The following is a 144,179-nucleotide window of genomic DNA, read 5'->3' on the forward strand; positions in this document are numbered from 1 at the left end:
GACTAGGAGTGACAACTGTATTTATCTGCAGTGTGAACATGGCTAACCTCTACGTTTGATTGGTTTTATTCTTGATGCACAAAGTGCCGAGAGCTCTTGAAGTGTCCTGCAGGATATTCGCACAGAAAGGGCTGTTCATTCCTCTTCACAGCGAGTGTAACTGGCCGTGATCTTATTAGGGAGTAAGTCTGTCTGGGCGGCCCTTGGGCCAAAACGAACCGACAGAAACAAGATAATTACTTCCACTTAAAATGTTTAGCGTCGCATCCAGGCAGTCTGAGCAATCTTCAAGAAGCTGATCTCCAGTGTGTCTGAGGATTTACAGACAGCAGTCGACGCCGCTGTTTACTGTTTCAGGTGTTGTTTTGTCTGGGTCTGTTACTTCTCGTTGATGTTCTGCTTTGAGACGCAGATGAGATGCGAATGAATCATGCTTGTGATCTCGCTGCAGTGTGGCATTTATATTTTCCTCTTCTCTGTCTCTTTGCAACCACCGTGTTTGAGGCTACATCTGCCACAGCGATCCTGTAAGAAGAGGTTAAAGAATTAGGAAGCATGGCAGCTCAATAACTTCATGCAACTTCTTCCTTGATAAGCCAATGTGAAGCATCTGAGACCCTCTGTTGTTGGCTGGAGTAACTAAAAATAGCAACATTACTAATTTAACTACACTTCAGACTTGCATTATATACATAGCTATATAATCTGATAGTCAAATGAAACAATTATATAGCAAATGAATTAAGTATATAATAATTAAATTTTAAACACTAAATCATAATTAATTTTAACATAATTCATTAAAAATATATATATTTTTTTACATATTACATACATTTTGATGCCAGTTGAGAATGAATTAGTGAATTACTAAGACTTTAAAAAAAAAAAAAAATATATATATATATATATATATATATATATATATATATATATATATATATATATCATTAGAATATATTAATTTAATATTAGAATATAATTAATATAATATTAGACTATAGCTATATTAGCTATATTTTTATATATTATGATATCTAAGAGTCAAAAACAATAATATAATAAATAAATTAAATAAATAAACAAAAAATAAAATTTAAACAGCAAATCATAATAAAATGTAATTTAAAAATAAAACAATACATTTATATATATAAAGTTTAATGCAAATTTAGAATGAATTAGTAAATTTGTCAAAGAATTGCATTATATTTGTTTTATATTAGAATATAATAAAATGTAATAGACTATAATTGTACAATCTGATCAGTTAAATTAAAGAATAATATATTAAATAGTAATATATAATATATATATATAAAGTAATATATTATATTAATATAATATAATATAATATAATTAATTTAAATACATTTAATCATAAATGAAAATAATAATAATAATAATAATAAAAAAAAACCAATATGTTTTTGATAAAGTATAAAGTTTTACATTAATAAAGTTTGAAACCAATTGAGTTAAGATTTTTCAAACAATTACATAATAATGAAATAGATTTTTTTTTAATATAACAAAATATAAGAATATAATTATATAATATGACAGTTAAATTCCATAATATATTAAATTATAATGCAATATATATACATCTTATTATACTCAAGTAAAAAGTATTTAATAATATTAATAATAATAACAATTAAATAATATTTTTTAATAATATAAAAATATTTATCAAAATAATAATTAATGTCATAAAAAAATAAAACAACACTTAGCCTTTAAATGGCTTCAATGTATTTGAGTTTTTGTTAGTATCTTGCAGAGCAGTACACTATATTTAGAAGGGTAGCTGCAGTTTCAATAATTTAAATTATGTGTTTGTATTATGTGTCCCGTGGAAACTTCCCAGGCTTCCCCAGCAACACCTTGTACCTATCCTGAAATCCTCCTCCTCCTCAGGTGATCCAGCGGTCACTAGGACAAGAGTGACAGATAACTTGCATCTGAACCCTGTAAGAAAAAAAGAAAACTCCTATCTGCAGGTTCAGCGGTGCGTGTTTGAATTTCACCAGATTAGAGTAAATGCTAATGAAACCAGCCTGATGAACAATCTCTTCACCAAATGCCAGGCTATATTCATTACATTCCATGATTCGAGCCCACACACACACACACACACACACACACGCAGATGCATGAAGGTGTGAGACGGACACCTGCGGTCCAGCGTAAACAATCGAGGACCACAGCCTCATCTTCCCTGCTTTCCTTAGGCTTTCTCTACTGAGATTAAAGTCAACGTGAAGTGCTGTTTGTGAGTCATTTTACATAATAACTGGATATTAAGAAATAGTATGACAGGCCTTCATTTTATCCACTGAAACTGACTGGACTGTGAAAAGTGGGTGTTTGATAGCAAAATGAAGCCAGAGCATTGATTAACATTACATTTTGATTAAGGGTTCTCTGGAATAATGTGCATTTTTCTCTTCAAAAAGTGAGTTTTACAAGCATTAGAAACTTTAATATGGTTTGGTTCACACTACATAGATTTTATGCAAATGAGCGGTTATGCAATGCTTAAATCAACTTTCAAACATTACAGTGCTGATAATATAATTTGCCAAAAAAAAAAAATATGACTATATAACAACAATAGTAATAATCCTTATAATCAGCAAAATATGTTTTATTTTATTAAATTATAATAAATTAAACAAATCAAATATGTTGCCATTTATTATAATAATATTATAATACTGTAATTATAAACAAGTAAAAAGTATTTAATAATATTAATTATATTAATAATAATAAAACCCTCATCATCATAATCATCAAAATATTAATTTTATTTTATTTAATTAAAAAAACATTATATTACTATCTGTTATTTTACTGTGAAATAAAAACAAGTATTTATTAATAATAATAATAATATCACTAATAATAATTACCCTCATCAAAAATTATCCAAAAATATATTATATTGTTGAAATTATAATATATTTGCTGTTTAATACTATAATAATAAACAAGTAACAATTATTTAACAATATAAATACTAATAATATTAATAATAAAATCCCTATTTAAAATATTTTATTTTATTATTTAAATAAAAAATTAAACATGAATTACTATCTATTAATGTACTGTAAAATAAAAGTTAATAATATTGCTGTTATTAATAATAACAATAATATTAATAATAAATATTTAATCAAAAAACATTTAAATAATAAACATTAAACAAATCAATAAATATTACTTAAATGCATTATAGTACTGTAAAATAAAAAAGTTTTTAATAATAATAATAATAATTTTTAATTATGATGATTATTATATAAATAATAATAACATGTATTATATAAATAATAATTAATAAATTAATAAAAAATAAATACAAATTAAATCAATTGTATCAATTGTATCAATTGTACAAAACTCTACTGTAAAGCAATAAAATAAGTATTTATTATTATTATTATTATTATTAAAAATGGTTTGTGAAGCCCACTAATAAAGTGCATCCAGCATACAGTAAATGGCCACGACTGCCTCTGTATGAGTGAACAGTGCTTCACGTCTCTCTCTCTCTCTCTGACCCGTTGTCCAGATGTTTGTGAGTGTCCGTCCGGAGCGCTCCATCTCTCTCCATCTGACACACAGAGCGACACGACACACTCGACCTCTGCTCTCGCACCAGATGCCAACACGTGTCGAGTTTTACCATTTGGCCTTCGCTCGCATCCACTGCTACCTCCACCTGTTTGTGACCCCACTGCCGATTCGTCTGGAATAGCGATACATCTCTACAAAGAGAGCAGATCGTGGCGTAGCACAACAGAGACACTCGAGCGCTGGGAGGAATAATGATAAAAACTGATTATAAGTCTATTACGGCCACTCTGCAGGGCTGCAAGCCGAGCAGGGGAAGAGGAATCCCATTATCTAAGATGTCTGGATAATGGATTTTGCGTGAGGGGCTTTTTCTGGCACTGGGTATTGAGTGTTAGGAATATTATCTTCATGAAGCCTGTAATGATACCTGTGGGCTGGGCGATATGGGAGGAAGAAACTCATCGCCGAGACGCCATCTACTCTCTCCTCGTCTTCTGCACCGCTCAGCGTCTTCTCAGATCTCTGTCTCTCCTCACCTGCTGTTATAAAAAGAGCCAGCGCTATTGTCAACATTACTTCGGTGTTGCTTAGCCAACAGTTTTAGTTCTTGCAAATGAATGTGATTGCAAATTACCAACAGACACGGGTACAAAACAGGTGAGAGCGTGACACGAGGGGCTCGGGTGTCTTCTGAGACGGTTTAGTCTCAAACACACAAGCTTTAAAAGTTCATTCGGCAGCATCTGAATCAAACTTGTACCTCATAAAAAACCGATTTGAATTGAGCACATGCCACACAGAAAGAGCTATATTATATTAAGCATAAAAGCACACTGAAATGAAGTATACTTATACTTGACGTTTCTCTTGTTGGACATCTTGGATGCATTTGCAACAATGCACTGTTGGACTCTGCATGAAAAATTCATGCAATGCTGCATGAGAATTCGGACAAAAGTAGGTCATCCTTAAAGTTGTTAACTTTAACAGTATACATTTATGCATTGCTGCACGCTTTTAACTGAAGTGACTTACAGTGCATTAAAAATACACTCAAACTGATGATAATGACGTTGCTTTCATAACTAACTTTAAATTATTTAACAATCAAGCAGTTGAGATTTGCTATATAGTATATATTTTACTCTTTGCAAGTATGCAAATAAAGTTGCATATACTTATAGTAGCTTTATAGTGTACGTATATTAGGGCATGTGCACTTTTTACAATCAACAAAACAAGGTATTACATAGCATGCAGTATAGTCATGCTGCAAATTTCACACCACAAGTGATGATTTAAAGGGGACCTATTATGCAAAATTCACTTTTACATGGTGATTGAACATAAATGTGTTGGCAGTATGTGTACACAACCACCCTACGATGGTAAAAATCCACCTACTCCTTTTTTAAATCCCCATAAATCATAAGCAGTGTCTCAGAACAAGCTGATTTGCAGATTGTAGCATTTGTGATGTCACATTGCTTAGGCTCCACCCACAACTGCTGACAGACTCTGCCCTATTGGCTTAGCTCCTCCCCTTAGTGATCTGTACACAGTTTACCATGCTGATCTCCTCTCCAGAGCATTTAACAGCAGCATCCAAGTAAGAAATGTATTCTTATTAAAGCTACTAAAGTTATTCAGTCAAGAGCAGTGAGAGATTTTCTGTTTCTTTTTTTGTTTGGTTGATATTAACAGCTGTAGGTACTGTATATTACTTTGCTTTCACTTGTGGCCGCGATAGAGATGATAATCAAAACCAAACAGATGTTTTAGTTTTTGGCAGAGTATCCGATGCACGAGCTGTAAAGGCTCCGCCCACTTCTGGAAAGGGGGCGGGGAGCAGCAGCTCATTTGCATTTATCATGCATGAAAACAGCAAGTTTTTCATTCCACTCAAAAATGGCCATTTACAACATGGAATAATAAATGATCTGTGGGGTATTTTAAGCTGAAACTTCACAGACACATTCTGGTGGCACCTGAGACTTATATTACATCTTGTGAAAAGGGGCATAATAGTGTCTCACATCTCCTTGTGTCACTCTCAGAGTAACTAACACAGCAACTCGACTGCGTAAGTCATTACCTGCAGTCTTTGGTCTCTGGCCAATACATTAAATCTAAATTACACGTCTGCAGACCGAAGGATTCCCGCGGCGAACTGCCAGTAAACAAACAAAGAGCCCTCGTGCGTCTCGCTGTTTACTCTGTTGCTGGCGTTTACACACACGACTAAAAACACACAGTTTGACCCGTAATTGACAAGTGCTGAGGTTGCTCCAACTGTAGTATGCAGTCATGTGTGCTTTGTTTTAATGTCTCCCTCCGTCACAGAGGCCATAGACATTGTCTTCTCGCTCTCTCTGAACACGTAATGCATTGTAAAGCGCGCCACATGCATGCCGTTCCGTGTCACCGGATCCGTACAGTGGTTTATGGCTTGCGCTCATACATAAATGCATGCTGTAAGAAATGGGACACGTTTAAAACATTTGCCTGTGGTCTCGCGCTCCTTACAGGGGACCCGAACGCCCTGACGGGACACAAGCTGCGTGAGCATCATTGCTTTCATTACAGGCAGTTTGCATCATGCTCGAAGGCCACGTGGCATCCTGTAATGCCCTGCGTTGGCGTCTCAATTCAGTCAAATGATTTTTAAGGTGTGGAACGCTGGCCGGGATGCTTGTAGAGAGCGAACGTGATATTCGAAAGCAGACTGTAGGAGTTTTTATTGAAATCTAAGTGTCAGATCCACAACACTTCCTGATGTGACTCATTCAATGAGACCTCGTCCGTTCAGCTGAGAGGAAAAAACAGTTTGAATCATTAGATCTTGCTCCAAAACCTAGTGAATGTGCTACATAGACGGTACTTTATTTTACATTGTATGCATTTGGCAGACGCTTTTACTTAAAGCGACTTACATTCAAGGCATGCATTTTTTATCAGTTCATGCATTCCCTAGGAATCGAGCCCATGACTTTGGAGTTGCTAACATCATGCATCTTTTTGCTTTAAGATATTACCCAACACTAAGCTTTATGCCGCCTTCCAAGAAGCACAATTTGAAGGCATCATCACATGATTCTTTTGCATATAAGGCAATCCCAGAATGCAATGCAACAAACATTTCATTCACACTGCAAAAATCCTAAACCCAAGTATTTTTGTCTAACTCTCCAGTTAAAATCTGAAAATCCTTTAAACTAGTGCCATTTACTGAAGCAGTTTATTGCATAAGATATATTGACATTCAGAAATGAATATTACTTTTAAAGGTGCCATCGAATGTTTTTTTAAAAGATGTAATATAAGTCTAAGGTGTCCGCTGAATGTGTCTGTGAAGTTTCAGCTCAAAATACCCCATAGATTTTTTTTTAATTAATTTTTTTAACTGCCTATTTTGGGGCATCATTAAATATGAGCCGATTCAGGCTGCAGCCCCTTTAAATGCTCGTGCTCCCCACCCACGGAGCTTGCGCTTGCCTTGAACAGCATAAACAAAGTTCACACAGCTAATATAACCCTCAAAATGGATCTTTACAAAGTGTTTCGTCATGCAGCATGTCTAATCGCGTAAGTACAGTATTTATTTGAATGTTTACATTGATTCTGAATGAATTTGATGGCTATATGCTCCGTGGCTAAAGCTAACATTACACACTGTTGGAGAGATTTATAAAGAATGAAGTTGTGTTTATGAATTATACAGACTGCAAGTGTTTAAAAATTAAAATAGCGACGGCTCTTGTCTCCGTGAATACAGTAAGAAACGATGGTAACTTTAACCACATTTAACAGTACATTAGCAACATGCTAACGAAACATTTAGAAAGACAATTTACAAATATCACTAAAAATATCATGATATCATGGATCATGTCAGTTATTATTGCTCCATCTGCCATTTTTTGCTGTTGTTCTTGCTGCTTACCTAGTCTGATGATTCAGCAGTGCACAGATCCAGACGTTAATACTGGCTGCCCTTGTCTAACGTCTTGATTCTTGATCATGGGCTGGCATATGCAAATATTGTGGGCGTACATATTAATGATCCAGACTGTTACGTAACAGTCGGTGTTATGTTGAGATTCGCCTGTTCTTCGGAGGTCTTTTAAACAAATGAGATTTATATAAGAAGGAGGAACCAATGGTGTTTGAGACTCACTGTATGTCATTTCCATGTACTGAACTCTTGTTATTTAACTATGCTGAGGTAAATTCAATTTTCAATTCTATGGCACCTTTAAATTTAAATTCCAAAATTTTAATTAAGGTAGCAAACTTGGATTTGAATGGAAGGAAGCAAAATTAAAACTGAAAGAAATTCATGTAACTATAATTATGCCGCAGACAAGCACTTTTGCTTCTTCCGGTCATGAGTATGTGGGGAAACGCAGCGCTGTTTATCATATTAGATACATTTGTGTGTACACTTGTTGCATTTGTGTGTACTACAGTACACTAGATTTTGATTTCATTAATGATTATCAAATAAAAGTTCAACTGATTGATTTTATCCTCTTTGTGTGTGCATATCTTGGTGTAGAATTTACTTTAAAAACTCTTTATTGGAATATCAAATATTACAATTTAAGTGCAGCTGACACGATGTCTATGCAGATCGTTACTAATCATTTTGGAATATTTAGAATTTAAAAAGCAAGGCAGCTCACAAAATGTATAAAAAATAAAACTCCTTTAAACCAGAAACAATATGACATTCAGAACTGAACTGAGAAAATCTTTTAAATTTAACTTCAGTTCCTGAGGTAGAAACTTGAATTTGAATGCAAGGAAGCAGAATTGAAAATTACTTAATAATGTGACTATAAATTTGAACTAGAAAAACTAAATTCAGCTCACTAGGTTTTGAAACAGAGCTGCTGAGTGAATAAGAGGCAGAAAGGCATGCTGGGAAGAGAGCTGGCCGTTGGACGGCGTGCTCAGAAAGCTCATTACAGATCTGGAGGAGCTCAGGGGCCTAATTAACAGCAGCTCATTTCCTACCTGTGCAGAAAAACACTCGGCTGTCGTTTTTCATTATTAATTCTCTATCAGCAGTTGACCGTCAGTCAGGAAAGAATCACAGATCTCCAAGCTTCATCAGTTATCCGGGTCACGGGCATGAATATTAATCCTCACCTTTGTCATTTGGGTACTCGATGTGACCCCCTTCAGACAGGGCAAGTTTCTCCAGAGGCTCCTCAAAGCTCTCGTCGCAAATGACCTTTAACCCCCGTACGCTTTCGTGGGTCCCCGAGCGAACTGCCGCAAAACCTTGCGAGATGGCTGGCTCACGTGACGCATCCATCAGGGCCGGTTTCACTCAGATCGCTTTTGAATCACTTTATGCATCTCTAGGAATCAAACACATGCTTTTTTAAGACATTATCTGCTTTAGAGAAGAGGAAGAGTTGTTGTAGTAGAGTGTTGTTGACATGCCGTCATTTTACACCGGACTGCTTCACAAACGAGGGTCAACTCAACAACAAAAAAGATTGAACATGACGGCACATGCTAGTGGATGAGTTGAATCAACTCCACAGCAACTACATAACATTTATCCACTAACCATTCAGAAACGTCTAAAAGTTGTAACTTCTTCCTGAGTCTCTCCATCAGTGTCGACTCCGGTTTGAACAATGTAAGGCTGAACGCCGTTACTGACAATCCTCATTTTGGCTGCGTGAGATTCTCCAGCTTTGTTGTTGTTGAGCTGTTAAAGCTCCGCCCTCTTCTGGAAAGGGGCGGGGAGCAGCAGCTCATTTGCATTTAAAGGGACACACACAAAAACAGTGTGGGGAAAATTTGACAAGCTGTAATAAATGATCTGTGGGATATTTTGAGCTGAAACTTCACAGACACATTCTGGAGACACCAGAGACTTATATTACATCTTGTGAAAGGGACACAATAGGTCCCCTTTAATGAAAATACATTGCAGTATCATATCAGTTTAATGCATAAGACAGTGGTTCTCAACTCCAGTCCTCGGGACCCACTGCTCTGCACATTTTGTACGTCTCTCTTATATGACACACTCAATTCAGTTCATGCAGACTCTCCTAATGAGCTGATGATCTAAATCAGGTGTGTTAAATAAGGGATACATACAAAATGTGCAGAGCAGTGGGTCCCGAGGACTGGAGTTGAGAAACACTGGCATAAGATATTAATAAAAAAACATTCTGCTTTACAAAGCCTTCTTTGAAAGTTAAAAAAAAGCTAAAACTAATCGAAATGTACAGAAATGAAATGCATCTATACATTTTTAGCTAGAAAAGCAAAATTTGTTGGCTTTACAAGTCCTTGTTTGAATGTTAAAAAATGAAGTTTGAAGATTTATAGGCTTAAAAATTTCACAATGATGTTTTATAAATTGTAGCTTAATAATATGCAAAGCGATGCTTTCATGAACACAGCCTGGTTTTGAATAAAAAAACCATGTAGCCAGATTCACAGGCTCATTAGTTCTTCACCATCTCACGTCTTTTAAAAGTTCCCCTGCAAACACAAAAATGCAAACCAAAGTTTTGTTTCCAACTCAAAACAGTAGCAGGATTTCCACTCACATCAGGGGTTTCACCTCCGAGAGTTTTCCTGGTGAAAGACGGGAGAAGCCTCGCTGTCGGCCTGCTTAAACCTGCCGGTATGCATTAAACATGGAATTGGCAGAGGGAACGGTGAGATACTTCGTTGCATGGGTCTTTCATTACCTGAGCTGTGAGAAATCTAATGGCCAGGCCCTCCATCTCGACGGGCGCCTATCCATTCACCGCCCCGCTGCTCCGGATGAATGCAACCGTTCTCTCTTCCATTCTCGGCTGCATTCGCTTGGTTTCCTTCTCTCCTGGCCTTTGGCGGGTCCATTGAGCTCCCAGTTGCCCTTTAGTGAAGTTCTTACTGTCTTTGTCTCCTCGTGCATCTATCGCTGCTCTTGCTGTGACCCTGTTATACAGTGAAGACACACACATGCTACCCGACGCTGACTCTGGACTGCAGCTGCCGCCCTAATGAACATGACTAAAAGCCTAGAGCACACTATCACTGTCGTGTTTTAAGTCTATTTAAAAAAAAATAATAGCCAACTCACAGTAAATGCCAACTGATGAGTGGCACACACTAAAGGTGATGATACACGGGGCAACTTTTTGAGCAACGTTGCTTGGGCACTTTCCCACTGAGAATGAGCAACAAATATATATATTTATATATATATAGATATATATATATATATATCTGGCGTTACGTTAGATTGGTCGTGGGCAATTTTTGAGATCCTCCAATCAGAATGTTAGCAGCCGATCACGTGACCGGTTCGGAGATTTCAGAAAAAATTCAAACAAGATGGCGGCCTCTCAGCGGCAGTGGAGCGGAGAAAAGGAGTGTGAACTTTTATCTTTTTACGCTAGTAAGTTGTCATGCGTCAACCCAAAACAGGGAATTTACCTCATATATTGCTTAAAATACCAATAACTGTCCGAAAGTAAGGTGTGTATGCTGTAATAAAGCTATTGAATGATTTCAGTTAAATACTAAAATGACGGGATTTTTTTAACGTCTGTAGTAGCGTAGGCTGTAGGGCCTTTGACATATGAATAGCTTTTGGTGCGATCGACGCGGGTTCGAATCCGCCTTTTGCCGAACTCGCTCTTCTCCCTTTTCCTGTCACAAATCAGATCGGAAAGGCATTTATTTTTAATAAAAATGAAGAAAATATTTGAAAAGTTGAAATAAAGTGCCTAACAAGTGTTTATAATAAAATATTTATTGAGTTGGCAATAGATTTGCTCCTCTCTGATTAGTTGCTGCCAAGTGTCTGTTGCCCTAATTAGTTGCCCTGTGTCTCATCAGGTTGCCCGTTGATGGCAACATTGCCCAGCAACATTGCTCAAAAAGTTGCCCCGTGTTTGATAACTATGAAAATAAAGGTTCCAAAAGTGATGTCATAGTAGAAGCATTTTTGGTTCCCCAAAGAACTTTTTAGTGAATGTTCTAAAAAAGAACCACTTTTTTTTTTCCTCAGTATGAACAAAGTCCCTTTAAGACAAGTCATTTCACTCGGCGGCCATCTTTGAAACGCCTCTCGGGCATCCTGGGCATCATGCAGCTCCTATCTCTTTGAATGGGGAAACATCAGATTCTCCAAAACTGTTCGCCAACCTTACGATTAAATTTCATATTTGAAATCACCAATGAAATCTAACAACAACCGACTCATAAATTTAGTTTCTAAACGGTCGAATCATGACAAAAAAAAATGTATTTTTTCAGGCTGGATCAAGCTAATGCGCATGCGCAGACCCAAATGCACCTCTCTTCGGAGGCGCGCGTCTGACTGTTTCTATAGAAACCGGTGATTCTAACGGCCGCTGAGGTGACACGATGACTTTACCAGTCGGCGATTGGCTCTTGGCTTTAGAAGGCGGGACTTATTCCGCCATATTGCGCGTTACACTTTCTCCCATTCAAAACAATACGAGTGACACGTCTTGTGTTATTCTATAGTCTTTGGTATGAAGGATGTTTTAAGAATCTAAAGAAACCTTTTCAACTATAAAGAAACTTGAAAGGTTCCATGGATGTTGAACGTTCTTCATGGAACCATCAATGCCAGTAAAGAACCGTTATTTTTAAGAGAGTATCAAATGCAACTAAAATCAGCATGCGCTTGGCCTAACATACAAGTGTTTGGGGTGAATTTTGATGATGTATAAATGATATCTGACTGATCTTTCGCAAAGGTTTTATTTCTGATTGTGCACTTTTGATGAGCAGAAACAGGAAATAATCCATAGTGTTAATAAAATATTCATGTGACTTGCTTGCACACCTGCAAATAACACATTATTTATATCCACACAAATTAAATCACACCTTGTGTTTTTGTGATAATTATGCACTTTACAGTACCGCTCAAAAGTTTAGGGCAGATAAGATTTTTTTTTTTTTTATTTAAAGAAGATTCTTAAGGCTCGTTCACACCAAGGATGATAACTATAACAATAACGATAAAGATATCGTTGGAATCACTTTCAGAAAGATATTTTTTTTCCTGGTGGTGATTGATAAAAACATCTAGAGCCAATCAGAATCCATCCTGCTTTAACCTCCTGGGACCCAGGAATAGACTTCTGTCCTCTGTAGTGGACATTATATTTTAGTGGTTTTCTCTGACATCATACATGTCACAGTTTTAAGTCTGGATGTCCTGTAAAGAGCACATTCAGGGCTTTGCAGAGATATTTTAGAGGTTTCCCCATTACAACAACAACTTCTTGGTCTTTAAATATGACATAAAAAATGAAAATTAGCACTCTTATGGAAATATGATAATATTTTGTGATTATTTAAATCGGATTAATTTTCAAATTGTTTATTATAAATCAACATTATTATGAAAATGTTGCCAATTATTGCTCCCATTATTACACTTCTTTTTTCATTGCATGTTGCTCCAAGAACACATTAATATGCAAATTAGATACAGTGTATAGATACATTGTATTGAATGGGAAAACCCATGTATGGCCATTTTACCCTCATACTGCATAAAGTAAAATGGTATATCAATTAATTCCATTATATGTTTCATAACATAGTTGAGAATCATCTTTATACAAAGTTTGGTTAAAAACAATCCTGAAGCCTAAAAATTGATTGGTGATTAAAAAAAAAAATCCCATTGTTTTTGCCTATACATGTCATTTCATGTCATTTTATTTTTTAAACAACTTAGTCCTGGTGTCCACTACAGAGGACATAGCATAACATATGAATAAAATATAATTTTTAAAAAAATGTTATTTTTTCATTTGTTTCTTATGCTCTAAACAATATAATGACGTGAAAAAATACTAAATTTAAAAAAAAAACATTTGGGGGTCTCAGGAGGTTAAAGAGCTCGAGCATTTAAAGCGGCAGATGACAAAACAGCAGCGTGCTTTTAATAAACAGAACAATATCTTCCACTGTAGACGCTAATATAGTTCTCGTTATAGCTATAGTTTTCTTGGTGTGAACGGGATTTTCTGCTCAATAAAGCTGCATTTATTTGATCAAAAATACATGTAAAAAATCTGAAATATTATTACAGTTTAAAATAGCTGTTTTCTATGTGAATGTACAGTCAAATGTAATTTATTCCTGTGATCAAAGCTGAATTTTCAGCATCATTACTCCAGTCTTCAGTGTCACATGATCCTTCAGAAATCATTCTAATATGATGATTTGCTGCTCAAAAAACATTATGATTATTATCAATGTTGAAAACAGTTGAGCTGCTTCATATTTTTCTGGAAACTGTGATACATTTAGTTTTTTCAGGATTCTTTGATGAATAGAAAGTTCAAAAGAACAGTGTTTATTTGACATAGAATCTTTTGTAACATTACAAATGTATTTACTGTCACTTTGATCAATTTAATGTCCTTGCTAAATAAAAGTAATAATAATAAAAATATAGTAGTGTGTTTTAAAGATCCTTTTACCTCCTGACATATAAAGTTACATTTGAATTGATCCCTCACATTGTCGCTGAACTGTCTAACAAGTTTTAAACAGTTGAAGCTTTTCTTCAGAAGTAGACGTCCACACCGATCACGATCTGCTCCAATCGAACCGCATGCGCTCAGGTGCCAACTAGACCTTGTTTAAACTTGGCCGGAGAGATAAATCACTTTCCTGTCAAGTCTGTTTCTCACACTAAAAGCTGCTGGATCATCTGCCAACAATGTTCAAAGAAGCCAGAAGCCTTCTGGACCTCAAACATACAACACTGTACGTCTTTAAAAATGAAGAAAAAGACCTGATCCAAAACCTTGTGAGCTGGCTCGCTCTCAACCATCTACAAAACACAAATTATTAAAAACAACTGTTGCAAATCATTCAGAAGTTTGAGGTCAGAAAGATTTTTTTTATTCAGCAAGGACGCATTAAATGAATCAAAAGTGACTGTGAAATTTATAATGTTACAAAAGATTAAATAAATGCTGTTTTTTAACTTTATATTCATCAAAGAATCCTAAAAAATAAAATGTTTAATGGTTTCCACAGAAATACGAAACTGTTCTCAACATTGATAATAATCATAAATGTTTCTTGAGCAGCAAATCATCATATTAGAATGATTTCTGAAGGATCATGTGACACTGAAGACTGGAGTAATGATGCTGAAAATTCAGCTTTGATCACAGGAATAAATTACAGTTTACAATATATTCACATAGAAAACAGCTATTTTAAATCATAATATTTTTTCACAATTTTACTGTATTTTTGCTCAAATAAACGCAGCTTTGCTGAGCAGGAGAGACTTCTTTCCAAAATATTAAATAATCTGTTTAAAAGCATCATTGAACATTAAAATGCCTGAGATCAAACTGTAATTAACAAGACGCTGCATTAAAATGTTTTTAAGTCGGTTTTGAATTTAATGTGATGAATTGCACTCCATTATAGTTTAATAACTATTAGCAATGGAACATTTATGCTTTATAAAAATTAAATAATTTATATAAATCAAGTCCAAATGCATAAGTTGAGCATTTCTAGTCAAATCAAGTCAAATTCAAGACGTAATTAGTATTTATGATACTTCAGATTTAGTTTTCGATAAGCAGTCAATTTCCTTCAAAACATCTTAATACGTTCTTTGTCTAAAAAAACCCCACAAACCTGACAAATTGCACTTTGGTTTAAATGAAATTCCCATTAACGAAGCTGGTTTGGCAAATTTTGCCTCCGATACACCTAACTTTGAAAATACAAGAGTTCATGAGCCACTCAAAACCACTCAGAGAACGTCTGAATCGCATTAAAAACACATTAAAGTTTCTGGGATGAAGATTTGCTGCTTCTCACAAACACATTATTTCTTCTTTTTTTGGCAGTGGTGATTTTGGGCTGAGGGCACCGTCTGGTAGCAGCCGCTCATCAACACCCAAGGCACAAATAGAGGCAGCCAGCTGTGGAAGCGCTCACATCACTTCCTGGAGTCGGGCTCAGATCGACTCTGTCTGTAAACGCAAGACTGTCATCTGAATGCACTGCTCTTTTTACAAGACGTCACAGTCTGTGAGGGTACGAACTGGCTTTTTATCAAAGTACGGAGCTGAAGTGAAGCTCAAGAGGTTGGAAGTGTGAATATAATGCTATAATAAACCTTAGTCACAGTAGACACCATATGTATTTTGGTGTGAACAAAACAAGGCACGTTTTATGGAATTTTTATTGTTTTATTGTGTCACATTAAAAATGGCCTTGTTAGAAATCAATCCTCAGCCGTGCAACATTCAGGGAGGATCTGTCCCGCCATTAAGACTCGAAAAGAAGCAAAATCAAAAGACTGTAGGGTTTTTTTAAAGCACGTTCGTTTTACATGCACTATAAAAATGATTTTTTGAAGTTGCAAATACCATTTCAAAATTGTTGGTGAAATTTACTTGCAATTTCTGAGTAAAAATTATTCAAAGTAAATCCTGCACCAACCGCAAATGAATAAAGGTGTGTTTTTGACCTGGGGGAAAACAAACACTCATACTGAACTTATTGCGTTTTGCTTGGGAACTTTCAGTTAAAATCAGTATGGGATGGTACCTTCACAACACTTGATTATAAATATATAGTCTTTAAGATCACTGATGTTTGGTTAACCATGCTAAGTCTGCCACAAGGCCTTTAACTTTTCCTGGGTGTGTCTCAATCCACTCCCTACTTCAGTAAGCACACTTTGTAAACATTTTAGTGCACTGAAATATTTGCTGCCTAGAAATGCACCAGTGAGTGCCCGCTGTGCACTATAATAACTTCTAATACCAGAAGGATAAAGCTCATGGAGCTACATATCCATGTTTTACTCATTTTTGATCCATGTACACATGAATTAAATGGACGCCTCCTGCTGTTTTGTTGGGTCTCACTGCTTCTCAGAGAGCTTCACCACAAACGACATGATGTTACAGGCACGGCGGTGCTTCAACTCGAAAGTAGAAAAATCAGGAACATTTCTATCAAATTTGATTTCAGTTTTAGTCTCAGGAATTTAGTACTTCAACTTAAACTTAGCGAAATTAGAAATTTTAATTTGTAAGTTTTCGTAATTTTATTGTGTTTTAGTCATTTTAATACGTTTTTTTGCTTTTTAATATGTCTAATTAATAAATTAAAGATTATAGGAATATTATTGGAGTTTTATTTTTTATTAAAGATTATTTGAGCATTAATTGGAGTATTATTGGAGTTTCAACTTTTATTAAAGATTTCTGGATTATTATTGAAGTTTTAATTTTTATTAAATATTATTTGAGCATTAGTTTGAGTATTATTGGAGTTATCAATTTTATTAAAGATTATTTAAGTATTAATCGGAGCATTATTAGAGTAATATTGGAGTTTTCAATTTTATTAAAGATTATTTAAGTATTAATCGGAGCATTATTAGAGTAATATTGGAGTTTTCAATTTTATATTAGAGATATTAGAGAAATATTAGAGTAATATTGGAGTTTTAAATTTTATTAAAGATTATTTGAGTATTAATTGGAGCATTATTAGAGTAATATTGGAGTTTTCAATTTTATTAAAGATTATTTGAGTATTAATTGGAGCATTATTAGAGTAATATTGGAGTTTTCATTTTTTATTAAAGATTATTTGAGTATTAATTGGAGCATTATTAGAGTAATATTGGAGTTTTCAATTTTATTAAAGATTATTTAAGTATTAATTGGAGCATTATTAGAGTAATATTGGAGTTTTCATTTTTTATTAAAGATTATTTAAGTATTAATTGGAGCATTATTAGAGTAATATTGGAGTTTTCAATTTTATTAAAGATTATTTGAGTATTAATTGAAGCATTATTAGAGTAATATTGGAGTTTTCAATTTTATTAAAGATTATTTAAGTATTAATTGGAGCATTATTAGAGTAATATTGGAGTTTTCAATTTTATTAAAGATTATTTAAGTATTAATTGGAGCATTATTAGAGTAATATTGGAGTTTTCAATTTTATTAAAGATTATTTGAGTATTAATTGGAGCATTATTAGAGTAATATTGGAGTTTTCATTTTTTATTAAAGATTATTTGAGTATTAATTGGAGCATTATTAGAGTAATATTGGAGTTTTCATTTTTATTAAAGATTATTGGGGTATGTAAAAGCATAGTGAGATATTGTAAGTGTACTGCAATGTGTGTGTTTTTTGTTGTACGTTGTATGTATTATGAGAGGACCTTGAACCTTTTATGGACAAATATTCTCCTGGTGGATTTTTTTTTTTTTCCCCTTCCTTTTCTCTTTCTCTCTCTTCTGAGACTATTGTGAGAACAACCCCTGATATAAAGTGAACTGTATATGAACAACATAATCGTATATGATGCCCCTAGTGACCTGTCTGTTCCGTTCTTTTGCATGCGTTGCATATAAAAAAATAAAAAGTTGAAATTTTTTTTGGATTGTATTATTGGATTATAATTTTTATTAAAGATTATTGGCGTATTAATTGGAGCATTATTGGAGTATTATTGTAGATTTCATTTTTATTACAGATAATTGGAGTTTTAATTTTTATTTATAAAAGATTATTAGAATATTACTGGAATTTTAATTTGTTATTAGAGTATTAATTGGAGCATTATTGAAGCATTATTGTAGTTTTTATTTTTAATGAAGATTATTGGAGTATTACTGGATTTTAATTTGTATTACCAAAGATTACTGGAGCAAGTTTTACAAGAAATATTCAGATTTTGTACTTCAAACTTTCATGTTTAATTCAATATTACTTGCCATTTCTTTGTAATTATGTGTGAAATTTACCAGTAATTTCTGAGTGAAAATGGGTTCTAAAGTAAATCCTTTACCATTTTTTTTCAGTGTAGTGAGTGGAATGAGACACAGATGACATCTACCATCTGAACCTGAAAGCATGTGTGTGAGGTTAGTAAGCGCTCTCGCTCCAGAATAAACTAGTTGTAAAGTGCTGCGTTCACCAGCGAGTCTCTGTGGTCTTTCAGCCTTCACCCGTTTTCTCTAATGAGCTTCACTCACTACTGACGGCGTTCAGCAGCAAAAAAAACCCTTTTAATAATTTGTGCTCTTGCTGCTGTTCTGAATGCCCTAGCAGAGCACTTTCTCTGACATTCTGCTGATGGAACGACATCCAGAAATGCTTATGATTACAAAAACCTTGTTTGACTCCTCCCACTTCCCCAATATTAGCTCGGCTAAAATCTATAAATAAGGAAAAAGGAAGGGGGTTCGGAAATAAATAAGCCACACATTCATTTTCTCTGGGTGTTTTGCACCACTTAACACATATTTGCAAATGCAGTACACCCAGTTTGGCACATGAGAATGAGGCGCTTTGTGTCAGAAGAGCTGGGAGAGAAAGTCAGGTGCCCAGTCCATGGCCGTCTGGGCCACAGCCAGCGCCACCGCCCCTAACGTGGCGGACAGACCCCACACTGCCATTTTGATGAGTTGGTTAGTGTTCGCTGGCTGGGTGCTCATGGGAAGGGCTGGCTGGGTTACATGGTGCTTTTGAAGCTGTTGGCGAAGGACGGAGTCTGGACGCTGCCTCAGCGTGGACGACTGGAAGTCCGTAAAGGTGCTGATGGCGATTCTGAGGAGAGAAACACACAGAGGGTTGTTTTAGTATCGTTACTATACTATCTTAGTATTATTCACATTCTGAATTAGTTTTTCATATTTTGCACTAGCACTTTAGTTAAAGGTTTAGACATTTTGTTGTGTGTTTAAGTCAGTGTTATTTTAGTATCATTGATATGCACATTTGAATTTTATTAATAGTTAATTGTTTTAATTTTTATATTTCCTGTTTTCATTTTCATTTTGTTAAAGTTTTACTCATTTTTATTAGTTTTTTAAATATTTATTTCAGTTTTAATTTGTCATTTTGATTTCATGAAAATTATACATTTTAATTTTAAAAAGCTTTAATAATTTTGTGTTTTGTTGCATTTTTTTTAAATACTTCAATTTCACTTTAGTTTCAGCTTGTAATTTTAGTACTTCAACTAACTTAATGGACATGGAAAATTTTCATTTTAAAGTTGTTTAAGTCATTTTTATTAGTTTTTTCTTTAAAAAAAAAAAAAAAAAATGTTCATTTAATTTGTAGTGCTTCAAATTAAACTAAACAAATTTGAAATTTTTGGCTTCAAAACCAAGTTTTTTATATTTTATTTTTGTTCATGTTTAATTTATTTATATGTCTAATTTAAAATTTCTGTTTTCATTAGTTAGTTTTAGTCTTTTTTTTTTAATATATATATATTTATTAATTTAATTTCAGTTTTAGTTTGTCATTTTGATTTCAATTCATAAAAATTACAAATTTTAATTTTAGAAAGCTTTAGTAATTTTGTGTTTTATGTTTTTATTATTTATTATATATTATTTTTTTTAATATTTATATTCAATTTAATTTTAGTTTTAGCTTGTCATTTTAGTACCTCAAAAAAAAAAAAAAAAAAAAAAAAAAAAAATATATATATATATATATATATATATATATATTTTTTTTATTTTTTTCATATTTCATTTGTTTAAATATGTCTAAATAAAATTTTTTGGTTTTGTTGGTTATAGTCTTTTTTTCAAATATTTATTAATTTTATTTTAGTTTTCGTTTGTCATTTTGATTTCAAATCATGAAAATTAAAAATTTTAAAAAGTAATTTAGTAATTTTGTTGTGTTTTTGTTTATTAGTTGTTTTTTAAATATCTATTTCTATTAATTTACACTTCAGTTTCAGCTTGTCATTTTAATACTTTAATAATTTTCATTTTAAAGTTGTTTTAGTCAATTCAATTTCTAGTACTTCAAATTAAACTAAATTTGTGCATGTTTACTTTATATCAATTAACAAATATTTATTTTAATATTTTTCCTTTATGTTTTAGTTTACAATAACATTGGTTTAAAGTAATCTGTAATTCGTAACAACTGGCTAGCCATTAGAAATACAGCAAACACAACAATAATGCTATAAACTATAAACGCTGTATGTTTTTGTCAAGTATAATATCCACTGTTAATGAGCCATATGTTTAAACACTGCATCCTAACCAGGAGCGACACAAGTTGAGCGTCATGTAACTTTTGTCTTCACTGAAAGAGAAACGCTGCATAAAGCCACAAAATTCACATCTAATTAAACTGATGATCTGATGTTTAAAATCAAGATGAAAAGGCATTCGCAACTTCAAATGAACAGATAAGAAAACAAACACTGTTTTCCTTCAGAATAACATGCACCAAAAAAAAAAAAAGAAAGAAAGAAAAGAAAATCATGCATAATAAAACCTGGAAAATTATGTGGAGCCAGACTGTGGACCAATGAGATTTAAAGACAGAAATAGAAACCAAGTGACCGACAAAAAGGAAATATTAATCGCCTGGTTAGAGAACAACAGCAAGAAAAGAATAACTGGGTGAATCATGAGAACAGAAGAAAGAGGGAATTCGAATGAGGTCTCTAGTCCTGATCGGAGACACGGATAGATCCTCATTTCTGGAGTTTTCCCAAGTCCTGCGGAGCCCATGCTGAGGGCTACACGACTTTCTCTCGACAGTTTAGAGGAAAAACATCATTAAAAAATCATAAAATATTCAATTCCATTTCATTAGGGTCTCTATGGAAGAATAGTAAACATGGAATGCAAATGCCTTTCACTCAAGATAATAAAACCGGCAGAAATACATTCAACATTTAATGAAAAAGTGCAAGAAATACCATCGGCAGGCGCTGATGGGCTCAACGTCTTTAAGTCTTTATTCGTTTTTATGCTTTTTTCCCCTCTCCTGCCTCTGATTCTCGGTTTTCCCCAGTTCTCATTAGTATCTACAGCTAATGCGCCAGCGCTGAAAATAGCTGACAGGTAACAGCAGAGCAATTAACTTTTAAACTTTCCCTTTACCAGCGGAAGGCCCGGGAGAGGCAGCGGTTTGCGCTGACGAAACCCCAGTATAATGTGGTGACACAGACCCGGCAGAGCGCTGTCACTCAAACCGCCCTTAACCTCTTGTGAAAGGATTTTTGGAAGGATCTTTACGCAGCTCTTTTCCCTTCAGCAACAGTTCATCAAAACCACATCGGTCAGGTTACTAAAAGCACCGAAGAACTTCGTGCACCGTATCCCAGGTCTTCTGAAATCAATATATTAGTGCCGCATTAAGTGCAAAGCAGGGTTATTATTGTTAAATAAAACTAAAACCAGAAAAAAACATTGTCATTACTTTAACCCTTATAGATCTTTGGGGTCTTTTGGACACTAAACGATGTTTGCTAAAAAAAAAATAAATAAAAAAAAATACAAAAAATAATGCTCTCTTTGTCCAAATGACATGAAACTTTGCACAGTGGTTAACACTTTCTAGATCTACAAATAAAATAAATAAATAAATAAAAAACATTGGAATGATATCTCATTGTTTTTATGTTAGTGTAAAAAAAAAAAAAAAGTCACACTCAGGATCTTGAGGGTCTCCAGAGACCCTAAGGCAACAAAATGTAATTTTGTAACAAAATAATTGTGTTTTTAAAAAACAAAGGTAATTTTACTCTGTTTATTAATGTTTTTACTTCATATTTGTGCAGTTTTTGGAGGATTTATCATATCTTTTAAATTTATATAAACAAATAAATATTTTGTTAAATATATTTTAAATATTTTGTTCACTTTATAAAAGACCCACATTTCTAACTTTCATTCATGGGGATAACATGGATAATTTGACATGGTTTAGTGTAAGATTTTGCCCATCTTTTGGAAAATGCAGTTTTAAAAGTAAAAAAAAAAAAAAAAAAAAAAAAAAAAAAAAAACTTTTACCAGTAGATGGCTGCAGAGCTCCACTATTTGCTGTTTGACTGACTGAAAGACATCTTTTCACAAGCATTTTTAGTTGGATTCATATCTACATATTATGAAATCACAATTATGACAATAAAAAATACTTTTTGTCAAAGTTTAGCATTTTTTTGAACTGAAAAAAAATAAGTTTTCAATAATTTTTGTATAAAAAAAATATTTAAAAATATTTTTTAATTTATTTAAATACATAAAAAAAAAATATGATAAATCCTCCAAAAACTGCACAAATGTGGAGTAAAAACATTAATAAACAAAGTAAAATTACATTTGTTTAAAAAAAAAAAAACAAAAAAAACAATTATTTTGTTACAAAATTACATTTTGTTGCCTGGGGTCTCTGGAGACCCCAAAGACCCTGAGCGAACACCCCAAACGAAGACCACACAAGGGTTAAATAAAATAAAACACTTCAGCTCAAACTAAAACTTATAGGGGTCATGAACTGAGAACTCAAAGTCCTTGATCTTTTGAAATAAGAAGTCATAGTACTATAAAAATGTTCCAAAAAACAAGACCATTTATTCAAATCAAGCTGCCAAGATCAGAAGATTGACGCCTATTTCTACATTATTGTCTCTTTAGCTCCGCCCACCATTACGGACTTGCCATGTACTAATAAATACGGTAACACTTTACACTCTAAAAAACACTGGGTTGTTTTTTCTACCCAAATGTTGGGTTGAGCCTCTTAGGTCATTTTTTTCCATGATTGGGTAGTTTTTGTGTAACCCAGCTGTTGGGTTACACAGAGCACAGGCTTTTTGCATCATTGTCAGGAGAGAGCAAATCTCAACGGCGCCAAATTAGTGCTTTACTTCTGTAAAATAAAGGTTTGTATAGATTTTATTTAGTCTATAAAGTCTTGTAGTCTTAGGGGCCGTTCACACAGAACGAGTCTTTGCGTCTAAAAACGAGTGGCGCTCAGGAGAGGTTTTAAAAAAAAAGCGCAGCGTAGAACGCGAGTGTCTCGAGACGCGCTTTTGAGACGTGAGGCAATAACGACAACAACGGAAATAATTAAAATAGGTAAACAGCAGAATTGACAGATACAAGTTTTGACATGGAAAAAAAGAAAAGATAATAATGAGCGCCTCCTCCGCCATGTTGCCGTCATATAAAGCAGTTGTCATGCCAACTTGCTACTGTAAACAGAAGCTTGCAACGTTCGCCCCGCCTCCGAGTTCTTCTGATTGGTCCACTGTTTTGGAACTGACATTGATGAGTGGCGCTGCATGTAAAAGTTGAAATTCTTTTAACTTGACACGGCGTCTTAAAAACGTGGCGCTCATGTGTGAGGCGCTGCAAAAGACGTGAGACGCGAGCGTAACGGTCATGCACGTCCGTCAAGCGCGTGTTTACATAGAAAAACAATGGGAAAGTAGCGCAATGGAATAGAAAAACGCGCTCTGTGTGAACGGCCCCTTACAGTGCTGTAAATCATTTTATTTAATGCAATGCAATATACAGGGATGAAATGTCAGTCAGCATTGGTCATCTCGCATGATGGAAACATCTTTTTCCTTGAATAAACTGATTTTATAAGACTTATAAAGCATAAATGTTTCACAGTTGACAAATGTTTCAACTATGTAACAAGATAAAAACAGTTCTTTAGCATCTTCATTTGAACACCTAATATAATGTAATAAAATACAATTCTACCATACAAATACATAAAGGAATTAACATAAATGAAGAGTATTAATAACAATTGCTGGCGTAGACTGAAGTATCCTTGGTATTTGAGGTGTAAGTTCGTCTTCTGATTTGGGATCAGACTCTGGCTCAAACATATATGGCTGAATTTCACCTGCTGCCATTTTTCAACATCAGACGTTTTCAAAACAATTCCTCACGTGTAAGGACGGGGACGTTGAGAAGTATTTTAATATGCAATTGTTACTCAATAGCAGTGGGTGTTTACTTCCAAGCCTATTTTTTTTTAACTATTGTTTAAAAATGACTATATGTCTGGCTTAAAATGAACCCAAAATAGGTTGGAAGTTAAATCAGACACATAATTACTAGAGGCAACAACAATAATAATCAAAAGGTGAACATTTATTAATAAGCAAACTAATAAATGTTTATTGTTTAATTAATATTAATTAAACTTATTAATAAATGTTCATTTGTGACCTGATCCTAGCAAAATGAGTCACAGTGACCCAAATTTCAAAATTGAGATTTTGGTATCAATGGAAAGATGAGACAATAAGCTTTAAAATGATATCCTAGTCAAAGTCATACCTTGAATGGTTTTAAAGATATACCCATTTGAATTATGGGTCGTCTGCCCTCTTTTTCCAATTGAAAACCTGAGAAAATCGCTTTTAAAGTTTTTTGCCTGTTTTTTGTTGATATCTTTCAAAATCCATTGCATTTAAAGGGATAAACTATTTATTTTACAGCTTAATTTGACCAAAGACATTTATATAGTATATATATATATAAATGCTATTAAACCAGGCTGAAGCTCAAATTATTTTAAAGTATTTATTTGAATTAATATTTTATAAGGCACTTTTATAGCCTGACTTCGTCATACTCATATTCTAGGCAGAATGTGAGTCTGATACTGCTCCATTGCACTTGAATTATGGGGCGTCTTAACCGAAACAGTAAAAAAAAAAACTCTGCACTCAATTGGATAGACCTACAACCAATCAGAGCAACGCAGTAAGTGACGTATGTTGAACTTGTACTTAAACTTTTGCCGAATCCCGTTGGAAGGACGGCAAACACATCTTTCCCATCGACAAATGCCTTGATTGCGGTTCTTTGTTCGTCTTTTAAAATTAATTATTTCTTTTATTACAGACGTGATAGCGGAATCTAAACATCTTACTTCTCCAGCTGCAGTCATCGTTGGTGAAAACCAATTCAACCCAAGCGCTCTTTGATGACGTGGGTGGTTACGTAACCGCAGATAGCCTGTCCATCATCGATTAAAGCCCGCCCTGGCAATTTGATTGGCTCGGCCTTCTGGGAGCCGAGCATAATTACTCCACAATGGATCGAGTCCAGACCGAACTTCCCATCCAAAAAATGTTGTGGGCGGGGTTCGGGCTGGCACCCAGGCTAGCACTTTTACAAAGATTTACTAAAATCAGAAAGATTGAACAGAGGTGCTACATTTTTGCTTGAGAGAGGGTGTGTGTGTGTGTGAGTGTGAGAGAGAGAGAGTGAGAGAGAGAAAGAGAAAGTGAGAGAGGCCATAGACAGACGTATCTCGTAAACGAAATCTTCATCAAATGACAGAAAACACGGCTCTCCATCGTTGAGTTTACACCCTTTACAGCAAAAGGCACGTATTTTGGCTAACTCGACATCTCGATCACCGCTAACTGATTCACAACTAGACATTGATGAGATCTGCTAGCTTGTTTACACAGAGCGCGCGCTAGTCTGACAGGAGGATGGCTGGACCGATCGCGTGCCATGTCAAGTCGAAACGGGGCTTCCCATTGACAAAAATCAGCGTTTATGTCAGTGTGTTTACATTTCTAAGCTTTTTGATTGGTTCTATACAACGTGTAACACCATATTTGGAGAGGAGAGACGTTTCAAGGGATATCGGGAAATGCTCATAAGTGACGAAAGAGGAGTTCCATGTCAAATTTAATAGCCTTTTAAATACCTTTACTCAATTATCTGGACTACGAAACCTTGGGAGATTATTTTTGAAAGTCTGTTCTTTGAAATTAGCTTAAAAAAAAAAAAAAAAAATCTATTTTTTCATTGTTTTTCCACATTATCGGCCCATATCTTAAAATAGAACGTTGCGACTTCCAAATCATTTCACCAGAGCAGGTCACATTTATTAAACATATTAATAAATGTTAATTTCCAACATACTTTGGGTTCATTTTAAACAAGCAATTACAGTAATTTTTAAACAATAGTTGGGTTAAATAAACTACCCAGCAGGTTAGGCAAACATTTAAAACCCAACCGCTGGGTTTGTCCATTTTCAACCCAACTTTTTAGAGTGGAAAATAACACTAGTGCAAAGACCTAAAGTGACTGCCATGTACAATATTTAATGAAATCTTATTTGCACTGCACCAGGTTTTGACGTCATTGGTGCCAAAAACAACCGATTCTTGTGAATATGGGGAATGAAGAACAACTTTCTTTGATCGTTTTCTCACACAAAGCTTCAGAAGTCTTGTGTATGGTGCTTTTTTGACGTTTTTGTCCTTTTTGGAGCTTATCAGACGTGAAACGATGAACTGCTGTTGTATGGCAAGAACCGGGTGAAAATTCTACAAAGATTCTATTCAAAGTACATACAGGTTTCGAAGGACTCAAGGGTCAGCAAATAATGACACAATTCTCATTTTTTGGGTGAACTGTCCCTTTAACTCTTAACGCAATCAGCTCTGCAGGGAATCTCTCTTCCCGCATCTTCAGAGACGAGTTCTCGTCTTTGGTTTCCTTCTAACCGCTCTCTTCAAGGTGGCACGTCTGATGGTCTTTGATCGCTTTTTCTTCCCTCCCTCTTGTCTCTAAAACAGTTTCTAATTTTACCGTTTCCTCTCTCAGAAGCAGCAGATTGTGTGACCTCTGTCACATCATTCTTCTGTTTTTCCCTTCACTCTCTTCCTCTTGCTCAATCTGTTCTTGCTGTGGTGAAGGAGATACAACAGATGATGGATGTGTTTACACTGGAAGAACATTTCCACGGCTGCACTCAGTCAAACCATCACAACTCCACAGTCTTCACGGAAATCCTATCCTCATCTTCCTCCCCTTTGAGGGCCTCGTTCACTAATCACATGCACACAAATTAGTGCATAAATGTTTTCATGTTTACAGTATATTAGAGACTTCTTCAGTCAAAAACACTAAAAACAATCCTACCGACCCCAAACCTTTGAACATTAATGTCATTTATTATTGTAAATAATAAAGTTACGGCCTCTGCAGCACTAAATATGCATGCTGACCCTAAAACTGCTTCTCCTGCAAGTGTAACATGCCTGTAAACCTGATCACCATTAAAGCCTTGGGAGCCTGTTATTGGCTTTTAGAGCATATACTTAAACCCTTCTCTCTCTCGCTGTCACAACGTTATGGGTTAACACAGTTCAGTGGGATGCTCTAATTCAATGCGTCCTTCCATCTAACACACATGATGGCCCTATTATTAGACACTTGCTGCTGAGATGGTATGCCCAATTACCCATCAGTCTGCACTCGGCTTGTGTGAGAGAGTGTGTATGTGCGTCCTGCAGGCCTTTGTGAATCAGCCCTGTTTGTCCTGATGACCCATAAGTGCTGGCTCTTTGTCTCTTCACCGTGAGCTGCTCGTTCAAGTGTGTTGTGATGCACCACATGCCTTTGCTTACTGGACGCTCTTAAAAAAACACATGAAAGTTACAGATGGAGGTTAAATCTTCCTGTATGATGAAGATATGAACACCAACAATTTCTAATAGTCTCTATGCATTCACTCACAGCGATTCTTTCTTCCTCAGAACAGCTTATTGTAGTCTGGGAATGATTGATATTGCCACTTTTGGACACAATATGCATCAAACAATGATCACGTTTTTCTAACCCATCGCTGCACATCTTGCTTATTTAACATACCTGATTTGACTGATTAGCTCATTAGCTCATCAAGCACTCCGTGACCTGAATAAGAAGTGTCAAATAAGCCAAAATATGCAGTGTTATGGGGTTCTGCAGAAAAATAATTTATATTTTTAAAAATAAAATAGCAAAAAGCCCCCAAATATCTTATGCTATAAAACAAGCAACAGACTACTTTGCTTCAGCCTTTCCAAAGTATGTGAAAGCTTTACACACATGCTCATTGCTCTGGGTGGATGTGTAAATTGATGCTGCGTCCAAAATAGAATACTTCCCAACTATATCAGTGCTTCCCACACATAGACTTTACTTGGGTGGGCCGCCCATATATAATAACGGCTGCCCAAGTATATTTGAAGACACATTTTATCCACTTTTATTATTTTTATCCACTTATACTTTTATATCCGCACAAGATAATGAAACCATCCGCGATCGAAAACTAGTCGTTTCGTACCTGTTCGTTATGTGTGCGTCAGAACTGTTTACTCCCGCTGACATTCCCACGGTTGCTGCATTTTGCAAAGTCACAAGGGGGCGCTGTTGCGCTTTCTACAAGCTCACGCAACAGCGCTTCAGTCTGCTTCAAAGTGATTCTCAATCAATGAAAAGCACAGATTTATGCCAAGCGATTGCTAATGAACTCAAGTTGATGAAATATTACAATGTCTACTTTATGGCCTTTATATAAAATGTTTTGGACGATTGTAAGAATCTGAAGGATCAGCCTGCAATAGTACAGACATTTCAAAATAAGAGTACCTTTTTAATTATAAACAAGCTCGAAATACAAGTCACACGCTAAGTTTTTTTCTTTTTCTTTTGGGCATTATTGGTATTTGATTTCCATTTAAAGGTGCCATAGATTCAAAAATTGAATTTACCTTGGCATAGTTAAATAACAAGAGTTCAGTACATGGAAAAGACATACAGTGAGTCTCAAACACCATTGTTTCCTCCTTCTTATATAAATCTCATTTGTTTAAACGACCTCCGAAGAACAGGCGAATCTCAACATAACACTGACTGTTACGTAACAGTCGGGGTGTACGCCCCAATATTTGCATATGCCAGCCCATGTTCCCAACATTATGAAAGGGATTACACAAGGGTAGCCAGTTAACGTCTGGAGCTGCACACAGCCGAATCATCAGACTAGGTAAGCAAGAACAACAGCGAAAAATGGCAGATGGAGCAATAATAACCGACATAATCCATGATAACATGATATTTTTACTGATATTTGTAAATTGTCTTTCTAAATGTTTCGTTAACATGTTGCTAATGTACTGTTAAATGAGGTTAAAGTTACCATCGTTTCTTACTGTATTCACGGAGACAAGAGCCGTCGCTATTTTCATTTTTTAAACACTTGCAGTCTGTATAATGCATAAACACAACTTCATTCTTTATAAATCTCTCCAACAGTGTAGCATTAGCCGTTAGCCACAGAGGACAGCCTCAAATTCACTCAGAATAAAACTTTAACATCCAAATAAATACTTTACTCACATAATTCGAAGCATGCATACAGCATGCATGACGAACATCTTGTAAAGATCCATTTGAGGGTTATATTAGCTGTGTGAACTTTGTAAATGCGCTGTAATATAGTCGACAGCTCGGGTGGCAGGGAGCCACAGATTTAAGGGGGCGGCGCCGAGTGTAAATCAGTGCATTGTTAATGATGCCCCAAAATAGGCAGTTAAAAAAATTAATTAAAAAAAATCTATGGGGTATTTTGAGCTGAAACTTCACAGACACATTCAGGAGACACCTTAGACTTATATTACATCTTGTAAAAAAGCATTCTTGGGCACCTTTAATTCATAGTAAATTATTGTAGTCTCCCCCACACGAAGAAAAGACTAAGAACATTATTTGACACATATATTATTAATTTTATAAATTTTACTAGTAAAATCTGTGTCCCATTCACTGAGACAGACACTATATGACAGCAAGGAGAACATAGGAAAAGGTGAACCGTTTAAATGCTGTAATTTTGCATAATTTACAATGCATAATATTAGTATGTAATTAAATGTAATATGCTATGTAATTAAAGTTAATTTCAATAAATAAAAATATTGTTAAAAATCACACATTATTTGTCTGTCACATGTAGTAGACCATTTTTGTGCCGTGGGTAACAGGAGGATTTTTCGCCCGGCTACCAACCGCAAGTATATTTCAAACCTGTGGGAAGCACTGTATATAGTATGCAAAAAAAAGTACACCAAAAGAGTAGTATGTCCAAATACATAGTATTAAAAAAAAAACAGTAGGCGAAAAGTACCTGGATGATTTACTTTTTTGGGCAAGATTCTGAAGTGTGCATTCGATGGACACTTTACTACCCATGAGGCTATGGGAGAGGATTTATGAATGACAGTGAAGTGATGCAACTGATGCTGGTAGGTCACATAATAATGACAACATGGCGTATGTTAGTAGGTTTGAATTTTATTCACACGACCCATATTCATACTATATTGAACATACTATTAACTGTCGCAAAGTAAATTCAAATAAGTGTTATTTAACATGTTAGTTATTTTGCTGAAATCTTTCAATTTAGTGTGGCAGATTTTACACAAACTATGGTTCTTTATATGGGTAGAAATACTTCATTATTTGACTGCAAACTCACGTTCATGACAAAACCTTAATTTTAAAAAAGTTAATCTGAATAGTTGACATGTTATGCATCAACTACCCACCAATCAAAAAACTCTGTGGGATATAAAAACAAAGTCACATTATGAGATTTAGTCAAAATTGTGAGATTGCAGTTACAAAAGATAGACGCAATTGAGATGTAAAGTCAGAATTTTGAGATGTAAAGTGGCAATTCTGAAAAACAGACTCAGTTGGAAGATATAAATTTGCAATTATGAAAAAGACAATTGGGAGAAAAAATTTGGATGATACAATCCAGAATTGTGAGATATAAAGTCACAACTCTGAAAGACAGACACAAATGGAGATATAAAGTTGCAATTATGAAAAATAGACAAATTGTGAGATACAAGGTCACAATTACAGGAACCAACCCGCACACAAACACCCTCAAACCAAAAACTTTCAGAATCCATCACCCTATAACACACAAACACATTACGGATGCTTGTAAATTCTCCTCTAGTTTTTTTTTCTCTCCTGAACATGCACAATCTAATAAAACCAGCAACAGGCAGCGCTAACTAACGCCAGAGAGATGAGATCAGAGCATCAGTCTCGGTGATAATATAATTTTACTGCGTTTATGAAGTGGGATGCGAGCAGAGGGCAGGGTGTTAGCCTGAGGGTGTGTGCAGGGGGTATTAATGAAGAACATTTGGGGGTCAAAGCCATTAGGGAGGACGTGCCACTCCTCATTACAGCACTCCACAGGGTCAAACAGAACAATAGAGATCAAGGTCACAGGTCACGGCCTCCAGAGGGGCTGCTCATTTCACTGACACACACACGTATGTTCTTCGCTTTTCAGTGAGGCCACAGATGCTGGTGGGGGAGGGGTTATGCAAATCAGGGTAGAGCCTTAATAACCCAGAGAGGTGGAGCTTACTTATTGCAGGACTGATTTGCATAAGACAGGCAGACAGAGGAAAAAATACATCTTTCTTGCCATTCTTCTTGCATTTTCAGTCTTTCTCATGTTAGTGTTAATATCCTATCTCTCTCTCGCTCACTGCCCCTCTGTATCTCTCTTTCTCATTTCTGTCACTTCCTTTTTCTCATTTCTGTCTCTCTCTCTGTTAATCTTCATAGGCGACAGCAGACGCAGGGAGATCTTAAACAAGACAGATCTCTCCTCTGATGGCTTTTTCAGCGCTGAGGGACTTGAATTCAGTTCCCGCTGAATGCCGGAGGAATCGTTTCCTGCTGCCGTAAGAGATAAATCATTAAAGTGGCTTCACCTGCATCTGCAAATGCAATCTGCAGACTGACAAGCGAGTGTTTAGACACACAGGGCCGAGACGCAGACAGCTCCGGCGGAGCGTCCTTCACGTCACAACAGGGGCGCAACAGTCTCGCCGTGTGCATAGGGGAAATTATATCATTCTCAATAGCTCCACCTGATGGATACAGGTGGAAACCAACACCCTTCAGGGCCAAAGATGACAGTTTAAACGTGTGTGTGTGTGTGTGTGTGTGTGTGTGTGTGTGTGTGTGTGTGTGTGTGTGTGTGTACACACTGAATTGTACAGTATAACAGCACTAGAACTGGTAAGTTATTTGTATACTAGGTAGGACTGAAGTATTTGGGGATAAACAAATCTGATAAAAATTGGACTGTGATTTAAAATTTAATATAAAAAAAACCCCGCTTGTTTGTAAGGCTGTAGAATTTGGCAAAAACAAAATCATAGTGTGATTATATATGACTACATAATAATAATAATAATAATAATAATAAAATAATATTATTGTTAAATAAAATATTAAAACAATAAATGTATTACTTTATAATACTATTATACTGTATTTTAGTTTAAAAAGTTATATATATATATATATATATATATATATTTTAAATATATATACTAATTTTAAATACAAATAGAAAATACAAAAAGAAAAAAGAAAAAAAACATATTTTTTTTTCTAGAAAAAACAATAAAAAAATTTGTATTTAAAATTAGTATATATATATATATATATATATATATATATACACATATATATATATATATATATATAATATATATATATATTGTATTTAAAATTAGTATTTAATAGTATTTCAATTTTATTTTACTGTTTAACTGTAAAAAAGACAATACTAATAGTCCAGAAATGAATACTAAAACTTGTTATTTAATGAAAAATATATTTTAAAAAAATTAACATTTAATAAAATAATTATTTTACTGTATAACTGTAAAAAAGACAATACTAATACTCAAAAAGTTGATACTAAGAGAATTTAATAAAAATATACATTTTATTTTATTGTACAACTGTTAGTACAATACTAATAGTCCAGAAATTAATAATTAATTAATTTAATTACTAAGAAATTAATACTAAAAAGTATTTAATGAAAAAAATATATTTTTATTGTACTGTTTATTTTTAAAAAAATAGGCTACTAATAGTCCAGAAATAAACATTATATATATATATATATATATATATATATATATATATACAGGGCTTGACATTAACTTTTTTGCTCACCAGCCACTGTGGCTAGTGGTTTTCCAAAGTTACTAGCCACTCAGCATTTTCACTGGCCGCAGTTTTAATGTTGGTAAATTACATTTTATATGATTAAAGTTGACTTTGTTATGCTTCAATTACTTTATTTTGAGTCATTTTACTTGATTTAGAAGATTTAAAACCCTTTCAAACTTTTAAATGCAGATTGACCACCCAAATCAAAATACATTGTATATCAGCTGGTATGTAGCCTACAGGTGGGCAAGAGGTAGACAATATGAACATGGGCTAATATGAGAAATTTTATAAGTTATTTGTGTTAGGCTATATAAAAGAACAAAGAAGCAAATTACAAAAACAATAGTAAATTTAAAATAATCTTTTTTCAGATACAGTAGGTTTATTTAACATATAGCCTAGCCTACATTTATTTGACATCTTCTGTTGTTTGATTAACATTAATGACAGACAGGTAGGCCTATTTAATTGGGCTGCTGAATGCATGGACGTTATTACCCACCTGTTTACGTCCACTTAAGCCATAACCCACTGTATTCACGCAAGATACTCCACACGATGGACATTTAGACATCTGTGTGCACATGTATTTGACTATTCAGGCGCGAGGAGAACTGATCGCGTGCGCAACAGAGAGAGCGCGCACGCGAGAGAGCACTTTTGTTGTGTGTCATTCAGCGCAATTCCGCCTATCCCTCCTTCACTAACTGCACATAAATAACGAATTGTGTGATTGGATTGTAATTTTGTGCTACGGCGATCTTCGACGATCATTTGGCTGTAAACTTAAATTATATTCAACCCGCCAAAGTGGCTAGTGGGAGTGGCTGTCTTACCCGCCACAGCTGAAATCTACCCGCATTTGGCGGGTGTTAATGTCAAGCCCTGTATATATATATATATATATATATATATATATATATAAAAAATGTTTTTGTTTTTTTGTTTTTTGAGTATTGAGTATTTCTTAAAAATAACACTTTTATTTTACTGTATAACTTTAAAAAAAAAAAAACATTAAAATACTAATACTCCAGAAATGAATACTAAAATAATTCAGTATTTAATTTAAAAAAAATATTTTTATTTTACTGTAACTGTAAAAAGACAATACTAATAGTCCATAATTAATAAAAAAATACAATTTAGTAATTAATTTTTTAATTCCTAAAAAATTGATTATTTAATCAAAATACTTTTATCTTACTGTACTTTTACTTTGTAAAAGTGTGTGTGTAAATGTAAGTGTGTGTTTGAGCGTCTCACATGTTGCGTGACTGCAGCGCTGCAGACTGGGTCAGCAGAGAGGGCGGGCAGCTGATGAAGAGGCTCTGAGCTCGACCAATCAGCTCCTCGTACGGCAGATCCTGAGGCATCCGAGACAGCAGGTGATGAACACTGGCCATATCACACTCACTGCTCTTCACTTCCTTCTGTCTGTACAACACAATCTGACAAGAGAGAGAGACAGACAGTGGTGAGCGGAGCGTTACAGTCTCAGCGTCAGACGTACCTACTGCCCACAGCTCCTTCACTGATGCGTGCTACACACAAAAATTTGACAATTCAATCTGATCGACCGGATTTACGCAACTATAAGCCATGTTTACGATGTTAAAATTTTCTTTTCTTTTCTAAGGAAAAGAAAGTCGCTAAAGTATATCTAGATTTCTGGTAAAATGTGCTTTATTTCAGTTTTAACATGGCATTTTTTTGGTTTTCAAGCATAAAACCTACATTTTGTTATACTTAAATTAAAAAAGAAAAAAGAAAAAGAAACTTACCGTAACCTTAATTCAAGATATATTTTCTAATAAAAGTCAATAAAAAGTCTTCTTTGCTTTCAAGTAAATGTGTCATTTATGGTTTATTTAAATTGTGAATAATCGTAAGTGATTAATAATATATCAAAAAATATATACTAGGCCTAATTGTACATGATTTTTGCAGTGTAAACATCACATAGATAATAACTGTTGCTGGTCATGTTACATGTTGCTCAGGCGGTCTTTTCCAGTCTAAATGGGTGATTATTGGTCAGAATAAAATGCAATGTGGACCAGAACTTATGTCGGAAATCTGGGTGTGCAAGGCTATCCAAAAATCAAACTGTTTCCTTCACTTATAAGCAAACAGCAATGAGGTTGTCTGCAATAATAAACCTCAGCTCAGAGATGTTCACTACAGCCTCCTCAGGCCAATCAGATGCACTCCAGCATCCATCCCAGCAGAGGTCAAGTATGAGCGCTGCCGTTTCTGCCGTTCAGAGCCGAGCCGGGTCACGTCCAGCGGTGTGTGAGTGCGTCGAACCCCAGCACATCCACTACCTAAGATGCAGGATGAACTACATTTCCTGCCGGCTTTCTTATCCTGACTTCAAACGGCCCCCGGCCCCCTTTGCTTTCCCCGTTGTCTCTAGCAGGGGAGCGGCTCGTGGAGACAGAAGAAAGAAGCGCGTTTAAAGGATTCTAGCACAAACATGCAGCCTTCCACACAAACCTCTGGTGAATTCATTAGAGTTGTTTAATTAACTGATCCAGCTACAACAAAGTGCCCTCGATTCTCGCATTAGATGAGGAAGGAGTGGGAAAATAAAGAAAATTCTTTGGAAAGACGTTTGTTGTTGTTGTGCTGATGAATTAGCTATCGCCTAAATATGTGAATTAACAAATACACAGGCAAAACATGGTGAACAACATCCTCTTTTTGGATTACAAAAGCTTGTGTAGTCTGAGGGGTAACAGCACATCACTGCCTGTGTTTTCAAACTATATAATCATGGGAAGAGCAGAAACTATTGTTCTTAGCAAAAGAGCGCTATTCTTGGGGACAGAGACTGCTTTTTAATGTTGGACATGTCAGATGGACACGCACTGCCTTTTCTAGACAATTACCCAAAATAACTCATTTAAATTAATCATTTTATAAATTATCAGTTTAGAGATCATGTGTAAAAAGAACCTTTTAAGAAAATATCTTTATCATTTTTGGTAATTGAAAAAGATTTTTATTTAAAATTAGATTAAAAAAAACTTAAATGACAATTAGAAATGTTGCTTTAGTAACTAAATGAAATAAATGTTTAAGTACTACACTTACTAAAACTGAAATAAAATAAATGCATACACACACATGAAGCTGAAGTACTACAATTACTAAAGCTGAAACAAAATAAATGAAAGCTATATAAAAATTATAAATTAATTAATTAATAATACATATATTAATATTCATTATTATCATTATTAATATTATTATTTAATACTAAAAACTTAAGAAATTTAACTGAAATAAATTGAAGTTTAAGTAGTAAAATTACTAAAACAAATAAAAATGAATGAAAGCTATGAAAGCTATATAAAAATGATTAATTAATAATAAAAAATATATTATTCATTATTAATATTATTATTTAATACTAAAATCTTAAATGAAAATGAACTGAAAATGAACTGAAATAAACTGAAGTTTAAGTAGTAAAATTACTAAAACTAAAAAAAAATAAAAGCTAAAAATAAATAGTAAACAAATAAATAAATAAATAAATAGTATATTAATATTTATTATTATCATTTAATATTTAAAAAAAGTAAATGAATTTAACAAATATGTCTGTTGAAGTAGTAAAATTACTAAAACTAAAATAAATGAAAGCTAAATATAAATATTAAAAATGAATAATTTCATATTCATATTTTAATTCATTTTAAATAATACACAATAAATAATAATAGTAAATGTTAGATGAAAAACTTAAATGAAAATTAGAAATGTTGTCTTAGAAATGTTATTATCATTTAATATTTAAAAACATAAATGAAATTAACAAATATGTCTGTTGAAGTAGTAAAATTACTAAAACTAAAATAAATGAAAGCTAAATAGAAATATTAAAAATTAATAATTTCATATTAATATTTTAATATTTATTTCATATTTCATATTAAATAATACACAATAAATAATAATAGTAAATGTTAGATGAAAAACTTAAATGAAAATTAGAAATGTTGTCTTGTCAACTAACTGAAATAAATAAGTTGAAGTGAAGAGAAGAGAAGTACTAAAATAAAAGAGAAGAGAAGTACTAAAACTAAGAATAACCAGTATGAGCACATACAAGGTCTGGATGCCCTGACGCAAGATGTCTGCTTTGGGCCGATCATAAAGTCGACACTGAGACGGCACAATTACTCTGTGACGTTTACAGTGGGCCGGTTCACACAGAATGCATTTTTGTGTCCCACTGCACTGCTTTTTAACCGTTTTTCTATGTAAACATGAACTAGACGGGCGTCCTTAACTGTTGAGTCAAGTCTCGTCACTTTTTCAGCGCCATGGTCTAATGTTTTTAAAAATGTCACGCTCTCCTCACATTTTTAAAACCATTTTGAACTGCCCTTTGAGCCTGTCACTTGGAAGTCAAAAACATTGCCAAATTGTATAGACGAAACTAAAGAGCTTCTGGTGCTGATGTGTGAATGATATCTTACCAGTAAAAATTGTGTATTTACCCTAAAAGTCAAATTGACAATTTTACGGTCATTTGTAAGTGTGAAAACAGCTTTTTCAGCATCTTGTGGCATGAGCATTGCATTTTCAGGACGCTTGGTCAAGTTAAAAATAGTTTTATAAGACACTTCAGTCCTTCTCTCTCTCACGAACACTGAAAAGGTCAGAACACAGCACTGCCTCAATGTCCTTGAAAGGCAGGAGATGGACTGACTAAAGTACAGACTGTGGAGAGAGACGCTCCTCCTTACCACAGCGGCGAAGTAGATGGCCATGAGTGGGTGAGAAGCCAGGAAGAAATCATAGAGCCGCAGAACATGCCGGAAATCTGACAGGACATAGCCGTACCATGTGATCAGCCAGCTCAGGGCGAAGATAGTGCCCACCTCTGACCTGCAACACGAAGACAATCAATTATCAGCATAATCAACATCATATGCATTACATTATCAGGTCAAACTGAACAATTTCACATATTATTAAGTGCAAATGACCCAATTATCTTTCGCATAATATTTTCCATGCTGAAACATACTCTGAGCAAGTGAGCAATGAAATGATGTGGTGTTAGAATGTTAAGACTAGATGCTTAGCAACAGACAACCAATCATGTGCCTCATATTCGCGTGCTTTTGACAATCACGGAAACACAGCGGGTTTTATAAACAGTTGTTTCAGCGTTTGGGGGAAAAGTGTCAAATGGTGTCCGAAACGTGACATTTTATAAGAATAAAGAGTCTTTATGCAAACAGGTCACGTGCTGTGTTCATCCAATCAATCAATGACACCGACACCACAAATATGCAAATAAGGAAGTTATCTAGAGCCTTATAATCTGCATGGAAAATGTGGATGGAACCGCGTCAACGCACAGAAACTCAAAGGTCTTCACTGCAACCTGTCAAAATAAATGTTCGGTTAAGGAATTGTTACGTCCCCCTGGCGTCTAGAGGATATGGAGACGTAACATGAGAAAAGATTAACTATTAAAAAGCTGTTAAAAGAATGGACTCATTTATTAAGGAGATGTGATGTGTGTAGTAAAGAAACAGGCAGAGAAGAACTAAATTTGTAGTTGCTTTTAGTAAGGGAAAAATAATTCAATGTAACAAAACACCAATGATACAATAAGCAGTGAACCAAACATACATCCAAAACAAACAAATACCTATTTACAAATTATGTACAAAAGTAAAATAAACGATAACAAAGCGAGGGACGAGAGCGGTGCTAAAACAAAAAAAATCAATAAAACAAAACAAGTTAACTAAACCCCAACAAATTCTAAACTAATCAAAAGAAAGCAAGGAAAATAACATCTTCAGTGTAGAACACCGCTATCTACACTAACTAACAAACATAAATACATAAATTGGCACCCGCTCCTAAACTAGTGTGTTTAAACAACTTTACTCTACGTGTTGCGAGGTGTAAGTCACGTGACATACTAACCTGGTCCCATCACTATGTATCGGAGAAGGACTTGAACAAACTCTGACAAATCAAGAGTCGAGTCACGCCATAATCACAGTATCAGTAGTAGGGCATGATGAACACAGTTTCAAGTGAAGAAAACACACAATAAACAAATCAAACTAAACAAGAGCAAAAACACGACAGCAAACGCAGGAGAGCAAACAAAACAAAGCAAACGCTTCTCCCGCGCTCGTGTCGCATCCGGGTCTTTATACGCGCCCACTAGCGTCTCATTGGTTCTCGGGATGTCGCGAGACTCCGATGACTGGCCGCGACGTCATCCAATTACGGGACCTGTAACAAGTGACAGTGAAGGAGAGAGAGAGAGAGAGAGAGAGAGAGAGAGAACGCTACGGGACGTAACACCCCCACCCTTAAAAAACAAACATACACATGTTTGATAGAACCAACCTATACCAGTAGGTACTCTTCCTTAGACCCGAGACAGAGCGTCTGCCACGACATTATCTGTACCCTTCTTGTACCGGATCTCAAGATTGTAGTTCTGAAAAATAAGGGACCACCTCATCAACCTTTGGTTCTGGTTACGCATACGTGAAATAAAAGTTAAAGGGTTGTGGTCTGTATAAACAGTCACAGGAAATACAGAAGAACCAACGTAAACCTCGAAGTGTTGGATTGCCAACAGCAAAGCCAAAGCCTCCTTCTCTATCGTTGAATAGTTCCGTTGACTTCTATTAAACTTCTTAGAGAAATAACAGACCGGGTGATCGATTCCATCCTTATCCTCTTGTATGAGTACGGCACCAGCTCCTAAATCACTCGCATCCACCTCCAGTTTGAACGCCAAGGAGAAATTTGGAGCAGACAGAACAGGCTTACTACACAGCAACACTTTAATATTTTCAAATGCTGTTTGACAATCAGTTGACCAGACAAAATGTTCTGAAGGACTGAGTAAAGTAGTTAATGGTGCAGCAACGGAGGAGAAATTGCGACAAAAACACCGATAGAAACCGGCCATGCCCAGGAATCTACGTAGCTCACGTCGGGTCTTAGGTACTGGAAAGTCATTTATCGCTGAAATTTTGGCCATCACCGGACGTACTTGACCATACCCCACCTGCTTACCAAGGTAAGTCACTGTAGCCTTACCGATTTCACACTTGGAGAAATTCAAAGTCAATGAAGCCTCCTGCAAATGCTTGAACACAGTCTCTAAAAGAGATACATGCTCACTCCAACTCTGTGAATAAACCACAATATCATCAAGATAAGCGTTACAATTCGGGACATCAGCAAGAACCAAATTAACCAGTCTCTGAAAAGTGGCTGCGGCATTTCGCAGGCCGAACGCCATAACCCTGTACTGAAGAAAACAATCTGGTGTTACAAAAGCTGAAATTTCAGATGCTCTGGGCGTTAATGGAACTTGCCAATATCCCTTGAGCAAATCCAGCTTACTCACAAATTTGGCGGAACCAACGCTGTCAACACAGTCCTCTATCCGTGGCATCGGGAAACAATCAGGGACAGTTACAGCATTGACACGTCGGTAGTCTGTACAAAAGCGTGCGGTACCATCTGACTTTTGTACCAAAAGACATGGCGAACTCCATGCACTAAGACTAGGACTGGCTAAACCTTTCTCTAATAGATACTGAGTTTCCTTCTTCATTGCAGCTCTTTTAATAAAGTTAACTCTATAAGGATGCTGCTTAATCGGCTGGGCCTCCCCTACATTGATATCATGCTGTAAAACATTGGTTAGTGTAGGAGTGTCCCCCAGTATAGAAGAAAAATTGCTAAGGAGTTTAATGATATCATCCCTCTGATCGGTATTAAGATGTGCCAAGAAACTTGACAGATTGGCTAGGGTTTCAGAATTAGACAATCTAGCAGATAACAATGGGGTATCTAACTCCAATAAGCCTTCCGCATTGTCTTGATCGTCAGCAAATGAGCTCTTGTCACATGCCACACCTACTGGACGGACACAATCGTCTTCCTTCTCCTTAGGTGACTCCCTGTCATCTCTGGTATGGTAAGCTTTTAACATATTGATATGACATACCCGTTTCTGACGTCTCCTATCTGGTGTACGCAATACATAATCTGTCTCTCCTCTCTTCTCCAAGATCTCATAAGGCCCTGAAAACCGTGCAGTTAATGCAGACCCTGGAACGGGAAGTAGAACCAGCACCTGATCGCCAACTGCAAAAGATCTGTTGACAGCAGATTTATCATACCACATTTTCATCTTGCCTTGAGCTTTAGCCAATGTCTCACGAGCCAGCATACATGATTTCTGAAGTTGATCACGGAATTTGCTAACATAGTCTAACACGTTTGTTTTCTTAGAGTCCTCAATGCCTAACATCCTCTCTTTTAGGACTTTCAATGGTCCTCTAACAGTATGGCCAAAGACCAGCTCTGATGGGCTGAACTTGAGGGACTCCTGCACTGTTTCACGAATTGAAAATAAAAGCAAGGGAACACCTTCATCCCACTCGGACCCTGTCTCGAGGCAGTATTTCCTAAGCATTGCTTTTAAAGTCTGATGGAACCTCTCCAAGGACCCCTGACTTTCTGGGTGATAGGCACTGGCTATGCGATGTGTAATATTGAGTGACTTAAAAACTTGAGCACACAACTTAGACAGAAAATTAGTCCCCTGATCAGTCTGGACAATTCTTGGTAAACCAAATGTGGTAAAAAACTTTGTTAAAACTTTAACGACTGCTCGGGATGTGATTTTGCGTAGTGGAATTGCTTCCGGGTATCTGGTAGCTGAACACATAATAGTCAATAAAAACTGATTACCAGATTTGGTCTTTGGCAAAGGACCAACACAATCCACAATCACATGTTCAAAAGGTTCGCCTATGACGGGAATTGGAATTAAAGGGGCTGGTGGAATCACCTGGTTTGGCTTTCCAGCATACTGGCAAACATGACAAGTCTTGCAGTACTTTACAACGTCACGCTTCAAACCGTACCAAAAGAAATGCTGTAAAACACGATTGTATGTTTTCGTCACCCCTAAGTGTCCGGAGAGCAGATGATCGTGCGCCAACGACAATACCTGTTGACGAAAAATGGAAGGAACCACCACCTGATAAACAACGTTCCACTCATCCTCGACAGCATTATTTTTATGCCACTTCCGCACCAGCAGTCCATCTCTCACTAAAAATGAGACATTGTTAAGTGCAGGTTTCTCAGCCAGTTTAAAACATTTCACAAGTGAAATATCATTCTTCTGAGCTTCAATTAGCTTTTCACGAGTTACCGTCAATATTAATGGGTCGCTTACGACAACCTCATTCCCCTGATCACTGACATGAGACTCATCTGCAAGACTTCCCTCAGCCTCTTGATCTGCACATAAGAAAGAGTCAAATAAAGACACACCACCATCTTTCTTTGATTGAGCACGTGTGATGACGCAAGCAGTAAATGCACTTGGATATTTCTGTGCCAAATCATCAGAGCTATGCTCTGTCAGAGTATCAACTACCTCAAGTGAAGGTACCACCTTCCCTCCGGCCAAATCGTTACCCAAAATGAAGGATACCCCTTTCACTGGTAAAGCAGGGCGTACTCCTACCTCCACAAAACCGGACACCAAGTCTGTCTGCAGATGGATACGATGAACCGGGACTCTCATGACCTCCATGCTGAAACTCTGTACGAGTCTATTAGATCCAACTGATGTCTGATCTGAAAAAGGCAAAACATCTGCACACACAAATGACTGGGCAGCGCCCGTGTCTCTTAACACCCGCACTTCTACCTGATCTTCCTCCTTACCTGATAATGATACGTAACCTTTAGAAAGAAATGGTACATAAACACTGTCAACCTCACCTTGAATCTGTTCAAGATGTGCACCCGGATCAATGGCATTCACAAATGCAACCTCTTTTGTTTGGGTCTGCTGCTTACGCTTCAGAGTCAAACAATCCGCTATAACATGTCCCTTCTTATGACAGTAAAAACACTCCCGCATTTCTTTGGGCTTCTCGCCATTTAACTTGGGTTGCTGAACTTTCGTCGGCACCCTAAAAAAGGACTTTTCAATGCTTGCTGGCTGAAAAACATTTCGGTGTGTGAGCACAAACTCATCCGCTAACACTGCTGCCTGAGATAAAGTTGTTACTTTCTGTTCATTCAAATACAGCACCATTCTCTCTGGAAGACACTGTTTAAAATCTTCTAGTAGCATAAGCTCTCTAAGCGATGTGAAATCATCCACCTTACTAGAAGCGCACCACCTATCAAAAAGGATTCCCTTGTCTCGGGCAAATTCGACGTACGTTTGACTGGCGTTTTTTCTACGAGTACGAAATTGCTGCCTATAGGCCTCTGGGACTAATTCATAAGCTTTAAGTACAGCTAGCTTAACCACCTCATACTTAAGACTGTCTTCTAAAGACAAGGTTGAATAAACTTCTAAAGCTTTCCCAGCTAATTTACATTGCAACAACAATGACCATACCTCTTTTGGCCAACCCAAAGAAGTTGCAATTCTTTCGAAAGCGTTAAAATAGCTATCCACTTCCGTTTCACGAAAACTTGGCACTAAGGCAATATGTTTGCCAACATCAAAAGTGGCTGAAGTCGAATTAGCTGAATTGTCACTTACCGATGAAGAGTTCTGTGGAACAGAGGAAACCGCAGCAGCCTTCGCCGCCTCGATGTCCAACTGTCGAAGCTTAACCTCCTTATCGGCTTCAATTTCGAGCTTGCGCACCTGTAGACGCAGATCTAGTTCTGCTTGGCGGGATTGTGCTCTTTCTCGAGCTTCCATACGGAGCCGTTCAATCCGCACTCTCAACTGCGCCTCCCCTGTTGACCTGGGAGAGACTGGTGAAAAAGGTTCAAAAGGTGGAAGAGTTGCCCCAACGGTAGCCTCCGCCTCCGCTGTGACTAACTCGCCCTCACCTTCACCTACCTTCCCAGCATTCTGCTCCATGCCCGCAAGATCTGCCCCTCGGTCTACCACCGGCAAGCTTAACACTCCAGAGTCAATTAAGCAGTCAATCAATTCAGCTTTAATTTTCTTTTTTAAAGTTTGCTTTGGAATCGCAATTTGGAAGTGGTTAGCTATAATTAACAACTCATCTTTTCTGCACTTCTCAATCACCTCTAATGAGGGATTATTAACAAAGCTCTGCAAGTTAAACGCCATCAAAACTCATCAACATATGCCACGAGACCAAATTTGCTCAACCTGCATTCACACAAAATTCTGCCTGTAACCACACACACCTTATTCCTTAACAAAGGAGACAGCATCGCTTTGGGACGAGCCCCCAATTATGTTACGTCCCCCTGGCGTCTAGAGGATATGGAGACGTAACATGAGAAAAGATTAACTATTAAAAAGCTGTTAAAAGAATGGACTCATTTATTAAGGAGATGTGATGTGTGTAGTAAAGAAACAGGCAGAGAAGAACTAAATTTGTAGTTGCTTTTAGTAAGGGAAAAATAATTCAATGTAACAAAACACCAATGATACAATAAGCAGTGAACCAAACATACATCCAAAACAAACAAATACCTATTTACAAATTATGTACAAAAGTAAAATAAACGATAACAAAGCGAGGGACGAGAGCGGTGCTAAAACAAAAAAAATCAATAAAACAAAACAAGTTAACTAAACCCCAACAAATTCTAAACTAATCAAAAGAAAGCAAGGAAAATAACATCTTCAGTGTAGAACACCGCTATCTACACTAACTAACAAACATAAATACATAAATTGGCACCCGCTCCTAAACTAGTGTGTTTAAACAACTTTACTCTACGTGTTGCGAGGTGTAAGTCACGTGACATACTAACCTGGTCCCATCACTATGTATCGGAGAAGGACTTGAACAAACTCTGACAAATCAAGAGTCGAGTCACGCCATAATCACAGTATCAGTAGTAGGGCATGATGAACACAGTTTCAAGTGAAGAAAACACACAATAAACAAATCAAACTAAACAAGAGCAAAAACACGACAGCAAACGCAGGAGAGCAAACAAAACAAAGCAAACGCTTCTCCCGCGCTCGTGTCGCATCCGGGTCTTTATACGCGCCCACTAGCGTCTCATTGGTTCTCGGGATGTCGCGAGACTCCGATGACTGGCCGCGACGTCATCCAATTACGGGACCTGTAACAAGTGACAGTGAAGGAGAGAGAGAGAGAGAGAGAGAGAGAGAGAGAACGCTACGGGACGTAACAGAATAATTACAATTTTTCTTCCATGTAAATTAAATTAATGTTCTAAAAAATGATTATATTTTGTTGTTTTTATGAATTCAATTAATTACACATGCTTTTTGATTATTAAAAATTTATTAAACCATTAAATTAGAATTCAGAAAACTTAAAATAGAAATTTGGTAAAAATAAAATGGAAAAGTAAAACCCTCTAACTGTAATTTTCGTTAAACTTTTTATAAATTGTTGTTAAATTGTGCAAGTTTCATGATTTCAATTAATTAGATATGCTTTTTTAATTACTAAAATTTAATTTAACCATTAAAATGGAGTCCAAAAAAATTTAAATGGAAAAAAAACAAATAAAACATATTTCATAGGGCATTAAAATTTTTTATTTTTGTTAAACTTTTATAAATTGTTGTTAGATTGTACAAGTTTCGAGATTTCAATTAATTAGACATGCTTTTTAATTACTAAAATTTAATTTAACCATTAAAACAGAATCCAAAAAAAGGGGAAAAAATGGAATTAGGAAAAAATAAAATGGATTTCATAGGTCCCGAAAAATGTCATTTTTGTTCAACTTTTTATAAATTGTTAAATTGTACAAGTTTCATGATTTCAAATAATTACACATGCTTTTTAATTACTAAAAATTAATTTAACCATTAAAAATGAGTTAAAAAATTCAAACGGGGAAAAAAAAACAACACCAAAAAATCCCCCCCAAAAAATTAAAATGGAAAAAAACGGAATTTGGAAAAAAATAAAACGGATTTCATAGGGCACTAGTTAACCCAGGGTTGTAGGAATACACAGTGTGGTTCTAACAAACAACCTGAATAATCTGTACAGATATTTGAAAGAAATTCATCAATAGGGCTGTGTTTTGAGAGATTTCACAATTCAAATTGATTCTGATTGACAAGCTTTTGATTGGATTGGATTCCAATCTATTATTGATTCTATTCATTTGGATATATATTTGGTATATGACCACTAGAAAAACTTGCATTCAGCATGTACAGCAGGACCGTACCCTTGTGTGCGTCATGTACAGTACGTACCTGGCATAAGTAAACACACTCAATGGCAACATGACCTTTTGAAAGAGCCTCTAATCTGTGAAATCAACATTCAAACATGACAGGACACAGCAGAGCTCCCACCAATCCTCCCGAAACTCCTCGAAAAATCCACCGAAGCATTTAGCATGTGCAAAACACAAGAACGCATGTTTGACACATTCATTAATCACAGTCACTGATACTCCATGTGAGCAATTTAACAGCGCTGTAGGCCTTTTCTCCGTCTTGTAAACGTGCGGCAAGGTCACGAGTACATGCTAGATGAGAATAAAACCAATAACAAAGAAACTGTAACGATTTGCAATGGATTAAGCTCTTTTTGTGAACAGTAAGACAGCAGCAAGAGCTCAGTAAATGCTTCTCTGTACGGACAAAACTGATGCACGAACAGGAACAGAAAAGCATCATTTCTTTTTTTAGGGCTTTTTAAAAGTTCTGAAGTTTTATTAACTTGTTTGGAAAGATTCATAAAAGCAAAAGCAACAGCACCTGAGTGAGCAACACCATTAAACCTGTGGACCAGCGCTGCGGTGAGACGCGCCCATGCGATATTTATGAAGAACCTCTTATTCTCTACATTTTAGATGAGTCGCCATTAAAAATAACCTGCTTTTTCAAACGAGAGCCGGAAAAGCCTCACGCAACGCCGAGCTACAGGTTTATGTGAACACTCGCACACACGTCATAAATGAACCGCATATCAACGATTCTGTTGGCTTGTCAAACCAAATGGTTCTCACATAAACAAGATGGGCACGCAGCAAGAAAGCACGCAACCTTAGGCATCAGGTTGCAAAGGACAAATACACAACACATGGCTGTAAGAAGCAAAAACGTTAGATGACATTGAGAGCGTGTGGGGAATATGCAACACTTTTATCTGTCTGACACAGAGCTCAGTGATGGAGATGTCAGTGTGTGAGAGTCTCAGCGAAGTGTTTAGATTCCTTCGATCTTATAGTTGCTGAACGTGTACATGCATTTCTATGCACACTTAAATATTTTTAATTTCTGTGAGGTTTAACTACTTCTGCTGATGCAAATATGCATGTTATCTAGCTAGCAGACATTAGATGAGGATTAATCAGTATTGCAAAAATGATTTAACAGTCTTGAAACCAGCAGCTACTGTAAAACAGGCTGAATTTAGTAAATAAGCTATGTTTTGCACTGTACAACTTCATCTCCAGATATTTTAATGCATATTATGAACAATTATTTTTTAATGCAATAAGAAAACAAATATCAACAAAACAACTCCATCATAACAGTAACATACCAATAAGCAAATATAATATATAACATATTATAATCATTATAATTATAACACACACATACATATATAATAAAAGTCTTATAATTAAAAAAATATTTATTTATTATAAATTATTTAATAAAGTGAAAAAAAAAAATCTTCACAAAAGACTCACTAAAAACCCATTTATTTAAAATAAATTCTCTGCTGGTTGAATATATATATATATATATATATATATATATATATATATATTTTTTTTTTTTTTTTTTTTTTTCTAAAAATCTTTACTATTGAGCCCTGTGACAGTGACTTTGATGAAGGGTCAAACAGAAAACAGTCTCCCGTGAGAATATTTCATAACATGTGTGTGTGTGTCCTTGTGGGGAAATCAGTTTTGTAACTGACAGAAATTAAGCAAACCGTACATCACTGTGCATCTTCTGTACACACTGCTACGCCCGACCTCTCACCTGATTCAACGAACACAGCTACTGGCAACAAACGTACAGACATTTCAGATCCATGTCACAGACTTCAGCAGCTTTTATAGCCTCAGACAGTGTATAATAGTCGAAGACAAACCTGTTAGCAGGCGTCACTCTCCCATGACTCTGTCTAGACATTTAAAGACACCCTCTGCTGCCCTCTTCAGGACAGAAAAAAAGGAACATTCCCTTTGACAGGATCCAAACAAGCTGTTGGTTGTGATGTTGATTTATTACCACAAAAAATTACTTTGACTTGTCCCTCATTTTAAACACACTTTCATTTAATCATTCATTCATTCACAATCTTTTCAGAAGATAAGCAAAAAACGTAAAGCTCCTATTTTGCTTACATCAGTTCTTCCATATAAAATGTATGTTATTAAAACTGTAAAGTTGTGCAAATTGACCTATTTAGATGTGGGACTTTTTTGATTGGAGTGTGATCTTCTGGTTATGAGAGATATGATATATAGGGCCCTATAAAATCCATTTTATTTTTTCCCAAATTCTGTTTTATTTTTTCCCAAATTCCGTTTTATTTTTTCCCAAATTCCGTTTAATTTTTTCCCAAAGTCCGTTTTTTCCGTTTTAATTTTTCTGGATTCCGTTTTTTTTCCGTTTTGTTTATTTTTTGTTTTTTAAATTTCAGTAATCAAAAAGCATGTCTAATTTATTGAAATAATGAATCTTGTCCAATTTACCAACAATTTAATAAAAGTTTAACAAAAAATATATATTTTTTTTTACGGCCCTACGTTTTATTCTTTCCCCTCAAATTTTATTTTTTACCAAATTCTGTTTTCTGGATTCTATTTTAATGGTTTAATTCCATTTTAATAATCAAAAAGTATGTCTAATTAATTGAATTCTTAAAAACAACAATATTAATTAATTAAAAAATATATTTTTATGAAATTTTTTTTTCTTCAGAATTTCTGTTGTGTATTTAATTTTTTCTGGCAATCAAATGAACGCATACCATTTTAATCTTTTAATCATGAAATTAAACTTTTGTCAAACAATGTGCTGCACAACAGAGCTTTACTGATAAAATTAAAACATGGAAGAAACTGAGATTATTGTTTAAAAAATATTTTAATAATTTATTGTTAAATTAATTTATCTAAATTCTACTGTACAACAATAATATGTTTCTGTCAAGTTAAATCAAACTTTTATTTTGACGGTTTGCCTAGAGCTTTGAGTTTCTCTGTGTTTATGACGGTAGTTTTCTCAAACGAAGCAGTTAAATGCTGATGAAGTGACTTTCAGTGCAGCTCTGGAGATGAATTTGTGCGTTCATATAGTGAGGCGACAGAGGACGAAAAAACGGTGAGCGTCGCACATGCTTCAGCGTGTGTGAGGCGGTGTGAGGTAAATGAAACTGCGCTTCCACATCATTCATTTCAGAGGCACACAGGCATGCAGGATTCATGTTTAAATAGTCTTTTTGCGGTTTAATATTCAGTCACTAGTCTATATCGCGATTTAATTTATGTGTACTGACCTGCTTTTAATTCATTCATCAAAAATTTGACAAATTCCGTGACATTCCGCGTTATATAGTAAATTCCGTTTTTATGAATGGATTCCGTGATTCCGTCCGTGATTCCGTGATCGCGGAAATTATAGGGCCCTAGATATCATTTCTGAGGGATAAGACATTTTTTGTGGTAATCAACAGAATGAGTTTTACTTGTATTTACCCGGCACATTCCTTTAAGATAACTTAGGGTTTGCTAAAGCTTTACATCACATCTACTTCAAACCTACTGATAGATCGGTTCATCTAGTAGGATGGCCTTGAGTGGCTTACCGCTTTTATAAATTTTAATACAAGACATTAATGTTCAATAATAATTAGTCAAACTGGAGACAGAAGAAGTGGTTACTAGCAATTGCTTCAAACGTGCCTCAACTACTCTGAATTTAGAGCCAGAATTATCTTAGTGTTTTCACTTGTTGTAGTGTAAAATGTGCACAATCAATCACAGACAATCACTAGTCAGCATAACACAATCAAGCCTACCTTATCATGAAGTCGTGTAACTCTTGGTCCACTCGCTCCAGAATGGGCATCAAGTAGTTCAGGATGTGTTTTGTGTTGTCCATGGTGGGGTCCATGAAATCCCTGCAGTTCCCAACAGGAGAAAACAACAACAAAAAAATGTCTGAGGATACTTATCACTATCAGAGTAACATGAAAATAAGCATTCCTGGAGCTCAAACTGTAGAGAATAATGCTACATTGTTAAAAATGTAATTTCGATTCAATTTCAGTTCAATAACAGTGTCGATCAATTATTAAACAAATTCAACTCAGCTATAAAGCAGCTCTACAGAAGACAACAGTGTCATCTGAAATGTGGGTCGCTTTAGATAAAAGTTCCTGCCAAATGCACAAAAGTAAATGTCAAATTTTATGTTGCAGAAACGGTCGTACACTATCAGTCAAAGTTTTTGATTTACAATCCAAAAATATCCATTTGTGGAAAATGGTCATGCAAAAAAATGGTTAGAGTTGCATGATTCTGGATAAACTGACAATCATTATTTTTTTGTTTAAAATATTCTCCAACGATTCTGAATAGACAACTAAACAAAATAACATGCAATTCACTAGAGGTTCTGACAAAATTTTAATTGCTGTAATCTGATTATTTAATTTTTTTTTAATTGGTTTGATTGAATGATTCAATGACTCACTTAATAAGACTTGTTTCATTACTGGATGAATCTCTTGAATAAATGATTTAATGACAAATGCATTTTTATAACAGTTGCTTGTCTAACGATGTGACGATGTAATTGATATGTCAAGTTACTTTCAAAAGATGATTCGCTACCGTAGACATCAGTGTTTATATCTGAACTATAAACTCTTATCCCAGTACTTCTGTGATGATCTGAATTATTGTAAGACAGAAATAATGATTCTGTGTGGCAGAAGTTTGTGAAGCCGTTTCATACCTATACATGACAACATCTCTCTCTGGCTCAGAACGCAGACCTGAATGTTCGCTGTGATCGTAATTGTCAAAGGTTTAATAGACAGAGCTGAATCGCTGTCATTTAGGAATAAGATCGCGTGGATGTTCGATTACGATCTTGTAACAATTAATGGTGCAGCTCTAGGTCAGGTTAATTCACCTGAGATGATGATTAGACAGTTTCTCCATTATCGCGATGGTCATCCTCTCCCCCACAACCAGCAGGAAGGTCACCACCATGTCATGATAACCCTGGTAATAGTGCAGTTGAGGATTTCTCCTCAGAACATCCAGAATGATGTCTATCAGCTGCTCCTGGAGAACCTCTCGCTGGTCCACACGCATGCCTGAGAACCATTATATCAAAGATAAAACTATCATTTGTGAAAGCAGGAGAGGTGTGAAAATGAATTATTCCAAAATCACAGGATCAAACCAAGCAGCAACCTCCCCCAGTTTCTCTTGAAGCCAATACGGAAGTGACTTAAACTGCAATTCATCAACTGGCTGCTAGAGACAGGCTCCAAAAGAGAGCAGAATCTCATTGAGTCCCATGTTAAAGTTTATAGCAGAAAAAAAACATGTTTACAGCCTGGATCAAATTGTGGTTTTGGTCTACACTGCTAATTTTGTCCTTCATGACAACTCTGAGGGGGCTGAATTTTTTTATAACTTGTCCATTTAAAAAATATTAAGCCTTAAAGTTCTGCATAATTAAGGGCGTGGTCACTTGAGTGACAGGTGGATCGCGCTGATGTCTGTGAGACGTCACTTTACCTCAGCTAATTCCAGACGCTGAATTTGGCATCTCTGCCGTGTTTGTGCTTTTTTCAGGATTGTTTTATACAATTATAAAATAATAATATATACAATTATAAAATAATATGGTGTGCTGCGTTAATGGTCAAGACTCGAGACAGATGTGCGTCAGCATGCGGAAGATATACAGAACACACGTTGTTGGATCGTCTTGGCATTGGCTAATAGTTTTGTTCCTGAGATTTACTACAATGATAATGGCAGGAGGATATAAAACTCCGACAGCACTGCTTGGATATTATAACTAAAACTGCCGCACTATTTTGAAAAATTATACTTTCGACGTGGGCTCATTTGTTTGTGAGATATATATGATCATATACAGTTTTACAACATAAACACTGCTCAGATTGCATAAATTCTTGAAGAATGATGATGGAGAGCAGATCATTCAGAAGAAATGTGACGCAAACAATGGATAATATATCAATATTTCATGGATTTAACACTTTTGTGGACAAAAAGTACTGTTTTTTGTTTTTCAATGGACACTCATGGACATTTTACCCAAGTGCCATGGATTGGATTCATCTCGCGATCACTATTTCATTATAAAGGTATGAAGTCCCGTTTGATTTTTTTATGTTGGTATTTGCACACCTCACACAAATTACAATTACTGGTGCTAGAGCATCTATATCGTAAAAAGGACACCATAGATTGACAGTAAACCTTTAGAATTTTCAAATTATATAACTGGTTATCTTTATTAATCTTTTAGATATTATCTTAGATAGATAGATAGCTTCTTTAGCCTGCACATGATCACATCCCGCCTCTTTGCCCATTTTCAGTTATCCAAAACTGCTCTTCAGAAATCTACGGGTGACGTCACGGACACTACGTCCATATTTTTTTTTTTACAGTCTATGGATTAAACACACCCTAAAGACATGATGATGATGATGTGTAAAAGTCTCCCTTATTCTTGTGACTTAAAACCTTGTCCAAATATCACATGTATTTGTGATCAGATAGATAACACACAATCAATGCACTGTTCCAAACGCACAGTGAGGGAATAACACTGACTGGAAGTAGGGGCGATAATATAAGCAATCATTTATATCAAGAAAAATATTGAGATATTCTCAAAAAAATCTGAGACCACACTGAAAATCTGGGATTATCTAAATCTAATTTAAACCTGGAAATACAGAATATTTTAGGGTTTAAAAAACAATGCAAATAATAAAAAAAAGACATAAATTGAAAAAAAATATATAAATATGTGACCAGTCACGGAAACCAGGGACACAAGTCGGCAGCACAACTCTCGAGCAAAATGATAAAGAAGCATTTTTTTTCAAAATTGGTGATTTTCGTTTTTTTGCAGAATCTGTTAGTTGAGATCATGAAGAAGCCTTTCCGTGTTTGAGATAGCAGTATTGGTATATTTAAAAACGTACATTTTGAGGTTGAAATCAGCTTGTTTTTCTGAGATTCTAGCACGCAGTAGGGGCGTGTCATGTCTGTGTGTATTTCCATACTGGGAAGCGTGGCTACTTATTATGCAGCGCTCTGGCCGGCTCTAGCTGATATCAAAATTCAATGAAGAACCGTGGCCGTTACACCGAAAATGTTTTGAAGTACTTCTTCGACAAGCCGGATGCTTATGAACAAGCGCTCACTGATTCTGAAGACGATGAAAGCGGCATAATAAGACATTATCTCTCTGGAGTCGGGTAACGCGCCGGCGCATTTTGCAGGATTTTTTTTCACATTGCAGCAAAACAGACTTAAAATACTCCGTCATTTTTTGTCATAGAGACATAAGTAATATATCAATTGAAACTATAGAATATCTTCTTTTATTTGTGTACACTAATACACTAATAAAAACAAAATGTTGTGCTTTTTGAAAAATAAAGAAAACTAACATGATGCGTGATCTCTCGTCTCCCTCTGAACGAAGTTCAATCTGATAGTTCTCAGAAAATGAACTGTAACTTAGTGAATACTAATCACAAAAAAATTATACTTATGTCTGAAAAAACGTTGAAATGTCAAGTTTTAAATCGTGTAAGTCAAATCGAAAACAAACCTTCTGTGTTTATGTAATCTGCATGAAAAGAGAGCCATGTCAGAAGTCCGTGATTCAGCTCATTATCCGCTAATGCGGCCACGCCCACGGAGCCAGCGCTATTCACAGGCAAATTCAGTCAATACATGCATACATCGTCTCAATCGTGTATTTATTGTCTTGAAAAGTGTTTTGAATAGCCATAGTTAGCGATCTCTGTTAGTTCGGTTAGTTCCTGGATTGCCTATTCTTCTTTAGCAGGCATTTGTGGACAAAAGCTGTATGTTTGATATACACCATCACAGAGGGTTTTTTCACAGCCTACCTGACTGAAAGGCCTCATTATTATGCAAGTCATTTCATGTCATTATTATGTGATTCTTTTGTCTTTTCAGGTGAGAAAATTTCATTTCATGATTATAGTGACCAAAATGATCACGGTTATCACAGAATCCTATTCAAAAAGTCCTAATGCTACACAATGAAATCAATTCACCAAGTTTTATGTGGAAAACCAGCAAATAACAAATAAAATTAACATCAATATGTACTTTTTCTTTACATAAACATTAAAATAATAACATTAAAAATGATGGGCAGATTTTAAAGGAGTGTCTTGCAACGTTATCTACAATGCACAAATTCAAATAGAGTTTTGACAAAAAAAGTTTTATAAAAAGATAAAACTCACATATTTCAGCCTCTAAATCATTTTTATAAAAGTCAAAAAAGATAATTTACTGACATTTACAATGCACATTATAGGCAAGGCAAGGCAAGGCAAGGCAATTTTATTTGTATAGCACATTTCATACACAATAGTAATTAAAAGTGCTTTACATAAAAAAGAATAATAAAAATAGAACATAAGGAATAGAAATAACAGTAAAAACAGAGAATTTTGCTATCTGGATGGAAGAGCTAGGAAGTCTCAGGGAGTTTGTTGTTGTTGTTATTGTTGTTGTCCATCAGAGTGGATCTAAATGGATCTATCCATCAGAGCAGATCAGAATGGATCTTCCTCACACTACAGGACTGCTACCTGTTAAGGCACTTCAAACTGATAAACACAGTTTCAATCTCCCCTTTTGCCAAGACACCTCAAACTGCACCACACAGCCCTAATCCCCCTTCCGGAGATATCTCATCTATGCAACGCAGTTCAAATTTCCCCCTTTGGAAATTGTCCTGACTGTAATCCAGAGATATCTTAACCATGCACTACATCTTAAATTTCCCCATGGTTTGTCCCCTTATCCAAATTTACCAAATTTGAACCTAATCACTTTCTTCCTAATTCTCCCAGCTCTTTCAACCAGACAGCAATATTTAAAATGCATTAAAAGTCAGAATAACAAGATGATACATAAAAGATATAAAATACATTAAAAATGAAATAAAAACAGGAAAAGGAATTAAAAGAATAAAAAGATAATACGTATAAAATAAAGTGCAAACAGTTCGGACATAGCACAGTGCTCAATCAGCAAATGCATAGATTAAAAAGATGTGTTTTGAGTCTGGATTTGAATGTGGCTACTGTTGGAGCACACCTGATCTCTTCTGGAAGCTGGTTCCAGCTGCGGCTGGCGTAACAGCTAAAAGCAGACTCTCCTTGCTTTGAGTGAACCCTTGGTATTTCTAAATGACTTGATCCTGATGATCTGAGTGATCTGTTGGGTTTATATTCTATGAGCATATCTGCAATGTATTGAGGTCCTAGACCATTGAGTGATTTATAAACAAGTAACAGTACTTTAAAATCAATTCTAAATGCAACTGGAAGCCAGTGCAAGGACCTGAGGACTGGTGTGATGTGTTCATATTTTCGGGTTCTGCTCAGAATCCTGGCAGCAGCGTTCTGTACGAGCTGCAGCTGTCTTATGGTCATTTTGGGAAGACCAGTGAGGAGCCCATTACAATAATCCACCCGGCTGGTGATGAAAGCATGAACAAGTTTCTCTAAGTCTTGACTGGAGACAAAGCATCTAATTCTTGCAATATTTTTGAGATGATAATATGCTGATTTAGTTATTGTCTTTACATGGCTACTGAAACTCAGGTCTGACTCCAAAATCACACCAAGATTCCTGACTTGATTTTTAGTTGTTTGACCCCTAGAGTGAAGGTACATGTTCACTTTGAGAACTTCATCTTTGTTTCCAAACGCAATGATTTCAGTTTTGTCTTTGTTTAACTGAAGGAAGTTTAGACACATCCAATTTTTAATTTCATCAATGCATTGGCACAGGGAGTCAATGGGGCTGTAGTCGTTAGGTGATAGGGCTAGGTAAATCTGGGTGTCATCTGCATAGCTGTGATATGCAATTTGGTTCTTTCTCATTATTTGGCTCAGTGGCAGCATATATAGGTTGAACAGGAGGGGTGCAAGAATTGAACCTTGAGGGACTCCGCATGTCATGGATGTCCACTCAGACTTATGGTCACCGATACTCACATAATAACCTCTCCCTTCTAAGTATGACCTGAACCATTTAAGGACCATCCCAGAAAGCCCAACCCAGTTTTCCAGCCTGTCAAGAAGAATGTTGTGATCGACAGTGTCAAACGCAGCACTGAGATCGAGTAGAACCAGCACTGATAATTTACCTTAATCTGTGTTAAGGCGAATATCATTTATTATCTTTATGAGTGCTGTCTCTGTGCTGTGCTGTGATGCGGTCGGAAACCAGATTGAAAGTTGTCAAAGTATCCATTCAAGCTTAAGAACTTGTTCAGCTGATTGAAAACAACTTTTTCAATGATCTTGCCTATGAAAGGAAGATTTGAGATTGGCCTGTAGTTGCTCAATATGGTGTTATCCAGATTGCTCTTTTTCAGGAGGGGCTTGACAACTGCAGTTTTCAGGGATTTTGGAAAAGTTCCAGAGAGAAGTGAGGCATTTACCACTTCTAGGAGATCTGCTTCTAAACAGTTAAACACACTTTTGAAAAAACATGTGGGAAGTGTGTCAAGGGCGCAGGTTGATATTTTAAGATATTTTAAAGTTTAATTGCTTCGAAAATAGACATAATAGCTGCTTTCTGATGTTGTGATCTGATCTGTTTTACCCCAGTGCAGCTCAAGGATGTGCTGATCGCCTTTCTGATATTATTAATTTTCTCAGAGAAGAAGGAAGCAAACTCACAGCATTTGCTGTCTGAGAGCATTTCACTGGGAATCTGACTTGGGGGGTTTGTTAGTCTCTCTGCAGTAGCAAAAAGAGTGCGGGTGTTGTTTAAGTTTTTGTTTATAATATTTGAGAAGAAGGTCTGTCTAGCTTTGCCTAATTCCACATTGAAAGCATGAAGAATATCTTTATAGATGTTATAATGGATTTCAAGTTTTGTCTTTCGCCACATGCGCTCAGCTTTTCTGCATTGTCTTTTCATATTTTGCACTGCTGTTGAGTTTCTCCATGGTGCTTTTTGTCTGCCACTTTTCTTCCTGACTTTCACAGGAGCAATGTTATCAATAACATTCTGTACTTTTGAGTTAAAAGAATCAAGGAGAAAATAAACAGAGTCTGCAGATATGCTTGGTGTTAAAGATATAGCCTTCATAAACAGTGCACTAGTATTCTTATTTAAGCATCGCTTTTTGACCGAGATAGATCTAGCTTCAACAGTCGGAGAGATCAATAAATCAAAGAAAATACAGAAATGATCAGATAGCGCTACATCCTTAATGACAATGGATGAAATGTTTAGACCCTTACTAATAATTAAATCTAGAGTGTGTCCACGATTGTGTGTAGGTCCATGTACATGTTGAGTCAGATCAAAAGTATTCAAAACAGTTATGATTTCTTTTGCCATATTGGATTCTGCATTTTCTATGTGGATGTTAAAGTCCCCAGTAATAGCAAAACAGTCAAACTCAGAGGAAATTGCTGATAACAGTTCTGTAAAGTCCTCCACAAAGGCTGGAGAGTATTTTGGAGGCCTGTAGATAACTATAAGTAGAATGCGAGGAGCACCTTTTAACACAATGCCCAAGTATTCGAAAGACAAGTAATCACCAAATGACACTTGCTTGCATTGATAGACATCTTTAAATAGAGCAGCTACACCTCCACCTCTCCTAACAGCTCTGCAGACACTCATAAAAGTAAAGTTAGGAGGGGCTGTTTCATTCAGGATTGTTGCACTGCAGCTGTCTTCAAGCCATGTTTCATTTAGAAGAATAAAATCTAGGTTGTTTGTGGTTATTAAGTCATTGACTAGAAGTGATTTATTTTTAAGTGAGTGGATGTTTAAAAGTGCTAACTTAACAGTCTTACTTTCTGTCTCTACAGTAATCTTAGTTTGACGTGTAATAGGTAGCAGATTAAATGGGTTTGCCAAACGGTTTGAGAGGGCCTTAGGCTTTCTATAACGTAATAAAACAGAAATAGAGAAAGCTACAGGCACACTGGGTTCCCACTTGTTCTGTAAACATTTGATAAAGTCACTGTTATCATAGCGGGGACCCGACACACATCACTGAGAGCTGTTATCGGTTGTTTTTGGTTCACCTAGAACAGATGGAGGAGGGTGGGGGCCCTGGCGTTGTGGCAGGGGCCGAAGGGCTCTCGCAGGAGGAGGAGGAGGGCGAGCTGGGCCCACAGGCTTTGGTGGTTTCGGGGCTTGACGCTTTTTTGTTGATATCTGGGGGCTCGCAACAAAAGAGTGGGAGAATTTGGTTCCAGCATACACCAGTTCCTCCATTTTCTCTGAGAAGCACAGAAGAGGGGATACTGGAGAAAGGGATAACGTGTCCGGTGAGAGGGGCTGTTGCTCTGGTGTTACCGGAGGCTGTAATATGTTGTCCTGGCTTCCCTGGCTGTTTTCCCGAAAGTCGTCCTTGGGTGCTGAATCTTGGAGCAGTTCTAAAACGTCACTGTCTCTCGGTGAGCTCTGTGGGCAGGGCTCAGTCAGGATTGTGTGCGTGAGCAGTGGTTGTTGTGGCTGCGTGGTGTTATCATTGACCTTGTGGGATGTGTCAACCGCATGTCCATTCAGGTGCTGAAATGAAGTCCTGTGGTCAGCTGTACTCTGTCCAGGCGTGTTTGTGCCATTCAGGTTGAGTGGATTTGCACACACTGCTGAAGGATGATGGAGGCAGAAGTAGATATTGTCCTTTAGCACTCTTGAGCCCAGTTTGTTTGGGTGCAGGCCATCATGAGTGAACAGTTGTCTCTGACTCCAGAACAGATTGAAGTTGTCGATGAAATTCAGTCCTTTAAAGTTGGAGGTTTTTTGCAGCCATGTGTTAAGACCAAGCAACCGTGTAAATCTATTTGTTCCTCTTGCTGGGAGTGGTCCACTGATGAACGACTGAACTTTTAGTCTTTTAAGCATTTCAAAAAGTTAATTGAAATCCGTCTTAAGGAGTTCTGACTGCTCCTTCCGAATATCATTCTTCCCCACGTGAATGATTAGTCGATTCGCAGTCTTATATTTCATCAGAATGCTCTTAAGTTCCCTGTTTACATCAGAAACTGTTGCTTGTGGAAGGCAGCATGTAGTTGTATCCCTGCTGCTAATGTTTCTGATAATAGAGTCACCCACTATCAGAGTCCTGGGCTCGGCTGCTCTCTGAGTTGAGTGCCGCTGACTGTTCAACCTTGAGCGGCAGTTAGCATCGGTGTTAGCTGCTGGCTGATTTGATCTGTGTCCGATCATGTTTGGGGATTCCTCACCCACATTCATCATGTCTGGAGATTCCTCACCCACATTCATTAACACTTCAAATCTGTTCTCCAGATGTATTGGCGGTGGTAGGGAGCTATTGTTGGGGGTAGAGGATGCTACTGGATTAATATGTGATACTCGTGACAATCTGATGTCTCGAGTGCCTTTGGGTCTCGCTCCCTGTGTGTGCCATCGATTAATATGTTGATCAATTTCGGCACTCAGTAGAGGGCATTAGATTTAGGGGCACTGTTTAGGGGCATTAGATTCATGGGACTCACCGACTGTGTGCTGAGGACGTCCATGATGAAGCTCTGTTGTGTGTTCCTTCTGGTTTGGTAGTCCCGCAAGTAACTTTGTTTCAAGAACTGCAATCCTTTGTAGAAGTCTGTGGCAGTTTGTGCAGCAGGTAGATTCTTCAACCAGAGGAGGCATATTATTTCTAATCCTTTTGGATGTAGGCAGCTGTGTTTTCCTTTCTCCGGAATGTAAGCTGATGGCTGCCGTCAGTGGGAGGCTGGTTGGATAAAAATTCCCATATTTTGTAGCAATTCTTCCAGTTAAAATGATTGTTGGTGCCAAGATTTGTCGGTTGAGAACTGTGCCTATTTGCTGTAGTTAAAATTAGGAGATAAAATATAAAAGCAATAGAGCAAAGCGCGGAGCTGTAAGCAAGAGCGTCCAAACAGTAGCGAAGCAGCTTATCCTTTATTTATAATTGTATGAGGTCCATGCAGCTTTACAGGGGGTATGGCTTATCTAAATGAGATGTAAATGAGCCCTATTGTCACTCCTAGCAGGTGAGAACAGGTGAGAACTGCAACTTTAGAGGCGTTTTCTCCCTATAGAGCTTTCTTGAGTGCCTACCTTCAAATGGCCACAACTTCTCCAAATATTATCAGATTTCCAACGATGTTACACATCGTTGGAAAGCTTGGAGACTACACTTTCAGAATCTGCGAATAACTCAAAATGCCCCAGAGCCGACTTGTGTCCCTACTTTCCGTGACTGGTCACATATCTTATTTCTTATCCTATTCTAGTCTGTAATTTTCTATAAAAACATTTGAAACTTTGTATAAGTTAATATTTTCATTTGTCGCCTTAATCTCTGATGCATCTCTTATTTTTAAGTAATTTTTGATAAAAGCACCTGCTAACTGAATGTAAATGTATGCAGTAAATATTAAATGTAGTCTCTAATCTCTAATCAATCAATTAAACAAATTTTTAAACTTGATAATATAATCTGCAATGGGAAATCTTTGTGTTACTCTTTTTTTTTTTTTAAAAATAATGGAAGCATCTATTGACTTACAATTGTTTGGCTTAATTTTTATTTTAAAAAGTCATGTGATTTACAATGAAAAATATAATTTTTTTGTCAAATCCAATTTTTCTTCTGTGGCTTACAGGATAGCAAAATTGACAAAATATATATTAATCACTGATTTGCACTCAAATAGTTATATTATACTGATACTACAATATGCAACGAAAATGTTTGTGTTATTCAAGTTAAAATAATGAAAGAATTTTTTTTTTTTTAAATGGAAGAAACTACTGAATTAAAATAGTTTGGCTTATTTTTTATTTTAAAACGTCATGCAATTTACAACTAAAAATATATTTTTTTGTCAAATCTAATTTCTCACGCTTTTCTATGGCATACAAGACACACAAATTTACACAGGCAGACAAACTTCTATCATCTCAACCAGTTTATCACTCACCCCTGATTGGATGAATGTCTCAAGACTCTCCAGAGTGAGAATCATGTGATGGTTGTCACTGATATATCAGACACTGACCTTTTGGGAAACGCCGCATTGATCTCCTGACATCGAGCACCACCTGTCTGTAGTCTTTGTGGTCTTCTCGGACATCTTTGGCTTTAAAAGAGGGAAATAAGAAAAAGTAAACATCGCTGGAGTTTGTGGCACGTTCCAGACACTCAAAACACACACTTACAGGGTTTGGCAGGCAGACTGTACACGTTGATACTGAGGAGTTTGGGCCAAACTTTTCTCCTAATGTCATCCGTCAGCAAACCGCCTTCACTCACAGCCGCGCGCCGCAGGGTCTCGATGTCCACGGGGTCACTGTTTAGGGCCTGATGGATATCCAGAAGCTTCTGTTTCTTCCAGGGCAATTGTTCTGCAGATGAAGTACAAAACATCTGAGAGGCTGGATGCAAAATTAAAGGGATAGTTCACCCAAAAATGAATATTCTGTCATCATTTACTCACCCTCAAGTTGTTCAAAATCTGTATAATTTTCTTTGTTCTGTTGAACACAAAGGGAGATATTTTTAAGAATGTGGGAAACTGAACAGTTTTGGGACACCATTGACTTCCATAGTAGTTTTTTTTCCTACTATGGAAGTCAATGATCCCCCAAAAGTGGCCTGGTTACAAACTTTCTTCAAAATATCTTCTTTTGTGTTCAACAGAACAAAGAAAATTATACAGATTTGTAACAACTTGAACAACAATTTGGGTGAACTATAACTTTAACACGCAACATGCGCAAAATAGGAGTAAACAGTTAAACGGCCAACTCGCCACAAACTTCCTTGGAAAATGAAATTTGCATGGCTTAAATCAGTGCAAGAATGAACATTTTATCTTGTCTGACGCAGTCTATATAGGCAAATCAAATCAGAAAAGAGTTTAAACATCTTCAAATAACTTTTAGCTCAGTGGAAACTAAAATGTTTAATTACAATTATGTGGTTAAACCACCAAAACTAAACAGGAGGAACAAAATTATGATTGAAGTCTTGATGGTTTTGTGACAGGTTTTACAGACAGAGTGAACACAATGAAATTAACAGTTAAATTATACCAATTATAAACCACATATAGGCCTACAATTTGCAGTGACATCATAATGGATCTCTTACTCATTCAGTGATGTCATTTAAAGGACCCTCATTCAATGACATCATAACAGAAACAGATTTCTCACATCTTGGACCTGTCGATCATTCAGTGACATCATCATGGACCTGTCAATCATTCAGTGACAACATAACGTATCTTCTTACACATTCAGTGACATAACAAATCTCTTACACACAAGTTCACTGATTTCTAATGTATCGCGCACATCATAACGGACATCTAACACGGTCTGTGACATACATTCAGTAAGTTTATAACGAACCGAAACCAGTACCTTCGTGTCTCCTGACAGACGCTTGCGATCCGCTCGCCGGCAGTCGCTTTCTCGCTTTTCTCATCTCTTTTTGCGACTCACAGTCATGAGGATATCGAATACATGCTGTTGTGATGACAATAATATAAGTTTAATTCAAAACTGGCAGTAAAAACGAAAGGAAAGTGGCATTTACGATTCCCCTCAGAACCGCGTCGTTACGTGGAGGAGCACACGTCACCCGAGCTTTACTTTTACTGGCTGAAAACGCCGGTGAGTCACTCAACCCTGACTGCTGTCGACGTCGCACCTGATTGGTTTACAGACTTCAAGAGGCTCAACGCCATTGGCTCATTTCAAACATGACTCTCTACCTGCTCATAATGACAGGCACGCGGCGTGTTTGTATTTACATGAGTTATGTAGGGTAAAGTTTAGATAATGCACTCCAGACAAGTTTCTTTTCAGGTAAAGTGGGCCATAATTATCATAATTAGACATTTTTGTTTATTAACACATATTACATTTACATTAAAAACAATTCAGTTAGGCTATATTCAAAAAATTTATATTTAAAAACCGCAAAAACTTATAAGAGCAATGTTTAAAATTCATAAGTTCACTCAAATCATGTGTGAAATTCAAAACAATTTATAGAACGTGACATTAAATTTGATTAAATTTTAATATCAGAATATTCATAAATCAAAATATTAAGCTGCTGAACCACAATTTCAAGTTTCTGTTAATATATTTTATTATATTAAAGTTATTTTATTTTGGTGATCTTAAATAGATAATTATTATTATAAATAATTATCATAATAATAATCAGAATCTAAATTAGATATATTGTCATACAACAGGAATTCATCTTTGTGAAACATCCATACAGTTAATAAAATTATAGTATAATTATATATTATGTATATTATAATATATAGGCTTACATAAGAATCATTTAAAGGTGCAATATGTAATATTTTTTGCAGTAAAATATCCAAAAACCACTAGGCCAGTGTTATATATTTTGTTCACTTGTTTTACAATATCCCAAATGTTTCCAACTATTTGTAAATCGTAAGAAAATTGAAATTTTAATCAAGGCTCCGGGACATGTGAGGAGTCGCCTGTTAATTGCATATTAACAATTGTTAATTGTCATACCCGCGTTACCCTCGGTTTCCGGTTTTATTTTGTAGAAACCATGATAACACCAAAGATGCTTTAATATATTACATGTTTTAATAGACAAGGGAACATCTGTTTTGATATATTTATAGACAGAAAACTAATTGTTGTTATATAGCTCAACACGTTTAGTCTTATTGTTTAAATCTAATTTTCTTGATGTTTTGCGAGTACCATGCACTATTTTGTGAAGTAGCTAACATAGCATAATCAGATGCAGCTTTATTTTTTAGTAACAGTAATACAGCATTTTCTCCATCATACAATACGTTTTAAAATTAATTGCATGCCATTTATTAACACAAGCCATCCAGCATTTAATATGATATTGTAAAATCGATCTATCTTACTGCAGTGTGTAACAGTGTCTCACAGCAGCCGCCGAGCGAACGCACAGAGTAACGTTATAACATCATTTTCAACACTCTCAAATGTAACTAATATGATAAACAGAGCTGCGTTACCTCATACTCATGACCAGAAAAGCGGAAGCTGCATCGGCGACTGTGTCATAATAAAAGTCCCGCTGCTCGTGAGGCGTGTGTTGATCAATCGCTCCAGCTCCTCGTTCAGCTCCACAACACTCGGTCCTGCTCTGCTTCATACTACAGTAACGTTAATAATCACATCCATGAACATGATTTCTTCCCGAGTCCTATCTCTAATCTTTTGAACCGTCCGTTGAGGTGAAGACCACATGTCCCAAGATTTCTCGCTCAAACTTGGCATCATCAAGCTACGCCTTTGTTTTGAATAGGCCTCTAGCGACCTCTAGGTGACAGAAATCTTACATAGTGCACCTTTAATAATCAGTATAATTTAAAAATATTGTAATAATTATAATAAAATGAAGTAATAAAATATAAAAATGTTATATTTTTAATATAATAATAATATACTGCTGCCATTTCAAAATCTAGTATCATCATCATTGCCATGATTTGGATAATAAGATGTAACCTTGGGCCAAAAAAAGATTAAGTACAACTGTAATCTCGACCTGCTGCCTTGATCTACAGCATTTGAGAGGTAAAACAGAATAACAGCACAACGTCATGTGCAATAAATCAAAATATCTCATAAAATGTAATGTCTGTGTCCACATCAGAGATAAACAAACATCAAGTTAACCTTAAATGGACAGATGTATAGAAACTTTCCAAATTCATCCAAATATTTGCTTTGTATAGCAGTAAATAAAAAATGAATGCAAAGAATGTACTTTTTTCTCATTTGTGGGTTCTTTGAATGCATCTATCATTATAATTGCAATCTTGTTTATGTTTAAGATTTTTATTGGCATTATTATTTCATATGAATATATAGGCTATGAGTCAAATACAAAGTCACTCATTCACTGCATGAAAGCAAATGTGTTTTATGACATTTGGCAAATCCTTTAGATAACAGTAAAAACAGTGTAATCAGTTGCTGCTTTATGGCTGAGTAAATTATGCCATGGTGCATCTGGGTGTCGACGCGCTCATTGCGCAACGCTTGCGCAGCGCGGATGGCTTGATGCGCCGCGTCCCATTCTCTTCATCGCGCTGATATCAAACGGGAAGAACATGAGAGAAACAATGCTTCTGCTTGTCTCATTATAATCGCGAACATGGGCGACAGAAGCGACAGGGGTTCGGTGAAGCACAAACGGAGAACCACGATCTCCGGAGAGGCGGCGGGGGCTCAAGCGAAGCGCAGCGGCGCAGCAGAGACGCTCAGCGGGCAGGTGAAGGAGAAAGAGCCGAGACACGAAACATCCGCGAGTAAACAGAAGAACCACAGCGATGCTGGAGATGACACGTTCAGGTATTTAAGTATGTTTTGACTTGATGTGTGCAGCATCTGTCTATCTAGATGGCGAGAGAGATGCTTGTACACTCTATCATATATAGGCCTATTCATATAGCATTAAATTTCCATTTTCATTTGATATAAAGATCTACAGAGGCCCCAAAAGAATTTAGACACTCCAGTCACACACATTTCTGGATGTCATTGCGTTTTTGAATGATAAAATAATGGATTTCACTTTTGTTAAACATTTCCTGTATTTATTTATATTTATATATTCAATTAATTACTAATATTTGTCATTTAGGAGTCAGTATATTAATTGGATTAAGGCTTTGTGTCTTCATATGCACAGTGAAGAATGGCAGTAGAGTTTAGGGAGGTCAAGATTGAGAAATTGTGCAAACAGTCACATTATTTATGGACGTTTCCCTTCAGTGTCTGGGATCTACTTAACCATCAAGGAAATACAAATCTCCTAAACACAGAATTGAAGTGAAAGATCTCATTTTGCACTGGTTCTTCTTTCCATGCAACAGAATACTAGCATACAGTACAACTTTCTGCACATTGTGCAATACTATACTATTTTTAATATAGTGATGTACATAATATAATGCTTTTTGGTAATCTGTTGTCCTGGTGTTTCTATGAATCTTTAAATTTGCATAGTATACACAGCATGCATACAGTGCATCTGGAAAGTTTTCAATTTTTCCACATTTTGTTATGTTACAGCATTATTCCAAAGGGGATAAAATTCATTATATTCCTCAAAATTATACAAACAATATCTCATAATGACAACATGAAAGAAGTTTGTTTGTAATCTTTGCAAAATAAAAAAAAAAAAATGTACGTAAGTATTCACAGCCTTTGCTCAATGCTTTGTTGAAGCACCTTTGGCACCAATTCCAGCCTCAAGTGTTTCTGAGTATGATGCTACAAGCTTGGCACACCTATTTTTGGGCAGTTTCTCCCATTCTTCTTTGCAGGACCTCTCAAGCTCTATCAGGTTGGATGAGGAGTGTCGACGCACAGCCATTTTCAGATCTCTCCAGAGATGTTCAAGTCTGGGCTCTGGCTGGGCCACTCAAGGACATTCACAGAGTCCTGTAGCCACTCCTTTGTTATCTTGGCTGTGTGCTTAAGGATTAGTTCACTTTCATATAAAATTTTCCTGATAATTTACTCACCCCCATGTCATCCAAGATGTTCATGTCCTTCTTTCTTCAGTCGAAAAGAAATGAAGGTTTTTGATGAAAACATTCCAGGGTTATTCTCCTTATAGTGGACTTCAAAGAAGCCCAAACGGTTGAAGGTCAAAATTACAGTTTCAGTGCAGCTTCAAAGAGCTTTAAACGATACCAGACGAGGAATAAGAGTCTTATATAGAGAAACCATCGGTCATTTAAAAAAAAAAAAAAAAAGTAAATGTACAGTACAGTCCAAAAGTTTGGAACCACTAAGATTTTTAATGTTTTTAAAATAAGTTTCGTCTGCTCACCAAGGCTACATTTATTTAATTAAAAATACAGTAAAAAACAGTAATATTGTGAAATATCATTACAATTTAAAATAACTGTTTTCTATTTGAATATATTTCACAAAGTAATTTATTCCTGTGATCAAAGCTGAATTTTCAGCATCATTACTCCAGTCTTCAGTGTCACATGATCCTTCAGAAATCATTCTAATATGATGATCTGCTGCTCAAGAAACATTTAATGTGTACAATTGTACAAAATATTTGTGTACAATATTTTTTTTCAGGATTATTTGATAAGTTCAAAAGAACAGTGTTTATCTGAAATCTAATCTTTTGTAACATTATAAATGTCTTTACTGCCACTTTTGATTGATTTAATGCATCCTTGCTGAATAAAAGTATTCATTTCTTTAATTTCTTTTCAACAAAATAAAAATAAAAATTCTTACTGACCCCAAACTTTTGAACGGTAGTGTATAATGCTACAGAAGCTTTGTATTTCAGATAAATGCTGTTCTTTTGAACTTTCTATTCATCAAGGAATCCTGAAAAAAAAGTACACAACTGTTTTCAACATTGAAAATAATCAGAAATGTTTATTGAGCAGCAGATCAGCATATTAGAATGATTTCTGAAGGATCATGTGACACTGAAGACTGGAGTAACGATGCTGAAAATTCAGCTTTGCATCACAGGAATAAATTACTTTGTCAAATATATTTAAATAGTACACAGTTATTTTAAATTGTAATAATATTTCACAATATTACTGTTTTTTACTGTATTTTTAATTAAATAAATGTAGCCTTGGTGAGCAGACGAAACTTCTTTTAAAAACATTAAAAATCTTAGTGGTTCCAAACTTTTGGACTGTACTGTATATGCTTTATATAAACAAGCCTTCCAAGTGGTTCCGCCAAAACCACACTTTCGTATTCTTCAAAAAGCTTACGCTGTATGTCCTACACCTTCCTTATTCTACTTACGAAAAAAATGGAACTGGCACTGCATTCGTTCTGTAAGTTGAATGACCAATCGTTTCTCTAGATAAAACCCTTATTCCTTGTCTGGTATAGTTTAAAGCCCTTTGAAGCTGCACTGAAACTGTAATTTTGACCTTCAACCATTTGGCATCCAGTGAAGTCCACTATATGGAGAATAATCCTGGAATGTTTTCATCAAAAACTTAATTTCTTTTCGACTGAAGAAAGAAAGACATGAACATCTTGGATGACATGGGGGTGAGTAAATTATCAGGAAAATTTTCTTTGAAAGTGAACTAATCCTCTATGGTCATTGACCTGTTGCAAGATGAACCTTCGCCCAAGCCTGAGGTCCAGAGCGCTCTGGAGCAGGTTTTCATAAAGGATGAAAGGAGATGGTATTGTCCAGGTGATGAGCGGTGCCTGGTTTGTGGAGTGCTTCAGAGATGGCTGTTCTTCTGGAAGGTTCTTCTCTCTCCACAGAGAAACACTGGAGCTCTGTCAGAGGGACCATCGGGTTCTTGGTCACCTCCCTGACTAAGGCCCTTCTCCCCCAATCACTCAGTTTGGCCGGACGGCCCACTCTAGGAAGAGTCCTGGTGGTTCCAAAGTTCTTCCTTTTACGGATGATGGAGGCCACTGTACTCATTGGGACCTTCAATGCAGCAGAGATTTTTCTGTACCCTTCCCCAGATCTGTGCCTCAATACAATCCTGTCTCGGAGGTCTATAGACAATTGACCCTTTGCAAAGACCCGCCCCCCTTAGTTAACTGTTGCTTTGTCCGACAAGCCGTGGCACTGTCACGCCACACGCAGTGAAAAATACATCGCTGAGCAAAGAGGACACTGACAACACATCGACAGACAAGACAGAGCAGGTTACTTATGATATTAAACAAAGTACCAGCTCAAATTGTGTAATTTTTTTTTAAGAAATTCGAACAATAAAAACCGTTTTGTGGCTCTTTAATGTGTCATGACAGATTGCTGTAGCGCCTCAGCTCAAGCGGCTCATGAACCGATCATCTCTTCCTACTAGTTAATTTATAGCATCAAATAAACATGAATGAACATCAGAAGGAATGTTGTTTCAAACACGGAAAGACATCAGTACACACTATTTTTCAAGTTCAAGTCCACCGAGGTTAATCTTCTAACTCCTGACTGTTTTGTTGGACAAAATGCCGAATTTGGCGTTATGATTGGTTAGATCGCTTGTCAATCAAACTCCCGGCGAAGGGTCAGTTCCTTGGATTTGTGCTCTGACATGCACTGTTAACTGTGGGAGCTTATATAGACAGGTGTGTGCCTTTCCAAATCATGTCTAATCAACTGAATTTACCACAGGTGGACTCCAAGCAAGTTGTAGAAACATCTCAAGAAGGATGATCGGTGGAAACAGGATGCACTTGAGTTACATTTTGAGTGTCATGGCAAAGGCTGTGTGAATACTTATGTACATATGATTTTTTTTAGTTTTTTATGTTTTTATGCAAAGATTTCAACCAAACTTCTTTCACATTGTCATTATGGGGTATTGTTTGTAGAATTTTGAGGAAAATAATGAATTGAATCCCTTTTGGAATAAGGCTACAAAATGTGGAAAAAGTGAAGCGCTGTGAATACTTTCTGGATGCACTGTACAGTATACTGCAAAAGTAGCATGAGTAGTGTGATAGTTCTGAAAAAAAAAGCTATGTAATTAACTATATCTAGAATACAAGTTTAACCCTAACTCTTCAGGTGAAGGTGTGAAGGTCGAGACACTGAAATCATTATTAAAACTGATAAGACGAACATGATCTCAGTCTTTAATAACTTTAGCAACCAACCCTTTCTAAGAGCTCTCTTTCTGTACAAGTGCGATTACTCAAACTCTGGTGTTTCGTCACTGATTTCAACATTGGGTCAGTGTCAGATAAACTCAGGATGTTATTAAGTCACACTTGTTAGATAGCATTTCAAATCAAGTGTAAAAGCACTCAAATGCTGCAGGATCTTTTCTCAGAGCTGCTTTCTTTAAAGGGTCCTATTGTGCTTTTGTACATCTTTCTTAAGTGGGTAATGTTGCTGTTTGAGTCCCTCCAGCGGAAGTTATTCTCTATATCAGTGTCACTGTTTCTGAACTCCCTGAAACACCTCCATTGTAGTCTTGAGTTTTCTTCTGGGAACGAACACGTGACAGTATTCCTCATTTAAATAATTCCCACGCAACGCATATGCAGAATAAAGGGGCGGGGCCTGGTTTAGTTAGTGTGTTGAAACCATAGACTGTAAAAAAGCAGCCAGTGTGCCAATATGGCGCTGACATCTTGAGTCTCTAGTGAGCGCAAAGTGGAGCCGCGATATCAAGATCCCGCCCACACTCCTGCAGAATCAGTTAATACATTTTACTGCAGAACAACACATTATGTCGGCTTAAAGCTCTAATCTCCTCCCAAAAATCCAGAAAAATGTGCTTCAGTGACTACTTCGCTCAGCTGTCAATCATAACGTCAAAACCCGTGTTTTTATAGCATCAAATAACTAACTAAAACCAAACTTATTTAAAGAACGAACACATGAACTTACATCAGTGTGCTAAAAACTGCCTAAAATGACAGAAACCATCTTTGGGAAAAAATATTTGACGTGTACTTTGATTGTTTAGTTTGTCTCACGTCCTATTATATTACATGGAGAGGGCAGGTTTATGACCTATACTGCATCCAGCCACCTGGGGGCGATCGAGACGCTTTGGCTTCACTTTTTAGGACTCGAGTGGCGCACTTGGTTGAAACTAGCGGTTATGGTAAGGGGCGTGGCATTTTCCAAACACGCTCGAAGCGCTTGACCAATCACAACACACTGGTCCAGCTGACCAATCAGAGCACATTGTGCTTTTCAGAAGGAGGGGCTTCATAGAGACGGGAACTAAACAGAGCGTTACTGACAGACTGGGAAGAGAGGAGCTGCAACAATGGAGAATATGAGGAAAATAACGAACATTCAAGCAGGAAAACATGTAGTAGAGCCAAAAAACACAATCCAGACTTTGTAGAAGGGCATAAAATGACCTCTTTAAAATAAATGACACTTGATTGATATGTTATCCATATGACATTAAAGGATTAGTTCACTTTCAAATGAAAATTAGCCCAAGCTTTACTCACCCTCAAGCCATCCTGGGTGTATATGACTTTCTTCTTTCTGTTGAAAACAATCGGAGAAATATTAATAGATATCCTGAGCTTTATAATGGCAGTGAATGGGATCAACGAGTGTGATCTGAAGAAAGTGTCTCCATCCACATCCATACATCATAAATGTACTCCACACGGCTCTGAGGGGTTAATAAAATCCTTCTGAAACGATGCATTTGTGTAAAAAAATATCCATATTTAATAAGTTATGAAGTAAAATATCTAGCTTCCACCAGACCGCCTTCCGTATTCAACTTACGAAGAAAGTGTAAAAAGTTTACGGTACGTCCTACAACTTCCCTCTTCAACTTATGGAAAAAGCTTAACTGACACGACACCAGTTTACACTTTCTTCATAACTTGAATACTGAAGGCGGTCTGGCAGAAGCTGGATATTTTAATGCATAACTTGAAAAATATGGATTTTTTTTTTTTTTTACACAAATGCATCGCTTCAGAAGGCCTTTATTAACCCTCCAGGGCCGTGTGGAGTACGTTTATGATGGATGGATGTGGATGGAGACACTTTCTTCAGCTCATACTTGTTAGTATCGTTCACTGCCATTATAAATCTTGGACACGTCATGATATTTATTAATTTTTCTCCAATTATGTTCATCAGAACAAGTCATATACACCTAAGATGGCTTGAGGGTGAGTAAATCTTGGGCTAATTTTCATTTGAAAGTGAACGAATCCTTTAATATGCACATTTTCATGTCATGACTCGTTTTGTCTGTCTCTTCAGCTGCCACAAGCTGCAGGAGTCGCTGCTCAGCTCTGATAGCGGCTACAGCAACTACAGAGGGATCCTCAACTGGTGTGTGGTCATGCTGGTGAGTTTGAGAGCCCTCGCTGTTACCTCAACATAAATAATGACACACTGTTGGCCTTCAACCTGTGATCGCACCGGTTATTTCCGTCCTCTTCTGCTGGAGTCCTTCCACCTCTTTGCCCTCAGATGATCTAGATAGAACCACTAAATAAAATCGAGAAGGAAACGCAGTAATTCTCCATGCATTTGCCAGAATGGTCAGAAAAGACCGTGTTCGCCCTTCATCGCGGTCACACGCGTCAACTTCATTCTGGGCTACTGTGAACTCAATAGGACTGAATTGAGTAAGAATTTGACCTTTATCCTCGGCTCTGGTCTCGTATAATCATATGACATGCAACACAATGCCAGGCGTATTAGTTTGCTCAAGCAGATACAGAATACAATTTCTGCAGTGAAAACAGAGAGAAGTGACTGAAGTTTAACTCAAGATGTTGTGACAGCCTCGATTCACATGGGTTACCACATTAAACCGTACACTTCAACCCAGAGGGTGTTTATTCCTCCGCTCAATCTCTGTTTGTTTTACCCTCGAGAGAAGCAGCATGCTGTCATTTTCCAGTCTCTGTTTGAGGTTTAATGTATTCGTCTCATGTTGACAAAGTGTCAGAGAGTTCAGATTCGTTTGCTGAGCAAGACTAACAAAAATTACCATGCATGTTTTACTGCCAGTGTTATTTTAGCATTATTTATATAATATTATAGCATTTTTTTAATATTTTGATTTAGCTTTTATTGTTGTATTTTCATTTTAATTGTATTTTTAATTTGAGTAGTTTTGTTATATGTGCTTTTGTAATTTTTAAAAATGTCTATTTAGCTTTAGTTTTAGTCATTTCACTTCTTTAACTTAAACCTATTTATTTCAATCTGTTGCCAGTACAACAAAGTTTTGTAAATGAATTTTTTCACCTACTATTTATGTTTTATTTCAGTATATTGTATAATATTTGTATATTATTATTATTATTATTATATTAATTTATTTTTATTTCAGTTTTAGTAATTTCAGTACTTTAACTTAAACTTATTTATTTCAGTTGGTTGCCAAATGCAAATTTTTTTTTAAATATTTTAAGTGAATTTTTTCACCACCTATTTATGTTTTATTTCAATATATTGTATAATATTTGTATATTATTGTATAATATTATATTTAAAAAAAATTTCAGTTTTAGTAATTTCAGTACTTCAACTTATATATTTCAGTTTGTTGCCAGTGCAACATTTTTTAATTTTTAAGTGATTTTTTTTCATCTATTGTTTGTTTTATTTCAGTATATTGTATAATATTTGTATATTATTATTATTATTATTATTATTATTATTATTGTTATTATTATTATATTAATTTATTTTTATTTCAGTTTTAGTAATTTCAGTACTTTAACTTAAACTTATTTATTTCAGTTGGTTGCCAAATGCTACATTTTTTAATTTTTAAGTGATTTTTTTCATCTATTGTTTGTTTTATTTCAGTATATTGTATAATATTTGTATATTATTATTATTATTATTATTATTATTGTTATTATTATTATTATATTAATTTATTTTTATTTCAGTTTTAGTAATTTCAGTACTTTAACTTAAACTTATTTATTTCAGTTGGTTGCCAAATGCAACATTTTTTAATTTTTAAGTGATTTTGTTCATCTATTGTTTGTTTTATTTCAGTATATTGTATAATATTTGTATATTATTATTATTATATTAATTTATTTTTATTTCAGTTTTAGTAATTTCAGTACTTTAACTTAAACTTATTTATTTCAGTTGGTTGCCAAATGCAACATTTTTTAATTTTTAAGTGATTTTTTCATCTACTGTTTATGTTTTATTTCAGTATATTGTATAATATTTGTATATTATTATTAGTATTTTTTTATGTTTTAAGTTTTTTAATATTTATATTTTATTTTAATTACCAAAAACTATTTTTAATAGTTTTAATTTTAGTAGTAAAATTTACTAAAACTTACTTACTAAAATTAAAAAAATTTCGGTAATTTAAATAAAGCTGAAAAAAAATATTACATGAAAAATCTTTTTTTTTTAAAAAGGTTACATGTTCCATATATCGTATTTTATTTCAGCTTTATTCAAATTACTGAAAATGACTTTTTAATAGTTCTAGTTAACAATAACAACACTGTTCATCGAACATGTACCCTGGTAATATCATCATAATACCATAATTGCAGCTGCATATAATAAACCTCAGTGGAGTTTGGGAACTGTTCTGCTGAACTCTTATCAGAGATCTTTGTCTGTCCTCGAGTGACCTTTGACCCACTAACAGAGCCTGCCAGCCTATAAATACAGTGTCAATGACTCTGACATTTAATATTCTGAGGATGTATACGCTAATGCAACAGAGACGTGCATCAGTCAGACTTATGATAAGCTGTCAATCAAAAGACAAGCTGTCCTTCAAGTCAATTTCAGTCTGTCAGAGCGATCGGCAAAGACTTAAAGTTTGTCTTTTTTGCAGTAATGAAAAGTCAAACACTTGTGGGGATTACTTTAATGAACGCTCAGAAATGTCACACGTCCTCTAAAAATAAACATCTATTTCACCCTGAACCGCGGAGAAAATGGAGCAGCGTCTTCAAAGCCACGGAAGCAAATCACAGTTCTGAAACCAATATTAATCCTCGCTTTGAAACACGATCGCATTGACGTTCTCTATGGGATTTAGATTTTACCTCGTTTTTTACCATATTCCCATGGAATATCCTAAAATGCTTTGAATCCATGAATGGATAATTATGAAAGTCAAGTAGAAAGACGGCAGCTTTTAAGAGATTTCAACTGGAGGATGTAGATGGAGCGCAACAGTGGAGTCCTGACTCTGTGTGTGTGTGTGTGTGTGTGTGTGTGTGTGTGTGTGTGTGTGTGTGTGTGTGTGTCATGAAATAAACATGAAATAAGTCCCACAGCCTTTAAGCAATTAGCATAGCATGGATCTATGTGCAAAATCAATTAGCACTACGCTTTTAATGAGGTCAGGGTTGAGTCTGGCAGCTTTCCCAACGTAAATCTAATCAAATGGCCTTTGGAATGAGAAAGTCTTCCAGCAAATCCTCTTCTTCTGTCGTAAATCATCACTCACAAGTGGTTCAAAGTCTTCAGGCCTTTAGTTTTGATTAAAAATTACAGCCTTCGGGTGGTTTGATTTGCTTTTAATAAATGAAATGACCAAACACAGCAAATTTAGTATAAATAAAGCTGATTTTACTTTCGAAACAAGTTCATTTTCAATAGCTGAGTCTGTAGGTCCATCTACGGTACAAGAAGGCCTGCTAATTATGCAGAAGGGTCAGAGGTCAGATGTGTTTACAGCTGCGTTTATCAGACTGGACTGGTTTATCTGAGGTTCTTTGTGTTGTTGTGCAGTAGACTTTGATCTCTGCTAGTGACAGTATGCAAAAACAGTTTTATGGTGGACACAACACATAATCATCAGAGAGAACTGTGATCTTTCTATTTTAGAGCCATATTGTGTACAAACATATGATAAACATCTTAAACAGGGCAGATTCACATGCAGAATCATTTTGTTGTAATATCCAACCAGAAATGTTTTAGTGATGTATTCCAGATGAGAAAAATAATTGGGAATTGGGTTCATTTTATCTCACAAATCTATCTTTTTTCTCACAATTCAGACTTTAGAACTCGCAATTGCATGTTAATAACTCACAATTCTGAGAAATAAACTCAGAAATGCAAAAAGAAAGTCAGAATTGAGAGACATAAACTTTAGATATAAACAATTCTGTTTTTTTTCTCACAATTACAAGTTTATATCTCTCAATTCTGACTTTCTTTTTGCATTTTTTGAGTTTATTTCTCACAATTCTGAGTTTATTTCTTGTATGTCTGAGTTTACAACTCGCAATTCTGACATTTTCTCAGAATTGTTTATAACTTACAATTCTGATTTTCTCTTGCAATTCCTAGTTTGTCTTGCAATTCCGAGTTTACATCTTGCAAATCTGAGTTTACAACTCACATTTCCCAGTTTACAACTCGCAATTCTGACATTTTTCTCGCAATTCTGAGTTTATTTTTTGGGAATTCCAAGTTTATAATTCACAATTCTGACATTTTTCTCGCCATTCCGAGTTTATTCACGCAATTCCGAGTTTACAACTTGCAATTCCGAGTTTACAGCTCGCAAATCTGAGTTTACAACTCACATTTCTCAGTTTACAACTCGCAATTCTGACATTTTTCTCGCCATTCCGAGTTTATTCACGCAATTCCGAGTTTACAATTCTCATTTCCCAATTTACAACTCATAATTCCGAGTTCACAAATTTTTTCATCTACTGTTTATGTTTTAAACTTTAGATATAAACAATTCTGGCTTTTTTCTCACAATTACAAGTTTATATCTCTCAATTCTGACTTTCTTTTTGCATTTCTGAGTTTATTTCTCACAATTCTGAGTTTATTTCTCGTATGTCTGAGTTTACAACTTGCAATTCTGACATTTTCTCACAATTGTTTATAACTCGCAATTTAGATTTTCTCTTGCAATTCCGAGTTTGTCTCGCAATTTTGAGTTTATAACTCGCAATTCTGACATTTTTCTTGCAGTTCTGAGTTTATTATTCACAATTCTGATGTTTTTCTCACAATTCTGAGTTTATTTTTTGGGAATTCCAAGTTTATAATTCACAATTCTGACATTTTTCTCGCAATTCCGAGTTTATTCACGCAATTCCGAGTTTACAATTCCCAGTTTACTCATTTTTTCATCTACTGTTTATGTTTTAAGACATTTTCTCACAATTGTTTATAACTCGCAATTCTGATTTTCTCTTGCAATTCCGAGTTTGTCTCGCAATTTTGAGTTTATAACTCGCAATTCTGACCTTTTTCTCACAATTTCGAGTTTACAACTTGCAATTCCGAGTTTACAGCTCGCAAATCTGAGTTTACAACTCACATTTCCCAGTTTACAACTAGCAGTTCTGACATTTTTACAATTTGGACATTTTCCTCGCTATCCTGTTTTTCTCGCAATTCTTCGTTATAAAGTATGAATTGCAAGGTAACTTGCAATTGTGAGAAAAAAGTTGCAATTGCCTTTTTGTATTTTTTTTAATTCTGTGGTAGAAACAAGGTATAATAGCAAACACTTAAAATTACATCTATATAAAAATGAATACATAAAATAGACATGGATGTGGCAAAAACCATCTGAATGATCTATTTTTCAGTGTTAAACATCGGTTCTCATCTAGTTCATTTAAAAGATGGAGTGTGACTCTTGTCTTGCCTGCAGGGGTGGATACAAATGAACCACAAATGCATTAAATTGGTTTATTTGTTTGTGTTTGCAGGTTCTGTCCAATGCACGGCTGGTCCTGGAGAACCTTATAAAGTAAGTATATCATTAACATCATTTGTTGTTTAATTCACAAATAAGCTGGCTATGGTAATTTGATTTCTCATGCTCAGTGACTCGCTAATTTCTGGCTAATGATCCAGCTGAAACATCTGAATAAGACAGATGATGACTATGCCCGGCGGGAACTAAATGCATGTCTTTTGTTACTTGTCATTAAGCAAACACTTTCATCTAAAGCAGCATATAGTAGATTAATCGCAGCGCCCGTCCTCTGGAGAAACGGAAGAAGCTCTGCGACTCTCCAGTTTGTTGGTCGCTTCCACCAGGTGCTGAATACATGAGCTTTGGCTCCTGGGATTTTTCAGCCCAGTCTCACTATAGAAAGATTTGCTCAAACCACTAACCTGCAAAAGTAATAGTCAGCAAACATCAGCAGTAATACATTCAAATTTGTTTTTCTATCAATAAATTAAGAGCCCTTACATTTTTAGAACTTTTAAGATTTTATGATTATGAATAATTATTTATTTATATTATGTATGATACTATATTTTATATATTTATATTAGTGGTCGACCAATAGTGATTTTTTTGATTGCCGATAACAGGGTGGCCTTATGGCTGATATAAAGCCGATATGTATGATATCACACTATTTAATTTAAATATAGTAAAACACATGCATAACAATTGCTGAAATTAAATTTATATTTATTTTACATAATAAATGGTTACTATTACTTGGGTTGTTGTTGGTATATATGTACGTTTTTGTATATTGATTGTTTTTTTTATAGATAACATTTTTAAATTATTGTAAACTATGTAAAAGTGATGTTGTAATCATAATTATTTTTTAAAATTGAAATACTGTTAATTAACATGAATATAGCCATTGTTGCTAATATGGCGTTAAATCATAATTAAATACATTTTACATAATATTTACTAGATTAGAAATAAATAAATTGAAATTGAACATGAAAAAAATTATTTGAATCTGTAAAATAAATCTATAATATATAATTTAAACTATAATTATAATCTATACTAGGTTCCAATTTCTTGACTTGAAAGTATTTTTCACAAATGGAAAAAATTGGTAAAAATATGAATAAATGCCGATAATTAAAAAAATTATATTAATTGTATTGGTCGACCACTATATATATATATATATATATATATATATATATATATATATATATATATATATATATATATATATATATATATATACAATTTATATAAAAATATATTTAATAAAATGTATATAATAAAAAAATATATATTAATATAATATATATATATATATATATATATATATATATATATATAATGTGAATATAATTTATGCCGATTTGATTCAATTCATAACTTCATTGTGTCTGGACAGGACACAATTTAATACATACATAATACAGCATACACATCTAACATACGTGATACAATATGATGAAAATTTGACAGTGTAACTTTCATTTAACACATTAAAAAGTGAGCCATCTAAATGACATTTTCCCTCTTGTCTTCAGATATGGCATTCTGGTGGATCCCATCCAGTTTATCTCTCTCTTCTTGAAGGACCCCTACAGCTGGCCGGCTCTGTGCCTGATCATTGGTATGATGACTGTGTGTTTTGTGTTCTGTTGCTTAGGGACCGTCAGCAGAGACAGGCTGAGCTGAAGACATCATTTCACACCACATTTATGCTTTCTGTCATGCATAATGTTATATCATAAAAATTCACATCAATATTTTATGCATGCTCACTTCAGTATGCCGTGTCTAATCTGTTTGCTTTTTCAGTTTCCAACGTGTTTATAATGGCAGCTTTGTACACAGAGAGAAAGCTATCCGTGGTGAGTTGCATGCTGGGAATGAACTGTGTGATTACAGACGTTACAAATATAACCAATTACACTGAAAGGGAGAATCTCACAAACCTGACAACATGTCCAGGTCACATTTCATCTCAAAATTAACAATAAAACAGTTGTATGAATAAAATGTTCAGACCTTTAAGATTTTTTTGCATTGTGGCTTTATTTTCATGACAATCTAGCTAATTTTCCTCCAATTCTTATTACTACACTGTGAAAAAAAATCCATTCTCATTTTATATATATATATATATATATATATATATATATATATATATATATATATATATATATATATATATATATATATATATATATAATTATGCAGATTTAAATTTATAATTCATAAATTCATAATTTCATTGTACCTACTGGTACTTGTTAAATTTATATTTTGTAACATAAATTATCTATATATAATGAAAGCTTGTTTCCACCACTGAATAAAAAATAAAAAAAGTTAATTGCGACTTTTTAAACCACAATTCTGAATTTTTTTTTAAGAATTATGTGATATAAACTCGCAATTCTGACTTTATTTTTGCAATTCTGACTTTATTTCTCACTGTTCTGACTTTATTTCTCGCAATTATATTTCTCACAATTGCAAATTTATTTCTCGCAATTCTGACTTTTTCTTGCAATATCAAATTTATATCTCGCAATTCTGACTTTATTTCTTCTCGAATTGCAAGATGTAAACTCGCGATTGTGAGATAAATAGTCACAATTATCTTTTAAATAGATTTATTCCATGGCGAAATGTCTCTACGTGTTAAATGTCTCATAGCGCAAATGTTTTTCTTACCCGATTCATTTTAATAAAGTCATCTAATCTGATTTCCAGGGCACCATCTCAGAGAGTACCGGAACATTCCTTCACTGCATCAATCTGGCAGCACTTTTGTTTTTCCCAGCCATCACCGTTCTCAGCGTGACCTCTATGACCCCAGGTATCACAAACTTCTTCCATGTTCATACTAACGCCTTTAACCTGCAGTCTTATAAGCACACATCACTGTAGCGTTGCTTTCTCGTGCACTTTTTTACGTTCACCATGCAAGTTGGTTGTTTTTTAATTAGAAAACTATACTTTTTAATGCAAGTACTTTGTTTCCTTCAAATGATCTTTGTTTTTTATTTTGACTAATCAGTTCTTAACAATTGACTGATTAGTCAGCATGGTTGAAATATATCAGCCTCTCAGTGATCATCTTGTGGCATTAATAATCACAATCTATCACTATATTTAGCAGCTATTTACTGTTCTTTATATAATATGTCTTGGTGTGATTGTGTTTTGCAGTGGGTGGTATTGTGGCGTTGGGCGTCTTCACCGTTCTGTTCCTGAAACTGTACTCTTACAAAGACGTCAACAAATGGTGCAGAGAAATCAGACACGCCAAAGCCCGCACCCTGTCTCGCGCTCACTCCTGTGAGTCAAACAACTGTTCACATCACACACAAAGACATCTTCATCAGGCCCTGCAAACACACCTGACAGCAAGCACATCCCCATCTGCACACATGAATGCAAACTGCTGTGTTCTGAAATGTCACTGCGTGAATCCGAATGCAATGCATGTATAGCATGCATTAGTTATTGACTTTAGCAATGAATTTATCACTGTTCATTTGAATGCATTGTTTGTCAGGGCCTAAATCACAAGTATTCAATTTATTTTGAGTACTTGTAGTATTTATATAACCTTCAAACTTGTCAAGACAACATTCAAAAAAGTCTTGACTTGGTGAAGTTGAAGTTACAGCATGATCAGTGAGTCCTGTCATTGTGTTTTTGTTGTTTCTGGTCTCTTGGCAGAGAATATCTGAACGCATTCTGTGTGTGTTAATGTATAACTTTCTCCCGTAGGCCCGTCTGTGCACAAAGCCAACGGCACAGCCGGATATAAACATGTGACCTATCCAGGAAACCTCACACACAGAGGTCAGTCTCTTCAGTCATTACTTAACCTGATGAAGAGTTTAATAACTCAGTAATGGAGGAATTTCAATGGAAGCTTGTTTCCACCACAGAATAAAAAAATAAAAAAAGGTAAACTGTGGGGTTATATTGTATCTCAGAATTTGGAGAAAAATTCTGAATTGTGAGATATAAACTTTCAAAACCCCACACATGGCATGCAGGAAAAAATATGTATATCATGGCCACGAATTAAAGGTGCCCTAGAATGTTGTTTCACAAGATGTAATATAAGTCTAAGGTGTCCCCTGAATGTGTCTGTGAAGTTTCAGCTCAAAATACCCCTAGATTTTTGTTTTATTAATTTTTTTAACTGCCTATTTTGGGGCATCATTAAATATGCGCCGATTTAGGCTGCGGCCCCTTTAAATCATCGCGCTCCCTACCCCCGAACTCGCGACTGCCTTAAACAGCATAATCAAAGTTCACACTGCTAATATAACCCTCAAAATGGATCTTTACAAAGTGTTCGTCATCAGATCATGTAAGTATAGTGTTTATTTGGATGTTTACATTTGATTCTGAATGAGTTTGAGGCTGTGCTCCGTGGCTAAAGCTAACATTACACACTGTTGGAGAGATTTATAAAGAATGAAGTTGTGTTTATGAATTATACAGACTGCAAGTATTTAATAATGAAAATAACGACAGTCTTGTCTCCGTGAATACAGTAAGAAACGATGGTAACTTTAACCACATTTAACAGTACATTAGCAACATGCTAACGAAACATTTAGAAAGACAGTTTACAAATGTCACTAAAAATATCATGTTATCATGGATCATGTCAGTTATTATTGCTCCATCTGCCATTTTTCGCTATTGTTCTTGCTTGCTTACCTAGTCTGATGATTCAGCTGTGCACAGATCCAGACGTTAATACTGGCTGCCCTTGTCTAATGCCTTGAACATGAGCTGGCATATGCAAATATTGGGGTCATACATATTAATTATCCCGACAGTTACGTAACAGTCGGTGTTATGTTGAGATTCACCTGTTTTTCGGAGGTTTGAGACTCACTGTATGTCATTTCCATGTACTGAACTCTTGTTATTCAACTATGCCAAGATAAATTCAATTTTCAATTCTATGGCACCTTTAACAGTTTGTTCCCATGACTTACTAATACTTCAGCACGTTTTACTAATTCGTAGCCACGTTGTAATAATTAATTCCCCCGTTTTAGTTAAATCAAAAGTACAACAGGGCCAAGATTTAGTAAAATGAGGGAACGAATTATTAAAGCATGCACACGATTTACTTAAAACGTGGGAATGAATTTGTAAAACATGGCCATCATTTCGTAAAATGAGGGAACAAATGATTATATTGAGTGCATGATTTTCTTAAAACAAGGGAACGAATTATTAAAATATGGTTACGATTTACATAAAATGAGGGAAGGAATTATTATATAATTCGCATTATTTACTATCTATCTATCTATCTATCTATCTATATTTGTCCGCATGTCATGTGCAAGGCTCTGTATTAACTTGAAATTGTGAGAAAAAAAACACGAAATTAGCTTTTTATTTTTTTATTCCAAGGCAGAAACAAGCATCCATTAATTTCAGCTCATTTGTGATTAAAATTAGCATAATTTATTTATTTAATTATTTTTTCCAGATATTTATTACTTCATTTTCGTTCCAACTCTGTGTTACGAGCTGAATTTCCCACGGTCTCCACGGATACGGAAACGTTTCTTACTACGCCGACTGCTTGAGATGGTGAGAGAGAGTATATGAGAGCAGAAGCACACCTGAGAATCTGTTGAGTTTCATGCTTGTTTCTTTCTTTCTTGCAGCTGTTTTTAATGCAGTTAATTGTTGCATTAATACAGCAGGTATGCAAATAATTCATTAGAAAATAAAACTTAATCATATATATATCAGGATGTTTTTAATGACTGTCTTTTGTCTTTTGATAGTGGATGGTTCCCACAATTCAGAACTCAATGAAACCCTTTCAGGTAGAATCTGAATTTAATGTTTTAACCCTATAAAGCAAAACGTAAGATGAAATTATGATTTTAATACTTCTTTAGCATGTAGTTTTATATCTACTTATCAATCACACGAGTCTCTGTCTCTTTTAACAGGACATGGATTTCACTAGAATAGTTGAACGTCTGCTGAAACTTGCTGTAAGTGTCGCGAGAAACACAGACAGATGCTGTTGATGCCATGGATGCTGTTGCTATGACTTCTGTTGCTAGTGCTTTTGCAGGTGCTGTTGCTATAGCTACTGTTGTTACAGCTTTCACTGTGGCACCTGCTGTTGCTATGGTGTGAAATTCAGGCCCTCATCAAATTTTCAATATCTGTTCAGAAATGATTTCCCTGAGTGTGTATTATGTGTAGTCAACGACCATTATCATAAAAATATGAGCGTAAATTATTATTATTATTATTACACACATTTATGCAGTTTGGCATCATTATACAAAAATATTTGACTGCAGAACACCATGATTGACCAATCAGAATCTAGAATTCCAAGCGGCTTGAATTTTGCACGAAAACGGCTGCTGTCGCTATGGTTGATGTCATGTTTGTGGCCCCGCCTCCTCAGAGTGTCTAATGGCACAAGCCCCGCCCCTTCTCCCTGTCCCTCTACAGGTGCCCAATCATTTTATCTGGCTCATCTTTTTCTATTGGTATTTCCACTCCTCTATGAACTTCATAGCTGAGCTCATGCAGTTTGGAGATCGCGAGTTTTACCGAGACTGGTGGTGAGTGTCTTCCTCCATCCAGAGCTGATTTACTCTTATCAAAACATGTCATATGTTGAATTATGTTTTACATTTACATCAAAAACCCATTTAAGTTAAGGCCCAATCACAGAAAAAATGATAACGATAACTACATTGTTTAATAATCATTCTAATTCTTTGAGAATGGAATGTCCAGAACTGTAACGATGCCGACACATTCCGTTGGAATCATTTTCAGAACCATTTTTTTCGAATCCATCCTGCTTTAAAGAGCTCGAGCTTTTAAAGCGGCAGATGACAAAACTGCAGCACGATTACAATAAACAGAACAATATTGTCGGCAGGTGTAGATGCTAATGTAGTTATCGTTATAGTTCTTTATAATACTTGCATTACTTTGAGTCGCTGTGGTATTATCATTGAACAAATCACATTACAGAAGAAAAGAGCTTTCAGATGCCATTTCATTGGGACTTTCAATGAAAGTTTGTCATTTTGAGTGAATGATCAATGAGCTTTGTTTTCGCAGGAACTCTGAAACGATTCCGTACTTTTGGTCGAATTGGAACATTCCTGTTCACAAGTGGTGCCTACGGTGAGACGGGATTATCAGTTAATATTTGGGTTGCAAAGGGGCGGAAACTTTCCACGGGAACTTAACCTGGGAAATTTTGGAAATATTGCAATTTAGAAACTTAACAGGACTTTATGAGAATTGGAAATTTTGGGAAATTTATATAAATGTATAATATTTATATAAAATGTAACATATACAAGCATGCATATAAACATTTTGTTTGGTCATAACATGAAATTTCTTTTTCGCATTAAATTAATTCTAATTTAGTAAATATGTAAAATAGATATTTTTATTGCAGCAATTATGTGTTATTTATTTCAGTGTCACATAATCCTTCAGAAATCATTATGCTGATTTGATACTCAGTTGTGCTTGTTAATATTTTTTTTTGGAACCTGTGATACTTTTTTCAGGATTCATTGATGAATATAAAGTTAGAAAGAACAGCATTTTTTCAAAATATATATTAAAGTGATATTCACTTTAATATCACTTTTTTATCAATTTCACACATCCATGCTGAATAAAAGTATTCATTTCTTTCCAAAAAAAAAAAGGAAAAAAATCACTGACCCCAACATTTTGACTGGTAGAGTGTATATTATTACAAAAGACTTCTATTTTAAATAAATGCTCTTTAAATTTTTATTCATCAAAGAATCCTGAAAAAAAAGTATCACAGGTTATAAAAAATATTAAGCTGCACAACTGTTTCTACCATAGATAACTGAGTATCAAATCATCATATTAGAATGATTTCTGAAGGATCATGTGGCACTAAAGACTGGAGTAATGATGCTGAAAATTCAGCTTTGATCATAGGAATAAATTATAATTTAATGTATACTAAAATAGAAAATTACTTTTAATATTACTGTTTTTTTTCTGTATTTTTGATCAAATGTGCATGTTATGGACAGGGGGAATGCACAGTGCATGCAGGGGTGTGGCCTCAATAGCCCTGCAGTGAGTAGTGTGTTGTGTGAATGTCAGGGTAAAAATTCAATTGAAATTGCATTAAATCTGGTTGTTTTAACCAAAATTATGCTGCAAGATGGGTTTTTTTTTTTTAACTACATTTAAAGGGTTAGTTCACCCAAAAATAAAAATTCTGTCATTAATTACTCACCCTCATGCCGTTCCACACCCGTAAGACCTTCGTTCATCTTCGGAACACAAATTAAGATATTTTAGTTGAAATCCGATGGCTCTGTGAGGCCTCTATAGGGAGCAATGACATTTCCTCTTTCAAGATCCATTAATGTACTAAAAACATATTTAAATCAGTTCATGTGAGTACAGTGGTTCAATATTAATATTATAAAGCGACGAGAATATTATTGGTGCGGCAAAAGAACAAAACGACTTATTTAGTGATGGCCAGATCATAAATGAATCAGTGTATCGAATCTGCTGTTCAGAGCGCCAAAGTCACGTGATTTCAGCCGTTGACAGTTTGACACGTGATCTGAATCAAGATTCGATTCGCTGAATCATAACGCTCCGAATCTTCCTGAAGCAGTGTTTTGAAATCGGCCATCACTAAATAAGTCCTTATTTTGTTTTTTTGGCACACCAAAAATATTCTCGTCGCTTTATAATATTAATATTGAACCACTGTACTCACATGAACCGATTTAAATATGTTTTTAGTACATTAATGGATCTTGAGAGAGGAAATGTCATTGCTCCCTATAGGCCTCACTGAGCCATCGAATTTCAACAAAAATATCTTAATTTTGTGTTCTGAAGATGAATGAAGGTCGTACGGGTGTGGAACGACATGAGGGTGAGTAATTAATGGCATTATTTTCATTTTTGGGTGAACTAACCCTTTAAGTACCCTATATTCCTGTTAATTGACATGGAAAGTTTCCAGCTTTGAAAATTCCCAGAATTTTGCAACCCTAATTAATATTATTGGATCTTTCTGTTATTTGTGCGCCAGAGGCGGTTTTATTGTTGCCGCAGAGATTTGAGTTTATATTATTACAAAAATCAGTTCTGAGGAAAGTATCTGTTTATGTCACATTGATTTCTCATTCTCTGTTTCCCTTCAGACACTTTTATAAGCCCATGTTGATGAAAGGCGTAAACAAGTTACCAGCTCAGATCGCCGTGTTCTTCCTGTCAGCATTTTTCCATGAGGTTTCACTGCACATTTGTATTGCTACATTACAGGTTACAGTCTTGTTTTTGTCTTGTGCATTAATAGTCTTGACAATATTTTGTTTAATTTTGCCAGTATTTAGTGAGCGTTCCTCTAAAGATGTTTCGGCTCTGGGCGTTCCTGGGTATGATGTTGCAGGTCAGTCTTAAATACCTCATAATTCTTGTTAAACGATCTTTACTTAATCATCTTGAAACAGTTTTTGGTATTTCTGGCACCGTTTTAGATCTTATTTGACCGGACGCAGACAGTTTGTTGCTTTAGGGGAACACAGGTCTGATTTTGGACCAGAATCCACTGGCATCCCTCAGGGCTCGATTTTAGGACCTTTACTTTTTAGTCTTTATTTATTCCTGCTTGGCCAGCTTTTACCAGCTCTAGGCATTAAATATCATTTTTATTCATTGTAAACATGGTCAGCTGTCCCATTGCTCACTAAATGTATTTCTGAGATAAAATCATGGATGGCTAGAAATTTTCTTTGTTTAAACGATGTTAAAATGCTTTTTAGTCCTCCTCATCAGCTCCATGGCCAAACATCTCCTTGTTTCTGTACTTGAGTTTAAGAAAAAGTGGAGGAATTAGGAGTGATCTTTTCTTCATTGACATTTGACCCCCATGTATAAAATGTTGTAAAGACTTCTTAGAGATATTACAAAATTGATAGTTTTATTATAAACATCAAATAAAATGGAACCGTTCCTCATTTCATATTCTACTTCCTGTTTCAGATCCCACTCGCCTATTTCGTGGGCCGATTCTTGAGAGGAAACTATGGCAACGCAGCCGTGTGGATGTCGCTGATCATCGGCCAGCCGACCGCCGTTCTGATGTACGTCCACGACTACTACGTGCTGCATTATGGGAGCGCGGCTGAGGGCGTCGCTGCATGACGCAACGATTTCTGCAATAACCGAGATGTTGAATGTAAAAACAATGCATATATTTTTCAAAGGGAAATTTTTAACAGACTTCAGCCCAAATCAAATGTGATTATTAGTCAGAAGGTACTTGGAAGGTGAGCAAATGTGTTTTATCACGTGCAATCTAATGTAAACACTGCCGAGCCAAAGCAGCACGTCATTGCAATGCCTTCTCACTAATGTTTCATACTTGACATTTTCGTACTGATAATTCAGAGACAAAATCAACAGTGCCAAAAATGTTGTTTTTATTTTTCCCAATGCATTTTAGATGGGTACTCATTTGTGTATGCGATATAAATGTAATGTTTTTTACTATTTGTGCCGTTGCTTTGGTGTGTGATTGACTGAATCTGTGAGCCATTGCACTTTATTAAAAATGCATGAAGTTTGTGAACCTTTAAAGGTTCATTTAAAGATTGTAACTGCTTTTATGTTGATTTCAATACTTGCTGCCAATTTTAGTTTCCAAAATGAGACATTATACAATATGTTATATCAACATTGTATATGAATGTGTGAAGCCAAAATTATATTTTTGTGCCATTTTAATTGTCTGCAATATTATTTAAATGGGATTGAAGGTAAATCTGCTTTTTTCATTGGGGGCCAAGCACCAGTGGGGCCGAGACAACAAGATTACAGTTTCCATCTGGCATGATTTTCGTGATGACTTTGGAAATACATGGACCTTAAAGCTGCAGACCATTACATTTTTGGTTAAAATGATCTGAAAACAATTTTTGAGCGAGTACATAACCAGCCAGTGTTCAAAATGATCTCCTTACCTTAGTGCAATTCACAGCAGTTAGTTTGTAATAAAGTTTTATAATTCGAGTGGTACTGGTGGATTTGAGCATGCAGCCGTTCATCTGTGCATTCCCAGGTAAAAAAAAGCACATTTCTATAATATACTTAAAGTGCTCTATTTTCGTGCACTAATTTTGTACTTAATATACCAAAAAAATCTAGGTGTACTCAACTGTGCTATTTTGAGACAGCATGAAATATGAACTAAAATGTGCTTTTAATATACTATCTCTGTCTTTAAAAAATATATTTAGATACCACTTAGAGTACATTTGAACCCATAGTGTACTACAAGCGATAGCTAAATATATATTTTGAAATACATGATGTTAACATTAACAATTTGAGAACAAAGTATAACAATAATGAATGTGATATGAGCTAAGCGATCATTAGATTTAATCACCATTGGTTGCATGATTTATTGGGTGGTCAGAACAAAAGTGGCAGATTTGTTACTTACTTGTTCAGATGACATTTTCCGCTGAAAATTATTATTTTAGCATACTTCCAAGACTACATTCTGTGATCCCGAAGTACATTATCCACACCAGTGTGGTGACTGACAGCCACACATTCTCCACAAAACATTAGATTCATCCGTGCTAAGGAGCCGTGCAAATGCATAGCCCACGTAAAGATGATAATTCCACAAATAACTTCAAACAGAGATGGCAGCAAAGAGGCAAAACTTACGGACTGCAGCTTTAAGTCATGATTCTGCTCTCTTTAGACTAGAGTCCTTAAAAGTACACTAACCTATGTCCCTCTGGTGTTTCAAAATCTAAACTACATTTGCGGAAGAACGTTGTTTTAAAGGTGCCCTAGAATTAAAAATTGAATTTATCTTGGCATAGTTAAATAACAAGAGTTCAGTACATGGAAATGACATACAGTGAGTCTCAAACTCCATTGTTTCCTCCTTCTTATATAAATCTCATTTGTTTAAAAGACCTCCGAAGAACAGGCGAATCTCAACATAACACCGACTGTTGCGTAACAGTCGGGATCATTAATATGTACGACCCCAATATTTGCATATGCCAGCTCATGTTCAAGCATTACACAAGAACAGCCAGTATTAACGTCTGGATCTGTGCACAGCTGAATCATCAGACTAGGTAAGCAAGCAAGAACAACAGCGAAAAATGGCAGATGGAGCAATAATAACTGACATGATCTATGATATCATGATATTTTTAGTGATATTTGTAAATTGTCTTTCTAAATGTTTCGTTAGCATGTTGCTAAAGTACTGTTAAATGTGGTTAAAGTTACCATCGTTTCTTACTTTATTCACGGAGACGAGAGCCGTCGCTATTTTCATTTTTAAACACTTGCAGTCTGTATAATTCATAAACACAACTTCATTCTTTATAAATCTCTCCAACAGTGTGTAATGTTAGCTTTAGCCACAGAGCATAGCCTCAAACTCATTCAGAATCAAATGTAAACATCCAAATAAATACTATACTTACGCGATTAGACATGCTGCATGACGAACACTTTGTAAAGATCCATTTTGAGGGTTATATTAGCTGTGTGAACTTTGTTTATGCTGTTTAAGGCAAGCGCGAGCTCCATGGGCGCCAAAATAGGCAGTTAAAAAAATGTATTAAAAAAAACCTATGGGGTATTTTGAGCTGAAACTTCACAGACACATTCAGGGGACATCTAGGACTTATATTGCATCTTTTAAAAAGACGTTCTACGGCACCTTTAAATTGTGCTTCGGCTGTGCGCGCCTGTGAGGATGAATATGAGCCTTCACAATAGATAATGCTGTACAATGACTATCCGTTCAATAAAATACCTTACTCACCCGTTAGTAGGCTGTGAGTTCGACTGTGCGTGTACACTAGCGTACTCGTAAAAAAAAACGAAGACCTGGGGCTTAATCTCTGCCACTCCCACACCAGCGTCAAAGCACCCAGAGCAACTTTTCTCTATTTAAGGATACGACAAGACACGGACGAGTGACGTGTGTATGCAATTTCCCGAAAAAAAACATCCCGACAGGTCTAAATTCGAAACGCTTATAATAAGTTTTCCATAGAGAATCTGGGTAAGACAAAAACACATTTTGAAAGGATTATGTATTTATTAATATTTAAATTTTAAACAAAAAAAGTTACATAAGCTTTACAACAAAATAACCAAACCAAATGCAAGTGTCAACGGACACCAAATAAGAAGTGAGGCTGTATTTGGCCAATTCATTTACTTAAAAAACTTAACCTTAGGTTGTGCTAAATCATTAAAATATTGTAAAAAATGATTTATATACGCTCATATCTTTTGAACAGATTATCCAGAAATCATTGTTCTGCTGTCCTCTGATCAAATCATGTCCTGCTGCGGTGTTTGGTCCCATTAATGTTTCTTTATTGATATTGCAGGTATGTTTTTTTTCCCCTGGTGTAAAATCTAATTTTTGACAAGACACTTTTTATCTATAATATTGTCTTTTTATCTTACATACAATGTTTTATTGAGCTAGATAACACTTGTGGTATAGTTTACTCATAATTCACCATGGTTATGATAATACCGAGATGTGAATTCACTTTAATCTATTGTAACTGCTGCAATAAGGTGTGAGAACAGATTCATTTGGAGAGCAGTCTCTGGATTAAGTTTAAAGTACCTTTCTACAACATTTGAGAGATTCACAGATTTTTCCTGTGAACGCCCTCTAAAAATAAACATCTATTTCACCGTGAACCGTGGAGTGCTGAACCTGAACCTGAACCTGCTGTGCTTAAAAAGATTTTAAAAAGTGTTCGGTAATGCTCAAGACTGCAGCTACATACAGTAATAAATGACACTGACAGATGACCTCCATCACTTAAAGACAGAATATTGTGCAGTGTAGTACCAGGTAAGCTATCTAGCAAGTTTACTATGCCAGAAAAGCCATGGAGCTAGATAATGCAACATGATGATGAATTAGTTTTCAAATCATGCAATATAAGTGTTTGGAGGTCATAATGTGCAAATAAGTGCATAATGACTCTTTATTAATCTTTTACTGTTTGTACACAATGATGACGTAGCAGGGCCGTGCACAGACCTTTTGAGGGGCATGTGCCGAAACTAAAAAAGGGCACCCCCCCCCAACCCTAATAAATAACACAAAATAATAGTATCAAAAGCTTTATATTTATTCACTATTAATGACAGTTATATAGATTATATATATATATATATATATATATATATATATATATATATATATATATATATATATATATATATATGTATATATATATCAAATACTTAACATCGTAAACATTAACCATACTGTGTGACCATATATAATATGATTAAATGTTAATGAATTAAGTGTATCAGCAGATAGCCATCATAAATCAAATAAGAAATTTCTTAGAAATATATTTTACCTAGCTGACGAGGATCACTCGCTTTGTGTCAAAGTCAAATGCAGTTATATGTGTGGAAATGTGCAATGTGCAAAAACATCATCACATTAGGCTACGTCATCATCAATAGGTTATGAGCGCTCAGGTTTTCCTGTTGTAAAATACGTTTGGCCAAAATCTCAATTTATAAAAGATGTAATACTACTGTTTTCACAGGCTATTTAAAGCTATTTGTATGCTATTGGCTATGACTAACTTAGATGGCAAATGCTAGCCCCCTCTCTCTCTCTCTCCGCCGCCGGTCTCAGGCCTCAAATGCATAAAATATGAAACTTTATAGACATACTAGTGTTTCTTTCGTAAAGACAACGACTTGTAGCCTAATTATTCAAACAACAAGATATTTATTTACCGTTGCAAGACGTTCATACGGTGGCCCAGTAGTGCACAACACAACGAAATTAAAAAAGCAAACATAAGTTCACAACACAACGGAAACAAGCCACAACACAACGAAATAAAGCCACAACACAACGGAATTAAACCACAACACAACGGAATAAGCCACAACACAACGGAATCAAGCCACAACACAACGGAATCAAGCCACAACACAACGGAATCAAGCCACAACACAACGGAATCAAGCCACAACACAACGAAATAAAGCCACAACACAACGGAATTAAACCACAACACAACGGAATCAAGCCACAACACAACGGAAATGCTCCCGACCACTTGGGGGCTCTCAGAGCTAGGTAATATTACTATTCCTTGCCACTGTTCTATAAAGTCGACAGTTTTACAAAGATATCAATACCATGATTAGTTTTAAGTATGTAAGCATTGTATATCGACATGATATATTAATTAAAAATCAACTACGTTCACAATAGCTTCATATTTATACTTGTGAATGATTTGACGCGATACCACGGCGCATGATAAAGGGAACATCCACCAATTCCACCAAGTTGTTAAAACGTATAATTTGTATTCATTAAAATTACTTTTAACATTTAAAAACAGACATGTTCAAATTCCAAAGGTTGTTAGTTCCTGTTGGTAAGACTGACAAGCTTTGGAATTTGAATATGTCTGTTTTTAAATGTTAAAAGTAATTTTAATGAATACAAATTATACGTTTTAACCACTTAGTGGGATTGGCAGACGTTCCCTTCATCATGCGCCGTGGTAGCGCGTCAAATCATTCACAAGTATAGGCCTAAATATGAAGCTATTTTGCACGTAGGTGATATTGAATTAATATTTCATGTCGATATGCAGTGGTTACATACTGTTTAAACTAATCGTGGTATTGATATTACTGCCGACTCTATAGAACAGTGGCAAGGAAAACTAACTTTACCGAGCTCTGAGAGCCCCCTAGTGGTCGGGAGCATTTCCGTTGTGTTGTGGCTCGATTTCGTTGTGTTGTGGCTTTATTCCGTTGTGTTGTGGCTCGATTCTGTTGTGTTGTGTCTCGATTTCGTTGTGTTGTGAACTTATGTTTGCTTTTTTAATTTCGTTGTGTTGTGCACTACTGGGCCACCGTACGTTCAGCTGCTCTGCTGTGGAAGTGGAACTTCAGTTCGCGGCACTCAGGGGTCGGAGTTAAGAGGTTTGACTGACAGTTTGAGCGGAACCAAAACGATTTTGTCACAAGCTCTTTTTAATACCTTTTATTAGGCTAAATATATTTGTAAATCAGTAAGACATGCTTAAAGGGTGACGAATAGCATTGATTTATTGAAGAAAATGAATAAATAAAATAAAACACCTCCAAAAAAAGGGCACTTCGGAGTGTAAGGACAAAAAGGGCATGTGATCTGCACAGCTTGAGCCCTACCTGTGCACGTGCCTGTGACGTAGCAACGTACGCGCGCGCATTTTGGCAACGAAACTATGGCGAGAATCAGCAGCGTGTCAAGCTACGCGAGCAGATTAAGCAACACAGACAAAGAAAGTTATTTTAAAAAGTTGACTTTATCCGGCTACCAGATCCGTGTACTATAGTGGAGTGGATAGAAGACGTTAGCAGATGGCCAAATATACAGTGGCCAGATATATATATATATATACATAAACTTTCGGAGTTGCGAACCACTGGGGAACAACACCACTTCCGTTGCCAAAATGCGCGCGCGACTATTTGATCACGTGGGCTGTAAAGGGTCTATATTCTGTCCCTGTACTCATAATTTGTGTGGAAAAAAAATGTTGGTGTTTTGCATTTATAGGTATGTTTGTAGAGTATAAATGTAGGTCTATTTTAGCACACAGGCATCATAATCGGCACTACCTAAATTCACCACTGTAAAACATTTTCAGCTGGTTAAACTTAGAAATGAAAGTTCACCTGCTGCCTTAAAAATGTGAGTTAACTCAACTTGAAGATAAGCTTTTTTTAACTCACAAATAGTCAAGACATTGGATTACTGTAATTTAAAAATTAAACAAAGTAATCCATTGTCTTGACTATTTGTGAGTTGAAACAGCTTATCTTCAAGTTTAGTTAACTTATGTTTAGTTGAGTTAACTCTCAGCTGCTCTCAGCTCTTGGAGAAGGAAAGCAGCTTCGAGAACTGAAGTAAAGATCTGTGTCTTTTCTGATCAGCACAGAGCTGTTGGTCTTATATGTGACTGATAATTGTCGGATAAACTGATAAGAATATAAAACTCCTTTACAGACTGAACAGCAGTTGTCAGTCAGATGAAAGTGTGCTGCAGGTTCTTAATGCTCTGCACATGAAGAATGTGGGTGGACTTCAGATTGCTGTGAAGAACATCTCAGCTGACACTGCCCTCATCCTCATATCTCAAGAACATTTTCTTTTTTGCACAGCTAAGACCCAAACTCCATGCTTTTAATATTGATCTAAAGATGGTTTACTCTGATTGACAGATTAATGACTGATGATTCAGAAAGTCTCTGGTTCTTCAGCTTTGAAAGCTTGTGTAAGGATTTTTTCCCACACAATAGTATTGCTATTTTTATGAATCACTAATAAATACAGTTATTTGACCAGTTTCACTATGCAATGTTGGGCGACCTCTTTGTTAGACTCCTGCATTCAGACTTATTGGACAAGGAGGAAATATGTTTCCATGCAGGTTGAATGTGGTGAAGTGTTGTTCAAGCCCACAGAATGAACCGTCACTGTCAGAATTCATTGTCAAATGTCCACGTTCAAAGGCATCCAGTATCACATTCACATTTTCTCAGCTTGTAACAGCTAGTGTAGAATCAAACATGTCAACCTTATCTTTTCCTTCTCACAGTAACATCTCTATTTTGTAGTTTTAATGCTTGTTCAAAGGGCTCTGGTGCTGCTGAGTGGCTCCCTGGTCTTTTAATGCAGTTGGGAATCAAGTTACTAAAGGAATCTCCAAAATGTCCTAAGTGCATTTTGAACATCATGATTTTTTTTTTTAACTAAGTGTCTTTATGCTGGATTGAATGTTTAATGTATGTTGCTGTTCTGTGTTTCTATAAAGATTTAGATGCAGTAAATGCTGACCGCTGCATTCAGCATTCGTTCAGCTGTTGAGTTCTGTGAAGAGAAATGTACTGAAGACATAAAGTGAGTTTATACCTTTTATGCAGTATTATTGACATTTTCAATGTTTTATCATACAGTAATGCTATTGTAATGTTCACTACTTATTCCTGTTCCTCCCCGTATCTAAACTTGCACTGCCTGATGAAAACTGAATGTTTACCTGAACTGTTTGAGTATGAAGAAATAAATCTCGATGGGTCTTAAGAACCTTTATATAATAACTGTGTGACATTACAGAGACTGTGTATAATAATGAAAAGCAGTAGGACAAACTTTATATATGTGTTCTGCTTCCTGCCTGTAGACAATCTGTTATAGACAAAAAAACATTTCATCTGTCCTCTTATCATTTTAGATCAAGTAATTCTTGTCGCACCACTGTACAAACTTCTCAACAAGATCTGAACGAAATGAGTAAATTATGTTTTAGTAGATCTTCAGCAAAAATCTTTAATTGCTGGATATAGATATTTTAATGTTAGCATTTAGAGAGAAATTTAGCTGTATTTCAAGCAGATTTTGGAGATTTTCGTTTGTTTGTGTGATTTTAAGTCACACGTGGCTTGTGTTACCTTAGTACAAAAATGTGTACTATGCAGGTTGAGGGCACTTTTAGGACTGTCTTCTTCAAGTTCAGGTTCAACCTGTTTCTCATGTTTCTTAGTTCCTGCAGTTTCAAATCTAAATTGAGCTCCTTCAAGAGAAGCAAAGTTATAACACTGTCGATCTGAAGGAAAGCAGGCGTAGAGGACAAACCTTCAGCACTGATGTTAGTTGTTTTATTTAAAAAAAAACAAAAAAAAAAACAGAAAGATCAAATATAAACCACATTACCTGGACCAGCAGAACTAGAATCCACATTTTGGAGAGGATCAGGTAACATTTTAACTCTTATTAGTGCTTTCATTGCACAGATTTCTCAACAAAGAGCATACCAAAAGTCATCTAAATTCTTTTTCTTGTTTAGTGTAATTACAAATGTCTCTTAAATTGTACTTGTGTTGTTGATGTTTCTTTGCTTTCACTTCTGAAACATATATAATTTGTCTTTATTATTACCCTGAATGTTTCCCACATCCTAAGTTTTGCATTTTCTAAATTCTGTAATTGTAGTATACATTGTTTGAAATGATCAAATGTTCTGGGTTGTTTTTCTTTCGTTTGTTTTTCCTGGTTAACAGAATACAAGTCTTTATCTGGAATCTGAGAACTGGTTCAACTGGGTCATTGAAAGGAGCTGGCATTCAGGCACTATCAGATCTTGGAGTAGGTCTCAGAGTTACGCATTAAACTTTGAAATGTTTGGAAGTAAAACTGTCCTAAAATTAAAACAGACGGTCATATTAGTCATTGTTTTGTGTACATTTTATTGGTTAAACTTGAAAACCCTCTTGAATCCATACCATTTGGTTTTGTAACTATTCAGAAAAGGCCAAACGTCAATTTAAAGTGCATGTCAGAGTATTTTTTTACATGGTAATTAAATTTACCACATATTAATAGTGCAATCTTTAACCATGTGTCACAAAAGCTGTCTTCAACTGTCGCTAGAAGACATCTCAAACTATGTTTTGTTTCCTAGAGCACTGCTCTCTCCAACACGTCACAGACACTTATGAGACACCATGGACCAAGACTCAGAGTGTAAGTACTGTTACTACAGTAAAATAAGAGAAAGTTATATGCAGAATAGTCTGTGTTACACTGATTACAAGTGAAGTGGCCCAAATAAGTGTTTGCTACACTAACTATTGTTTTTATTGAAGAATATACAGTTATTGAAACTTCAAGAACCATAAAATTGGTTAATTTACTAATATCAACACTCTCTGCAATATTATTTGTTAATATAATACTATGTGGGGTGTGCTTGACTAATGTTTTGGACTGATCTGTTTGCACTGGAACTGATGTTTAAATGTAACTTAAATGTCCAAATTACTACTGATGTTTAAAGCTGGCAGTATGCTGAATGTCTAAAATTGTGGGATTCCTTCCTTGTTACCATTTATCATCTTATAATCTCTCCACCAGGTGCTCAGTTTGTGGATGCCCACTGGGGGAAACTTGTCCAGAGAGTAAAAATGGTGATGCCGATTGTGGATGAGCTGCGGTCAGGTGGCATGCTGGAGTGGGAGCCGTACTGTAAGATCAGAGCAGCATATACTCACCAGGACAAAATGAGAGAGCTTTATGAAGTGCTGCACTCTGGAGGAAACAAGGTTAAATCTGCCTTTTTTTTGCAACTGTTAAAGCTGGAGCCATTTCTGTTAGAAGACTTGGGTAAGTGCACACACATTTTGGCCCATATACCATGTGAACTTTGTACTGTTACAGGTAGCATTGAACAAACTGCAGAAGCTCTTATACAAAGCTTAAAGGTGCCCTAGAATTAAAAATTGAATTTACCTCGGCATTGTTAAATAACAAGAGTTCAGTACATGGAAATGACATACAGTGAGTCTCAAACTCCATTGTTTCCTCCTTCTTATATAAATCTCATTTGTTTAAAAGACCTCCGAAGAACAGGCGAATCTCAACATAACACCGACTGTTACGTAACAGTCTGGATCATTAATATGTACGCCCCCAATATTTGCATATGCCAACCCATGTTCCCAACATTATGTTCCCAGTATTAACATCTGGATCTGCACAGCTGAAACATCAGACTAGGTAAGCAAGCAAGAACAACAGTGAAAAATGGCAGATGGAGCAATAATAACTGACATGGTCCATGATATCATGATATTTTAGTGATTTGTAAATTGTCTTTCTAAATGTTTCGTTAGCATGTTCTAATGTACTGTTAAATGTGGTTAAAGTTACCATCGTTTCTTACTGTATTCACGGAGACAAGAGCAATAGCTATTTTAATTTTTAAACACTTGCAGTCTGTATAATTCATAAACACAACTTCATTCTTTATAAATCTCTCCAACAGTGTGTAATGTTAGCTTTAGCCACGGAGCACTATCAAACTCATTCAGAATCAATGTAAACATCCAAATAAATACCATACTTACGCGATTAGACATGCTGCATGACGAACACTTAAAGATCCATTTTGAGGGTTATATTAGCTGTGTGAACTTTGTTTATGCTGTTGAAGGCAAGCGCGAGCTCTTGGGACGTGGAGCACAAGATTTAAAGGGGCCGCACAGCATGAATCGGTGCATATTTAATGATGCCCCAAAATAGGCAGTTAAAAAAAGTAATAAAAACAAAATCTATGGGGTATTTTGAGCTGAAACTTCACAGACACATTTTAGGGGACACCTTAGACTTATATTACATCTTTTAAAAAGACATTCTACGGCACCTTTAAGTATTTCATCTTAATTTTTTATCCCGTTAAATGAATTTGTTCAATTACAACTAAAATGCTTATGCTTATGTTCTATGTCTATTCAAATAAATAAAAACTATGCAAAATGTGTAAGGATAGTTCACACAAAGATGACAACACTGTAATTTCCTCACCTTCATTTTTTAGGCATTTTTGAGCTTCAGATGGGAAAATTATGAGTGAATATTGATTTTGGTCCATACATCAGATATAGCTGTGCAACTTGGGATAAACACTTGGAATATAGTGCAAGCTACACAGACCACGTAATGATGCTTTTTCTGTCATTTTGGGATTCTACAGCACAAGTCCATAATTTAAAGTCACTTTTATTATGGAAAAGACACAAAAAAAGTGGTCTGAAACAAGATGAGGGTTAGTAAATTGAAACTAAATTAGAAAGTTAGTAATTACACAAATTTTCCCTTTAAAAGTTTTCCCTATTCCCTTTAAAAAGTTCAAGGTGCTTACAACCTAGTTTTGCATCTTGTGAGAAAGTGCATATGTATGCACTTTCTTACAAGGTGCATTGTATGAATCTTGTATAGATAGATAGATAGATAGATGTAAAATGTTTATAAATATATGTGAATTGTCTTACTCAAATGTGTCTAATTTTCTGCAGGTGTCACTGAGAATCACACACACTTTGAAAAAACGCAAACCCCAGGTGACTGACAAATTTTACAGTAAAATGTTTTGAATAATGCACTTCTTCCACCTCATAATGTAGTTGGTATCTACTGCCTGCTCTGAAATTTCTTACTCTTTAGAATTAGAATTTCTAAGAAAAAAAGCACTTAAGCATATGAACAATTACAATTTCTACAGAAATCAGCCCAGTGATTCTCAAATACAAGAAGAAGATCTGCAGAGAATACCAGTATGTGAAAGAGTATAACTTTGCGCCTGGTCAAAATGTGCTGCTGTCTGAGCGCTACACACAACCTCTGATCCTTCAGAGATACAGAGGTCGTCAAGAGAGACAACAAGAGCTTTGCTCTAGTGGAGAGAGCTTCCAGCAGGTCCTCAACTCCAGCAACAGTCATGAATCTTCCTATTTGAACTCTCTGTTCGACCCAGATGATCACAGAATCAGTCCCGGTGCTGTTATACTGCAAGGAAATTCAGGGAATGGGAAAACTTTAACTGTGCAGAAGATCATGCTGGACTGGGCATCTGGTGACCTCTACAAAGAACGGTTTGATATTGTGTTCCATTTAAAGTGTAAAGAAATAAACTGCATTATTGGCGAAAAGAGTTTGGTCGAGATCTTAAGCAACAGCTGCAGTTTAACATCAGATCAGATCTCACAGATACTACAGCATTCACCAGAGAAGGTGCTGTTCATCATCGATGGATTTGATGAGCTGAGACTCACAGAGGACATTGATCACATGTCACTAAACACTGATCCGGTTCAAAGAGCTCCACCTCAAGTGACTCTTTGTGACCTGCTGAAGGGTCGAATCCTGCCAGAGTCCTTCCTGCTGGTCACCACCAGATCTACAGCTACAGACACACTGAGTAATCTGCTCAAAGCACCTCAGCGTTTCACTGAGATTATGGGATTCTCTGAGATGGGGGTGGAGGAGTACTTCCAGAAGTTCTTCCAGAATGAGGAGCTCTTCAGGAAAGCCTATGAATATGTGAAAGCAAATGAAACACTCATCACTGCCTGCTCCATCCCTCTTATCTGCTGGATCATCTGCACAACTATCAAGGAACGATTTGAAGGTGGTGCGAATGTAACAAGTGGACTGGAAACCACCACCTCCATCTACATTGACTTTGTGTCCACTCTATTGGAGCATCACTGTCAGGGTTTGAGTCAGTCTGTCCCGAGCCTGCTGAGGAGTCTGGGTCAGCTGGCACAGAGAGGGATGCTGGAAAAACAAGTCATGTTTGATGAGGAAACTGTAAATGAAATGGTTTCAGACCCTGCTGGCAATCCATTCCTGTGCAAGTTCCTGTTTAAGAGAAGAATCCACCAGGAGACGATGTTCAGTTTCATGCATCTCAGCTTTCAGGAGTTCTTCACTGCTCTGTACTATGTCCTTCTGGAAGATGAAGAGTCCCTGAGAAAAGTGAGAGAGCTATTATTTATGGATTCATGTGAACATTGCCCTAATGAACATCCTCCACGGTTTGCAGCTGTGGTGCAGTTTGCTTTTGGTCTGTTAAATAAGGATGTGAGACACATACTAAGGAAAAGACATGGTCTGGTTGTTCATCCAAATGCACAGAATCATCTGAAGAATTGGATTTTAGAAGAACTTCGAACTGATTATCCATTTGAGGGTAGAACACTGTTTTGGCTTAACTGTCTCTATGAACTCCATGAAGCAGAATTTGTGAAAGAAGCAATGGAAGCCTGGAATAATATCAAAACAAGAGATGCTGTACTGGGAAGAACAGACTGCTGGGCCCTGCTGTACTGCTGTCAGTGCATTCACACATGAATGAACTGTCTATCACTGCCGCCGGATTAACATGTGAAACATTGTCTATGATTCTTCTGCCTGCTGTACTGCTGTCAGTGTTTTTATCATGCTCAGGCATTCCTAAAATATTAAAAATATTAAAACTGTGAAACTGATCACAGAATAATATTATGATGAAAGTTGTAATTGCACATTTGACTTGATTATTTAGTCTGTGCAGTAATGTTCTGGATTTGATTTTGAAGGATTTCCTATCTAAATATATCAGACTCTTTTCTCATTGAACTGATGAGTGCTCTTGTGAGAGGAAGGACAAGGACCCTGAGCTCACTGAGGTAATGTCTTTTTAAAACCACTGACTCAAATACATTTAATGTATTTTATGCACACATGCACTATCATCCTTCATTGTGCTTTATTCTTTATATATATATATATATATATATATATATAATCTTTTTTTTTCTGATTTGATTTGCAGTCTTTATATTTACTGCTTCAGTACAGATTGTTGGAATTGTTCTGTCCACTCACTTGAGCTGTCACTCAGTGAAGAAATATATAGGTAAAGTGAACTGTCAGGTAACATTTTACATTAAAGGAACACTCCACTTTTTTTGAAAATAGGCTCATTTTCCAACTCCCCTAGAGTTAAACAGTTGAGTTTTACCGTTTTCGAATCCATTCAGCCGATCTCCGGTTCTGGCGGTACCACTTTTAGCATATCTTAGCATAGTTCATTGAATCTGATTAGACCGTTAGCATCTCGCTTAAAAATGACCAAAGAGTTTCGATATTTCTCCTATTTAAAACTTGACTCTTCTGTAGTTAAATCGTGTACTAAGACCAACGGAAAATGAAAAGTTGTGATTTTCTAGGCCGATATGGCTAGGAACTATACTCTCATTCTGGTGTAATAATCAAGGAACTTTGCTTCCGTTCCATGGCTGCATCAGGCGCAATGATATTACGCAGCGCCTGTGAGCCCCTGGGTGTGTCCCCTATGGGTGTGTCTCAATCAGTTCCCTAGCTCCCGAGTAGTGATGGGAAGTTCGGATCATTTTACTGACTCGGACTTTTGAGTCTTCGTTCAACAAAATGAACGAATCTTTTTTCGAGTCATTTCGTTCATTTCGTTCATTTTAGCAAAATGTAATTAAAATGTTACGTGTTACTTCCCCAACACATCTACTACTTATGCAAACGTTGATCACAATACAAAACTACAATGCTATAAGATTCAGAAATGATTAATTCTTTACCTGGGTCTTCAGTTTATGACAAGCTGATTAAGCTCACCTCACCTCTTGTCTGACAAGTCTTCAGGTTTAAGTCATTCCTTAATGACGTGACAGGCAGTCCCATGCTAAACCAATGCAGTCTGAGCCGGTAAGAATTGATTAGGTTATTTCATGAGTCTTTCGGGTTTTTGAGTCGTTCCTTAAACACGTGACAGACCCATACACTAAGCCAATGCATTCTGAGCCGGAAAGAGAATTGATTAGTTCTCTTCATCAGTCTTTCGGGTTTTGAGTCGTTCCTTAAACACGTAACAGACCCATACGCTATTTCTGACATTTCTGTCACTGTTTTTGTTAATGTTTCTTGAGGATCTGTGGTGTGTTATTATAAATAAATAAAGCCCTGTTATAAATAAAATATTGATTAATTTATCTTTTTGACTGTCTATCTGTAAATAAACACTAGGCTATATAATAATATAATAATCCAAGCCTACAATACAAAGTATTTATAGCCTAGTTTGTTCATTTTTACTCCAATTTTGAGTTTGCTGTTATAATAATTGCTTTTCCTAGGCAGATTTGACATATTGGTCTAATATATGTATAAGAAGATTGCTCAAAAAGGACATAATGACATAAAAGCAAATAACATTTTGAATTTGAATTATTAATGTTAGTTTAAAACATCAAGGTTATGATAACTTCAGCTTTAACAGTTGTAACACAAACTCAAACAAAACTGGAGAGTTAACGTTATTTACTAATAAATATAATGTGCTTGGGTCACACAGCATAGTGTATGGGTATGTCACGTGATTAAGGAAGGACTCAAAAACCCGAAAGACTCATAAAAAGAACTAATCAATTCTCTTTCCGGCTCAGAATACATTGGTAGCGTATGGGTCTGTCACGTGATTAAGGAACGACTCAAAAACCCGAAAGACTCATGAAATGAACTAATCAATTGAATCATCAGGTGAACTACTTCTAGCAGTACAGAACCTGTACAGGTCCTTCTCAAAAAATTAGCATATTGTGATAAAGTTCATTATTTTCCATAATGTAATGATAAAAATTAAACTTTCATATATTTTAGATTCATTGCACACCAACTGAAATATTTCAGGTCTTTTATTGTTTTAATACTGATGATTTTGGCATACAGCTCATGAAAACCCAAAATTCCTATCTCAAAAAATTAGCATATCATGAAAAGGTTCTCTAAACGAGCTATTAACCTAATCATCTGAATCAACTAATTAACTCTAAACACCTGCAAAAGATTCCTGAGGCTTTTAAAAACTCCCAGCCTGGTTCATTACTCAAAACCGCAATCATGGGTAAGACTGCCGACCTGACTGCTGTCCAGAAGGCCATCATTGACACCCTCAAGCGAGAGGGTAAGACACAGAAAGAAATTTCTGAACGAATAGGCTGTTCCCAGAGTGCTGTATCAAGGCACCTCAGTGGGAAGTCTGTGGGAAGGAAAAAGTGTGGCAAAAAACGCTGCACAACGAGAAGAGGTGACCGGACCCTGAGGAAGATTGTGGAGAAGGACCTGATTCCAGACCTTGGGGGACCTGCGGAAGCAGTGGACTGAGTCTGGAGTAGAAACATCCAGAGCCACCGTGCACAGGCGTGTGCAGGAAATGGGCTACAGGTGCCGCATTCCCCAGGTCAAGCCACTTTTGAACCAGAAACAGCGGCAGAAGCGCCTGACCTGGGCTACAGAGAAGCAGCACTGGACTGTTGCTCAGTTTTGCATGTCATTCGGAAATCAAGGTGCCAGAGTCTGGAGGAAGACTGGGGAGAAGGAAATGCCAAAATGCCTGAAGTCCAGTGTCAAGTACCCACAGTCAGTGATGGTCTGGGGTGCCATGTCAGCTGCTGGTGTTGGTCCACTGTGTATTATCAAGGGCAGGGTCAATGCAGCTAGCTATCAGGAGATTTTGGAGCACTTCATGCTTCCATCTGCTGAAAAGCTTTATGGAGATGAAGATTTCGTTTTTTCAGCACGACCTGGCACCTGCTCACAGTGCCAAAACCACTGGTAAATGGTTTACTGACCATGGTATTACTGTGCTAAATTGGCCTGCCAACTCTTCTGACCTGAACCCCATAGAGAATCTGTGGGATATTGTGAAGAGAAAGTTGAGAGACACAAGACCCAACACTCTGGATGAGCTTAAGGCTGCTATCGAAGCATCCTGGGCCTCCATAACACCTCAGCAGTGCCACAGGCTGATTGCCTCCATGCCACGCCGCATTGAAGCAGTCATTTCTGCAAAAGGATTCCCGACCAAGTATTGAGAACTGAACATAATTATTTGAAGGTTGACTTTTTTTGTATTAAAAACACTTTTCTTTTATTGGTCGGATGAAATATGCAAATTTTTTGAGATAGGAATTTGGGTTTTCATGAGCTGTATGCCAAAATCATCAGTATTAAAACAATAAAAGACCTGAAATATTTCAGTTGGTGTGCAATGAATCTAAAATATATGAAAGTTTAATTTTTATCATTACATTATGGAAAATAATGAACTTTATCACAATATGCTAATTTTTTGAGAAGGACCTGTAGAATATTGCACATGCGCGACTGAACGAATCACCCCCCGAGACGACTCGTTCTTCCCGAGTCACATTAAAGATTCGTTCAAAATGAACGAATCGTTCAAGAACGACACATCACTACTCCCAAGCTCGTGAATCAGTATATCGTGTACACGAATTCGGGCACTGGTAAGGACAGTAAAAGCTGCTGGTTCACTACACATTGGGACACTTATGACTCTATTTCCGGCGACGTGACAACGTCCTCATTGTACAACATCACTACTGGTATTTATGAACAACAACAGAGCTGATATTTTCTGACATTACTTGTAATGTTATTTAAAGTACATTATGATTAATTATTTGCTTACGTGCAACATTTCAGCCGTGAATAAATTATAAGTGTTAGCTAGATTATGCTCATTACCTGTCTAGTGATGTATGTTTATGCTGAAATATAATAAAATAACGGTTTGTATTTTTAAAAACATCTATCGCAGGGATGGACAACTCCGGTCCTGGAGGGCCAGTGTCCAGCAGAGTTTAGCTCCAACCCTAATCAAACACACCTGAACCAGCTAATCAAGGTCTTTAGGATTAGTACACAGCAAAAACTGCAGTGTTAAATTAACTCTCCTGGGAGTACATGTGAGACCATACTCAAGAGTGTTAAAGTGTTAAAATAAAAGTGTTAAAAGAACACTGAAAAGTGTTAAAGTTAATTAGATAATTAAGTGATTAATTGAGTGATGATTGACCATTATTGATGATAACAAGCAGAATCACCAAAGGAGAAAATCACAATTTTTAAGCCACATCGTGGAGATGAGGGTTTGCTTTAGTTGGCTCTTGTCCCTTGACTTTTTAAAATAAAATTTAGTTTGGGCTGTTTTAACTGAGTTATAACATCCAGACAAACAAAGAGAAAAAAACGATCAGGTGTTGGTTATGTTTTCACATAATCATTATTTGATTTGAATCACTGAACTCATTTAGAGCCCAATCTCTGAGTTAGATTTACATTATTGATTACAGCAGAGCTGTGATTCTACAGCAGAAAATAAGCTTTATCAATATAATCTGAAGGATTTCACAAGCAGTTGTTCTGAGCAAAAAAAAAAAAAAAAAAATCTTTCCCTTAGGCACACACAGACATCAAGAATCAGCCTGAGAATCTCAATGACGGTGACAAGCAACATATTCTGATCAACAGATCAACTCTGAACATTAGAAAACAAGCTACTAAAAAGTCACATAAACGGAACAAAATAAAATATGAGAATAAAGGAAATTACTAAGACAATTCAGCTTAGTAGAAAGCACTGCAACATGGTTTATTATTCTCACCACTGTTGAGATTCACAGGCTGATTCTTGATGTCTGTGTGTGCCTAAGAGAAGGATTTTTTTTTATTTGCTCAGAACAACTGTTTGTGAAATCCTTCAGATTATATTGATAAAGCTGATCTTGTGCTGTAGAATCTCAGTGCTGCTGTAATCAATAATGTAAATCTAACTCAGAGATTGGGCTCTAAATGAGTTCAGTGATTCAAATCAAATAATGATTATGTGAAAACATAACCAACACCTGATCATTTTTTCTCTTTGTTTGTCTGGATGTTATAACTCAGTTAAAACAGCCCAAACAAAATTTTATTTTAAAAAGTCAAGGGACAAGAGCCCAACTAAAACAAACCCTCATCTCCACGATGGTGGCTTAAAAATTGTGATTTTCTCCTTTGGTGATTCTGCTTGTTATCATCAGGTGTCTTCAATTTTGGTCAATCATCACTCAATTAATCACTTAATTAACTCATTAACTTTAACACTTTTCAGTGTTCTTTTAACACTCTTATTTTAACACTTTAACACTCTTGAGTATGGTCTCACATGTACTCCCAGGAGAGTTAATTTAACACTGCAGTTTTTGCTGTGTACTAATCCTAAAGACCTTGATTAGCTGGTTCAGGTGTGTTTGATTAGGGTTGGAGCTAAACTCTGCTGGACACTGGCCCTCCAGGACCGGAGTTGTCCATCCCTGATCTATCGTATCGTTATGTGTAGTGAGTTGGCTCACGTGATTCAAGTTTCGCGCTTCAGAACTTCCGTTAAGGGAGCATAGTGAGCATCGATGCTCCCTGGTTTTCACGGTGCATTGTGGGACTTTTCAGGGAGCGAACGTTTCAGTGCCCTGGAAGGATTCTGCGATTGAGACAGCCCTTAAAATGGCTGACTCCCTGGTCAGTGCCCTGACTACTGAACTAGGGAGCTGATTGAGACACAGGGCCTGCTTGCACAGGGAGCGTGCCTTGTAACCATGGAGACGTTTGTGAGAGGCGCTGCGTAATATCCTTGCGCCTGATGCAGCCATGGAACGGCAGCAAAGTTCCTTGAAATGTCTATTTATTTGCTGCATCAGGAAATAAATCGGGAGTTTGGTTTTAAGTGAATTAAGTGTGAATACTAAATATATTTATTAAGCATAATACCATGCTAGTTAAAAATCTTTTTTGGTTTTTGGTTTATAGACACAATAACACTGATGCCAGTGACAGTTACAGTTTTTTCTTTCTTTCTTTTTAGTATCTGCATAAAAACTTCATATGAAGACCCTACGCTATCTTCATTGACTCTCACCTTGCCACGCTCAGAGCTAATCCGCATCGACTGGACCAATATTCAGATACTTCGCCAAAGGGATTTAGATGCGTTAATGCATTTTTTCTGTTCTTTCTCTGAACTGCAAAAGCTAAAAATGGAAACAAGCAAAGAAATGACAAAGAAGTTTTCTGTTTGGATCCTTCAGATCATCCAGAAGATCCCCAGTGTAACAGAACTCTTGTAAGAAAAAAAATCTGAAGTCACATTCTATTCTGTTTCTATATGAATTTGTCAGGTGTTTTAGGAAGTACAGTGTAGCACATATTAAAAGGGATAGTTCACCCAAAAATTTTGTTACAATCTATATGACCCACACATGACATGCAAGAAAAAAATTTAATTGTGCACACAATTTCCTAAATTTTTCCCTCGATTTATAAATCATGTGCATGACTTATAAATCGAGGGAACGAAATATAAATCGTGCACACAATTTAGTAAATCGAGGGAAAAATTTAGCCTACTGTCTGGGGCTCCGTAGACTTCTTTCTTCTTGAAATAAGGTATTTTAAAGGATGGTGGTATGACAAAACAGTTTCACTTCCCGTTGACTTCCATTGTATGGAAAAAAAATACAAAGGAAATCAATGGAGACTGAAACAATATTCTTACCAACATTTTTCAAAATATATTGTGTCCACAAAAGAAAAAGTCATACAGGTTTGGAACCACATGAGGGTGAGTAAATGATGACAGAATTGTAATTTTTGAGTGAACTATCTCTACAACACATTACCCCATTTCATTCAATGAGTTTCAGTATGAATGAAAGTGAGATTACACGCTGATTACACACAGTCACTCATTTGTGAGGTATAGAGACAGACAAAACTGTTTAGTAAACAAAACATTTTTAAAAGCCACATCGAAAGAACTGTTGCCATTTCATTTTGCAATGCTCTTGCAAGTAGATGCATATGAAATACCCCAATTGGTACATGGCTCTCATCCATTTTAATCGTTATGGAATTATTCAAATGAATGTGTGGAAAGCATGTATTAAGTATGGTATTATCAGTCCCTAAAATCTAAATTATTTTATCTGCATAATATTTATCCACATCTAGGGTTGATGCTGGCTTTTTACTGGAGGAAGCACTCAAGGTGTTTCAAAGGTCCTACACAAGACCAGACTGTACTGTGGAAGTTCACGGGTTTGTATTGTTTTATCCTCATACTTTTTGCACCAGTAAATATGCTGGTCTGGAGACTAGAGCTTTCACATTTTAAAACAGCACTTTTAGAGCTTCATCCCTCTGCCTAATGTGAGCATAAGTATTTGAACAGTTTAACTTTAAGCAAATATAAAAGTGGAAAAGTTAATATTTAATTGTAAATCCCTTGCAAACCATCACAAGAGTGAGTCTGTGACCCATAGACATCAGCACACTCTTGGTTTTACACTTTGAAATGATTTTTCAGGCCTTTAGTGAAGCCATTTTCAACGGTTGCTTGTTTGGGGGAGTTTCTGCCTTTAGTCTCCTCTTCTGCTGGTGAAATGCTTGTTCAATAGGATTTAAATCTGTAGAATTTACCAATCTAAGACCCAAACTTTCTTTACCATTATAATCTTGATTGAGTTGGCAGTACTTGTGTTTGGGTAATTGTCCTGTTGCCATATGAAGCACTTCATATACTAATGCTCACATTAGGCAGATGTCAGGGTTCTGTCACATCTGTCTAGTTTATTTCTTGGTTTTGTGACAGAGCTTTAACACTCCCGTTTTCGTCCTGTCCTTGTGTGAGCGTACGGTCTCGAGTGTTCTCGGGCCGTGCGCTCTCTTGTTTCATGTTGGGAGCGTGGCGCTATGATCCTGGCACTCATGTCTAGTTTGGTTTCGGTTTCGTGTCGGGATTCGGACACTCGCGCTTCCAGTCCTGTCTTTATTGTGAACGCACGGTCGGGTGTTCTTTCACTTGCCGTGCGTTCTTGTCTCATGTTTTGTTTAGCGCCTGGTCGGTTCTTATTGGCCAGGCGCTCTTATATTGTCATGTTTTGTGTAGCACGCGGTTGTTTCCACCTGCCGCTTGCTTTAATGTTGTTTTTGTCTTGTGTTGTGTAGCACGCAGTCTGTTTCACGGGCTGCGTGCTCTCATGTTGTCTTAATTGTTTTGTGTGAACACGTGGCTTATGAGTTTTCATAGTTGCCTGTTCATGTCTGGTCTTGTGTAAGCACATGGCTTGTGATTTGTCTTCATTGGCCATGTGCTTGTGTTTTTGTTTTGTTTAGTGTGAGCACATGGCTTGTCATGTGTTTTTGTGCCACATGCTCTCATGTCTATGGTCTTGACCCCACCCACCTTGTTACCTGATTATTGGTTGATTTGCCCCACCTGTCCCTCGTTACCTGCCTTGTTTGCTCTCCTATTTATTCTCCTTGTGTTTGCAGTCCTGTGCTGGTTCATCATCATATGTTTCTCTCGTCTAGTCTAGTCTAGTCTAGTCTAGTCTAGTCTGTTTTTCCCCATGGGGTAGTTTTTGTTGTTTCTTGTTTTATTTTTTTTTATTAATAAAAGCCCTCTCTTCCCTGCAATTGAGTCCTTGCTCCTTCCACCACCCAAAACCCTGACAGCAGAGGGATGAAACTCTAAAAATCTTGTTCTTGTTTTGAAACAGTCAATAATAAAATGTGACATTCTGTACTTCTGCCTCATATTAATCATATTTATAGATGTCTTGACATCACAGATAACAGAGAAATTTTATCTTTACTGTTCCAATACTTAGACTCTGTATACATACAGCGGGTACGGAAAGTATTCAGACCCCCTTAAATTTTTCACTCTTTGTTATATTGCAGCCATTTGCTAAAATCATTTAAGTTCATTTTTTGCCTCATTAATGTACACACAGCACCCCATATTGACAGAAAAACACAGGATTGTTGACATTTTTTGCAGATTTATTAAAAAAGGAAAAACTGAAATATCACATGGTCCTAAGTATTCAGACCCTTTGCTCAGTATTTAGTAGAAGCACCCTTTTGATCTAATACAGCCATGAGTCTTTTTGGGAAAGATGCAACAAGTTTTTCATACCTGGATTTGGGGATCCTCTGCCATTCCTCCTTGCAGATCCTCTCTAGTTCTGTCAGGTTGGATGGTAAACGTTGGTGGACAGCCATTTTTAGGTCTCTCCAGAGATGCTAAATTGGGTTTAAGTCAGGACTCTGGCTGGGCCATTCAAGAACAGTCACGGAGTTGTTGTGAAGCCACTCCTTCGTTATTTTAGCTGTGTGCTTAGGGTCATTGTCTTGTTGGAAGGTAAACCTTCGGCCCAGTCTGAGGTCCTGAGCACTCTGGAGAAGGTTTTCATCCAGGATATCCCTGTACTTGGCCGCATTCATCTTTCCCTCGATTGCAACCAGCCGTCCTGTCCCTGCAGCTGAAAAACACCCCCACAGCATGATGCTGCCACCACCATGCTTCACTGTTGGGACTGTATTGGACAGGTGATGAGCAGTGCCTGGTTTTCTCCACACATACCGCTTAGAATTAAGGCCAAAAAGTTCTATCTTGGTCTCATCAGACCAGAGAATCTTATTTCTCACCATCTTGGCAAACTCCATGCAGGCTTTCATGTGTCTTGCACTGAGGAGAGGCTTCCGTCTGGAGCTCAGCCACAGTGATCTTTGGGTTCTTCTTTACCTCTCTCACCAAGGCTCTTCTCCCCCGATAGCTCAGTTTGGCCGGATGGCCAGCTCTAGGAAGGGTTTTAGTCATCCCAAATGTCTTCCATTTAAGGATTATGGAGGCCACTGTGCTCTTAGGAACCTTAAGTGCAGCAGAAATTTTTTTTTGTAACCTTGGCCAGATCTGTGCCTTGCCACAATTCTGTCTCTGAGCTCTTCAGGCAGTTCCTTTGACCTCATGATTCTCATTTGCTCTGACATGCACTGTGAGCTGTAAGGTCTTATATAGACAGGTGTGTGGCTTTCCTAATCAAGTCCAGTCAGTATAATCAAACACAGCTGGACTCAAATGAAGGTGTAGAACCATCTCAAGGATGATGAGAAGAAATGGACAGCACCTGAGTTAAATATATGAGTGTCACAGCAAAGGGTCTGAATACTTAGGACCATGTGATATTTCAGTTTTTCTTTTTTAATAAATCTGCAAAAATGTCAACAATTCTGTGTTTTTCTGTCAATATGGGGTGCTGTGTGTACATTAATGAGGAAAAAAAATGAACTTCCGTGATTTTAGCAAATGGCAATATAACAAAGAGTGACAAATTTAAGGGGGTCTGAATACTTTCCGTACCCACTGTATATAATTTATATTAAATCCAAATGTCAGGTTTGTTAAAGACTATTTAATGATGCTGTGCTTTGTAATTTCTGGTTACAAAGGTATATATGCAATAAACAGTCTCAAAAATGCAGTAAAGACCGGTATCAGAGATGCAACGAGAGAGTGACAATTCATCTGAATTACCAGGGCTTTTATATGGAGAATGAGCGAATGTAAGTATAAAGACTAACACAAATGAATGTACCAATGACGATGAGAACTGTAATATGGAATATTTTATGACTTACAGCTATGGAACAAAAATTACGAGACCACTTAACATTGATTTCTGAACTTGGAGTGGTCTCTTAATTTTTTCCAGAGCTGTATACAATTTCATTTGAGCATTGGATATTAAATGTACAAGTTTTAAGAGCTATAGCATATGATTATAGTGTGCACTGTGGATCTGTACGTACTGGTTGACTTTGTATACAGGCATATTTCTACATGATTTATCATGTGTTTTATCTTGTCTCTCTATTTCTAAGGCCCTTGTTCTGGGACTAATGGTACAGCATGATAAACAGTAGAAAACTGCAAAAGGAGCATCTTTACCAAGAGCTGAGGATTGGGATGAACACAGCAACCAGATCTAGCTAAAGTGTATTTACAGTAGGTGTTGAATTACAATTGCAATCAGCTTTACAGAGTTTTAGTATTGTATGCGAGTAACCATTGTTTTTTTAACTGTAAGAGTTTTTGCCATGAAGATGAAGCCTCAGATGCTTACATGGCATTAACATCTATACTATAGTTTTATGATATTGATGCTAAATTGTCCACATTTAACAGTTAAGAGCTGAGTGATAGTATAGTTTATTTGTGAATACAATATAAATAATCAAGAAATTAACATTTGCTATATAGCATATATCATGACTATATTAATATTGTATGTATCAGAAAAAGCATTAGATATAGCAGTTGTAAGTTGGGGTTATTAATTTATGGTGTGATACAAAGGATTATGAATCTGTATGGGATTGTACAATTTATTACAACTTGGTGTATATCACTGCCATGACTGTATAAATGACAAGATTTAAGATTTTGGTCACATCAACAACTTTGGTCAGTTTAACAAAACAACAGGCATAATATAAAGTACATAATACAAAATATCTTTAGCCCCCGAGTGTGGAAGTCAAAGGCAATTGTGGCAAAGAGTGAAAAACTCGATAAGAAGTTGGATAATATAGAAGAAAAACCTTGGGATGCTACACCAGGGGGGCAGTTCTCCTCTGGATATACATTCAAAATATAGTGTCAGTAATTCAGCAGATAAGTTAATATATGCAGGTATAATAGCATGTTCTCATTATTGCACAAATTGTCATGGTTAGACACATTATTTTATACTGTTGGTGTCTACAGTAGTTATATTAGAATCTGTAATGTATGTGTTTTTACAGTAAAAAACTAATAAAAACTATTAAAACATAAAAGCAAAGTCTCTGTACGTTCATTTGCATCAGTCAAGACAGGAACACATGTGAAAAATGTCATTGCACACATTTGTTTCAATGTATGATTTGCTTCTGAGGATAATTTTTGTGGTACAAATTTCTTTTTTCCCAAGAATATCCTTGCCACTCTGTTGCATACGAATGGAATGAGGGCTAGGGCTGTCAACCTCCACAATGACAGAAGTATAAAAGTGTCCATATGATTAGCATTACTTAAATCCTCTGAAGCCATTTGATAGCATAGTTCATTAAACAAACTGAAATATAAATTAAGATCATGAGCATACCAACTAGAAGCTAGGGCACATGTCAACAGAATGAACTAAGGTGTCACTTCACTTCTTAACATGGAACTAAAGATGCATATACCGGTAAGTGTACATGGCAACACTGCAAATGAGCACTTGGTGAAGCAGCTTAATGAACATAAACAAATATACACAGCAGAGCTAGATTCAATGGTCAAACATGTCCATCAAGCACATGATTACATACAAAAACAACAGACTGATTAAATCATGTCTGCTGCTGCGGTTCTTAGTCCCATTAATGTTTTTTTTATTGCTGATTGCAGGTATGTTTTTTTCCGTGGGTGTAAAATCTCATTTTTGATAAGAGCTTTTTATCTATAATATTGTCTATTTATCTCACAATGTTTTATTGATGTAGATAACACTTTTAGATTGACTCATAATTCACTGTGGTTATGATAATACCAAGATGTGAATTCACTTTATTCCATTAAAACTGCTGCAATCCCACATGGAAAGAACCTATATGTGGATATATGCGCATATATGAAACCTATATGCAGTGTATATGTACATATATGCTGCATATATGCACATATATGATAATATATATGCTGCATATATGCGCATATATACTGCATATATGCTATATATATGCTGCATATATGCGTATATATACTGCATATATGTGTATATATGCCACATATAGGCAAAATTGAGGTGCATATATGTGCATATACAGGAAATATTGGTCTCCTGTATTGCTTCTTCATATCCATATATATGCCCTATACATACAAGATATGTCTTCTATATAGCTAATGGCAGGATCTGGTCATTTTGTAGCTCATATCTCATTTTTGACTGTCATACATGATGCCTAGCTCATATTTTCTATTATCAAGACAAAAACTAAGAATTAACGAAAAAAATTATGCAAGAACTTATGTATGTGCGAATGTAGCAGTTATGTATTTAGACAATTATTTTGTGATTCCACTTGCCATGACCATATTTGGGGTTTCCTGCCGCCATGCTGACTTGGGGTGTTGACGCACTTTGCTGCTTCCCAGTCTGCATGAGACAGCAGCGGTAGGTCGCACAAAGTTTTTGCGGTGATTCAATTAAGGCCATGTTTCATGTAACAGCTGAATTCACATGATATATTTGTATGATTGTAATCCAAAACCCCTCTGTGATGTACATTCAGATGTTTCGTTGATTATTTTTCTTTACTTAAGTTACTTTTAATATCTCTCTTTCTCAGCGTCGTGCGTTGCTGCCGCATGCTGTTTGTATGCTGCACAAGTCCTCATATATTGCCATTTGTGTTATACAGAATAAAGTGAGGACCTGATGGCAAGATTTTTCGCAGTCTGTCTTTGATTACGACACAACGCAGAAAACACACGCTACACGAACACGTGAAATTGGTCCCACATGGAAAAAACCTATATAAACATATATGTTTCAATATAGGTTTAATATAGGTTTTTAATATATGTGACATATATAAAATTGGCCGTTTTCCTATATTATGTGTACATATATGTGTGCATATATGTACATATATGTACATATAATATAGGAAAACGGCCAATTTTATATATGTCACATATATTAAAAACCTATATCAAACCTATATTGAAACATATATGTTTATATAGGTTTTTTCCATGTGGGATAAGGTGTGAGAACAGATTCATTTGGAGAGCAGTCTTTGGATTAAGTTTAAAGTACCTTTCTACAACATTTGAGAGATTCACAGATTTTTCCTGTGAAAGCCAAAGTTTGTAACTGAAGACATGTTATGTTTTTTTTCTTGTGCGCTTTTGGCAGATCATGTTCCAGTTGAATAAATCTTTTAAGACACCAGCATATCTAGTTGTGTGTGAAATATGGAGAAGATAATCAAACAGACTTCACTTTGTGCATATAAAATATTTATTTAGCAGATGGAAACCAATCACACAGATCCAAAACAACACTTGAAAAACAACAAAAAGATTGGGCCGTTAGAAATCTGTCCAGTATGAACATGTGCTGATAAAACAGAGGGAGGAAAGGAAGGAATCCCGTCTGCTGCGTCACTGCTGTGGAGAAGACACACAAGATTAATACACAACCATATAGAAACACTGAGTTTGCACTTGAGCAGCTCACCTTTGCTTTGTTTTGTACTGGTAAATAGAGTTTAAATTCAGCGGGGAGCTCGTCTTCAGAGTACAGCCGGTCAGAGAAGTAAACCCTCCTGATGCGACAGTTTGCGTGAATCTGAAAGACACAAGAACCCGTTAATCATCTAAATCACAGTCTGGCAGCTTTCGTTTCAAGCTATTTCTAATACTAGCATTTATAATGTAGTTACCATTGACCTCAGGACACACAATGTCATATGCAATGTTTGTCTGTGTACATTTTGCTCAAATATCATACTTAATACTGTAAAAACCTTCAATGCTAACTCGCTGATGACTCTTCGATATTTGCTAAAGACTGACATTAGAAGCTGAATTAATTTTTTGCTGATGATTTGGCAGATTTTAAAAGCACTGAACAGTTAATCATTCTTTCAATATAAATATTAAAAAACAGAAATATCAGAAACAAGAACATGTCCAAGACATATTGCACCCCAAAATTACAGAGGAAAATAAAAAATATATTTTATACATTTATTTAATCAAATAAATTTTATAAAATATCTAAAATATTCTTTACATAAATAAATATAATTTTTGTTTTACAATTTCAAGCATGCACACACATACACAAATATTTTATATATGTATGTACAGAATCTATTTTAGATATTTTATAACATTTTATTTGATAAAATAAATATATAAATATATTTTTGAACATATTTGTCTTCAAAATATATATAAATAATATTCTTTTGAAGACAACTAAACTCAACTGTCCATTTATTTTGTATATATAAATGTATATACAGTGTGTATTATTGAAATTGTAAAAAATTTTATATCATGGTTATATAATACTGTAATAATGCTACACTGTTTAATTTAGGCCAATTATTATATTATATAATGTTGTATTATTACAATACTTTTTACTGTCAGTGTCATAAACAATAAATCAACTGTAAACTTAAGTCTAGCAATTGAGCACATCTAGGTTTATATAACATGAAAATGTCACGGTTCAAAAAAAAAAAAAAAAAATCATACTAGTCTTAAAATAGATGCAATTTCTCATTTTGTTCCTCCTGATTTTGGGCTGACATGTGACCTGCATGTGTTTTCATGAGCTCACCTGCACTCTGAGAGTCTCGATGTAATTGGTGCCGTACGCTCGGCGCGTGAAGTCTGACAGGTTGAACTGGATCTGGTTCCAGCCGTCGTCCAGCCTCATGGGCATCGTACAGATGAAGGGCTTCACGCGCGTCGTGCTCTGATAGTTACTCGCCCTGAACCTCCGCCGCACATTCTTATCATCCAGCACCTGAAATCACAGTCATGAAATCACCTGAATCCTCATCCACCACCTGAAATCACATCATGTGTGCTGGATCTTTTTTTATGGCATGAATTGAAATATCTCCAACTCCCTACCTGAACTTCAAATGTGAAATACTTCTTGAGATTCTTGATGATCATGACGAGGAAGGGCAGTTTGATGCCGAGAGTTTTCTTGGGGTCTGCGGGACACGTGATGTAGGTGGTGCTGTGGAGAGCAGACACACGGATCAGGCTGGATCATGATGATCATGTGATCAGGATCAGACAGATGGACGGTCACACACTCACCTGACATTCGTTCCCTCCACCTCCAGCACCAGAGACTGGATGTCATTGTCTGTGATGCGCTTGATGTGTCCGTTTCTGACCTGCAAGAACATGATCGTTTATTGAGTTATCTACTGAAACATCTCTATCCTTTAGATCATTCAAACAGAATATATATATATATAATCTATACATACATATAACAAATAATATTAAACATTTCTCATTTCATTTGCAACTTCATGTAATAAAATAACTAAAACTTTCATTTTAAAATGAAAACTGAAATTAATAAAATGACTAACTCAAACTATTAATACAATGTGTGTGTGTGTGTGTGTGTGTCTGTGTTTACGTGTGAGTGAGTGTGTGTGAGTGTAAGTGTGTTTACTTGTGTGTTTGTATGTATTTGTACGTGTGTGTAAGAGTGTGTGTGTGTGTGTGTGTGTGTGTGTGTAAGAGTTTTAGTGAGTGTGTGAGTGCATGTGTACGTGTGAGGGGGTGTAAGAGTGTGAGTAAGTGTATGTATGTGTAAATGTTTGTGTATGTGTGTGAGTGTGTGTGTAAGAGTGAGTGTATGTGTACATGTGTGTGAGTGTTTGTTTGAGTGTAAGTTTGAGTGTAAGAGTGTGTGTATGTGTACGTGTGTGAGTGAGAGTGTGAGTGTGTAAGTATATGTGTACGTGTGTGTACGTGTATGTGTAAGTGTGTGTTTGTTTGAGTGTAAGAGTGTGTATGTGTACGTGTGTGAGTGAGTGAGAGTGTGAGTGTGTGTGTGTGTGTTTGTTTGAGTGTATAAGTGTGTGTGTAAATGTGTGTGTATGTGAGTGTAAGTTTGAGTGTAAGAGTGTGTGTATGTGTATGTGTGTGAGTGAGAGTGTGTAAGTATGTGTGTGTGTGTGTGTGTGTGTATGTGTGTGAGTGAGTGAGTGTGAGTGTGTGTTTGTTTGAGTGTAAGAGTGTGTATGTGTACGTGCATGAGTGAGAGTGTGAGTGTGTACGTGTGTGTTTGTTTGAGTGTGTAAGTGTGTGTGTATGTGAGTGTTTGTTTGAGTGTAAGACTAAGAGTGTGTGTATGTGTACGTGTGTGAGTGAGAGAGAGTGTGAGTGTGTAAGTGTATGTGTGTGTGAGTGTTTGTTTGAGTGTAAGACTAAGAGTGTGTGTATGTGTACGTGTGTGAGTGAGAGAGAGTGTGAGTGTGTAAGTGTATGTGTGTGTGAGTGTTTGTTTGAGTGTAAGAGTGTGTGTATGTGTACGTGTGCGCGTTTTTGTGACATATCAGGACACAAATTTGTATAATGACATGGGTATGACATAGGTATTACAAGGAGAGGGTGACTTATGAGGACATTACCCATGTCCCCACTTTTCAAAAGTCTTCTAAATCATACAGAATGAGTTTTTGTGACAAAGTAAAAATGTGCAGTTTCCTGTGATGGTTAGGTTTAGGAGTAGGGGGATAGAAACACGGTTTGTGTACAGTATAAAAACCATTATGCCTATGGAATGTCCCCACAATTGACAAAAACAAACGTGTGTGTGAGTGAGTGAGAGAGAGAGAGTGTGTAAGTGTATGTGTGTGTTTGTTTGAGTGTAGGTGTGTGTGAGTGTGTATAATGTGTGTATGAGAGTAAGTGTGTGTTAGTAGGTGTGTGTATTTACACAAAAGCAGATGAAAATACCAGGGCACTAAGTGATTATCATATTCATATAATACAGTCATTACTCTATGGTACTTCAAAAATGCCATAACAGCATCATTATGGTCATGTTCAAAACCAATAGTGTTACCATGGTAATACCACAGTACTTTTGGCGAGAACGCGTATAATGTTATCCAGGTCCTAATTTTCATATCTACTTTCGATTAAATGTAAATGATAACGTCAATTATAACCTAAATGTCATTTCTGTAAGTTAGCTGTCTATTAGCAACATCTGAGCTAGCTGAGCCAATCTCACATCATTTCCACCGTCTGCTCACCTTTTTGTCCCATATCTGCAGGGGTTTGCTGCCGATGCTGTAGAGGATGGACAGAAACCCGCTCTGGAAGGTGTTTTTGAACATAATCCTGCAGTTTTAATTTAAATAAAATCACACCATACACTGTTTATTCTGCTTTGAATGCGTCCGGCTGGATCGCTGCGCTCCAGATCTCGGGTTCCGCCTGACAAACTCTAAACAAACTTATACATCAGTTATGAGAACTAAAGTGCTTTATAACGCGTTAAATGTCGCGTCTGAACCGATTAATCCCGAGCAGCGACACTGACGAGGTTTTTCGGAGTTTATTTGGGAGTTGCTAGGCGACGTGACGTGATCCGGTTGTCACGTCGGACCCTTTAATGTTGACACGGCTGTTGCTATAGTAACGGGGTGTCCCATCCCACGCTGCTGATGTGACGAAGCGTTATAATAAAGCAGTTAACTGATATACAGTGAATAAAACATCTGTCTCTTTATTAATAAAATTATTAATTTCATTATAAATTAATAAAAATGCTAGATATGACTGTATTCGGATTAGCATACAATACTCTCTGCACAATACATAATATCTGGATGACATATTACATTTGTCAAAACATGTAGTTTACCACATAAATCTGCAATTTACTATAAAAAAACAGAAGCAATGTCAGCCATGATTTTTAACTTCTCAGACTTTGTTCTGATATATATATCAAAAAGATTAAATCTAACAAAGGTTTGTGTTTACATAATATATTCATATATTATATTTATATAAATAATATGCGTCTGTGTGTACATATACATACAGTGGGTACGGAAAGTATTCAGACCCCCTTAAATTTTTCACTCTTTGTTATATTTCTGCCATTTGCTAAAATCATTTAAGTTCATTTTTTCCCTCATTAATGTACACACAGCACCCCATATTGACAGAAAAACACAGAATTGTTGACATTTTTGCAGATTTATTAAAAAAGAAAAACTGAAATATCACATGGTCCTCCTAAGTATTCAGACCCTTTGGTCAGTATTTAGTAGAAGCACCCTTTTGATCTAATACAGCCATGAGTCTTTTTGGGAAAGATGCAACAAGTTTTTCACACCTGGATTTGGGGATCCTCTGCCATTCCTCCTTGCAGATCCTCTCCAGTTCTGTCAGGTTGGATGGTAAACGTTGGTGGACAGACATTTTTAGGTCTCTCCAGAGATGCTAAATTGGGTTTAAGTCAGGACTCTGGCTGGGCCATTCAAGAACAGTCACGGAGTTGTTGTGAAGCCACTCCTTCGTTATTTTAGCTGTGTGCTTAGGGTCATTGTCTTGTTGGAAGGTAAACCTTCGGCCCAGTCTGAGGTTCTGAGCACTCTGGAGAAGGTTTTCGTCCAGGATATCCCTGTACTTGGCCGCATTCATCTTTCCCTCGATTGCAACCAGTCGTCCTGTCCCTGCAGCTGAAAAACACCCCCACAGCATGATGCTGCCACCACCATGCTTCACTGTTGGGACTGTATTGGACAGGTGATGAGCAGTGCCTGGTTTTCTCCACACATACCGCTTAGAATTAAGGCCAAAAAGTTCTATCTTGGTCTCATCAGACCAGAGAATCTTATTTCTCACCATCTTGGCAAACTCCATGCGGGCTTTCATGTGTCTTGCACTGAGGAGAGGCTTCCGTCGGGCCACTCTGCCATAAAGCCCTGACTGCTGGAGGGCTGCAGTGATGGTTGACTTTCTACAACTTTCTCCCATCTCCCGACTGCATCTCTGGAGCTCAGCCACAGTGATCTTTGGGTTCTTCTTTACCTCTCTCACCAAGGCTCTTCTCCCCCGATAGCTCAGTTTGGCCGGACGGCCAGCTCTAGGAAGGGTTCTGGTCATCCCAAACATCTTCCATTTAAGGATTATGGAGGCCACTGTGCTCTTAGGAACATTAAGTGCAGCAGAATTTTTTTTGTAACCATGGCCAGATCTGTGCCTTGCCACAATTCTGTCTCTGAGCTCTTCAGGCAGTTCCTTTGACCTCATGATTCTCATTTGCTCTGACATGCACTGTGAGCTGTAAGGTCTTATATAGACAGGCGTGTGGCTTTCCTAATCAAGTCCAGTCAGTATAATCAAACACAGCTGGACTCAAATGAAGGTGTAGAACCATCTCAAGGATGATCAGAAGAAATGGACAGCACCTGAGTTAAATATATGAGCGTCACAGCAAATCTGCAAAAATGTCAACAATTCTGTGTTTTTCTGTCAATATGGGGTGCTGTGTGTACATTAATGAGGAAAAAAATGAACTTAAATGATTCTAGCAAATGGCTGCAATATAACAAAGAGTGAAAAATTTAAGGGGGTCTGAATACTTTCCGTACCCTATATATATATAAATGTAATAATATAATATAAATACACACATATTATGTAAACAAACTATTTGTTAGATGTGATTAATCGCATCTAACAAGTTTGTTTACCTAATATTTGTATTATATATTATTTTATGTATATATTATACATATTATATTTATACATATACACACGTATATATAATATATATAAATCTAATATATATATATATATATATATATATATACACACACATATATTATCTAATCAAACTTTTGTTAAATGTGATTAATCGCAATGAATCAATTTGACACCCCTTACATATATATATAAAAAATATTTAAAAAGAAATATTTTTTAATAAAGCCATTAAATTAAATATATATTAAATAGTGCTGTCAAATCGATTAATCGCGATTAATCACCTATAACATAAAAGTTTGTAAATATGTGTGTGTGTGTGTATATATATATATATATATATATATATATATATATATATATATACACACACACTTACAAACTGTTGTTATATGTGATTAATCACGATTAATCGATTTGACAGCACTAAAAAATTACACTACATTTTTTTTTTAAAAATTGAAAATATTTTCTTATTGACAATATGCTTTCAAACAAAGAATAACCTTGAAAGATTCAAAATATGAAGGTTTATTTACTCAGGTTTCTGTATTAATTCATGCACTGATTGTCATCCTTAGTTAACTAATTTACTAAATTAAATTCACACAAAGTTCTTAACCACACTTATTTAATTAAATTAAATGCATTTAATTAAACAAGCAGCTCGATGAGGTCATGTGACAACAAATTAACTCTATTGTTTGTTTATTATTGTATGTATACAGCATAGTATTAAGATAGTATGCCGTGTACAGTAAGCAAAATGGATCATTCTGATGGATCAGTGTTTGGAAGCGCTTACTGATTCACACACAGGTCAGTGTTACACTGATACACCAGTGGATCTGATCAACAGTGTGATCACACGCTTGCGAGACACAGAGAAGCGTTTGTTCCACCGAAGCCGAATGAGTTTGTGAGAGCAACTCTGCGGCCGCTGGCGCTCCAGGGCTGCGCTGTGCAGGGCACATAGTTCAGGTCGAACTCTGGCTCGGTCCGGTCCAGATTGAGGGTGGGAGGCAGGGTGGCGTGGTGACAGGCGAGGGCAGTGAACGCCGCCTCCAGCGCACCGGCGGCTCCCAGCAGATGACCTGTGGCACCTTTAGTGGAGGACACGGCCAGCGAGTATGCATGCTTCTGAAACAGCCTTTTAATGGCTGTGTTCTCTGCAGCGTCTCCTAGTGGTGTGGAGGTGGCGTGAGCGTTGACATACGTCACGTCTGAAGCGCTTACACAAGCGTCACGCAGAGCAGCAGACATGCATCTGAAATATATTATTATTATTATTATTATATTCTTTTCTTATTATCCAGATCAATCAACATGCACAGTACCTTTCTTTTCTTTTTTAAATATATTGAATGTTATGTTATGCATGTTATGTTATGCTATGCCATGTTATGTTGTTATGCTATGCTAAGCTATGTTATGCTACACTATGCTGTTATGCCATGTTGTTATGTTATGTTATGTTATGCTGTGCTATGCTATGTTATGCTAAGCTATGTTATGTTATTATGTTATGCTAAGCTATGTTATGCTATGTTATGCTATACTGTTATGCTAAGATATGTTATGCTATGTTATGCTAAGCTATGTTATGCTATGCTAAGCTATGTTATGCTAAGATATGTTATGCTATGTTATGCTAAGCTATGTTGTTATGCTAAGATATGTTATGCTGTTATGTTATGCTATGTTATGTTATGCTAAGATATGGTATGCTATGTTATGTTATGCTATGTAATGCTAAGCTATGTTATGCAATGTTATGTTATGTTATGCTAAGCTGTTATGCTAAGATATGTTATGCTGTTATGTTATACTATGCTATGTTATGCTGTTATGTTATATAATAATTTTAGATTACAAATAAATGTTTATTTGCATGTTATGTTATGCTATGCTATCCTATGATATGCTATGCTAAGCTATGTTATGCTATGCTATGCAATGCTATGTTATGCTAAGCTATATTGTGTTTTATAAAAATTCTATATTACAAATAAATGTTTATTTGCATGCTATGTTATGCTATGCTATGCAATGTTATGTTATGTTATGTTATGTAAAAATTCTAGATTACAAATAAATTTATTTTCATGCTAACAGGTGATGGTATTACCGAAAGGCTCCGTCTCCATCTGCGGTGGGTGCAGTGATGTGACTTGCGTCTCCAGAGAGGCCGTAACCCATGACCTCGGCGTAGACCCGCGCTCCTCTCTGCTCGGCGTGTCCGTACTCTTCTAAAACGAGCACGGCCGCCCCTTCCCCCATCACAAACCCCTCTCTGTCCGGATGAAACGGCCGTGAGGCGAGTCTGGGCTCCTGGTTCCAGTTGGTGCTGAGGGCCCGAGCCCGAGCAAAGCCGGCTATGGACAGCGGGCTGACGCAGGCCTCCGTCCCACCAGCGAGCATCACTGCAGCATCACCGTGAGCTATGAAACGGGCCGCATCCCCAATAGCGTGAGCACCCGTGGTGCATGCGGTGGAAACGGCGTGATTCGGTCCCTTTAGTTTGTGTTTGATGCTTATGTGCCCTGCGGCCATGTTGACCAGGATGCGGGGCACGAAAAACGGACTGACTTTGCTGTAGCCGCGCGTATGAAAGGCCGAGGCTGTCCGAGCGATCTCCTCCAGAGACACCATACCCATGCCGACCGCCACACCGGTGTCCAGCTGCTCCTCAGGGCTTCTGGGAAACCACCCGCAATCCTCCAGAGCCAGTTGGGCGGCACCGACGGCCATAACCGTGGCTGGAGACATGCTGTTTATCTCTCCTTTGGATACAAACATCTCTTCATTGAAATCTCCAGGTTTATCTCCTCTCGGCACGCGAGCCGCCACCTTACATGGCACTGTTTTATACTCCTCTGAGTCCAGAGCTCCCAAACCGCTTTCTCCACCAATCAGACGCTGCCAAGGCAGAGCACTTCCTGTTCCGAGGGGAGAGACGAGTCCAATGCCGGTGATCACCACCCTCCTGTGACTATGAGCGACTCTGCTAGAGTGTCTCAAACACATGCAGCTCTTCACACTGGAAAGAGACGCACCGTAAAGTCTCAGTAACATCTTCTGACAGCATCTCAGGGACATTGTGACCATGATCGACCTGTCCTGGGAAGATTGAGGCTACATCACATCTTCACTGTAAAAAAACAAAAAGAGAAGAAGTTCATTAACATTACTGCTGCCTAATTTTATGCCTCATATCATAGTAAATCATCAGGATAAAACACCAAGAAAATGTTTCTGTTTTGCATTTTTTCTAATTTAATAAAAATTGTTTCAGCACAACAAGAAGTAGACTGAAAAGTGAAAACATAACACATACACATATACTTAATATATATACACATTAACAAAATAATAATTTCTTATTATGTGTGTGCTTGTTTATTCTACATATATTCAACTAAAATCCAATCTAAAATGTATATCTCTAAAACTTATATATCCAATACGTCGAAATGTTGTGTTACAACATGAAGCATTAGAAGATTAATGTCTTAAGATTGTTTATTTTCAAGTACATCACAATAAGTTATAAATATCTTATATATATATATATTTATATATATATATATATATATATATATATAGGTTAAGATGAATGTTATAATGGCTCTGTTGTCACTGTTTGAAATGTTAAAAAATGTAAAATATTTAAAATATTTTACTTCTGACAGGAAAAAATAACCTTGGAAGATCATATCACACAATCTTGCTCCATTTACTCAGCTCTATGGATTTAATATGGTCATGCACTAATTTTCATCCATCGACTTGACTAAACTTAATTAAATGTCACGCAGATTTACTAACTAAATGTAATTAAATTCAAATACGTACTCTCTTTCACGTGGATTCAGCAGGGGCTAATGTAAACAGACAGAGTGACGGACTTCCGGTTCTTGGTGAGTTCTATAATAAAAGTCTCCGGACTTGGTCCTAAAAGTCCTCGTTTAATACACCTAATGAATCAAAAGTCACGATTTACACATTCTTCCCCAAATTATCTGACTTAAATAGGAATATTAATATGATTTATAATTTTCCTTTTGAAATGATAAAAATGAGCAGTCCCGTTATTAATAACACGTTGAGGAGATGTAAGTAAGGTTAATATAAATTCAGTACTTTGAGGACATCTGCTGGTTAAAGTCTTGTAAATGCAACGAGAACAGCCATATAATTTTCAGCCTTTTGTTAATTTATAGCACTTATTTTGTGCACCAACATTTTGTAACACTTTTACAGAGACAAGAATACTAACAATAATTTATAAAACTGACTTGAGATAAGTTACAACCATAAATGTAATAGGTTTATGGGTTTACAGCATGGTTTACATTGATTTTTGCAATTTAAATTTGCGAAGCGGTTCCCGCGCTAACGAACAATGGCATTGGTCGATAACGCCATGAATCTAACGAAATGCACGGAATAAAATGGGATATAATGTGATTTGTTTCGTTTAAAATGTGGAGTTTTAAAAACGCCTTTTAAAAATGACGTTTGGTTGGATTTTTATAAAATAATCTCTGATTGGCAAATGTCACGTGGTGGCGCTCCTTTGAAAACAAATTAGGTAAAATATTATGGAAAAAGGAAAATATATTGGTTTCAAAGCAAATACTCTAATATTATATATAAAAATACATAAACAAAATGCGCACTGTAGCCTATAATAGACTAATCTAAAACGGTCATATAATGGTCATGCCATATCTTTTATTTCTGACAAGAAAAGAATAGCCTTGATATAAGTCAGTATCCATTTACTCGGCTTAATTGACTAAATTAAATTAAAATTAATTAAATTAAATTAATAAAGTAATTCGATTGGTCAGTGACACGTCACGTGGTGTCGATCGCGACGTCTGTTCCGTTGAAAACCGTTTATTGCGTAAAATACGTTTTTTGACAAATTTACCATACTTCACAAAACAAACTTGCTATGTGGTTAATTAAAAGTACTTTTCCGCGCTAATGCACCTGATTTCACCTTAAAATAGAGATTAACTAATCGTATTTTATCATTATCCAAGTGGACGTTGGTTTTGAGGTAAACGACAACAGACTTGTGCCGTTTTATTTGGAAAGAAGTCCAGCTGAGTCACTATTCAGCGGCTTGAGCTCTTATTATTCGGGCTCTTGTTCTGTGGGCTTGTTTCAATGGTCTTTTCTGTGAATCCAGGGTAACAGGAGGAACTGAAGGCGGAGTTTGCAAACTTTAACCCACCGCAGACAGTCGGAGGAATGTTCGCTTTATACCTCCTACCAAGAGGGAGGAACCGTTAGATCCGCACCTGCACGCGCACTACACATCTGTCTTCATTGAATCCTTTAAATGGACATGCTTTTCTTATGCTGTTTACAGACCCGTCCGGTTTAAGTGACTGAGTGCTCTTCAATGATGTCAGACAGCTCTTGTGTCTCCGGGGCCCCTCAGCGCCTGATGCCTCTGGCCCTCAGAGGAGAATGGATGGCACTGGAACAGAAACTCAAGACTTTAGAAAAGGGAGATCCGGACATCTTCCAGTTCGACGAGGTGAGATGCACAGCAGATGCTTTTTAATGCATGCTTTGAATAGAGTCATTACTAGTAGTAGTACTCACAATTTATCATGACTGCATTATAGAGTACAGTGTGATGAAGAACATTTATAAATATAATAAATAGTATTTTAGCATATTCTAGTTTTACATATAGCTCTTTAAATCTGTACATATATAATGTTATAATGTTAATGCATTTAAGTTGCAACTTTTAGAGATATTAGATAAGTTTTAGATTAGATTTTAGTCTTTTAGGTTTTATTTACAGTTTGCATTTTTCATATACATTCTGGTATTTGCTATTTTGTGAGTACAGTACACTTCAAAATGCTTTAATTTCAATGAATTTCAGCATATTTTTTTTGCATCTGTATGTTCAGCATTTGTATTGCACACACTTCAGCTCTGAATATAAGCTCAGTACTGCATCAGTGAAATATTGCCTGTGCTTCCTGATGATATATGTCCATGTTGTCCCTCAGGAGTCTGGCTTGAGCCTGCTGATGGTCGCGGTGCAAGAGAGCCGTCTGTCTGTCCTTGACAGGCTGCTGGAACTGGGGGTCAATCCAAGTGACAAAACAAAGGTAGGAGTTTCCCACCGTCTGGAATCGTGTCTTAAATAACTCCACTCCTCTGTGAGAACACCAGAACCCGCCACTTAACGCAGATGTTGTTCATTAGTAGCACAATTAAACTTTTAATGGAAACGGTTCAATGGTTTAGAAGCTTATTATCGAACAAGCGTTACTAGAAGGTTGATATTCTGGCCTGTCTGTAGATATGGCTCAAGTATCTCATGTATTAAATGTTTTGGGGTTTGCTCAAATCACTTTTTATTATCTTATTTATTTTTATGCAGGAAACATAAAGCATGTATTAGCTGCTCTACAGTATGTCGGTGTCAGTATCTGCTGTGAGTTTTATAGCTCGGTGAACGCCTCAGTGAATAATTGTCACTCTGTGGGTGTTTAAAAGTGCAGCGCAGATCAACTGTGACCAATAAGTTGGATCTGACAGGAAAAGTTGACGGAACTGCCTGGAATATGACATTTGTGTGAGAGTGAATTGGAGAGAGAGTTTAACAGCAAATCTCCAACATGTGCCACATTGCTTTAAGGGCAGACTCCTAACCATGAGTATTTAAAAGTTTAAAAAGTACAAATAGTTGGGGTCAGAGTAAAGAATTTACTACTTTTATTCAGCAAGGATGCATGAAATTGATCAAAAGTGACAGTAAAGACATTTATAATGTTACAAAAGATTTTATTTCAAATTAACGCTGTTCTTTTGAACTTTCTGTTCATCAAAGAATCCTGAAAAATAAAATGTATCACAGTTTCCACAAAATATGAAACTGTTTTCAACATTGATAATAATCATAAATGTTTCTTGAGCAGCAAATCATCATATTAGAATGATTTCTGAAGGATCGTGTGACACTGAAGACTGGAGTAATGATGCTGAAAATTCAGCTTTGATCACAGGAATTAATTATACTTTACAACATATTCACATGGAAAACAGCCATTTTACATTGTAATAATATTTCAGATTTCTTACTGTATTTGCTAAAATCATTTAAGTTCATTTTTTTCCTCATTAATGTACACACAGCACCCCATATTGACAGAAAAACACAGAATTGTTGACATGTTTGCAGATTTATTAAAAAAGAAAAACTGAAATATCACATGGTCCTAAGTATTCAGACCCTTTGCTCAGTATTTAGTAGAAGCACCCTTTTGATCTAATACAGCCATGAGTCTTTTTGGGAAAGATGCAACAAGTTTTTCACACCTGGATTTGGGGATCCTCTGCCATTCCTCCTTGCAGATCCTCTCCAGTTCTGTCAGGTTGGATGGTAAACGTTGGTGGACAGACATTTTTAGGTCTCTCCAGAGATGCTCAATTGGGTTTAAGTCAGGGCTCTGCCTGGGCCATTCAAAAACAGTCACGGAGTTGTTGTGAAGCCACTCCTTCGTTATTTTAGCTGTGTGCTTAGGGTCATTGTCTTGTTGGAAGGTAAACCTTTGGCCCAGTCTGAGGTCCTGAGCACTCTGGAGAAGGTTTTCATCCAGGATATCCCTGTACATGGCCGCATTCATCTTTCCCTTGATTGCAACCAGTCGTCCTGTCCCTGCAGCTGAAAAACACCCCCACAGCATGATGCTGCCACCACCATGCGTCACTGTTGGGACTGTATTGGACAGGTGATGAGCAGTGCCTGGTTTTCTCCACACATACCGCTTAGAATTAAGGCCAAAAAGTTCCATCTTTGTCTCATCAGACCAGAGAATCTTATTTCTCACCATCTTGCAGTCCTTCAGGTGTTTTTTAGCAAACTCCATGCGGGAGGCTTCCGTCGGGCCACTCTGCCATAAAGCCCCGACTGGTGGAGGGCTGCAGTGATGGTTGACTTTCTACAACTTTCTCCCATCTCCCGACTGCTTCTCTGGAGCTCAGCCACAGTGATCTTTGGGTTCTTCTTTACCTCTCTCACCAAGGCTCTTCTTCCCCGATAGCTCAGTTTGGCCGGACGGCCAGCTCTAGGAAGGGTTCTGGTCATCCCAAACATCTTCCATTTAAGGATTATGGAGGCCACTGTGCTCTTAGGAACCTTAAGTGCTGCAGAAATTTTTTTGTAACCTTGGCCAGATCTGTGCCTTGCCATAATTATGTCTCTGAGCTCTTCAGGCAATTCCTCATGATTCTCATTTGCTCTGACATGCACTGTGAGCTGTAAGGTCTTATATAGACAGGCGTGTGGCTTTCCTAATCAAGTCCAATCAGTATAATCAAACACAGCTGGACTCAAATGAAGGTGTAGAACTATCTCAAGGATGATCAGAAGAAATGGACAGCACCTGAGTTAAATATATGAGTGTCACAGCAAAGGGTCTGAATACTTAGGACCATGTGATATTTCAGTGTTTCTTTCTTAATAAATCTGCAAAAATGTCAACAATTCTGTGTTTTTCTGTCAATATGGGGTGCTGTGTGTACATTAATGAGGAAAAAAAAAAGAACTTAAATGATTTTAGCAAATGGCTGCAATATAACAAAGAGTTATATAACAATATAACATATGATTCGTTGAGCTGCATTTTTATGTTGTTTTGCTTCATGAAGCTCATTGGTACGTTCATCGTCCATCTCTTCTGTTTCGGGGGATGGTGTGGAAATCTCCAAAGTGAGTTTGTCTGTACTCGAGCTTCTCCAAAACCCATGAGGTCTGGATTCAGACCAGTGTCTGTTTCCCATCATATGTTATATTGTTATATAACATATCAGTGTGGAAAAGGATGTTGTGAAGGATGTTGTGAACATGAATGAGAACATTTTCTCTGGCTGTTCATAGGACAATAATTTTGAAATTTTATTCCTAAAAGTCTAGTATATTGTGGATGTTTAGCAGATGTTCTGACTAATGGCTGTAATGTTGTTTCCACTCAACATGATTTTTAGATTCATTTTTTGGCTCTTCGTTGAGCTGCATTTTTATGTTGTTTTGCTTCATGAAGCTCATTGGTACGTTCATCGTCCATCTCTTCTGTTTCGGGGGATGGTGTGGAAATCTCCAAAGTTAGTTTGTCTGTACTCGAGCTTCTCCAAAACCCATGAGGTCTGGATTCAGACCAGTGTCTGTTTCCCATCATATGTATTGAATTACCCTACAGTTTTTTTTTTTTTTTTGATCAATTTTTTATTGATTATTGTATAGATAAGGTCACATACAGTTGTCCATAGTAAAACACAAACAAGGAGGTGACCTGTAACCCCCCCCCCCCCCCCACCCCGTCCAGCGGTCCCCAAGGTCCAGACCATTGATCCTTGACATAAAATTGCAATCAAAACAAAATAACATTCACATATACACCTGCATAATAAAATACAATAAAGATTACAATAATAAAAAAAAAAAAAAAAAAAAAAAAACAGATACAAGTCTGCAATATGAGAAACTTAGGATAAGTAAAATAACAACGATCATCAGAGGTTTGAGAGTCCGATCATATCACAAAATTAGATTCTACCATCTTGAAGCTTTTCTGTCAACTTATCTGCCACAGATTCCCAAGCCTCAAGAGTTGAGGCTCTGGCTTTATTTATTCTGGCCGTTGACAGTTCTAACATTACTATATCATGAAACTGAAATAGCCAGTGTCGCACAGATAAAATATTGGGAGGGAGCCATCTTTGCGCAATTATCTTTTTGGCAGAGGTTAGTCCTGCCAGCCAAATCTTCCTTTGTAGCTCTGTGAAACCTAAATTGGAGTCATCATTTAGAAGGAGCACAACTGGTTGCACTGGTATCTCTTTTCCTATCATATCAGACATTATTGATGAGATCTTTTCCCAGAACTCATAAACCTTCTCACATTCCCAGACCATATGCATGAATGTTCCCTCTTGTTGGTAGGGACAAAAACTACAGTGGGGATTTGCAGACAATTTAATGAGGAAGCGTTTCTTTGGTGTCCAATACAATCTGTGACAAAATTTGAAATGAATTAATTGATGGTTTGGATTCTTTGATGCACAGAAAATATTTTTCCATACCGTCTCCCAATCAATCTGGTCTACAGATAGCTCCCTTGTCCAAATTGTGTGCAGTGGTAATTGTTTTTGCTTAGCTTCAAGAAGGTAAGGATAGACAGCTGACACTACCCTTTGTTGAGAAGGATTAAAGAGCCAACAATGAACAGGATGTGTTTCGAGAGCTGATCCCCATGGGACTCCATAAGCTCTGAGGGCTGAACGCAGTTGCAAAAACAAAAAAAAGGAAGATGCCGGTACATTAAAAGATGCAACTATATTTTGAAAGCTGAGCATCCCGTTATCATTCCATATGTCGGCAAGAGTCCTTATTCCCTGCTTTGACCACTGTTCTGATGTGAACGGTTCAGAACCACATTTAATATTCCTATTACGCCATAGGGGAGTCTGTAGGTGCCATTTGTTGTTGTAACTTAATAATTTCTCCACTGCTATGAAAGTGTTAATGGTGTTTGTTACAATGGGACCGAAGGATTGTTTACAATACTTTAAAGAGAGTCCAGAAAACAGTACATCTTGAAGTCTAATTGGTCTGACAATTGCTGCTTCTATTTCTCTGCAAGGTGTGGAAGCTATAGAGTCAAACCATGTCTTGACTGCTCGCAGTTGGAATGCTTTATGATATAGCTCAAAATTGGGAAGGGAGAGACCACCCTCCATTTTAGTACGTTGCAATGTCGCCAATTTTAACTTTGGTTGTTTGCCATTCCAAAGAAAAGTGCGAATTAAAGAGTCAAGTCTTTTCCACCATTTTAAAAGAGGTGGCAAAGGAATCATGGCACTAAGAAAATTAACCCTAGGTAATATATTCATCTTCACAGTCGAAACTCTAGATTGCAGTGATGCAGGAAGTGTCCTCCACCTGTCAATATCTCTTTTAAGCTTTTGAAAGACTTTATCATAATTAATATGTACAATTTCTTTTAGAGAGGGCCGTATAAATATCCCTAGATAAGTTATCTGATTCATAATTGGGATAACTGATGGTGTCTGGGTACTCTGAGCTTTTTTGTTTAAAGGTAGAAGAGATGATTTGGACCAATTGATCCTGTATCCGGAAAATTTCCCAAAACAGTTAAAAATTTCTAGTATGTTTTGTATTGCGTCAAAATCTGAAAAATACAGTAAGATGTCATCTGCGTAGAGAGATATTGCATGTTGGGTATCCTTGATTGAAATGGAACAAATTTGGTCTTGTCTTATTTTTTGCGCTAAAGGTTCGAGAGACAGTGCAAATAACATTGGTGAGAGGGGGCATCCTTGCCTTGTCCCTCTCAAAATATTAAAAGGTTGGGAGTGTAAGCCATTTGTTGCTATAATTGCTGATGGATTATAATAAATTATTTGTACCATATTAATAAATTTCTCATCAAAACCAAATTTATCTAACACCATCCATAAATAATCCCAATTTAATCTATCGAAAGCTTTATCTGCATCTAAGGATAAAACTACACAAGGGAAATTTTTATCCTTACTTTCATGAATTACATGTAACAACCGACGTATATTGTCTGCAGCCAAACGATGTGGGATAAAGCCAGATTGATCGCTATGAACTAATTTACAGATATATTTTTCAAGACGTAAAGCTAAAACCCTAGCATATATTTTTAAATCTGAGTTAATTAAAGAAATTGGTCTAAAATTTGAACATTTAGTATGGTCCTTATCTTTTTTTGGAATTAAAGAGATTAGAGCTGTATTCATTTGTTTTTCAAAGCGTCCCTTTTGGATTGCAGCATTTATTGCAGCATGCATAATTGGTCCTAATATATCCCAAAAATTTAAAATTAATTCAGGGGGGATCCCGTCTGGCCCAGGTGATTTCCCCTTCTTTACCGTTTTTAGTGCTGCATACAGCTCCTCAATTGTTATAGGTTGGGTCATTTGTTCAGATTCACTATGCGTTAATTGTGGTAAATCGATGTCCTGTAGAAATTTATGACATTCAACCTTGTCAGTATTATCCTTTGGCTGATATAGCTCTTTAAAATGTTCTGCAAAAGTATTATTTATCTCTCTAGGATTTGTTACTAGGCCTTTTGTAGGTGAATGAATGGTATCAATAATAGCCCTTCCTTCACTTTGTCTGAGTTGTAGAGCCAGTAACTTACTGGGTCTTGGCCCATTATAATAATACTTCTGACGGACTCTATGCATAATGAATTCAGCTTTTCTTCGGAGCAAATCATTTAGCTTTGACCTAGAACTCTTTAAAGCATTTTCAACTGATCTTGAGAATTTCTTCTTCAAATCTTTCTCATGGGAGAGGCAAATTTGTTCTAATTCCTGAATTTGTGATTTTCTTGCTTTATTTAAATGTGATGAGAAGGATATAACGAAGTCTCTAATAAAACCTTTGGTAGCCATCCATACCATCATGTGGTTATCCACACTATTGAGGTTTATGCTCAAAAAGTCTTTCAAATTATTTCTAAAATCTATTAAAAATGCAGAATCTTGTAGAAGAGATATATTAAATTGCCATCTTGGAGACCTCTCATGTGAACAGTAAATAAACTTTGTCAGAAGAGGGTTGTGGTCAGATATTACAGCAGGAAGGATTGCGATGCTCTCAAAACACATCCTGAATTCACGAGAACATAAAATATAATCTATTCTAGAATATGTCTGATGCCTTGAAGAAAAGAAAGTGTAATCTCTAACCAAAGGATTCTGAACTCGCCATACATCTATGAGATTAAAAGTTTGCATAAAGGACTTAAAGTTTACAGATGTTGTCTCTTGCGATTTGGAAAATGTAGTAGTGGATTTATCAAGCATCAAATCAGCAAGTGCATTCATGTCCCCTCCAATAATAAGGGCATATTCATTCAGGAGTAGCAACTGATTAGTTAACCACTGAAAAAAGTTTACGTCAAAAACTGCTGGAGCATAGACGGAGACAAAAGCTATTTTCTTGCCTTGAATACTTGTGCAGAAATAGCTCAACCTGCCAGATTTATCATTACTACATCTTTCAATAACAAGAGGAAAGTTTCTTTTAATGAGTATAAGAGATCCCTTTGTTTTTGTTCCATCACTAGATGCAGCAATGACTTTATAAAATTTATTTTGTACACGAGCAACATCGCTTGTTTTTAGATGAGATTCTTGAACTAGAGCCACATCTATGTTATGTCTGTTTAAACTATGCAGAAACTTTGTTCTCTTTATAGGACTATTTAAACCTCTGATGTTAACTGAAATCATTGAGATATTAACCATTATCAAAAGGACTGTAAACTTTGACTATATTAAAGGGTAAATAATTAGTTGTTTTAGACAACACTAGTTTGATTGCACATTTCGTTACTAACATAAACAAAGAGATACATGGTAGGACGAAACTCCCCCCTCCCCGCTCCCCCAGACCGCTAGATATTCCCCAACTTGTGTATCGGAACCGTGACAGTATCATACGTTCCACTGATCTGAAACTCACCCGCTCCCTCTCGTGTGTGACTTAGATGTCAGAAACAAAAGTTAACAGGAACAATCGAACACGTTCAAGTAAAAGCACGCCTTTCTGCGTTATATAGGCTACTCTCAAATTTTGTGCTGCCCTGAACAAGAAAGAAATCCTGAACGTAATGAAACGGCATTTAACTTATTGGTAGCCTGTGTTTAGCCAAAGTAAATGTAGAATGTCCTTAACCATACAGTTCCATGAACAGTCCTACCAGTTACGATGGCTGGTTAATTATCAGTTTGATCCGTGTCCATCTCGTATGGATTGACATCGCCGAAAGTCAGCTGCCGTTTTGCCCGCGAAGTGTCTGCGATCTGAAGTCGGAACTCCTCTGCTTCTTGTGGGGAAGAGAAAGACAGTTTCTCACCGTTGTGCATAACGCGCAGAGTGGCTGGGTAGATCAAAAAAGATTGGATTCCTGAAGCTCGTAACTCCTTCCGTGTATCCGCAAAACTTCTCCGCCTTTGCGAGGTGTAGGCGCTGTAGTCAGCAAAGAATTTCAGCCGATTCTCGCCATCCAGAATTGGTCCCCTCTTGCTCAGCTCTCTTGCCCCATCTAAGATAGACTGACGGTCTTGATATCTCAGCACTTTAAAAATCATAGTGCGACCCGTCTCCGTGGACCTCTGCTGTCCATAGATGCGGTGGGCTCTTTCGATCTCTATCGGCCTGTTTGAGAGCGAGGGGATCCACTTTGGAAGCATTTCTGTAAGAAAGCGTATCGCGTCGCCTCCCTCACGGTTCGGTGCGAGACCAACAAGTCGAACATTATTGCGTCTTTCTCGATCTTCCAATTCTGCCAGCTTTGCTTGAAATTTAGACACATCTGATTTGCAGCCGACAACGTCTTGTTTCAGGCCTCTGGTCTCGCGTTGGATATTGTCCACTTTGTCGATAAGCCCGCGCACAACGGCCATCTGTGACTGAAATTCGGCAGTCAGTGACTGCATGCACTGTGTCACATCTTTCATCGCAATATGCACTGCGTTCCGGACAACTTCTTCCAACGTATCTTGTTGTTTCGCTAAAGCCAGAGAAATGGCGTCCGCCATGTCTTCACTGCAAATTGAAGATTTCATCCGTTTTCCAGTCGGGGTTTTTGCGGGCGAGGATGCAGCCTTCTTGTTGGCATTCATCTTGTTTAAAGGTGTGTTTAGACTGTTAGATTGTAAACTTTAACCTGTTAAATATTGATAAAAGAGGGAGCGTGCTAGGAGCTCTAAAGATCAGCAGCCATCACGTACGATGCGTCACGTGATCCCCCGAATTACCCTACAGTTTTGAGATACTACTTTTGGACATTGTGGTGTGAGCAACGCGTGAATCAGTCATTCGTGGGATAGGGGGTCAAACCGGTTGGTTGAAAATGTGCAGGAGTTTAGGAATGGAAACCTCTCTGGGACTAGTCCGAAGTGATTCACTAAAATATTCCTCTGCGTAATATCTTCCATCAATCTTTGAAAGTGTCTGGAATGCTCTTCACTGTGTGTTCACGGCGTTTAGGGGTTTCTTCAGGTGATCCGGTGTCTTTGACGCACTGTGGTTCAGACTGAAGTAGATCAGAGAACACAGGAGATTCCTCGACTGTCTGCATTTTAACGTCAAGGAAAGTATGAGGTGCATTTTCTTGTCCTAGTTTCTATAAGTGTTCTAAAACCTAGTGAGCTCCCTTGCTATCTATTGCTTAAATAGGCAGCTTTCTTCTAAGTCATCATCATAACTGAATGTAATCTCAGAATTGATTTGCAATGCTCTGCACACATATAATCGCGCCCCCATTCACTACCATTATAAAGCTATATAGATATATAAAATCTGTGTCTGTCTTTCAGTGTTTTTAAGCCCAAACTGTTCCTGCCACAGTTCGGTTGGCATGGAAACCCTGTTGGAATTTTAGTGGTGGTTCCATCCAGATTCCATTTCATTACTTGATACAATGTTTTTAACTAATGACGGTCATATAGAAAAGTGCTAAGAGGGTTGAGTTTCAATTGTGAGTTGAGTTTCTTTGTGGTTCACCACACTATAAAGTTACAGCAGCATTAGCATGTTCCCTACTGTAAACAGCTGAAATTTACATGCTTTACATGCAGTTCTCTTTTGACAGGGTAGCATAGACATTTCCAATACCAAAAATGACATACAATAAATCTAAATTTACCAGCCGTCTGCTTTAGAGAAACAACATTCATCTTGAACTGTGGTAATGTGGGTGCAAACTATGTGTCCAGTTTGTGACTGGTATTTATATGAAGGGACGACAGCTTTCTTCATTTGCTCGAAAGCTTACGAGATGATTGGTCATTCAGTATCTCTTGGCGATTCTGCTGGAATGTCCGTCCAGCTGTGCGTGTGTGTGTGTGTTTGTGTGTAAAGGCGATTCACTGAACTATTAGAGTGAATTTGTGTCAGTGACTTAAAGCTGTCCTTGGATAACCTCTGCCAGCATTATAACCTTCTTCAAAGACTTCAAGAAAGCTCATAGTGAAAGAGAAAAAGACAATGAGGTCAAGATAAACAATGGAACCAGCTAACAGAGAACGTTCTGGCAAGGTTATGATCAAACATTTTTCCAGTAATAGAACATACATTCAGAGTTTGTCTAACATTTTTTAAATGTTACAGCTCGTTTCAGAATGTTCAGGGAACATTCAAAGGTAACGTTCCAAGAATGTTAAAAAAAATTATAAAATGGAATGTTCCAGAAAAAGGTTTTTAAAACATTTAAAAGAATATTCAGAAATATCATTTTCAACTACTAAATGGGAATGTTAGAAAAATGTTTTCAGATCATATTTTGTTAGATGAGGAGGTTTACAACAATTTTACAACATTTCAGAGATGATCACTAGAATGTTTCTCACACAAATGAACAAGTTTCTCCTTATTTTATCAGTGTTATGAATGAACCCAAAAAGTACTTTAGGCCATAGTTCAACATTTCAGATTAAAATCTATATTATTCCTTAGAAAAACAGAGGCATATGTCTCTAAATAGCAGTTGTTGTAGTATTAGCCAGTTTGTGTGTTTTTGTTGATCAGGATGGCAGATCAGCGTTACACGTCGCTGCAGCTCACTCCAAAGACGAGATCGTCAAACTACTGGCAAGAAAAACTGATCCCAATTTACCAGCAGGGGTAAGATGTTCAATTTACCCATCTTCACATGATCGCATTGAGCCAACGCTGACATATCTGTGTTCTGTGTGGAGAAAAACAAACAAATTCAAACAAATGTTAGTAATAGTTTAATCTTTGCATTTAAATACATTAATCACTCAAAAATTTATTATTTTTTCCAGTACAAATATCTTAAAGGGGACCTATTTTGCAAAATTCACTTTATGTGTAAATTCACTTTTACACATAAATGTGTTTTGGCTGTGTGTGAACACAACCACCCTATAATGATAAAAATCCACCCACTCCTTTTTTTTAAATCCCCATAAATCATAAGCAGTGTGTCAGAACAAGGTGATTTTCTAGAGTGAAAACGGACGCTTCATCTTTTGTGTGATATACAATAAACTTCATAAAACTCATCAGTAAAGTTTTGGCCATCATTCAGACGGGGTTTGTGCTAATAGTGGATAAAAGCAAGATGACAACATAAGTTAAAATGACATTAAACTAAACTATACCTGTTCTCCATGCAGCACATATTCTCTGGCTCTGTAGGCATCATTGTCCGACTCTGGTTCAAACTGAACATCTCCCACTACTCCCGCCCCAGTTCATTTGCATTTAAAGGGGCACACGCAAAATTGGTGCATTTTTGCTCACACCCAAAAAGTGGCAATTTTACCATACTATAAAAAAATGATCTGTGGGGTATTTTGAGCTAAAACTTCACATACACTCTCTGGGGACATCAGAGACTTATATTGTAATCATCTTGCAAAAATTGGCATAATAGGTCCTTTTACATCAAGATACATTTAAGATATTAAGTCTTGTTTTCTGAAAAATGTTTTTATGCTCAAAGCAAGAAAAAATGTCTGTCAGTGGGGTCAGAAAATCAACTTAATTCAAAGGGAAAATAAGATATTTTTCTTGTTTTAAGCACAAACTCACTTCATTTTTTTGATAAATTTTTCAGAAAACAAGTCTTATAATCTTGTTATTTTCCTTGTAAAGTAAATGTTATCTTGATTTATGAATTGTTAGGTATTTATACTGGAAAACAAGACAAAAATATTATAAAAAACTATTTGCAGTAAACTTTTAAACCTCTGTACCGAGTTATACATGGCCATCCCTTACACATTTCTTACTGTTGCACTTTTAATAATGTAAATGGCATTGTATTGTGGTAATGTAGTCTTTTAATGTGATTATTTGCTGACCTCTGAATGCATGATCATGACCAACAACATGAAACACATCTCAGAAAATGTTTCCTGTTTGTACAGGAAATGGGCACGACTCCTCAAAACTGCTTCTGATTATGTTTACAGTCTCCACTTGAGTGTTTATCTTACAGTGCGGCAGTTTTTAAAGGGTTCTGTAACACTTTACAAAGAGGCTTCATTTTTTTTAAACATTAAAGGTCCCGTTCTTCGTGATCCCATGTTTCAAACTTTAGTTAGTGTGTAATGTTGTTGTTAGAGTATAAATAAAGTCTGTAAAATTTTAAAGCTCAAAGTTCAATGCCAAGCGAGATATTTTATTTAACAGAAGTCGCCTACATCGAACGGCCAGTTTGGACTACATCCCTCTACTTCCTTCTTTAATGACGTCACTAAAACAGTTTTTTGACTAACCTCCGCCCACAGGAATACACAAGAGTTGCGTTTGTAGAGTGTGTTTGTCGCCATGTCGTCGAAACGCTGTTATTTTCATCCCGCAGTCCAATCACTGGGTCTGATTCCGGCTCAAATTGATAGGGTAAAATTAAAGACATGTTTACAATAACACTGAGCGCGTGCATCTCCCCGTTATGGTAAGAGGCGTGACCTTTCCGGGCAAGATGCGCTAAACTGCTGTCGAATCACAACACAGGAACCGCTGGCACAATAAGAACTCGTTACGTATTTCTGAAGGAGGGACTTCATAGAACAAGGAAGTCTTGAGCCCGTTTTTATGACAGTGGAAACAGCGGTATACAGATAAGTAAATTATGTGAAAAATACTGTGTTTTTTTACACGCGAAACATGAACACATGTCATATTGCACACTATAAACACAATCAAAGCTTCAAAAAAACACGAAAAACGGGACCTTTAATTTCAACATTTACTAATAAATTATTAAAATTAAAAGTTGTATCTGTTAACATTATTTCATGGACTTGAGCTAACATGAATTATCAATGAATAGTTAACAAACAATAAGTACTGTAACAAATATATGACTCATTTTAGTTAATATTAACCAATTTGATCTTATTGTAAGGTGTAAGTTTTCCATTGATTTGTGAAATTTAGTCTTCTATAAAAGTTCAATTTTTTTCGAGAGAAACATCACAATGATATATCAAGTTGTTTCCATAGCACTTAATGTTTTATTTTCAAACCCTCTAGAGATAAAAACAACAGTTAAAACATTTTGTGTTTGAATCTCTTAAAAGTTTACATGCTACATCGTGTACTTAAAAGAATACCATGGTATTAACATGTCTAAAAAGCATGAGTTACGCAGTATTTTTATTGTATTTTATTCTCACACTGATCTCATTTAACTCTTGTTCACTTCCAGCCCAGTCATCAGTTGCCCCTGCATTACGCAGCGTCTCGAGCGACCGGAGGACTCGGAGTCGTGCAAACGCTGCTCAAGTTCAGCAGCAAAGATGCTCGTCTAACGCCAGACAAGGTACAGACGCTCCTGTTTTCTTTCGTTGGCTCCTCCCCCTAGTGGGAGGAGCCATGTTTCATACTACAAAACCTTACTTTGGTTTTAGAATCAAATCTTTTACTATGCTTGACAAAACACGTATTGTTGGAAAGGTCTGAGACTGTTTTCCTGTCCATCCAGGATGGCTGCCTTCCACTGCTGCTGGCTGTCGAAGCCGGGAATATTGGGATTGTGCGGGAACTCCTCTCCGGCCAATCAGAGCCTCAGCTCAGAGCTGTGAAGACAGTAAGCACCACATGACTTTCCAAACCTGAGGATCACATTCATACGATCATTATTTGAATGGTTTATGAAGTGGAGTTAAGTTACTATAATGTAAAAGGTCTTTTATTTCTAAACGTCCATTTGTGGAGCTGACAAGCATGTTTTCAATTATGGTTTAATGTAATTTAGTTTTCTTCAAATTAAAAGCTCTTGAAGGGAAACTCTTTACACTTTGCTCATATTTTTTTCCACAGATCTATTAAGCTATTTATAAATACATTAAAATGAAGTTCATACAGATAATGACAACAGGTCAAAATGTAAAAAAGAAACAAGTCTCATTGAAAAAGACTGAAATTTTCAATAAAACTTTCATTATTATTTCTTTTATTAGTGTGTGAATTTAGCACAAAAAATTCACTCTTAATGCTCCCAGGTGAAAAAAAAAAGTACACTTCTATAATGTACTTAAAGTGCTCTATTTTCGTGCACTAATTTTGTACTTGTTATACTAAAAATTCTGAATGGTTAGTGGATAAATTTATGTAGTTGCTGTGGAGTTGATTCAACTCATCCACTAGCACGTGTCGTCATGTTAATCTTTTGTGTTGAATTGACCCTCGTTTGTGAAGCAGTCCGGCGTAAAATGACGGCATGTCAACAACACTTGACTACAACAACTCTTCCTCTTCTCTAAAGCAGCCCAACATGGCCCCGCCCCCTTTGTTTTGTGTTCTCGGGGGCGGGGTTTATGTACATTTTAGGGTTAGTGATGTCACCAACCCGGGAAGAAGCTCACTGTAGTCCCTACCAGCCGTTTGTTGTAGTCCTTAAATAGTGATTCAAGTGATCTCCCTTTGCATTGAACTTTGAGCGTTGTAACTTTGCAGATGTTTCTGCTCAAACAGCAAAATTACACACTAATTAAAGTTAAAGATTGCACTTCCAAAAAATGTTGCATGTGCGTTTTTAAACTAAATTTTCAAAAGACACATCCTCATTTGTCATTGACCCATAACATCAAACCCATAAACAAATTAGTTTGTTTTGAAACAATATGACCCAATTTTGCATCTCATCATGAACTGTATGAATGCATCTGGTTTGTATTGTGATGGTTGAATTGTGTTTCCAGGTGAACGGAGACACTGCGCTTCACATCTGCTGCAGACGGAAAGATGTAGAGATGGCCAAAGTCCTGGTGGAGTTTGGTGCGAATCCTGACTCTCAGAATGTAAGGAGGACACAGAAACTCACACACACCAACACAAAGAACAAGCAAAATGCATGCACAAGGCTTTTCTAGTGATTTGTCCTGTTCTTTGAGTTGTTGTCCTGTTGCATCAACCAACTTCTGTTGAGCTTTAATTGGTGTACAAATGACTTTACCAAACAAGATTAACATCAGGGAAAAACAGGAATCATGATACCCTAATGTGATTATCCTAATTCAAAAGATACTAGATAAAAAAGTTTGTCAAGACAAACTTTGATGTTGGCTTGAGAAAGCCTATCCTAAGGCCGTGTGTCCACCGAAGAGTTTTTAGCCAGCTGAAAACACTAGGCGCTCTGCTTAAAACGCCCGTCTGTGAGCGCTTGAGAGCGCTTCTGCAGCGCAGCGTTTTTTTCCGTTGAGACGCTTTGTTGCTATGATACGGAATATCCGCGGCACTGTTACTTATAACTGATTTTGCAGGTAATTTGTTTCAGACTTAAAATGTAAACACAATGTGAAATTACTTTGCTATGTATTTTCGGAGAGCAGCAATATTAATTTCTCATCCATTTTGTTCCGTTCTCTGTTTGTTTTTTGTTGTTGTACAGCAAGAATGTTGTGACGGTTGGCCGGTGTAGTATTTGTCCCGCCCCTCCTCCACTCTGATTGGATGGCTGGCTAAAAAGTGACAGTGATGAGCGCAGCGTTTTACTCAAAGTTGAGCATTCTTCAACTCGAGGCGACCAGTAAAAAACGCAGAGCTCTCAGCGCTTGAGCGTGAAAAAGAAGCTCAGCGCCTCGTTACACTCCTGGCGTTTAAAAAACGCGGCATTCCCATTGAAAACAATTGAAAAAGTATGCTAGCAGCTGGAAAAAACTCTCTGGTGGACACATGGCCTAATTCCAGTTAACTTTTGGAGAAGTCATTAGCTTAGGGATTCACATACTTTTGAATGGAAATGTATCATAATTTGTATTTAAGCAGATTGTTTGTCTATTGACGTGTC

General features: G+C 36.3%; 7 protein-coding genes across 13 annotated transcripts in view; 4 read left to right on the forward strand and 3 right to left on the reverse strand.

The window, feature by feature from the left end:
- Positions 1 to 17,613: 17,613 nt before the first annotated feature.
- Positions 17,614 to 63,255, reverse strand: zgc:63863 (uncharacterized protein LOC393372 homolog). Of its 2 annotated transcripts, XM_048203123.1 has the most exons (9): positions 62,988 to 63,255; positions 62,713 to 62,817; positions 61,779 to 61,964; positions 61,619 to 61,699; positions 51,451 to 51,637; positions 50,330 to 50,431; positions 38,060 to 38,201; positions 34,563 to 34,747; positions 17,614 to 19,232 (listed from the first exon to the last, which is right to left on the reverse strand). In XM_048203123.1, the coding sequence occupies exons 2-9, from the start codon at positions 62,714 to 62,716 to the stop codon at positions 18,980 to 18,982; spliced, it is 1,140 nt and encodes a 379-aa protein (XP_048059080.1). In that variant the 5' UTR covers positions 62,717 to 62,817; positions 62,988 to 63,255; the 3' UTR covers positions 17,614 to 18,979. The 2 variants fall into 2 exon arrangements, with proteins under 2 accessions (XP_048059080.1, XP_048059079.1); XM_048203122.1 differs by lacking the exon at positions 62,713 to 62,817 and having other exon boundaries at positions 62,988 to 63,230.
- A 2,352-nt stretch (positions 63,256 to 65,607) lies between these two features.
- dgat1a (diacylglycerol O-acyltransferase 1a) lies at positions 65,608 to 88,618 on the forward strand. The gene is made up of 17 exons (XM_048203124.1): positions 65,608 to 65,966; positions 72,355 to 72,442; positions 77,799 to 77,839; positions 79,342 to 79,427; positions 79,616 to 79,668; positions 80,537 to 80,642; positions 80,996 to 81,124; positions 81,563 to 81,637; positions 83,304 to 83,407; positions 83,485 to 83,523; positions 83,608 to 83,649; positions 83,779 to 83,823; positions 84,299 to 84,411; positions 84,923 to 84,988; positions 87,034 to 87,121; positions 87,219 to 87,281; positions 87,875 to 88,618. Exons 1-17 carry the CDS (start codon positions 65,770 to 65,772, stop codon positions 88,034 to 88,036), a joined length of 1,497 nt encoding a protein of 498 aa, XP_048059081.1. The 5' UTR covers positions 65,608 to 65,769; the 3' UTR covers positions 88,037 to 88,618.
- Positions 88,619 to 93,729: 5,111 nt separating this feature from the next.
- On the forward strand, positions 93,730 to 101,694 carry LOC125275832 (NACHT, LRR and PYD domains-containing protein 1 homolog). Its single transcript, XM_048203125.1, has 6 exons — positions 93,730 to 96,701; positions 97,007 to 97,091; positions 97,408 to 97,469; positions 97,860 to 98,108; positions 99,800 to 99,844; positions 100,006 to 101,694. Exons 3-6 carry the CDS (start codon positions 97,451 to 97,453, stop codon positions 101,634 to 101,636), a joined length of 1,944 nt encoding a protein of 647 aa, XP_048059082.1. The 5' UTR covers positions 93,730 to 96,701; positions 97,007 to 97,091; positions 97,408 to 97,450; the 3' UTR covers positions 101,637 to 101,694.
- A 26-nt stretch (positions 101,695 to 101,720) lies between these two features.
- LOC125275833 (NACHT, LRR and PYD domains-containing protein 1 homolog) lies at positions 101,721 to 114,284 on the forward strand. Of its 2 annotated transcripts, XM_048203126.1 has the most exons (6): positions 101,721 to 101,953; positions 102,100 to 102,183; positions 108,004 to 108,261; positions 109,149 to 109,235; positions 112,434 to 112,547; positions 112,866 to 114,283. In XM_048203126.1, exons 1-6 carry the CDS (start codon positions 101,907 to 101,909, stop codon positions 112,882 to 112,884), a joined length of 609 nt encoding a protein of 202 aa, XP_048059083.1. In that variant the 5' UTR covers positions 101,721 to 101,906; the 3' UTR covers positions 112,885 to 114,283. The 2 variants fall into 2 exon arrangements, with proteins under 2 accessions (XP_048059083.1, XP_048059085.1); XM_048203128.1 differs by lacking the exon at positions 102,100 to 102,183 and having other exon boundaries at positions 112,866 to 114,284.
- A 1,731-nt stretch (positions 114,285 to 116,015) lies between these two features.
- On the reverse strand, positions 116,016 to 120,180 carry cfap20 (cilia and flagella associated protein 20). 2 transcript variants are annotated; one of them, XM_048203130.1, is made up of 6 exons: positions 119,832 to 120,180; positions 117,868 to 117,947; positions 117,673 to 117,784; positions 117,374 to 117,562; positions 116,258 to 116,368; positions 116,016 to 116,184 (listed from the first exon to the last, which is right to left on the reverse strand). In XM_048203130.1, the coding sequence occupies exons 1-6, from the start codon at positions 119,913 to 119,915 to the stop codon at positions 116,182 to 116,184; spliced, it is 579 nt and encodes a 192-aa protein (XP_048059087.1). In that variant the 5' UTR covers positions 119,916 to 120,180; the 3' UTR covers positions 116,016 to 116,181. The 2 variants fall into 2 exon arrangements, with proteins under 2 accessions (XP_048059087.1, XP_048059086.1); XM_048203129.1 differs by having other exon boundaries at positions 116,016 to 116,187; positions 119,832 to 120,179.
- Positions 120,181 to 122,811: 2,631 nt separating this feature from the next.
- oxsm (3-oxoacyl-ACP synthase, mitochondrial) lies at positions 122,812 to 127,635 on the reverse strand. Of its 2 annotated transcripts, none has more exons than XM_048203135.1 (3): positions 127,617 to 127,635; positions 124,430 to 125,452; positions 122,812 to 123,568 (listed from the first exon to the last, which is right to left on the reverse strand). In XM_048203135.1, the coding sequence occupies exons 2-3, from the start codon at positions 125,407 to 125,409 to the stop codon at positions 123,166 to 123,168; spliced, it is 1,383 nt and encodes a 460-aa protein (XP_048059092.1). In that variant the 5' UTR covers positions 125,410 to 125,452; positions 127,617 to 127,635; the 3' UTR covers positions 122,812 to 123,165. The 2 variants fall into 2 exon arrangements, with proteins under 2 accessions (XP_048059092.1, XP_048059091.1); XM_048203134.1 differs by lacking the exon at positions 127,617 to 127,635 and adding an exon at positions 126,157 to 126,298.
- trpn1 (transient receptor potential cation channel, subfamily N, member 1) overlaps positions 127,102 to 144,179 on the forward strand; it is a 34,019-nt gene continuing 16,941 nt past the window's right edge. The window contains exons 1-7 of one of the 3 annotated variants that reach the window (XM_048203131.1): positions 127,102 to 127,372; positions 127,505 to 127,858; positions 128,349 to 128,450; positions 138,941 to 139,036; positions 141,597 to 141,710; positions 141,873 to 141,977; positions 143,092 to 143,190. In XM_048203131.1, the coding sequence (XP_048059088.1) occupies positions 127,721 to 127,858; positions 128,349 to 128,450; positions 138,941 to 139,036; positions 141,597 to 141,710; positions 141,873 to 141,977; positions 143,092 to 143,190 (654 nt within the window). In that variant the 5' untranslated portion in view covers positions 127,102 to 127,372; positions 127,505 to 127,720. The other 2 variants (XM_048203133.1, XM_048203132.1) reach the window with 2 other exon arrangements.

The sequence above is a fragment of the Megalobrama amblycephala genome, linkage group LG9, assembly GCF_018812025.1.
Source record: "Megalobrama amblycephala isolate DHTTF-2021 linkage group LG9, ASM1881202v1, whole genome shotgun sequence".
Classification (NCBI taxonomy): domain Eukaryota; kingdom Metazoa; phylum Chordata; class Actinopteri; order Cypriniformes; family Xenocyprididae; genus Megalobrama; species Megalobrama amblycephala.

What these genes read in the sequence shown, in the direction of transcription:
- zgc:63863 (XM_048203122.1), bottom strand. Translation starts at nt 63,051, where the DNA reads ATGAGAAAAGCGAGAAAGCGACTGCCGGCGAGCGGATCGCAAGCGTCT. An exon ending in CTGTCTAATCATCATCTCAG is followed by an intron (nt 50,432 to 51,450) that starts GTGAATTAACCT and finishes TGGGAACTGCAG; the next exon opens with GGATTTCATGGACCCCACCA. An exon ending in TTACACGACTTCATGATAAG is followed by an intron (nt 38,202 to 50,329) that starts GTAGGCTTGATT and finishes TTCGTGTTGCAG; the next exon opens with GTCAGAGGTGGGCACTATCT.
- dgat1a (XM_048203124.1), top strand. Translation starts at nt 65,770, where the DNA reads ATGGGCGACAGAAGCGACAGGGGTTCGGTGAAGCACAAACGGAGAACC. An exon ending in ACTGGTGTGTGGTCATGCTG is followed by an intron (nt 72,443 to 77,798) that starts GTGAGTTTGAGA and finishes TTGTGTTTGCAG; the next exon opens with GTTCTGTCCAATGCACGGCT. An exon ending in GTCCTGGAGAACCTTATAAA is followed by an intron (nt 77,840 to 79,341) that starts GTAAGTATATCA and finishes TCTTGTCTTCAG; the next exon opens with ATATGGCATTCTGGTGGATC.
- LOC125275833 (XM_048203126.1), top strand. Translation starts at nt 101,907, where the DNA reads ATGAGTGCTCTTGTGAGAGGAAGGACAAGGACCCTGAGCTCACTGAG. An exon ending in AGGACCCTGAGCTCACTGAG is followed by an intron (nt 101,954 to 102,099) that starts GTAATGTCTTTT and finishes TTTGATTTGCAG; the next exon opens with TCTTTATATTTACTGCTTCA. An exon ending in CTCAGTGAAGAAATATATAG is followed by an intron (nt 102,184 to 108,003) that starts GTAAAGTGAACT and finishes CTTTCTTTTTAG; the next exon opens with TATCTGCATAAAAACTTCAT.
- cfap20 (XM_048203129.1), bottom strand. Translation starts at nt 119,915, where the DNA reads ATGTTCAAAAACACCTTCCAGAGCGGGTTTCTGTCCATCCTCTACAGC. An exon ending in GTGGAGGGAACGAATGTCAG is followed by an intron (nt 117,785 to 117,867) that starts GTGAGTGTGTGA and finishes TGCTCTCCACAG; the next exon opens with CACCACCTACATCACGTGTC. An exon ending in TCGAGACTCTCAGAGTGCAG is followed by an intron (nt 116,369 to 117,373) that starts GTGAGCTCATGA and finishes TGTGTCTTTCAG; the next exon opens with ATTCACGCAAACTGTCGCAT.
- oxsm (XM_048203135.1), bottom strand. Translation starts at nt 125,409, where the DNA reads ATGGTCACAATGTCCCTGAGATGCTGTCAGAAGATGTTACTGAGACTT. An exon ending in GATGGAGACGGAGCCTTTCG is followed by an intron (nt 123,569 to 124,429) that starts GTAATACCATCA and finishes AATATATTTCAG; the next exon opens with ATGCATGTCTGCTGCTCTGC.
- LOC125275832 (XM_048203125.1), top strand. An exon ending in ATTTCTGTTAGAAGACTTGG is followed by an intron (nt 98,109 to 99,799) that starts GTAAGTGCACAC and finishes AATTTTCTGCAG; the next exon opens with GTGTCACTGAGAATCACACA. An exon ending in TGAAAAAACGCAAACCCCAG is followed by an intron (nt 99,845 to 100,005) that starts GTGACTGACAAA and finishes CAATTTCTACAG; the next exon opens with AAATCAGCCCAGTGATTCTC.